The sequence below is a fragment of the Diospyros lotus genome, chromosome 11 (genome assembly GCF_014633365.1).
Source record: "Diospyros lotus cultivar Yz01 chromosome 11, ASM1463336v1, whole genome shotgun sequence".
NCBI lineage: Eukaryota > Viridiplantae > Streptophyta > Magnoliopsida > Ericales > Ebenaceae > Diospyros > Diospyros lotus.
In genome coordinates this window covers 3,937,978-4,082,156 of record NC_068348.1, presented here as the reverse complement: position 1 = coordinate 4,082,156, position 144,179 = coordinate 3,937,978, and the positions used below count along the sequence as shown (strand labels likewise).

The 144,179-nt window shown below is 36.3% G+C and overlaps 6 protein-coding genes across 7 annotated transcripts in view; 3 read left to right on the top strand and 3 right to left on the bottom strand.

Moving 5' to 3' along the window:
- The window catches only part of LOC127813204 (uncharacterized), a 9,017-nt gene extending 8,475 nt beyond the window's left edge, over positions 1–542 (bottom strand). Inside the window, exon 1 of the mRNA XM_052354036.1 lies at positions 91–542. Coding sequence (XP_052209996.1) covers positions 91–171 — 81 coding nt within the window. The 5' untranslated portion in view covers positions 172–542. The remainder of the gene's footprint in view (positions 1–90) is intronic.
- Positions 543–30,233: 29,691 nt separating this feature from the next.
- On the top strand, positions 30,234–32,408 carry LOC127813285 (putative RING-H2 finger protein ATL21B). 2 transcript variants are annotated; one of them, XM_052354185.1, is made up of 2 exons: positions 30,234–30,930; positions 31,627–31,996. In XM_052354185.1, exons 1-2 carry the CDS (start codon positions 30,307–30,309, stop codon positions 31,846–31,848), a joined length of 846 nt encoding a protein of 281 aa, XP_052210145.1. In that variant the 5' UTR covers positions 30,234–30,306; the 3' UTR covers positions 31,849–31,996. The 2 variants fall into 2 exon arrangements, with proteins under 2 accessions (XP_052210145.1, XP_052210144.1); XM_052354184.1 differs by having other exon boundaries at positions 30,240–30,958; positions 31,627–32,408.
- Positions 32,409–41,719: 9,311 nt separating this feature from the next.
- LOC127813144 (mitochondrial inner membrane protein OXA1-like) lies at positions 41,720–70,564 on the top strand. Its single transcript, XM_052353941.1, has 9 exons — positions 41,720–42,344; positions 44,736–44,826; positions 65,012–65,059; positions 65,587–65,645; positions 66,230–66,305; positions 66,434–66,565; positions 68,583–68,690; positions 69,706–69,760; positions 69,902–70,564. The coding sequence occupies exons 1-9, from the start codon at positions 41,902–41,904 to the stop codon at positions 70,171–70,173; spliced, it is 1,284 nt and encodes a 427-aa protein (XP_052209901.1). The 5' UTR covers positions 41,720–41,901; the 3' UTR covers positions 70,174–70,564.
- Positions 49,071–50,231, bottom strand: LOC127813145 (uncharacterized). The gene is made up of 2 exons (XM_052353942.1): positions 49,946–50,231; positions 49,071–49,848 (listed from the first exon to the last, which is right to left on the bottom strand). The coding sequence occupies exons 1-2, from the start codon at positions 50,039–50,041 to the stop codon at positions 49,342–49,344; spliced, it is 603 nt and encodes a 200-aa protein (XP_052209902.1). The 5' UTR covers positions 50,042–50,231; the 3' UTR covers positions 49,071–49,341.
- Positions 70,565–77,903: 7,339 nt separating the features above from the next.
- LOC127813062 (long chain acyl-CoA synthetase 4-like) lies at positions 77,904–92,236 on the top strand. Its single transcript, XM_052353787.1, has 19 exons — positions 77,904–78,143; positions 80,201–80,264; positions 80,370–80,459; positions 80,885–80,941; positions 82,767–82,815; positions 82,970–83,046; positions 83,346–83,385; positions 83,465–83,559; positions 84,795–84,962; positions 85,112–85,222; positions 85,304–85,391; positions 85,771–85,837; positions 86,344–86,419; positions 86,521–86,638; positions 89,951–90,196; positions 90,290–90,429; positions 90,993–91,175; positions 91,341–91,460; positions 91,936–92,236. The coding sequence occupies exons 1-19, from the start codon at positions 77,992–77,994 to the stop codon at positions 91,969–91,971; spliced, it is 1,977 nt and encodes a 658-aa protein (XP_052209747.1). The 5' UTR covers positions 77,904–77,991; the 3' UTR covers positions 91,972–92,236.
- An 11,179-nt stretch (positions 92,237–103,415) lies between these two features.
- LOC127813239 (uncharacterized) lies at positions 103,416–138,639 on the bottom strand. Its single transcript, XM_052354112.1, has 6 exons — positions 138,311–138,639; positions 136,951–137,105; positions 134,351–134,568; positions 106,484–107,093; positions 103,862–104,356; positions 103,416–103,777 (listed from the first exon to the last, which is right to left on the bottom strand). The coding sequence occupies exons 1-6, from the start codon at positions 138,502–138,504 to the stop codon at positions 103,677–103,679; spliced, it is 1,773 nt and encodes a 590-aa protein (XP_052210072.1). The 5' UTR covers positions 138,505–138,639; the 3' UTR covers positions 103,416–103,676.
- Between the last annotated feature and the right edge of the window lie 5,540 nt (positions 138,640–144,179).

Here is a 144,179-nt window from a genome sequence, read left to right as displayed (position 1 = left end):
GAGAAACTAAACAACCGTATGCAGAAATAAAACAAAATAATAAATAAGGATAGTAACAATCATAACACTAATGGGCCGGGATTTGGTTACCAATTCCTGTTCCTCAACGCCCTTGAGGTACTCCTGAATCGAAATCGTGGGCTCAGCTTCCTCCTCGAGCGCATCAGCCATTTTCGCCGAAAGGAAAAACAATTCAAGACCGATCCGTTCCCCTCCACAAGCCCCCAATCCGGCCTAGCAAAACCGATCGTTCTTCACAGCTCGAACACGTCACTGATTGACGATCTCCAGATTCCTAGAAACAGAGCGCTGCTTCTACGGTTAAGAAACCCTAGAATCCGCAGCAAGGCAGATTACAATCCTAAGACAAGCGATCGTAGACAGTGACTGTATACATCTTAGGGCACGCAATTTATCGCCAGAGAGAGAGAGAGAGAGATATTTGAAAGGGCTCTGAATGCGAGTTTAGGGCATACATAGAAGAGGGAAAGAGTGTACGGACATTTTCCCGCCACAATGAAGCCCAATGCCCCTTTCTATGTTCGATAAATCAAAAATTGCAAAACTTTTCCCTCCTCCCTGTCTCATCATCGACAACCCTGCAATCTTCTTGTGCCAAATGGGGCCATCCTAACATCACACATCAGCTGCCCATCTACCCATCTATTTTTTTGTTTTTTTGTTTTTTTGTCACCAATTTAGTTTTGCAATCATTTTTTTTTTTTTTTTTTTAGTATCCATGAAATGAACTCTTTGACTTGAGTAATGTTAAAAAAAAATTAATATGCATTTAATAAATGAGACTCCATAAAACACATCCCATAAAGATTGGGGCTAGTTGGGGTGGGTTACCTAGTAGCCCAATGGATGGAGCAACCAAGAAGAAATAGCCAGCCCATTATTAACATTCAATGCTAGTTTAGGCCCAAAATAGAGCCCATTGGCCCATTAGGGGAACCATCGAATTGCCACCGCAACGATCATGTTGTCATTATTATTGTTGTTTCGTTTTGAGACATATGATAAAAGCCATCGAATTATTGTAAAAGTTGAGACTAAGATGTTCAAATTGTAATGTGATTATTATATAGGGTCGCAAATAAGTCTAGTCATTTGTGAGCGACTTGATGTTCAACTCAATAAAATCTCGTTCAAATTCATTCATTAATGTAAATGACCCGAGTTTAAACTTAATTTTGAAACTTGATTTATAAATGAGTTGATCTTGAATTTAATAAAACTTGGTTTGTTAGCTTGCGAGCTAACTTAATTAAAGACTCGCGAATAATCTCGATTAGAAATTCTTAAATAGCTTGTGAATAAGCTTATTTATAAATATATTAATAAATTTATTCATAATTTTATAAAAATATTATTTAATATAAATTTATTAAATTTTAAATTATTATAATAATATTTGATGATGGGGTGGCCGATCACCCTCTCTCTCTGTCTTCAGATCAAGTACCTGCAATGGAATCAGGGACTTACTCCCCCGAAATCACTCCAACGTTCAAGTCAGATTATGGGATGAACAGAGGTGTTTTTTTTAATATTTCAATTTTAGGCTTAGAATAAAATATAAGGATTGAAATCCCCTATTTGTTGCTAAGATAAGGATCTTCTTTCAAATTACCGGGAACCTTATCCCATTCTTCGCGGAGCTGGGATCTTACCGATATAGATTCCATAATCACTTCCGAGGAGTTTGGGGTAATTCTCATCTCCATGATTCTCGGTGGGATGGTTGATCCTGAGAAATTCGAAGAATCCTTCCCGAGTAACAGGCTATCTAGGGTTGTGATACTCATCTGCCACGCATCTCCTCTAGACCCGAGTATGATGACATCAGTGGAGTAGCTCATCAGTAGGCATGTGGTACTGCTGCCAATGGTTATATTTTCAGGCATTGGAGTAATTATGGGCCCGAGGGTATTTTCCCTTATCACTTGCCCCCCACTCCTCGAGCCTCTCTACTTGGGTGGCTCAATGAGTGTTAAAGTCTCCGAAGGTTCCAGCTCTCTTTCCTCACGAGGGTCCGAAGGGCTAAGGTGTCAATTCCTTTTGAGTGTGCCTGTTGGGTGCGGTAACCAATTTGTCCCGATGTCCATATCTATTCCCCAAACGCTGTCCAAACCTTTCATATCTTGAGCCGCGCACTCTCTAAGCAATTAATGCTCACCATTACCTGCCCTTTGGTTCTCCACTCTCAAGGCTTTCATAAGCGACCCTTATCCTTCTGTTCGCTTATTCTTCCAACTCTTTTTTCCCGCTTCACCCCATTGTTGTGTCAGCGAGCATTCCCTTATCTTTCTGCATCTTCCTTGCTTTCTCTTCAACTTCTTGCCATGGCGATTATTGGGTCCGAAAAACTTAACACGGCCGGTGTGGAGCTTGTTAAGTGGGAGAATCATCCTGCTGCTTCCATTCCCTGCCAATGGATGAGTGAAACGGAGATTCAATAGTTCAAGGAAAAATACCACATTCCCAAAGAATGAAAGGTTGAGTTCAACACCCATATGTAGGCATGTCACCCTGTCACATATCGCCTCTGCATCTACAAGTGTGCCTTTCATAGAGGCTTCCGTCTGCCTCCCCGAGGGAGGGTTATGTCCTTACTCCAACGTCTTACCATCGTCCTAGCCCAGCTATCTCACTTCGGATAGAGGTATCTGATGGGTTTCATCGTCACGTTTTTTTTTCATGATCATCCAATTTCAACTTTGGTTTTGAAACAAAACCTTTTTTCATAATATTCCACAAATAGCAATCAATGAATGTCATGAAAACACAAATTTTTATTTTCCAATGATCATAGTATGAACCATCAAAATAAGGTGCCACATTAGTAGGATAACCTTCCTTAAGAGCTATGAATCCCTCATTAGGTTGTTAGACCTAAAAACAAGGAGTAAGGCTTTGATACCAATTGTTAGGTTTGAATAGCAATGACACCAACACCAAGAGAAGGTGAATTATGTTGTTTTAAAAATTTGATTGAAATTTGAAAATCCTTTTGATGAAAAATGAGATTTTAGTGTAAGTGAGGATTAATGAAATGCTTGGAACAATAAATAAAACAAAGAGCACAAGCAAATAAGAGGCACAACGATATATAGTGGTTCGGTTTAAACCAAGCCTAATCCACTACCTTAGCTCCTCACTAAGGATTTTGCAATCGATCCACTAAAAACCTCTTATCTCTCCGGATAGGCCCTCTAGCAACAAGCTAGAAAGATACAACCACTTGCTTAACCAAGCAAGCCCTCTAACACTAAGCTAGGTATTTCAACCCCTTGCTTCAATAAGTAAGTCCTCTAGCACAACAAGTTAGGAATTTTACAAAGTAGTACAAGATAAGAGAGGATCTAACAGTTATCACTCTTAGTTACAAATTCTCTCAATAATACAACAAGGCTTGAAGATAAATTTACAAAGATAAGCACAAAGCCTTTTTGAAGAGAAATAAAATCACCAATGAAGCACACAATAAAGTAAGCACTTGGAAGCTTGAAATGTAATCTCTTGGTTGCTTTGAATCACCCATTTGATCTCTATTTATAGAGCATCTCGAGCTCATTCAAAAATATAGCCGTTGAAGACTTAAACAGTGGAGAATCTAGCCGTTGGAAGCTGTCTGGGACATAAACTATTGACATTTGATGAAGAACTGTCGACAATATTGAAGAACTGTCAACATTTTTTATGCAGAAACTGTCGACATTTAGATACAGAGAGCAATGTTTGAAACTGTCGACAGTTTCTATTCAACTGTCGACATCTTGAAACAAACTGTTGATAGTTTGCCAAGATAAAAATTCATTGCTTTGATGATACAATCCACAACATATCTTTAGTTTAAGTAAATGTCCTCATTTTATTTTATTTTATTTATATTTTATCTTCCATTTACTTTAATACATAAATGTAAATAAGAAAGTACCCCCCATTTGAATTCAATAAAAATATCTAAAAAATCAAAATCCATAACAATAAGAAAGCAGAATTTGGATTTTAGTACAAACTTAGGATTTTGTGATTTTACCACCTTCAAGATATACACTTTATATTTCTTGAAAAATTCGTTAAAAATCATTTTAACACCAATGAATGTTAGCTATTGAAATACCGGGAAATAGTTTTTTAAAAAGAAAACATTATCATATATGTCTCCTTATAATGTACTAATCTTCCAGACTTAGAAAAAATTATAGATCATTCAGTTTTCATTCACATGGGTACTTGAAATTGATTTTCGTTGAAAACCATAAACTTGACTCGATACTTGGGGATTAAAACCAAATGATGTTATTCATCATCAAAACTAATCACAAGTGTAAAACATCAGAGCTCCCATCTACAGCCAACATCCATGGCCTCTGATCTTTTTTCGAAGCTTCTTGGAATCCTACCCATTCAACGATGAAGTCTGCCAACGCCTAGGCCTTGATAGTCGGCCAAAGCTCGTATTCAACATCAAAAGTTGTGCGCTCCATTGCCCATTTCAACATCCTTCCTAAGAGCTCCGATTTGCTAAGAACTTGCCTCAAATGTTCGTTCGTAAGCACAATAATGGTATGAACTTGAAAATATGACCGAAGTTTCCTCGCGGAGACTACTAAGGCAAAAGCTAACTTCTCCATAGGAGAATACCGAACCTCCATTCCTGTCAACCGCTTACTGGCATAGTAAACGGGCATCTGCCTTTTATCTTCTTCCCGAACCAGCACCGAACTCAGGGCTTCTTCAACTATCGCCAAATAAAGATACAACAGTTCTCCTTGTTGTGGCTTGGTGAGAACTGGAGGCGAGGCCAGATGTTACTTCAACTTACTAAAAGCTTCATGACATTCATCATCCCAGATAAAATTCTTTGCCTTCGACAAGACCTTATAGAAAGGAAGACTCTTCTCCGCCAATCGAGAGAGGAATCTCCATAAAGCCGTCATCCTCCCCGTCAAGCTTTGCACTTTCTTAATGTTCCTCAGGGTCGGCATATCCATAATGGCTTTGACCTTTGCAGGGTTCACCTCAATCCCTCGGTGATGAACTATATAACCCAGAAACTTTCCTACAGAAACTCCAAAAGCACATTTGACAGGATTAAGTTTTACATGAAACTTACGAAGGGTTTGAAAACATTCTTCCAAATTTGTGGGATGATGTTCGGCAATAAGGCTCTTCACCAGCATGTCGTCCACATAAGCTTCCATATTTCGATCGAGCTGGTGTTGAAACAGCTTATTCACCAAGCGCTGGTAAGTGGCTCACGCATTCTTCAACCCGAACAACATTACTATGTAACAGTAGGTTGCTTTATTGGTGATGAATGTTATCTTCTCCAGATCCTCGAGGTGTAGTGGGATCTGGTGGTACCCCTGAAAGGCATCCAGAAAATTCATAGGCAAACAACCAGTGGTCCGATCAATCAGGGCATCTATCTGAGGAAGAGGATAGTTATCCTTCGGGCAAGCTTTGTTAAGATCAGTGAAGTCAATGCAAAGCCTCCACTTGCCCTATCCTTTGGGTACCAACACCATATTCACCAACCATTCCGGATAATCAACCTCCCGAATGTATTGCGCCTCCATTAACTTTGCGACTTTTGCGTCAATCGCTCGGGCTCTTTTGGGGGTGAAGTTTCGCTTCTTCTGTTTAACAGGTCGGAAACCTGAACGTATTCCCAACCTGTGTCATGACCTCTGGATTAACCCCCGACATGTCTTAGGCAGTCCATGTGAAGATGTCTGCATACTGCCAAATGAGGGTTAAGATTTGACCCCTTAACGGGTCTTTTAACTCAACACTTTTCTTTATGCACCGATCTGGGTAATCCTCCCTTAAGGGTACCTTTTCCAGCTTGTCCATTGGTTCTGCCATCTTCTAATCTTCTAACCCTTCCAATAGAAAACTGACCTCCTGTGGGAGACTTTCCTCATTCTCTCCTTGGGAGTCCCTTTTTTTTACTGGGAGCTTCTTCCTGTGGCGATTTTTCTTTCATCTGCCCTCTTGAAATCTCTGTGCTCCTTGCTACGCCTATGGAGGTCATGTAACATTCACGGGCCAGGCGTAAATCTCATTGCACCTCGCCTATCCCACTGGCCGTATGGAACTTTACCATCATATGATATGTGCTAAGAATGGCTCGAAGTGCGTTAAGGCCCAATCTTCCTAGAATCATGTTATAAGTCGCAGGAACATCCACTACTAGGATATCCAGCATGACTTGGGAGGTTCGGGAACCCTTTCTCAAGGTTAGCAGAAGCTGAATGACCCTATCTGAATACACAGCTTCCCCGTCAAATCCCACTAAGAGGAACCGAGCCGACCTTAGATGCTCTATCTGGTACCCCATACCCAAGAAGACTTGTCTATATAAAATTTTCGAAGAACTACCCAGATTCACGAGGATCCGCTGAAGCTCCCACTTTCCAAGTTCGACTATTATTACTAACGGATATTTCGATTTGGGTAACCATGGAGGTCACTATCCAAAAAAGAGATTGTTTCCCCTACCTCGACCTCTTCAACCCCGAGGTTCGACTGCTTGCATCTTCATCGCCATTTGCTCCCGGGACCTCCCCCGCGACAAGCATATGAAATACCAGGGGCGGATGATGATCTCCTTCCACTTGCGGTGGTCTCTCCTTTCAGAGCAAATGCCGAGCTCGATCTCGGTCATCTGCTCGGTCCCTCCTGGGAAGGGAACTCCATGATCGCGAATGCGGGTCCTTCTTCTTTAGGGAATCCGCTTCCCTAGCCACGTAATTCCTCAAGAAACCTCAATTAATAAGTTCTTGGATCTCTTCCTTTAACTAGTGACATTCATCCGTATCATAACCACGATCTCGATGGAAGCGACAATACTTACTCTGGCTCCTTTTGTCAGATGGTGCTCTCATTGGTCGGGTATCTTCAAATAGTCCTTATCCTCGATAATGGTAAGGATCTCTGCTCTTGGGGTGTTTAAATGAGTGAAACTAGTCAACTCCCACCGAGGACGATACTTCTCATTTCGATCCTCCCTTCGGCCCTCATTCTTATGCTCTTCGGGATGCTTCTTTTTTTCATTTTTCTCGGTATGCTCTGCTTTCTTTGCCTGCATAACTTCCTCAGCATTGATGTACTTCGTTGCCCTGCCTAAAATATTCGTAAATGTAAATGGGGGAGTTTTGGTTAACGACTGAGCGAAGGGACCCGGCCTCAGGGCATTATAGAATGCTACCATGGCGACACTATGGTCGAAATTCTCAATGCTTAGAGCTTCCATATTAAAACATGAGACAAAATCCTTCAAAGATTCACATTGGTTCTACTTCAGGCTAACAAGGGCCATAGTAGACCTTCGATGCCTCCAAAGAGAAGCGAAATGGGCCAAGAAACTGCCCCGAAGTTGCCCAAAATTAGCTATTAAGTGATGGGTCAGGTTTGAATACTAGACACGCCCATGCCCTTCCAGTGTTTCCAGGAAGACTTTACACCACATTGCGTCAGAGGCATCTTGCACCATCATATGAGAGGTAAAAAGGTCTAGGTGATCCATCAGGTCGGTAGTCCCCGCATAGGGCTTGATAGTCGGAATGCGAAGACGCTCGGGCGGGACAACAACCATGATCTCCAGGCTGAGGGGCTGAGTTATCATCATCCCCCTAGACTCCCCTTACTTCAGCTTCAAGGCTGCAATCTCCATCTCCAGCTGACACAACCTTCTTCCCTGTTGCTGCTGCTGCTGCGCGTACAACATGCTAAAGGACTCTGCAGCCTCCCCGTGTCCATCTTCTCGCCCACGCCCTAAGGGTCCGCCTCGTGCGGGCAAGATTCTTCCTCCATCGGGGGCTCATGCCTTCCTTCTGCTTGAGAATAATGGGCTTGCTGGTGCTGGTGGTCCAAGAGCCAGTAAACAACTCCGTTAGGCGCTGAACCTGGTTCTTCAAAAGTGTGATTTGATCAGGTAGGGGATGGGGATTATCTGGGCTCCGATCTCTCCCAAGTGGGCTCCTCGAAAAATTGTTATGGTTCAGCTCTGAGGCAGGGTTACCTATAGCAGCCAGAGATTGTTGCCTTCTAGTCGCCATCGTGAGCAAGTCATATTAGAGAGACAGAAAGAGAAACACGTCAGCCCCACGGTAGGCACCAATTGATGATGCGATGGTCGATCACCCTCTCTCTCTTGTCTTCGGATCAAGTACCTGCAATGGAGTCAGGGACTTGCTCTCCCAGAATCACTCCAACGTTCAAGTCAGATTACGAGATGAATAAAGGTTTTTTTTTAGTATCTCAATTTTAGGCTTAGAATAAAATATAAGGATCGAAATCCCCTACTTGTTGCCAAATCTCATCCTTTTATCTTCCTGCTAAGATAAAGATCTTCTTTCAAATTACTGGGATCCTTATCCCATTCTTCACAGAGCTGGGATCTTACCGATATGGATTCCATAATCACTTTCGAGGAGTTTGGGATAATTCCCATCTCCATGATCCTCAGTGGAATGGTTGATCTCGAGGAATTCTGAGAATCCTCACCTAGTAACAGGCTCGCTGGGGTGGTGATACTCATCTGCCACGTGTCTCCTCTAGACCCGAGTAGAATGACGTCAGTGGAGTAGCTCATCAGTAGGCACGTGGCACTGCTGCCAATGGTTATATTTATGGGGTATTGGAGTAATTATGGGCCTGAGAGTATTTTCCCTTATCAATATCATTAAATTTTGTTGAGTTTGATTTTGAGATGACGAGAAACTAAACGCAAAACTTTAATGCACTTTCTGCATTAAAATGTATTGATAATAAGATATGTTGTGATTTGAAGATTAATCAATTAATACCTAATTTATTGTTGGATTTGTTGATTATTATATTCAATTTAAAGTTATATTTGTTCATTATTTACATAACAGATTATTAGGTTTTTTTTAAACATAAATTCAAGCTCGAGATCGAGCTAGAGCTCGAGTTAACCTAATGAGCTCGAACTCGATCCTGTGTTTAGTTCAAGCTCGAGCTTAACTCATCAAGCTTTTTCACGAGCCAAGCTCAAGCTCAGTTCAAGTTAATCGAGTTTGAGCCTGAGCTCAAAGACTTGCCTCGGTTCGATTGCAACCCGATGGTTAGGATATAATTTACTTTATTAGATTTTGAAAATGTTTTATCATGTGTTAAAGATCTTTTTTTTAACTTATAAACATTATTTATTTTCTATAATAATAATCACGAATAAAAATTATTTTATTTACAATTGAACAATTGAATGCTCCTTGACCCATTTTAACTTCTTTATTAGGCTATATCCAACCACACTTTTTATTATATAATAAATAATTCATTTTCTATTCTTTTTTACTTCCAAAACTATACTTACTTCAACCACACTCTCTATTTGATTTCTTATTTTATTTATTTATTAATAAAATTAAATTTTAATTTTTTTACCTTACCTATAATTTTTACTTCTATAAAATTTAATATTTATTTTTTTAATTTAATAATAAATATTACTATATTAAAATTTAATATTATTTAAACAAAAATTACTAATATTTTTTAAATAAATATATTTAAAAATTTTATCCGAATTAATTTCGTAATAATAAATTTAAAATTTTAATATGTTAAAAATAATATTTCAATAATCTATTCTCCTCATCTGATCTATTCTCTCCTTGTCTCTTCCATTCACATTGACTATTCATCTTCTTCGATCGATCATGAGTCTCTTTTTTTTCGTCGTGTTCAACTACCTTCAATAACTGTCTCTGAAATTGGCGACAAATCAACTGCAACGTGTTTCGTCCTGTTCGTCTTCTCCAACAAAACTTCATACTTCGACAGTGATGGTTGCAAATGTGGTGACAAGGATGATTGCGATGGCTTTAGTAGTGACCATTGCAGGAAAAGATGGTGAGAGTTGTGCTGGACGACAACAATAGTCAAAAAATGTGAGGGATTTGGCTTTTGCTATTTGGAAGGCAAGTTATGTTGGAATAGCTTTCAATGTCCCTTGGCTAAAATTTTAACTTAGCGAGGGGAAATTAGCAGTGTTGGAGATAGTTTTATAAGTATGTGGTGAATTAGCATACATATTCAATTTCAAAATGAAAATTTGTTATCGTAAATAGTGGTCATTTATCTTTATGTTCAATTGTTTAATAATAAAGCTAAGAAAGGCTCAAGGAGAATAGATTAACAACTAAGGGAGTTGTTACTATCTTATATTTGAGTTCATTATTATAATTTATTTGATTTAAATAATTTAAAAAAACATTTAAATGTGATTTTTTTAAGAAATGTGGTGGTAGAAGAGGGTTTGGGCTGATGAGAAATTTTAAATGAGTAAATATATAATGTTTTTTTAGATTTCCTTTATATAAAGAGTAAGTAATTTGAGTGTATTTAAGATTTATGGGTTTAAGTAATCCAACAATTATACTGTTTCGTAAAATTGTTTGTCTCTATCTATAAATATAAATTACACACTATAATCGAATCACATATAAAATGTGTTCTACTCTTACTTTCTTGGGAAAAATACATATTATAACTTTTATATTTATATGTTTTTTTTATTTAGATACTCAATTTTTTTTTTATTTCAATTAAACCCCTTGTTAAGTTTTCTGTTATGATTGTTTTGATGATAACTACTTTATATCAAAACTTTAATGTTCTCATATGTTAATATATTTTTATCTATTTGTGAATAAGCTTGTTTTATGTCTTATCTGTTGATGTACTTATTTTACCTATAAAGAGGTTGTTCAAGATTTGAAGGAATATTCTAAATATTCATAATGCACAAGTATCATGTGAAGCTCATAGTTTTTTGAGGGTTCAAAATATGTGGCAGCATTTCTTGAGAAGCAATCTGCCTCATTAATATAAATTCTTAATATTTATAGTTTGATCCATAGATCTTAGATTGCCTATTTGATATTTAATATCAAATTCTTAAAGTTCTTCGGTCTTTAAGTTTAAGACGGGACTTTTGAAGAAATTATAAAGTTGAATATTTGTTACTTGATAAGTAAAATCACTCATGTATTTGAAAGAATTTAAAACTTATTAAATTCAACATTATTTGTGATGTTCTACCCTTGTGTTTAGTTTTGATGATGAAAAATAATACCTTATTTTATCCCTAAGTCATGAGTCAAGTCTATGATTTTCAACAAAAATCAATTTCAAGAGCTTTGTTAAAATGAAAACCAAAAAGATTTATCATTTTCTATATTAGTTGGAAATTTGCAAAGTCAAGTATTTAGTCTTAAAAGAATCTCCTAAAATGATTTTCAAATTAGTTTTGAAGTCGTTGGTCAACATAGAGCTAAAATTGTTCGAAGGAAAAAGACCATCTTTAACATATATGTGTTTGATGAAAATCCAATCTTAAGTATGAAAAATCATTTATGTTAATCTCATACTTCAAAATAAGCTTTCATATTTTGAAACGTGCATGAAAGGTTTTGGCTTGAAACTTAATCGTATGAAAAATCCTTTAGTTCATGTATCATATATTGAAACTCATTTTGATAACGTTTCAATATTTTTTCTAAGTCTGGAAGACTAGCACCTTATAAGAAGACATAAATGAAAATGTTTTAGTTTTAGAAAACCAACTCACGGTAATTCAATAGTTAACATTCATTAGTGATAAAATGATTTTTAACGAATTTTTCAAGAAATAGAAAGTGTATATCTTAGAGGTGGTAAAATCACAAAATCCTAAGTTCCTACTAAAATCCAAATTCTACTTTTTTATTCTTATGGATTTTGATTTTTTTGATATTTTTATTGAATCCAAATGAGGGTACTTTCTTATTTACATTTATGTATTAAAGTAAATGGAATGTAAAATATAAATTAAACAAAATGAGGACATTTACTTCTACATGTTATCTATAAATTAAACAAGTGTGCTTCTACATGTTATCTGTTAAGTTTCCAGATTTTCCAAGAAGATAGTCGACTATGTTGTTTAGTGCTGTCGACTATGCATAAGGATAGTCGACTATGCTTGTTTAATCTGTCAACTATATATGGCCTCTGTCGACTATATTTCATTCTATTGACTATTGTGTAAGGATAGTCGACTATGCTATTTCATCTGTCGACTATATTTGTTCATGAATTTTAAAATTTTCTTTGTAATTTTTGATCTGTCGACTATGTAAAAGGATCTGTCGACTATGAGAAGTTTTGGTTGAGAAATAGTCGACTATGCCTTTTTGTATGTCGACTATGCTTAGCTTTATTTGATAAAATAGTCGACTAACCTATTTTCTCTGTCAACTATGTGTTTCGCAGAAAGCTTCCAACGGCTATTTTTTCAAATCCCAACGGCTCCAAACGGCTATATTTCTCTTCAACTTTGTGGGACACTTATATATACATGTCATGGATGATCAAGAGAAGGTTAATGGACGGAAACGAGATGATCTAAATATTATAAATCATTTTATTCGTGCTTACAGTGTTCTCTGTGCTTTCATTGTTATATTTTTCTATGCAAGGCTTTGTTCTATCATTGTAAATCTATTCTTAAGCCTAGTTTTCATTGTGAGAGAACTTGTAACTAAGAGTGTTAACTCTTAGCTTCTCTCTTTTATTTGTATCGTTGTTATTTTCCTAGCTTGTGTAGCTAGAGGGCCCATTTGAGTGGGAGGTTGTAATTCCTAGTCTCGGACTAGAGGACCTACTCGGGTTGAGTAAGGGGTTGATAGTGGATGGTTTGAAAAATTCTTAGTGAGAAGCTAAGGTAGTGGACTAGGCTTGGGTTAAGCCAAACCACTATAAATCTTTGTGTTCTCTCTTGCTTATGTTTCTTTTTATTTGTTTATCACTGCTAGCATTTCATTATCCTCACTTGCATTGAGTTTTTATTTTCAATCAAAAGGATTTCAAAGTTCTATCAATTAAGTTTTTAAAATAACTAATTCAGCCCCCCTCTTGGTGTGTGCCATAGAATCTACTGTTCTAACAATTTGATCAACCTGTTGTGATTTCTTAAAGTATCAATTGAGTGATGCTTATTCCTTCAATCAAACAGAGTTGTCAAATGCTTTGAAGTGATAATGTTGTTGTTATCTATCTTTTAAAATGTTATTTAAAATATGCAATATTCATATATATGTATAATGCATTTTAAGACATGAAATATATTCTATTTCAGTCGAATGATAGGTAAGTCATTCAACTTATACGTGTTATTGTTTTGGTAAATATAAATAAAATATCATGATCAAGTTGTTGCAACTTTGTGTTACATGATGTGATTTGATGAATGAGTAAGTAGAATGACTTTTACTTTAATTTAGAAAATAAAATATATTGTGCTCAATATATTTGCAATCAAGGAAAATTCTACATGTTCTATCTCAGTCAAATAACAAGCAAGTTATTTGATTTGTGTGTTTCATGTGTGTGTATTTGATAAGGTAAATGTGAATGAATAATTATTCGGGTCACGAGAATGATTGTTGTGTGTTATTGGTACAGAGTTGTTTGTAGAATTAATATTCTCTCTACCTATGTTGCAATTAAGCTGAGAAGATAAAGGGAAACAAGCTAATTTGAGGGAGCAAGAACCTCTAGAGGCTGATATGAATTATAGATTTAGTTGAAAAATGTGCCCCTGTCCTTATCTCCTTCCAAAATAAATAGTAGAAAATTACAACTAATTCCCCACATAAATGGGAATGTAGAACCCAACGTTCACAAGTTGGTTTTGACTACCCACTACCCAATAAACACGACTAGACTTTTTCAAATAGCTTAACTTATTCAAATAAAAATAGAAAAATAATATCAACTGAAAATAAACTGATATCAACTCCCTTCCCCTTAAATAACTTAACATTCACAAGTTGGTTTTGAATCATATATTCTTTTCATTCTTGCTTGTACCTTCTTGATGTTTTCTCGAGCTACCTAGATTTAAGAAGCGTGACCATAAATTTAAGGGGAAGGGAGTTGATAACAATTTATTTTCAGTTGATATTAATTTTTTTATTTTTATTTGAATAAGTTAAACTGTAAGCACCCCCGTTTGGAGATTCTAATCACCCAGACTATCCGAATGGAAGCGCCTACAGAGGAAGAAAGAATGAAACACAAGACAAGAACTACCCTAGTATACATACACAAAAATTAAAACGAAGGAAGCGAAACTATATATACATGCATGCACTACGGGAACACCACTAGCACAGCAGTCACAAGATAAATAAATGAATTCAGACTTCTGTACTGACATACACGAGACCTGAGAAATGACCTGACACAGTAAAAATAATAAAGTAAATCCTACTCAACCATCAAAGTTAACAGGGACTTATGGGATTGCCTGTACATCATACCGACACTGCCGTTAGAAGCTGACTCCCTTGCCCTTAACCCATGCTGCCACTATCTGGAATGATGGAAAGCAAAGTGAGTCAAGAGACTCAGCAAGCATAAAGAAAGAAAGCTGAAGGCTGAACATATCTAGTAAACCCTCCCCAGAACACCAGCCCCCAAGCACACACAAGCCATGAGACACCCATCATAGCATAAAAGCGTAAAAAAAGCACGTATCAGTTCTTGGGGCCCACACAAGACACATGGCACCCAAGTCCCATGCCAACTTGTCATCGCCCTGAGAGGCAACATATATCTTCAACAAATCTGTAAGCGCTATCTCGAGTCGGTGCTCCTGTTACCCGAATGCTCGCGTCGGTCCTCCTTACACCCGAGCTGTAGAATAGTCGAGCTGTAGGATCCCTCGGAACGGTCCTCCCGTCCGAGACCAGTGAACTGTCGGTAACCATGCAATGCACATAAAATGCAATGGCGTAGCAAGCATCAACGTGATACACCGGCGCCCATACATCCAAGCATCAGGCCATGCTTTGCCCACATAGTAAACCACACGTGATGCATATGCTCGTGCCAGATGCAACCTAACCGTGATAGAATGTCCGTGTCCAAGCATACTCAGTAAATGCATACCCCAACATGCAACCCATACCCATGTGCATATCAAGCTATGAATGATAACACAATATATCAAATCATACAATGAACCATATAAACCACATAATGGCAGGGCTAGTTAGTAGTGTCCGGCACCGGTTAACGGTCAGTGACCAGGAGTGTCCGCCCGACGGTCCACTTCAGGGCCGTACAATAGTCTACCCCAACGTCACCAAACAACCGACCCCTGCTCCACTGCTCGATAGCCCTAGCCGACCCATACTCGAGGAATCCATAATTAAACCCGTACCTCTAAGAATCTAGTTCCCAAGTTGTGTTTAACATCATTCCCAATAGGAGTGGGGGCGGTACAAACCCTCGTAGGCTCACAACAAATAAAGTTTTAGAAGTCCCAGATTTAATTTAAATCATACCAAATGAATAATAACTCAATAAGTAATGTTAAGCGCTGAATTAGAGTAAGGGATGGGATAAAATACGAGAAACCACAGGGACTCTCATAGGAATTAAAGAACATAAGAAAATGGTTAGGAACTTGCCTTTTAATAGAAGATTCTCACCTCCTTGCTCTATCCCTGCGCAAATTAGTAAATTTTACTAATTAAACTAAGTTTCGATATAAAACCCATATGCGTATCTCCAATAATCTGATTAAATCGATATAAAATCGAGGTTATTATGGGTATAAGATGTCACTAAAATTTACAAAGTAAAGAGGACTTACCTTATTTTGTAGATTTTTTGCCTTAAATGCCCACATACTGTAAAATAATATTAACACTAAAATAAACCAAAATATAGTTTAAAAATACGATTTAATCCGTAAAAAATGTTTAATATAAGCTGATTAACCTACCTCGTACTTCAAATCTACAATTGCACGGAGTAACAATCAACTTATTTATTTTTCCCACTAATTTATCCCTGTTTCGCGCCTTTTTTTCTTCTCATGAGCTCTTTATTCTGGTCCCAATTTAATCTCAATTTTAGCTTCAATTGAAACAATAAATAATAGCCCATTCCCATGGAAAATCGGCCAGAAAACTTTGCCAATTTGGCCTTAAAAATCGTGCAAAAATAGAGGGCAGGAAAGCAGCAGCGCGAGCGCACCAGCGCGCACCACGTGACCGCGAATTGGCCAGCACTGGCGCCCTGAAATGGCATCGTTTTGGCCCCTCTTACTGCCCATAATAATTATTTTCTTCCCCAACGTGCGCAGCCTTTTGCTGACTTGAACTCACGACCGCGCCTGCCTGCTTGCCTCACGCCCGCGTGCCACTTGGCCAGCCATTACCTTCATACATATAATGCTCTAAATTAAATTTAAAGGAACTCTCAGCCACTTCCGTTTTTTACATTTTAACCCATAACTTCCGAAAATTAATACATACACCCCAAACTTCCATTTCCACTTATTTGAATAACACCCCAAGTTTTCAAAAATTTCACTAAATTAATTTATTTTACTATTTTCATAAATACTTCTGAAAAGATTATTAATTGCCTTAATTTCTTTTTAATACAAACAATTTAATAGTTTCTTTAAACCCATAAATAATCACCTTATACCCAATAATTAATAATTATCACCTAATTAATTCCATCATTATTTTCATAAATATTTTTAAATAATTTTATTAATTATCTAAATTTTCTATTTTCACAAAACAACACAATTTATTATTTTTTTTTAAATCTCCAATTACCCAATAATAACCTTGACACTGATTTTTTTAATTATTATTAATCTCCCAATTTCCGGATGTTACATAAACTATTTGAATAAGTCTAGCTGTGTTTATTGGGTAGTGGGTAGTCAAAACCAACTTGTGAACATTGGGTTATGCATTCCTATTCCTGTCGGGAATTAGTTGTAATTTTCTACTATTTATTTTGGATTGAGATAAGGACAGGGGCATATTTTTCGACTAAATCTAGAATTCATATCAGTTTATGATATTCTTGCTCCCTCGAATTAGCTTGTTTCCCTTTATCTTCTTAGCTTAATTGCAAGATAGGTAGAGAGAAGACTAATCCTACAAATAACTATGTACCAATAACACACAACAATCATTCTCAAAAGTAAATTTAAGTTTTAGTTTTAGCTAAATATTATTTTTCAGCAAGTTTGTCATTAATTTGAATACTCACAACCACAATTTTTCAAATCTTCAAAAGGTTCATTGTGCTTGCTTTGAATTTGTTACATTTATTACATATCACTTTCTATCAAAATTGTACTTAAAACATCCTATTCATAGTTTAAAAAAGTCCAAATAATTTTATATAAAAATTCTTTAAAAAAATTGTGAAAAGTTCAAAACACCAAAGTCACCTCCTCTTGTTGGCACATTATTATTACACATCTAAATTCATTATTTTCAACAAAATTTTTGAGGTATGCAATTGACTCGAAATTGAATAATTTAGAGATGTAATTAAAATAATAAAAAATTTAAAAATATAATTAACTTGAAATTGCATAATTTAGATGTATAATTAAAATAATAAAAAATTTAAGCGTTTAAATAAAAAAACATACAAATAAAAGATAAAATATGTATTTAACCTACTTTCTTACTGAATCCAGATATGAAAACCATAATTTATACATCAATCCCTCCAAAGTAGGCACCACACATTCTGTCATATTTATAGCTTCATAGAAAATAAGGCCGAACACCGCCGCCGCCCCCCCCCCCCCCCCCCCCCCCCCCCAAAAAAAAAAAAATATATATATATATATAACGATTTAATTTTCACTAAAAATTAATTAATAAAATATAAATAATTTATGTAAGAATATTAAAATTATTCTATTTAATTATATTCCAAGTTCTTTATCAGAAGCAAAATAATTTATTATTGAATCTATACTAGAGATTTCTCAATTTATTTCTCTGTATATACAATCAAATAAATATAAAATATGTATTTTCTTTTAGATAGTATTTTTTAAAATAAGTAAGATAAAATTAGAATACTTTTTGAATCAATATATAAAATTGTTAACATAAGAATGTAAAATATTCTAAAATTTTTATCAAACTATTTGTTAAAAATTTTAAAATGTATTAAAGGACATATGGGTCATTTTCTTCTTATCTATAAACTTCAAGATAAATTTATTTGAATAATTTTAGATAAGAAATTATGTAATTTTTTTAAAAGAATTATTAGGTAAATTTAATAAGTACAATAAAAATATTTTTATTTAAAATATTTTTTATATATTATTTTTAATTCATATTTTAATCAACAAATACTAATTTGACAAAGGAGATAGCGGAGAGGAGGGGGTCATTGCCCTTAACCACCACCACACCACCAACCCCCGCCGCCCCCGGGGCCCAAAACACCCGCCAACACCCAATATGACGGTGGTCAATCAGCAAGAACCCCATTGTTGGGTTTCCAAAACCCCACCCATAGGGTTGAAAAATACTGTTACAGTCTAAATGACTTTTATTGTAGGGTCGGAGTTCCATTGGACCCTATTGCAATGTTGGTGGGGACGTGGAAGGAGCGGGTGGTGGTTGACGGAGTCAGCTGACTGTTGCCGGGAAAAGACAGAGACAGCGCGAAAAAGAGGGAGGGGGAAGGAGGGATGAGGACAATTTTGGTATTTTATAAATTTAACACTACAGCAAAACCCTCTTGAAAGTGAGATTTTTGTTCTTGAGCAGATGAAATCTATAAAAAAATATATATATATTCAAAAATAAATCTTATTAGGACTATCTATATTCAATTTATCCTTCCAAATCAAATCATATCACATCTGGAATTTGACGAAATATAATGAATCGAAACAATATTTTATAAGGTAGTATTTGTTAAAATGAGTAAAATAAAACTCTATTAAGATAACTTAATTATAAAGTTTAAGATAAATTATTTAAAATGAAAAAAGAGATAAATTTTTGATCATCTGAAATGAATAAAAGAAAAATTTTATTGTTACGATTTCTTTAAGTTCATACTGCTGGCACCATTTCTTTAAGTTCATACTGCTGGCACCGTGAAGTTGGATGGCGACATCCTCAAATGTCTTGAGGAAGATAAAAGAGTTACGTGCCATTTATTCAAGAAAAGATAGCAAGCTGTATCATATCTATCATCGTCATTACATGGAATCAATCACTAAGATTCAGCCCCTCAAGGGCACAACTGAGTTGGCAAATGCTGAGGTGGGGATAAATCTTGTCAGGTTGATGACTATCAGTGTGAGTTCAAATCTTGGGGACAGTAAAGTTGTCTCCTGGGGTTGAGCCTTGGCAAGCGTCAGTGTGTGCAACACTTCAGACCTTGATCGATTCGGGCATATCCCACGATTTATTTTCGCAGTGTTGTTTCAGGGGCAGAATGGCTACAGACGCTGATGATGGTGTGAAAATAAAAAAAAAAAAAATCAATAAGATTCAACACAGGTTTACCTAAACAAATCTGGCTGACAATGAGATCTTACCTCAAATGGGATTTCCACTTTATAAGCCCATGGATTCACAGAAAGTTCCCAGTCTGAATGTTTGAACCAGTCCTTCTTCCTTTAATTATATCCAAGTCTTTCCTACCCATTCAGTGTTCACACTCTATTGAAATTATTTTGTAATGTTGTTGTCAAACGCAATAGTAGACTTATTGAACGGAAATATTATCACCAAGTCGCTTACATTCTATAAGAAAGAAAATGATCAGAAGATGCAGAGAAATTACTATATAAATATTATAATATTTAAGTCAGACATTAAAAACTTGAATGTTGTATTGAAATCAATATTTAAAACGTATCTATTTTGAAACGATGGCTCATCTTTTTTAGAGGCATAGCGCTTTCTCAAATCTCCTTGAATTAAAATTCTTCTAAATAATATTTATTCTAATATTTTAAAATTTAATAAAATTAATATTTTTATAAATAACGTCTATGCTGAAATTTTGGAATCTATTAGAATGAATATTTTTATGAATAATAATTATCTTTTTCATAGAACTCCTAGAGAGATTTTCAGATGTCGGAATTATTTTGTTTGTGTTTTACTCGAAACCACCAATAAAGGAAAAATTACACATTTTTAGGCTAAAAAATTATTTTGGGTTTTTAAGCTTTTTTTTAATATACTTTTGCTTATGATACATCATGTACAATATGAATGATATATTACATAATATAAAAAGTGATGTACATTTTTATATTATATAAAATATCATTTATGTTATATAAAATATTGATACCTTTAAATATCATAAAATTCCCCATCTATCTATATTAATTAAAATCATGCTTTCTCCAACCATGGAAATACAATGGATGTCACTTGTCGGCACTGCTTGTAAATATGTATCTCTCTAGTTTAGTTATAAATAGGCCACGGCAATAATAAATTATGATATTTGTATGTCTTAAGTGTGTGTGCGTGCGCCTAGTCAAATAAATAAAGTTTTCAAATGTAGTGTGACTAATTATTTGGAGTATCTGAAACTATGATATATAGTTAGTTTTCGGCTTTGCCCATATGAAAATGTATATGTTAGGAGGGTTTATAGTTTTATCTATACAAAGTTATTAATATTTAGGTATATTTAAGTAGTGTTTCTTAATTAAGATAGAGATCGAAAAAGTTAAGATATGAAAAATATTTTAGATTTTTAAAAAATGTATCTTTTAAATTTATCTGATAATTATTGAAAAAAATATCATGTGACTTCTTATATGATATTTTTCAAATATACTTATCTATTTTCTCCTCTAGATAAGTAGGGGTGTGCATTCGGTTTTAACCGAACCGAACCACCCAAAAATCAATAACCGAACCGAACTGAACCGATTAAGACCAATGGAATAACCAAACTAACCGAACTCTAAAAATGTTTTAATCGAACCGAAATGCTAACTGATTTTTTGCCTAAACTGCTAACTGAATAGGCCCTTAGATTATGGCCATGCAAAAAGAACCAAATCAATTTGAAAGAAGTGGTGTATGGAAATTGGTTCCAAGACCTAAAGAACAATATCCAACTATAGGAACAAAATGGGTATTTAGGAACAAAATAGATAAAAGTGAAATTGTTGTTAGAAACAAAACTAGATTAATATCTCAATGATATAGTCAAGAAAAAATGATAGATTATGATGAAACCTATGCCCCCTAGCAAGTCTAGAAGCAATAAGAATGTTATTGGCACTTGCATGCCACAAAAATTTTAGGCTATATCAAATAGATGTTAAGAGTGCGTTTTTGAATGGATATATTAAGAAGATGAAAGAATTTTTGTATCTCAACAAAAATACATAAAAGACCTTCTTAAGAGATTCGAATATTCATGAAAGCAAACCATTAGCCACTCTTATGAGTAGTTCATTATACATAGACAAAATACAAGATAGGCCAAGCATTGGACAACAAGCTATATAGAAGTATGATTGGATCCTTCAAAAACAAAACTTGTTGCATTCCATATAGTTTGTCCATAAGTCGAATTCTAGATGATAGAGTTGATGACTTAGGAAAGCGTAGAACGTGTCTTACTCAGCCCTTCCAAGTACCTTAATGAATAATCTTTAAAGCGTGTGAGGGTTATTAGAAAACAATTTGGGAAAATGGGTTACATCAATGAAGCGCAAAGAGCCTTCTACTTCTAAAAATGAAAATGTTATTCTACATCCTTCACCTTTGCCATCGAATTCTTAGATCTTACATTTAGTTCACACATTTATCTTATGTTGATTCTTGCAAGAATGCTTTCTCTTGGCACTTAGCCTCATATCTTATTTTGTGATATTAGATCTATAAATATTACCTTTTTGTTTTGATGGCTATGAAAGTAAAAAAATGTTTTGAATGTAAAATGGTGTATTTTGATGGCATATGGACCACTTCAAATACTATTTTCTTGTATAAAATATGCCATAACTTGTAAGGCTTTGAATGATACGTGAACATTTGTCTCTTACCTCTTTGAAATATAAATACTTGAGTAAATGAATCTTATGTATAAAGTTGATGATCTATCTCTTAAAATTGATAAACTTCGTCTCTAAAAGTAGTATGACTCATTCATGTCATGTTAAGGGGAAGCTTTCATCTTTTTTTCAAAAAAAAAAACTATATTTTACTCCTGTGTTGATGAATATGTCTCTTGTTTCTTAAGTGTATAGATTGTTTGATTATTAATTGTATTGATTCCCTAACAATTTTGGTTATCTTAAGGGGGAGTTAGTAACTTAATGTAAATATCCCTCAAACTCAATTATTTTTTAAATGTTGGTTTAAGGGGGAGTATTTCTCTTTCATTAATTCTTTGAAATAATGCACATTATGTTCATATCATCAATGACTTATTTCTAGTCATATTAGTTTAAGGGGAAATTTTTTAAGCTAACATTACTCATAAACGTTATCTCAAAAATATTGTCTTCTAAATGTTTTGATTTTAATCAATAACTTTTCAAGTTAATGTTGTTTGTTACCTCAAAATCTTTTTTTTATTTAAGGGAGAGTATTGAACTTTTATTTTCCAAAATAAACCTTTTTAATTCATGACAAAAGGGGTGAGAGAGATAAGTGTTGAAGTTGATTTTAGATTTGTCATTATTAAAAATGGGAGATTGATATCTTACTTTTGTGTTTAGTTTTGATGATAAAAAATATCAAATAGTTTTATACTCTAAATTTTCATAAATGCGCGACTGTCAACAATGACCTTTGCCAATTCTAAAACAATACACAAAATTAATTAAATAATTTAAAACGAACAAGTATTGAACTATTTTTTTTTTTTAAAGAGTAACAATGAGTTTACCTTCTTCAAGTTGTTCAACATGATCCAAATCTTCTTCAACACTCATCGGGGTGGTAGATGATCGAAGCCAATCTTACGTACAAATCAAACTTTCAACTACTTTAGGAGAAAGAGAACTCCTAAATGGATCAAGTACTCGACCTCCTGTGCTGAAAGCAGACTTAGACGCAACAGTAGAAACTGGAATTGCCAACACATCCCGAGCCATAGAAGATAGAATAGGAAACTGATGACAATTAATTTTCCACCAATTCAAAATGTCAAAGTCATGAGTTTCCTCCTCACACATTTCACTTAAATACTTATCTCATTCTGAAGGCACAGTTGTAGACCCACTACCATTTGCATACTTATACTTCTTAAAACGAGAACTACGCAAGTTTGGTCTGCCAGATTTTCCCTTCTCGACATTCTCCACAACAAGTGGAGTAGACACTTGAGACTGTTCTCCTAGTTCACTTTGAGGTGCTAATTTTTTCTTATATTTTCATATAAAGCATATACGACAATTTTTAAGGACAAAACTGCAGCAACCCCTTTCTCACTAGCTGCACTCTCACCCTGCAATTAAAACACAATAAAAATTATATATATATATATTTTATTTAGGTGAGAGGTTTATACTCATCAGTGTACGAGTGAAGTTGTAGTCCAAATTTAAATTTATATTTTCTAGATGAGTCCAGGTCGTCCACTGAGAGATTTATTTATGGCAAAAGAAAAAGAATGTCACACACACGCACACGCATTTAGGTGGATTGATAACAATAATTTTTTTATGATTTTTAAGATAACAAATACTAGAACATAAAGCAAGGTAGAAGTTGAAATAAATGCTCAAGGTGAGGATATAAAATTGGATAGCACTTGAGTTAAGACAATTTCAGCATCAACCCGTTGATTCTCAAATTTTAGCAGACAAAGTTAGTAACATTAATTTAATTTCAGATATGAGGGTTTGTTACTAAATGCAATTAGAGATGATGATAGTTCTAGTTTAAGCAATCCCCATACATAATATGTGGGATTCTAATTTAAGCAACTACCATAAATCTAATTACAATTAATATACAAAATAACTAAATTAATCATCCGGGTTTGGGTATGATAGCATTTCCAGTTCTAGTAACTCCCATGCATGACATGAAAGCTCTAAGTTAAGCTTACGCTTCAATCCAAACCTAATGATTTTCTAATAATTAAAACACACTCATACTGAAATTTAAATTAATGTTATTCATTTAAAGCGCAGCTTTCTTTGGGAATCATTGGCGTTGGACACTGTTCTTGCCTTAACCCAAGATTATATTTAGCTACTCATTTCCATTTAAAAGTTAATTAACAAGAATTTAAATGGCCTAATTTAAATAACAAAATTTAAATGACAAGAATTAAAATAGTATAAACTAACCGGCCATTTAGGTGGTGGATAATTAAAAGACAAGAATTAAAATTATAGAAATTTAAAGACAGAAATTAACCGGCCATTTAGGCGGTGGATAATAAAGTAACAATAAATGACATAAGAATTTAAAAGAAGAAAAAAAAAAAAAAAAGAAGTAAGATTACAAGAGAAAACAAGAGAGAGAATAAGAGCAATTCTCTAAGAGAAACTCTAAGAACAAAACTAAATTTTGATTCAAGTAATAACACCCTTTCACAAATGCACCCAAGTGAGCTATTTATAGCCCACAAGATGCAATACAAACCACACAATTATTCAACTAAACATAATTATATCTAATAGGCACTCACAAAACATTCACCTAACTAGTGGAAGAAAATTAGGTAAAAGACAAAAAATACAAGAAACTTTAAGTGGTGGACTACTCATAAGAATACAAAAGATTTTAGGTGGTAAATCACTCATAAAAAAAAATACAAAATAAAGAAAAGTCTTCTACAAATTAGGCTTTGTTGGGCCTTTGATTGGTCTTGGGCCTTTCTTATGTTGGATTCTATTTGATAGTTGGGCCAAGTGCACTTGAAACATCCTCTAGACTCCATAGTTGGCCTATGAATTTGAGCAACAATAATGGGTAATCCAATATCTTCGATTTATGCCCCCTAATTAATTGTAGAAGTCAACTTCTTTGCTTCATCCTGTAATAATATGTAATGCAAATAATTATTTATTTTAAGCATAATTATAAAGTTAAAATGGGGATATAATTCATTAAGATTTAGGAAATATTGACCTCTCATCACTCACCTAGATACATCTCCTAAAGTGCATACTCCATAAACTCTAACTTATGCCTAGGATCAAGTGCCATAGCAATGTAAAGCAGGTGATTTATTTTTTTTCGGATCCCCCAAATATTTATCAAACTTTTCTTTCATTTTTTCAGCCATCTCACTCAACTCAAGATCGTCACCTTTCTGCCACTCATGTAAGAGACAATGAACAGTACTAATCTCATGGAAAAAAGTGTTGGAGGTGACATATGAAGTACCCAAAACTCGCAAAGTAAGCTCATAAAATTGTTGCAACACTTTAACAAACATTCTGACCCTCGTCCAATCCTCTGGCTTGGGTCTCCCATTAATAGTAATAACTTGTTGCAGGTCATTATTCTAACTACTTGTACCAAGATCAAACATAAAACATGGCACTTCCTTATTAAATATCTCAAAAGCCCTCTCAAACTTTTGAGCAGTCTCTAACATCAAGTATGTGGAGTTCCATCTAGTTGCAACATCCAACGACAATAGGCCCTTAGATTCTATTTTTCCACTTCCATACATTCTTTGAATTTTCTTAATCTTGCTGGAGATTGTCTAATATATTTGACTGCATCCCTAACTCTTGTTATTGATTCATCTAGCTCTTTCAAACCATGTTGCACAACCAGATTTATTATATGAGCCACACACCTGATATGTAAATTATTGTCACTCATAATGCTAGCATCCCATTTTGCCATTTTTTTCCTGATGTTACCCACAACAACATCATTTAAACTAGCATTATCTATTGTCAAAGTCAAAACTCTATCAAGTTTCCACCCCATTAGACACTTCTCAATTGCCATAGCAATAGCATCACCCTTGTGACTATATATTGGACAAAAATTTTAATTTTTTTTCTTCAATGTCCAATTATTGTCAATATAGTGTGCCGTCAAACACATATAATTAATCATTTGAATGGAGGTCCATGTGTCAGTAGTTAAGCAAACTCTTTGACATGAATTTTTTATCTCATTCATCAATTTCAACCTCTCTTCATTAAATAATTCAAAACAATCACGAGAAATTGTCCAATGTAAAGGAATCCAAAATTTTGAACAAATCACATTAATGAAGTGCTTAAACTCCCCACGCTCAACAAATTTGAAAGGCATCTCATCTACCATCACCATGCGAGCTAAAACCTTTCTAGCAAGCATTTGATCAAATTTCCAATTTACCAATCCTATACTCTTATCCTCTTTCCCAGCCCCCGTTGTCGTTGAAGTTGGTTGCAAGTTTAATTGAATTTGGTGGGTTTTCAAAGCATGAGAGTGTTTTTTACATGTTCCCATATGATTGCTTAGAGCCGTAGTCCCATTTTTTTGGGGATTACAATGGAACTCTTTAGAACAATAGTTGCATCTCCTTTTAATCTGACCCTCTGCATTTGTAAACTTAGTAAAATAATCTCACACATCTGACCTAGCTCTTATTGTTTTTCTCTTTGCCTTTCCTAGTGATGTTTCACCTCTATCAGCTTGAGATTGACTACCTTGACTTGGTGCTATTAGTGTAGGTCTTGACCTATCATCCATACTACTAGGGATGTTTGTGGCGTAACTGGTGTCTTCTTCTCTAGCCATCTAAAATTAATACAATTGTAATTAATATGTATTAAAACAGTGAGTTCAAATGTCTTGTGATTAACTTACAATCTTGTAATTTAAAAGAAAAATTAAGGGGATGCAATTAAGATTCTATCATCCTCCTAATTCTATCATTCTGTCCACTTCTACTAATTATATGAAAATAAAAATGTGTTTGGTTTATAATTTTTCCCTTTATTATAAAGCAATTGATTCAACATGGAATCCACTTCTACCACATTACACAACTAAATAATTTGGGATAAAAAATACATGCCTAGAATTTTGCAAAAAGAACAGCAAGTTCAGCGGCCTCTTTTCCTTATACAATCTTAGATGTTTCAAAAAGAACAAGTAGTGAATCCCAACATAACAAAGAATGGCAATAACATAATGAAGAATGGCAACAACAACAAGTCAACAAGAAATGAAAAGAATAATGGCAACAACAACAAACAAAAAAACCCCAAACCAGTAACTAAAAGTCCAAAAAATATAAAAAATCTGAAACCCTAACTTAATGAAAATTCTAAACTAACCTAACCTATGTGTTGGTCGTAGGTGTGGCCGTGTGGGTCGATTGTCGGTGACTAGGTGTGGTCTGGGTCTAATCGACTATGATTTAGGTTTAGAGTTCTGGTTAGGACTAGGAGTAGAACGAAATGAATCAAAGACCTAACCGACGACGAATCGACAGACGATAGGGCTTCTTTTTCTCTTAGTTTTGGTTAGGATGGATTAGGGCTCGAACGCTCAAAGAATGAAAGATACAAAGCCATTGACGAATAGGAACTCACCTCACTTCTGTCGACATCTAGCAGCAAAGGAAAAGACGATGTTGCGACGGAAGGAATCGACGGTGACGGTTGGAAGCAATGACGATGCTAGGGTTTCGATTTCCCCCTCTCTCTCTCGCACAATGGATTGGAATGGTCCGAATGGATGCGTGCGTAGCCTCTCCGTTCTCCACGTGATATTTTTCTCTGTGCAGACACGATTTTTTGCATAAAATGACGTCGTTTTATCATATACAAAACGACATCCTTTTGATTAATAGTCGGTTCAGTTAACCGAGAAAACTGAACTAGTAAAACCGAACCGTTTTTTTATAAGCCGAATCGATACCCACCTTAACCGAACCGATAACGGATTCTAAATTAATCGTTTCGAACCAATCGGTTCGATCAGTTCGATTCGGTTAGTTCGATCTAACTGAACCGCTGCACACCCCTACAGATAAACATATTTTGAACATTACAAAAAAAAAAAAATAACGCATATGTTCTGCAATACATTTCAAAAAATTTAACAAATAATTTGATAAAAATATTAAAATACTTCTCAGTTTTATCTTAATCACTCCATATCTTAATCCAGAAAGCATTTTAATTTTATTTTAATATAACCTTATTTTACTCATTTGAACAAACTCAACCTTAAAATTTTTTTCTGTTACAGTGCGTGACATAAATGTAGGCAATGAGACTAGTTACCTTAAATTTTGTCTTTTTTTTTTTTTTTTTTGGTCTCTTGATTTTAATGTGCCCAGCTGGAAGCTTTTAAGGGGGTGTGAGAGTTACCCCGACAAATCTAAAGATAATTTTATCTTGAATTAAAAAAATATACTTTGTTCTTTTTTATCACCTTATGTAAATGTATTTAAATCGTCTTTGAGTTAAAAAAGACTGACGTAAAGGTTGGGATTAATCTTATTTTTTGCTTACTATGAAACCTCGCCTTCTAAAATGACATTTGATGGTTGCTTATTGTTTTAATATATACTTTGCCCAAATGGAAAGCTACTTTTTTGGCTTATAATCTCCTTTCATAAGAAATAGCTTTAGGCTTTTCTCTATTAGTTGATATTTTATATTTGACTAAAATTCATTGTCTCTTAACTTTATTATCGTTTTTCTTTATTATTGTCAATCTTCAAACTTTTCCCTATTGGTTGATATTTTATATTTGACTAAAATTTATTAACTTGTAAGTTTGTCCAAAAGTATTTTTTTATCTGCGTTGGGTTTATCCAACGTGAACATACAAGAAGATAGGACCCACGCCCTCTCTCTAATTTTACTTGTGTCGGTCGTTATGTTTTGGGTAACATAATCAAATTTGTAACTTTGTCAATGTTTTTCTTTATTATTGTTAATGCTTGTTGTGAACTTTTACAATTTTTATCATTGACCAAACAATATTAGGACCATGTTTCAAAACAAAAATAAACTAAAAAGTAAATCCATATTTGAAAATGAGACAAAAGAAGATGGACAAATGGTTGTTAGACAAGTGAAAGAAATTGAGAAAATTTGTAGGAAAAGAGATAAAATAAAATTTGAGGGAACATTTTTAAATATGACACGAGGTATAACCTTATAAATAATACGGTGACGGATAAAATGAATGAAAATGTAGACTTTGTGTAATAAAATCTAATTAGATAAATTAAGGATTGTAATTGGTATTGTATTATAAAATTTGTGTTTATTGAATAATTTAAATATAAAAAAGTACATTGTTTTAGTTAAAAACTTGGCTAAAAAAATTAAAATAATAATTCTTCTCAATTTGGTTACGTCAAGCAAATTTTATATTGTCTGACGTGACTAATAGAAAATTTTTCACTTCACTATATTCAATATTTTATATGTATTACTTGTATTGTCCTAGTAAATATTTTTTAATATTTAAATTCTCTCAATCACGGAGAGTTTTGGTGGATACGCATTGGATAAGGGATAAGGTACACATTACAATAGCAATGGTGATAACTAAGAGAGGCAATGACTAGATGATTAAGTTTCAAGTTTTGAGATTGATTGGTATATATATGTACCGTACTATTTGTATTGACGAGATGATAAATTCGATAATTGAATCAAATTTTATCCGATTAAATTTTATTATCGATCATCAAGTCAGGTTTCATCCAAAGGTGATAGCAGTGAGGCAATAGTAGGATGCAGTGGCGATCGCACAAGGCACTATAATGAGATGACAAGATGATGATTCGACAGTCGATGAGGTGACGATGAGACATGGTGAGGCAGGCCTTGTTGGAGATGATCATGGCAGAGAAGAGAAGAGGCGACGAAGGGCAGGTGTGGTGAATTTGCAAATTAAGTGAAGGTATTTTTGCCATTTGGTGCCTTCGATCATCCTTTTGATAATTTAATTATTTGTATAAATAGTTTATATATATATATATATATATAACTTTGACTTGGTTCCACCTAGGTTGGCGCGCTGCCAACATATGTACTGCCAGCCACTGGGTTCTAGAAGCTCCGCATCCTCCGGAGCTGCCAAATGCCATAGCTGTACTCTCTAGGGCTTTCCCCATATTGCCTAGTGCTTACCCCTGGGTCCGACCATCGACTTCTTGGGAAAATTTGTCCCACATCTTAAATTAAGATTTTGAAGTTAAGTTGTTAATTATTATTTAAGATTTTACGGGTAAATATAATTAAGATATTTTCAATGGAATATTGATACAATTGGTGGCATCGTCAGGTATATATATATATATTCTTACAAAATTAACAAAATATTAAATAAAAATTGAATATGAGGACAAACCTCACCTCACAGACATTTACATAAGATCACAGTAGTAGTAGATGAGCTCGAACGTAGCAAATCCCTGCCCAGACCTTCCAAATAAAATGACAATATACTGTATTACTTTCCTCTCTCCCCATCCCGTCCCAGTATGGAGACTTCAAGCCACCTCCTGCTCCTCTTCTTCTTCTTCTTCTTCCCGCTGGCGGCTTTCTCCGGCGAAACCTGTTCCCCCATAACTTGCGGCCTTATCGGGCCACCTATCCGCTTCCCTTTCTGGGTCCCCGGCCGGTACACCTGCGGCTACAAAGGCTTTGATCTCTCATGCCACCACAGGCGACCAATCCTAACCCTCCCAGACGCCGGTGACTTCCTAGTCTCCAGAATAGATTACCAAAACCAGGTCCTGTTCATCAACGACCCAGATTTCTGCCTTCCAAAACGCCTCCTAAACTTCAGCCTTGCCGGCTCGGTGTTCCAGAAGGGGCCGAACTGGGCGAACGTCACTTTCCTCAACTGCTCGTCAGAGTTCCCCATGGAACAGTTCGTCCCCGTGCTTTGCCTCAGCGGCAACCATAATTACACGACCGTCGTCTCTACTGACGGTACTCACGTGCCGCCAAGTTGCCGGATTCTGGGGACGGTGTCGGCTCCGACCTACGATCAGTATACGTTTAACATGGATCTTTTAGAGAGTCTTCCGTTGACATGGAAATTCCCGAATTGCCGGTCCTGTGAAGCCGGCGGCGGAACTTGCGGTTTGAAGAGTGGCAAGGTTAGCTGCTCCGGTCTTCCTCGCCGTGGTAGGTTTCATTTTCCATTTTCTCAATTTACAAAAAATAAAAATAAAAACTTATCAATTACAATACAATATTTATTTTACTTAAATAAAATCGAAATAATAGTAACAAACTCATGTGATTTCTTTAATATGAATTTCATACAACTCTTGAAGGAAGAAAACGATAATTAATGTAATTTCTGAAAAATAAAAAAAATACTTCATACATTTATATTTAGATTAACGAAGATAATTTATAATTATTGGTATATTTATCTATAATTAATCTTAATTAAAAATGAAACCCAAATGTATTTGTTTTATGTGAGTGGCCGAGCTAGAAAGAATTCAAAAGCTGAATTATTTAAGTCCAATACAAGCAGTACTTGACGCAGAGGCAAAGGGGCCCAGATAGCTGCCTCATGCCTGCTGCTTTGGTTGGATTAATTAATCAATTAATTAAGTAATCACTCTTCTATTAGCGTGTAATATTTTATAATATCATTTGGCCATACACGACAAGTTTGATGCTTTGCAAATGTGGAACCTTAATTTATGTCTCTGTTGCCACGCGTACGTGACTCTGACTGCGTAGAAAACTAAAATGGTAACTTGGAACTCGCCGACCTCTATTTATTAGAATTGTAGAGCATCCTAATCCTTAGCAATTTTGCAATGTTACCCTTACAGGTTTACCAAGGAGTGCTAAATATGGCGTCATCATTGGTGTCGGCATCCCTGGTCTTGTATGCCTCATGGGACTCCTATGCTGTGCTTGCAATAGGATCAAGACCTATGGCCATCGTCGCGGCCGCCGCCACCACCACCACCACCACGAGGAATTCTTTATGCCGGCAATCATTCCACAACCAGGGGGCGCCGTCGCGGCTGGCCTCAACTCATCCACCATAGAGTCGTACCCCAAATCCGTGCTCGGACACAGCGGGCGGCTGCCGAGGCCAAATGACAACACTTGCTCAATTTGTTTAGCAGAATACCAACCCAAAGAGACCTTGAGAACCATACCAGATTGCAACCACTATTTTCATGCTGCTTGCGTGGACGAGTGGCTGAAGATGAATGCCACGTGTCCTTTGTGCCGAAATACACCAGTCGAGTCGTCGGTGGTAACGCCTCGTTCCTCCTCAATCTCTTCCTCCTCGGCTAATTCTTCATCGTCCTAATTAGTCATCAATTTTTGTTTTTTTTCACATACATCTTTTACACAAAAGTTATGAGCTCGTTGATAACATATGTTAAAAGGGGAAAACGCCTTTCAGAATAGCTCAAATTGCATGAGGGTTACGGTTACATGATTTTGTATAGATTTTTGTAAAACTTTTTGTATGAATTTCATTTTGTTAGTTAGATAGTTTAATTTGTAAATGTTTTCGTATGTATGTATTCAAAAGCCATAACATATATAGACTATGGCTACCATATGGTATCATAATAAATAGTCATACATTCAATTGGGAGTTTGATAATAATTAATTAGCATCTTAACCCTTTGGGGTAGCACAGATGACCCTCTACACATATTCGGGAGCTTAGGTACCATTAAGTTGCAGGATCGAGTTTGGATCCGTGCGATTATGAGTCATGAATTTGTGTATATCCATGGGGGCAGGGCTCGAGTTTTTAACCGAACTTATCCGTTCAATCTATGAGCCCATGTGGGTCAGACTGTGATTTATAGAGAGGATGGGACGATTTGAGCTAATTGACTGTCATGTGTACTAGATACGCGTTGATTTCTGCATTACAAAAAAAGTTAGCGATATTCTTTGCCAAACATAATTTGAATGGCAACAAAAGATGTAGAAACATTGGATTTATAACGGACAAGGCAATTCATGATTGTTTAGTAATGTTCCATGAGATGCTCCAATGATAAGCTAGAAAGTATATCCAAATGTAAAGTAGTACTCATCTAAGTCAATCTTGGGATGTTAATCCTGCATCACTATGTAATTAGTCAAGCAATAATATATCTATTGTCATCTTGATCCAAAAATAGGGATCATGATATGCATCTAACACCAATTGATCCACATTGTTGGTTATCTTACCCTATGAAGCACGGAAACGTGAAGACGGCCTGAAACGGCCTTCGAAACATTTCTGTAAATTGCGAAACGTTTTGGGGGCCGTTTCGCAATTTACAAAAAATCTGGGAAACGCGTTTCCAGCGACCAGTCACTCACCTGCAGCGAGGAGGACGATCGTCACCGAGAGGCGAGGCGGCGGCGGGCGGCGGCGAGGCGAGATATGGAGTATGTAGCGACGGTCGAGGCGAGAAATGGTGTACGGCGGTGGGCGGCAACGAGGGTGAGAAGCGAGCGACGGTGGCAGAAACGCTTCGATTGTGAGAGAGGCGAGATCAAACGTGATGGTGAGGGCAAGAGACTCGTCGATGGCGAGAAAGACGAACGACAGTGGCAGACTTCGACTGCGAGAGAGGCGAGACGAAGGCGAAGCTGAGGGCAAGAGACTCATCGATGGCGACCGAGAGAGACAGCAACGATGGCAGAGATCGACTGTGAGAGAGGCGAGATCGACGGCGAGGGCAACAAACGCGTCGACGGCAAGAGAGGCGGCGAGTCGGCGACGGTAGCAGGCGAAGAAAGCGACGCAATCGGCCATTGACAGCAAGGGCATGGGTCTCTCATCTCTGAGAGCTTGTGGTATAGGGTAATACTGTAATATTATATCTAGTTTGTAAAATTATAATTTAATATTATTTATAGTATATAAATGATATATTAATTTCACATACACCCCTATATTTTTTAAAATTACAGTTTACCCCGCGTTTCCGTTTCCTAACTTTTTTGAAAAATACCGTTTCCGCATTTCCGTTTCCGCGTTTCCCCGTTTCCCGTTTCCGTTTCCGTGCAACATAGATCTTACCCAACCTATGTCTCGGCCAATCACAAGATCAAGCGTAAAATACGAAAGATAAAACATAACTTTAAAAAAATCAAGAACACACAATATACGTGTTCGGATTCAAAAAGATCATACTCACGACAGAGGTTCCGCCTCTAGTTAATCTACTAAATACTTTCGATTACAATTGGATTACAAAATCACAACAAGAATAAACGATATTACAAATACAGAACTGAAAAACATAAAAGTTACAAGTACAAGCGCAAGATCTGTTTGATTGATCTCAAGATTAAGTTGTATATGTTCTTTTCAGTTTCTACCAATCTCACATGCCTTAGGCCATTAAAACAACATATATTACACAATACCTTTACCTTACTGAGTGACCTTACCACAAAAATAAAATCGATCGATTGAGAGAAGGATTCACGAGAGAGTGTCTCGCTTCAAGCGCCAAACTAGGGTTTCAGAAATGAGAGAGTGGACAATCTATCAATTAGGACAGCATAAGAGCCCTTATATAGCAGCAGTAGCATGAACTGGAATGGGCCGAGCCGGCTGAGACAGCACACATGAATCACACGATTATGGGCTTGGCCCACAACATATCTCGGCCCAAATGAAACTTGGCCCACATAATATAACAACAGATTATATATAATGCAAATAACATGAAACCCAATATTTCAGATAAAACATAAAATGCAATTATTAATTATTTTGAATCACATAAACACAATATTAACACACATGTTCACTAGAATCCAAAAAGTCCCCAAGGATAAAACTTGAATCTAACATTCCTTCAATTGCTAATTCATTAGACTCATTGTAAAGACACGCCATTGTCCAAAAACAACCTAAGCAAACAACTCATTTCAATTTAGTAACATATCATGAGGAGCAAAATCCTTCTCGTAAGTAAAGTAACTCCTAAAGAGTACAAGAGGATGGAAATAATTGAAGTCTAATTAGACCCCTATGAATAAGGTCAATTTAATAACAAATACTTAGTCATATCACTTTTGATATAGCCTTCCTTTATTTACGCAAGGCATGCAACATTATCTTCATATAGCACTATCGGTGTTGTTTTAAGTACGTCTAACCCATGCTTTTCTTGAATATGTTCTACCATGGACCTCAACCAAACACAATCTCTGCTAGCTTCATGAAATGCAAGTATCTTTGAAGGACTAAAAGTGTTGTCGTAATTGTTTGTTTTATAAACCGCCATGATATGATAGTATCTCCATATATATAAAAATACATAACCTATTTAAGAGTTGGCCTTGTGTGGGTTTGCAATGTAACAAACATCTACATATCCAAGTAATTGTGTCTTGGATCCTTGTGCAAAAAATAAACCCATATTTGTTATGTTACGAAGATAATGTAGAATGTGTTTCACTCTATTCTAGTGTCTTGGAGTTGGTACTAAACTATACATTGCTAGCAAATTAACAACATATGATATATTTGGCATTGTACTATTTGCAAGATCAATACATCAAGACATCAATTGCACTAAGATATGATACTTCAACACTAATAAGTGGTTTTCCATCTTTTTTAGGGCAAAAGGGTTCTTTCTTCACATCTAGTGATCGGACTAACATAAGGGAGCTTAAAAGATAGGCTTTGTCTATATAAAATTATCTCGACACTTTTTTGTGTGTGTGTGTGTGTGTGGACTAGTGAACTAAAATTTTACTTCATAGATGTTCAATTTGTAAGACAAGACAAAATTTAATTTTACCAAGATCTTTCATTTCAAATTCTTCTTTAGGAGTTCCAATAAGATTTAAATCAACATAGACTTAATGGCAAAATCACATTCTATTTTTCAAATGAAAACACATGGACAAATCATATTATTCACATATCTAATTTTCAATAACTATTGACTAGGTCTGTTATACCATATGCGTCTAGATTACTTTAATGTATATAAGGATCATTAGAGTTTAATAGGATATAAGTTACGATTTTATGCTTCAGGCATCTTTTACCCTTTTGAGATTTTCATATAAATCGCTAACCAAATATCCGTATAAATAAATAGTAACAACATCCATTAATTACATGTCTAATTTTTCTACAACTACCAATCCAATAAGGGATCGAAAAGTAATTGTATTCATTACTGAAGAATACATTTCTTGGTAATCTATACCTAGTTTTTACGAGAAACCTTATGCTACAAGTTGTGCTTTGTATTGAACTATTTCATTATTTTACTATGCTTGCACACAAATATCCATTTGTATCCCACACAATGAACATCATTTGGTGTTTGAACTATGGAACCAAACACTTCGCACTTTGATAATGAGTTTGACATTATTTCTATTGCTTCTTTCCATTTTGGCTAATCAATTATATTTCTATTACTTCTAGTAATGTTTATAGTTGTTATATAATCTAACTTATCATCTATGATAATATTTTTTCTATCCCATATCTTCCCATAATTAGTTGAGATCTCATAATTTTTAGGTAGTTATTTCTTTCTAGAGATAATTTTTTTCGAAAGTGCAAGCTTGTTTGTTTTGTGGAAATATTTGAAAGGATGCAACAATTGCATGTGCTAACACTTAGCAGTAGATGCAAGAAGATAAATCATTTTTTAATTTATTTTCAAAAATCAAATAAATAAGCAGCGGCGAAAACCGATCGTTTCTTGTAAGACATAGTGATAGCAACCAAATGCATATACCAAAATGATACATTATGGAAATGCAATAAATGGTAACTTATATCTCAAGTTCAAAGAGCATTCAAGTTGCTTCTGTTGCGCGTCTGACCCGAATACTTTGGCCTCCAAGTTGAGCTCCCGCAATTTCATTACGTACCAACTCACCAACTTGCTTCCTGAACTAGGTCCTCATCTATTTTGATACTTATTCTTGGCTGACCAAGCCACCCCTATAAGCATAGGGGAACAAGTCAATCCACCTATAGGCTGCCTTCAAACCCTTCATTGAACTTGTGCTAGGACCATCTCAACGAAGGTGAAAGAAAGCTAAGACTGTTCTTCCAATGAACGGTTCATCTCATGGACTTGAAACAAGATATAACAAAGAGGGCGGCGGTTGTAAATCCACCACCAATAACTTTTGCTAGACAACCGTCGAAAGCTTGTCGGAAACCCCAGCCACTGTCACTGCCAGCAACTCTTGCCATCACAACTGTTGGAACCACCGAAGAATGAACCACGCCCACCACGAATTGCCTGCTACAACACATTACTAGCCACTAACAACTCTTACCATGCTGGAGACGCTATTTACTAGCTGCCCACGTTGGTCTCCTACAATGACCATGATGAAATCCTTTGTCATATTTTCTTGTTGCTAGCTGTTCTTTTGACAATTAATTTTTTAGGTTATGAGCTTTTATCCATCCTTAAAGCGATCGATGACTGGAACTCTTATCCCGAAATCACTCCAAGCTGCCAACGCATTCATTACTTCTCCTCTATATTAATATGTATCTCATACATATTTGAAGTCAAGAGAGGAACCAAGCTTGTGCACATGCTACAGTATTATATATATATCACACACACACACACACACACACACATATATATATGTATATTCTTAGTGGATTAGATAGACAAAACAAGAAGAAAATGAGAGAGAGGGCATTGGAAGACGAGGGAGGGAAGGATGCACGCTTGGGGGGGGGGTTCTACCTCTTTCTAAATTAATAATAATAATATTATTATTTACAATGTAATATATGTTACGAAATTGAATCGAATACAAACTAGAATCAAACCATTAATCACACACACAAACACATAATTTTACATGAAAAACTCAAATCGAGAAAAATCACAGGTAAAACGAACAAAATATCATTAAGCAAATATTGATAGTACAAAAGTGTATTGTCATACCAAAATATCACTAAGATAATATTGTTGTAACTAATTCTAAAACATTAGACATCTATTTATAGACTTAAAATCATTTATAGATGTACATATGAAATTATATTCTGATCAGAAAATAATTCATGAAGATATTCCTCCAAATGAGATAAATCCCACTTAAATCAAATTTAATATCATTTTAATCACAATCAAATTAGAAGTTATAATTATAGTCAAATTAGGAGTTATAATATTTTAATTTCGGGTCACAATTATAACAAACTCTACCTTGACACAAAATTCAAATACAGAATCATTCATAATTTTTTTCTTTCAACAGAATCACGGAAAATTAATCTTCTCATAAATATCAACCAAAAATTGCACCACAGACTTGAGGTTTGACTTAATCTGAGATGATGACGATGACTCAAATTTCTTACTCTTATTGATTTCAAGTTCCACCTGAATATCAGAACTTTGGTGACCTGTAGGGTTAGATTCTTTTGTAGACGAATCTCGGAGCATACCAATTTTATCAAAAATAACATCTCCGCCAATTACAACTTTAGACGCTTCTGAATCTTATAACTTTTAACCTTTAACGCTAGATTTATAACTAAGGAAGAGACACCGTTTAAATATTGGTTATAATTTTTCATTATTATCATGAACAAATGCAAGACATTCGAAAAATTTTAAATAAGAATAATTTATAAGAGTACTTGACCATAACTCTTTTGGAATTTTTTTATCAATAGCAAACGATGGAGATCGATTAACCAGAAAACATGCCATATAAGTAGCCTTAACCCAAAAAGACTTAGATAAATCGAAATTAGACAACATACATCGCACATTTTCTATCAAGATTTTGTTCATTCGCTCAGCTACACCATTTTGTTATGGCGTACCTTGAACTATTAAATGCTTTAAAATTCCTTATTTCTTGCAAAAATTATTAAATTAATGTGAACAAAATTCTAAACTATTATCAGTATAGAGACATTTAATATGTCTTTCGATTTATTTTTCAATCATAGTCTTCTATTGTTTGAAAGTAGCAAAAACACTAGTCTTCTATTTCAAAAGAAATACCCAAACTTTTTAAAAAAAATAATTGATTGGTTGGTGAGGTTCTCGAATATATAAATTTTAATTGTTATATCTATGCAACAATACACATTATGAGTGTCAACTATAATTTACCTTCATCAATAAAATTTTTATGTTTTGATCATAAATAAATACAACTTGTATTTTTATTTAGATTAAATTATACTAGACACCCTTGAGATTTTACTAAATTGTATCATATTTTTCTTATGTTTTAAAAATTATACTATCTCTCATTTGTTAAATAGGCATAAAAAAATCTGTACAACTATAAACAATGGAAATAGTTAATATAAATTAAAAACATAAAAGGTATTTTCTTTATTTATTCCAAACCTTACGAGGGCGCATTATATAAGATGAAAAGACTAGTCATCACATGAAATCCCAAATGTCCTCAAAGTTTCTCAAGCCATCATGATGATTAAAATAAAGGTAACTTATATATTATGACATAGTGATGGTACAGATTGGATTGGCTACGATTTTTAGGGTCAATGTAACTGTAATTGTCTTCGTGGTGTAAAGCTCTTAATTGTATTTGTAACCTTAACTTTATGAATTTTCATAGGGTAATAACTAGCCACCATTTCATGAAAAGGTTTACCTTTGCTTGGTGGGGCAATGACTCTTTATGAAACCTTGTGCAGACGATTGAACAATTGGATCCTATACCCAAATAAAAATAATTTAAGACAAAGTAAATTGACAAGAGTATATATATATATATATATTTTTTTTTTGAGAGAGCGACATTTTCCCATACTTCGTCTATTGGGTAAATTAAAATATAATTATAATTTATACATATTCGGAATAGACTTTCGAGAAATGACTTTTCTCTTTATGAACCCTACTTTCACGTCATACGAATGGGATACCTAGAAAGGTGATAAGGCGCACCATAGTTCTGTTTCCACAAGGACAACTTGCCTTTCAACAATAATACTGCTTTTCAAGACATCACAAAGATTTGAACTTTCAATATTTTTGTTATTTTTTTTTTGTACTTTATCGCTACTCTATGCCTGTGAAGACGGGTATAAAATTTTATTCATGTGTTGTGATGATGTATAACAAAAACAATTTAAAATATGTTTTAAATGGATAATTTGCATTTTTGAAAAGCAACCTTTAATGGTGCTTAAAGAAATAAAATCACTAAGTTGAAGTACGTTAAGTAGGCAGCTAGTGCCAATGATTAGTTAACTGAAGTTGACCAATGATCTACAAATAACCATGACTAGTTGACTAGAGTTCAAAGACAAATAAAATGAAAATAGTACTTGTTAACTAGTTAATTAGGACTTCTTGACTAAAGTTTGGCAAGAATGAGTCACGAGCATTTCTAAATACACTCAACTAGCGGACTAGTAACAGTGCAATAGTTGCATCTCAAAATATACTCAACTAGCCAACTAATAACACTCCACTTGTTCCTTTTTGATTAAAGAGCATGATCGGAATCGGGATCACAACGGTAGTGCGCAAGTTCTGGCCACGGGTCCGTTCAGGGGACAGCTAGCACTTGCAAGCACTCCGACGCTTGAGTGAGTAAGAAAAATACAATATATCAGTAGGTCAGAGGTTATAATATACCTTGGTTCTGAGAAGAACTGACTGATATAGGAGAAGAATGAGACATCATCCTACATGTATGTATTGTGCGTTTGCAGGTAATGAGATTGACTATCCGGTGTCGATGGAGATTTCGAATTGATAGCATGGTGGCGACGAGACCCTCATTAATGTAGATAAAATCCGTCATTAATGAGGATGAGATCTGAAATGGCCGTGTATATACCTAGCAGGAGTTGCAATGATGCCATGAAAGATTGGCGTTGGACCAAGGTTGAGCTCAGAGAAAGAACTAAGATTGAGCCCGAAAAAAAAGCCGAAATTAGACCTGAAAAAGGGATCGAGATTGGACTCGAACAGTCCACCACTAATTGAGTAAACCCTAGCAGAATGTTTTTCTTTTGTCCTAAGAGTTGTAGCTTGTAGACTAAAGTTTCATAAAATCTTATTTTATATTTTTCAAGTTAATTTTATAATTAATCTTATTTGACAATAAAAAGCGTACAAATTATCCTTCATATGATTTTATCTTATATGCATACTTTTTAATCTTTGCTAAAAATGTATCAATTTATTTCGCAAAAGTCGACTATATAGAAAACTCGTGTTATTGTGTTAATTAATCTTTTATTGCATGTTTTCAGAAGTTTAATTATCATATAACACAAGATACTAAATTTTGCCAATAACTTAATATAATATAATGTAGAAAACATTTTTAAAAATCTAATTCACCCTTTATTGGTTATTTTTCTAGACAACTACCATTCACCTCCTAAATTGGTCTTTTTGACCCACACACCCCTTTTAAATTTTAAAATTAACTTAATTAGTCTTTAATTTTAATTTAGTCACAATATTTAAGTAAATTGATTGTATATCTCATAAGCTTTATTTTTCTCTAAATTAGCTCGTAAACTTTTATGAAAAGATCATGACACCCCTCCTATGTTAATTGAACTAATTTAAATTAAACTTATACTCAATGTCTATTTAAATAAGTTGAATTTAATATAAAATTACAGAAGCGATGGGACCAATTATAGGGTATAAATTTATTAAAATTTGTATTAAATTTCATTTAATTAAATAAATATTAAAGATAATTCTAACTTAAATTTGATTATATATAATTTATTTATTAAATATTAATAATAATAAAATAATATCATAACTAATTTAAAAAATAAAAATTAATGAAACGAATTTTAAAATTTACAAAGTGAGGAAGGAAAGGGGCAAACTTAAAAGGTGTTTGGTGAATGTCTAGTTCAAGACAATTAAAAGACCAAAGAGCCCTCGAAGGCTTCAAAAGCTTGAGATCTCCCTGGCTACGTTTGCTGCTGCAACAGGGCATAGCCTCCTTTCTCCTCCAGTGGGAAAACCCCAAAACCCTATATCCATCGTTGATCCATCTATCCTTCAAAATCAAATCGGTTGTATAATTCTTTGGCACAATCTGTTAATACTCCCACAATCAGCCCTTCAAATCCATGGCGTACAGGCGAAGCCTATGCACAAGAGCGACGCTTCTCGCTCGGCATCGCTTTGCCCCGTCGTTCTCCCACATTCACCGGGACGACGATCGGAACAAGCAATCTGAGGACCGAAAGATTGAGAGTTTACTCCAAAATCGATCTTTTGGCGCTTCATGTCGAGGCCTGAGACCTTCCCAGTTCCTTGTTTCTCCAATGGCTGGATCGTTTTTTAGCAGAAATATGTCGACGACGGTTGGCGAAGGGGCGGACAAAGTCGAGTACATGACAGATATGGCCGAAGTTCTCGCGGATAGAACCGTTGAGGCCGTGGTTGCCGCCGCCGCCACTGCGACCCCTGCGGTTAACGAAGTCGCGATTGCCGCCGCGGATTCGGCTTTTCCCGTTGCAGCGTTGCAGTATCTTATTGACGGTGTTCATTCGTTTACTGGGTTCAATTGGTAAGGACCTGAGGCTGTCATTTGTAAATGGAGAGTCACTTAATTTTATTTGTAAAAGATTAGGAAAATTGTGTTCTTTGAGTTTGGAGCGAGTAGTTATTTTTCAATTCATCGTATCACCAGGCAATTTGTATATTTTTACGGCTCAGCTATCAGTTGTCGGAACATCTTCTTTGAGTTGTTGGAAACTCTTCTGCGAGAAGATATAGAAGCCCTCGTATGAGCAGGTATAGGTAACAAGTTTAAATTTCTTTTGGTAGTTTTAAGATTGGTTGTCTCGCCTTGTGGTAGATGTTTGGGCATTGAGTGTTTAGGTCTGTTTAGTAAGATTTTGCTGGGCAATTGATTGTGGAGAGATTTACCATGTGGGAGGGTAGTTTGTGTGAAGGTAGGTACGGCAGGGTGGTGCGAAGGCTATTCTATCGTCAAGATTAGGCCTGATTGTAGGTTTGGTCTTTGGAGGGCCACTATATGTGGTTGAGGTGAGTTTTTTGGGAGGATTTTCTGTCCAGTGGGCAGGGGGAATGGATTCAGGTTTTGGGTGAATAATTGGGGTGGTCACAGGAGAACCAAAGAGTTTGAAAGCTATCTGGAAAGCATGATCTCCTCTTGCAGATGCCTTCCTTGTTTGTTCAACTTCTTTGGGCCTTATATGGCCGACAACTTGACGAAGAGGAGGCAGATAGTGATTGGTGCTGCATGATGCGTTGAGAGATGATTGATCATCTTTATGATTACTATGTGGTAGTCCATGAGGTGTGGAGTCTTATTGTTTTCTTTTAGGCATTCAGTGGATGATGTTGACTCTGGTGTCAAACTTTCTGTGTTGTCGTTAAAAGGGCTTGTTGTAAATCTTGCCTTTCACCTTTTTGTGGTGTGGTATATCTGGGAAGAAAATTCTGTTGCTGTAATAAAGGGATTAATTCTCATTCCCCTATTCTATGGTTGAGCAAGCGGAGTGCTTTCCTATTGAGTGGTTGGTTTATCAAACATGTTGTGCTTGCCTATAGTTGGCCTTGCCGGGTTTTAGTTCTTTCTTATAGGGTTTGACCCTTTAAGTGGGTTCTTCTATTTTATATACTATTATTAAACAAAAACTTCTCTCTTGAGCATTTTACTTTTTATTTCAGATATATTAGCTCTTGGTGTATGATTATCATTTTTTTTTATTAATTTGGATAATATGAATTTGATACAATTAAGATGGTTTGGGCATATGGGAAGAAGATTAGTAGACTTATTTGTGAAGCAAGTCAATGAAACGGAGGAAGTTTGTAACAGAATGGTTAGAAAAAGACTATGAAAACTCGGTGAGATACCCTTAATCATGATATAGGTTATAATGGCCTTGTAGAGGATGTTGTAATGTATAGAGATGGACAGAGGTCTAGAACACATGTAGCCAATGTCACCTAACGGATTAACAGCTTATGATTGTTACTGTTGTTGTTGGATAATCTGAATTGAAGGAAATGGTGATTAAGTTGAGTTGGGTATAGGCTGAAGAGAATCACTTGTGTTTGGAGTATCTTGCTTGGTTTTATATGAAGCCGTTGTCCAACACAGGTTGCCACCCACCATGTATCAACAAGTTAATCCCTTTGAATTTCAGAGGATTGATGTGACTATCTGCTTGTGCTTTTTTACATGGACACGAATTCTAGTCATTGGTGACATCTTTTTTTGCCATGGGCAAACAAAGAATCATTGAGGTTCTCTTTGTTCGTTGCAAGCTCTTGACTTTCTATCTATTTTGCATGTTTTGTTTTCCCCTTATCCAATGGTGCCATTGCTCCTTTTTTGATGCATATGGAAAGAATGAATAGGAGCATCCTCAAAAGTTAGGGGCTTAGTACCAATTAGTTTAAATGCATGACTCTTACATCCCTTTTCAAATGTTGCCTTTATATCTCTTATACTAGCCATTTCCTGATCATTATTATTTGATGTCCTATTATATCTCTTAGGCTAGCACTATTTTGCATCGATTTCCTTTGTTATCCAGCTTCTTATCCTTCAAACTACCTACCTTCTTATTGGGTATTTATTGGGTCATGGATAATGTTCTGCATGTCCTTTGATTCCATGCCTCTATTTGGTAACAAGAGCATTCAATGTCTTGCTGCAATGCCGTAGCTCTAGCATCAGTTGTATCCCAATGTATTATGGTTGGTTTGACAATTAAATATTTAAGGAGTAGGTTTCCTTAGAAGAGAAGGGATCCATCTGAAAATGTTTTCTGGATTCAAGTGCCCTCTAATTGTTTGGTTGCCAGTGTGAATGTACTCACCTCTAAAGACGCAGCATATAATTTGATGGTTCTAAGTCTGAGCCACTCTTTGGAATACTAGCAATACACAATTTGTTGAAGATGGTCCTTGTTGCTTTCAGGTGGGCTTCCATAGTTGTGACGACTTTACTGATTCGAGGGGCAACAGTTCCACTTTTGATAAACCAGCTTAAGTCAACTTCAAAATTAACTGTAAGTTCCTTTACTCTCACACATTCAGTTATATGAATTATGAAAACTCAATAAGCACCACCTGTTCCATTGATTGAAAGAATTTCATCACAGTTTGAAAGTTTATGACAGAGCTTCCCTCTCCCACTCTGGCAAGTTTAGAATATGGTTAGAATTTCATAAAAAAAAAAAAAATGTATGATTTTGTTGAACAAAATTGGAATGATTTTTTGGAATTTTCTTTTATGCATGTAGTTTTTGGACTGCAATATAATGGTAATAATGAGAAAGGAGAGGAGGAAATGGAAGGAATATTTTCTCCAGGAATAAAAGAAAAGAAATGGAGAATGAAAATTCTAGTTTATAAGGATGCAAATTGTCTGGAGTCTGCTTTTACCAATTTATACAAGGCAATTGAATGAGTGTAAAGTAACTGAAGCAATAAAGAGAAGGCACAGATATTTTTACATGCAAAATCCAATCAAACTGAGAAAAACTCACAAGTTCCCTCCTGCCATGTTCAAAGAATGTTTGGACTTGTCGATTAAACAGTTTCAAGACAACTTCTTTGAGTAGAATTGACCTCCTGAATTTGCATTAGTTGCTACCAAGTCCTCATTCACAGTTACTAATTCTGGATGACATTGTATGAAATCCAAAAACCTCTTTGTCATCTTTGAAGTCCACCAAATACCTTCAACTGATGGATGTATGTGAAGAACAATGAACTAAAGAAATTGTATTTCAAATGCCACAAGTTGAAAACTTCATATGTGTCTCCAAGATCAATAGTACGCAGCCCCAAGATTCCTATCTGTAGTTTAGTAAGTTTTAAAAAGTTGGAAACACCTTGAGTGCATCTCCCTAGGTTAGAATTGTCTTAAACTAATGAAAGCTGCCCATCAACTGCTTTGGCAGGTCACATGCCTGTTGGGTGATCAAAGTCCAAAGAAGGGAGCTCATAGAAACTGTTAAAGTAACCAACAGGCTGCTTAAGTGACTTAAGCAATTGGCTTAAGGTGGACGCAAATACAAGTTGAACTTGGCACTCTTTAACTAAGTACTCATTGAAACCAAAGAATCAACTAATGTTGTAGATTTTTACTGCAATACCAAACAAATTATTAGATTTTTCAACCCCCCCTCCCCCCAGCGCCCCTGAAAATGGAAATCCTTTGCAATTACCCAACCTCTCAGTCACATATGCTGGAGTGGTCGAAGTTGACCCAAGTAATTGTTTGATTCTGGAATGAAGTCAAAAGCTAAATGATCGGGTGGAGCTGTTGGTGGCTTGGAAAATATGTGGAATGGTAAGTAGAGGCTATATGGTCCTGTTCAAGTATTGCTCCTGATTAATCAAAATGCTAAGAGTTGAAGCATATAAAATAAGTTTGTAAGAGTAGAATAATCATCATCAAGTCTGGTTTAGAGTCTTCACTGCTTAAAATTGCCAAAAAGAAAAATGAATAAACAAATTAAGAATGGAAAAAAGAAAACCTTGTGCATCCCATATAGATTTAGAATCGTGTTGAATCCTATTCTATTGGATTGTGGAGATATTAATTCTGGTTTGACCCCATTTTGCTTTGAGAATATGTGGCTTTGGACAGAGGCAGATCCAGTAATTAATATAATGGGGGCACAATTTATAATCTTACATGATCTTTGGTGTCACACATAATAACCATGGTTGAGAGCTGAGTTACAGATATTAGTTGGGTTCATCAAACTGTTGGGGCTTGTGCAAATAACAAGTGACTTTTCCAACTCTTGTTGGATTTTTTCATCTCACATGTGTCTTGTGTTTTTGAGAGATTTAACAATTCTTTTTGGGCCCTATTAATATAATCTAGTGATATTAGGCATGTCACAAATTTTTTATGCTAGATAGCATGCAGAGAAATTTCTAGAGAGCCTCACCAGTGCACTGTGGGGACATGTATCTATCCTAAAACTTGATAAAAATTACCTTGTATCCCATCATTCATGATCTTGAATGACTCAAGCCCCACACTGAAGAGAAACTTTCAGGATGTGGGTGTCCCCACCCTGGATCCACCCATGGCTTGGGAGGGCCAATTTTTGCATTTGGTAAGATTGCGGTGTGTTGGTTTTAGGGTTAGTGGTTTGCCCAGTAAGAGAGCTCAATCTTCTTAATCTTAAGAATAATTTAGATTTTGCAGTAAGGAGGTTTTCAGTTAGATTAATTTAAGGATTGTGAGATTGTTGGAGAAAATTAAAGGATTAGATGAGAGGGCTAATGTTCCTTATTTTAATATGAAGGTCTCCTAGGGTTCGCTAGATATTCTCCTTTTAGGAGGAACTTTCAAGTTTACAGATGGGAATCTTTGACAGTTTTTTTAGCATTCTGGCCAATTTTTCTTCATACATTAAAGTTGAGGGCAAATGGGTTTTGTGGCCCTCAGGAGGTTCTTTTTCTGTCAATTCTGTTCTGACAGTATATTTTGTACTGTAATAGGTCAGTGTTTGGTTGTCTGTTTTTATCTTTTTGGTATAGGGCTAGTGGAGAATCATTGGTTTCTTTTGCTTCATTGTCTGTTGGCCAAAGAGCTATAGTTTTTCTTTTTTCATCTTACAGGCTTGCACAGACTGATGCAAGCTTTGATATTGGATTTCTAGTTTGTTTGGGCCTCTAGTATCTCCTTTTTGAAGCATAGACAGTTTTGGTGTATTCTTTCTATTATGGTGATGTGGCAATTGTTGAGGAAGAGAAATATTAAAGATATTAAGGAGTTAAGCACTCCATATGTTTCTTTTACCGTCAATTCTGTTCTGGCATTATATTATGTACTATAAGAGGTCAGTTTTGGTTGTCTGTTTTATCTTTTTGGTGGAGAGTCAGTGGTTTACTTTTTTGCTTCATTTTCTGTTGGCCAAAGATTTATGGTGGTTCTTTTTCATCTTATGGGATTGCACAGACCGATGCTGGCTCTGATATTGGATTTTTGGATTTTGTGGGCCTCTAGTATCTCTTTTTTTTAAAGCATAGACAGTTTTGGCATCTTCTTTCTTTTTTTGGTGATGTGGCATCTGTGGAGGAAGAGAGATTTTAGAGATATTGAGGAGTCAAGCATTCCATACGTTTCCTTAAAGGCCCCATTCATCTTTTGTTGGTTTCCCAGTTATTTTTTTATGTTCCTTTTCTAGCCTCTTGTCATAGTCCGAGGGCATTATTATAATTGGGTGTTATAAGATTGTAGGGGGGTACATGATTGTAATTAGAGGTTGAGATGTAGGTGATTAGAGCCTAGTGCACATGGCCACTTGAGGTCCTAACAACCAAGAGTTGTTATGAGAATTATCTAGAAATTGTAACTAACTCTCCTATAAAAAAGAAATGCACGAGAGGATGGGGATCATTTGAGGATTATTCCATTGATCTTTTCCCTCCTATTCTTCTATTCACTTCTTTCTCTCTCTCTCTCTCTCTCTTCCTTTCTCTCTAATTCTCATGTTGTTTCTCTCTCGCCAATTATCATTTCTTCCTCAATTACAAAAGAGACTTTCTGTCAGATCTCAGATATGACATTTAGTATCAGAGCCGGCGATCTGACCAGAGTGGGCATGGGTTGAGGGCACCAGGGCGAAGCAAATGGAATCTCGATTGGATGCCATTGAATTGGGAATGCGACAAAACTAGGAGCAAGTAGATGATCGTGTTAAATCATTTGTATTAGATTAGTTGTCTGTCTCGGGTAAAGTAGTTTATGTCAGGGGTATATTTGTTATTTTGCCTAGTTGTTTGTTTGGTTGGTTATATCTCCAGTGTTCGGTTATTTCAATTCTTGTGTAGTCCGCCCTTATGTTCTATAAATAAGGGGTCGGGAGCCTTTTATTTTCTCATCGATTTTGGTTGTACTATCTTGGGGAATTCTGAGTGAGAATGTGCTGTGTTAGAGGAAAGCGTTTGAGAGCTTTGTAATCTGTTCTTGTTTTCTGTATAGCCTGGGTATTGAGTTGTGAGAGAGAGAGAGAGAGAGATTTGTGGGCAGTACATGTAATCAATTCTGATATTCAAGATAGTGGAGAAAGGCGCCTAAGCAGTCTGGATGTAGATTTCCTTAAGGGAAACTGAATCAGGATAAATCGTGGGTCTTCGTGTCTAACTTCATCAGTGGGTTGGATGAGCAGATCCGACTTACTGTGCATAGTTCTGAAAGGCGCGAGGCGCAAAAGGTCTTGGAGCCTGAGGCGCGAGGCGCACGAGGCGAGGTGCGCCTTTGCTAAGCGAGGCGCACCTTTTAGAAAAAAAAAAACTCAAAATCTTGTAAAATCATAAACAACTATCAAATTATCAATAATAACACATTCATATCATTCATGATTCATTATCTTCAAATTCTATAAACTAACAACATCAAAGTTAATTCATTCATCATGCAAATTCTAAACTAGAAATATCATCAAAGTTCAAACTTAAAGTTTCAAACTTTACCAAGTACCAATTATAATTCAAAGTTCTAAACAAACACATAAACACTACAAGTCCACAATCAATATAAAGAAGTTTTTTAATCAATCATCATCAAGGAGATCATCAACATCAAGGTCAATATCTTCATCATCCCCTTCAATCACCCCTTCATCTTCTTCTTCATCTCTCAATTCTTCTCCCTCTTCCAAGTCTTCATCATCTTCGGTCCCTGCCTCACTTTCCTCCTCCCCTTCAATCTCTTGAGTTACTTGTCGCTTTGAAGTCGAAGCCAAAGTTGATCCCAATTGTGATCGAGTTTGTTTAGTTCTAAATTGATAACTAGGCTCTCCAACTCCTGCAGCCGCAACAACATTATTCCATGTCAACCCATCCCCAACGTCATTTGGAAAAACAGTTTCATCATCTTTATCATTCTCCTCATCAAGTTTTTTGGTCAACCATTCATTGTTTTCATCAATGTCGGTCAATATGATAGGGTCAATGGTATCACGCATTTGATACCGATGCCTCAATGCTCTATTGTATTTCACAAACACCAAGTCGTTTAAACGAAGTTGATTAAGCCTGTTTCTCCGTTTAGTATGAAGCTGCAACAATTTATGCAAAAACATACTAAGAATAAGCTACATGAAACAAACCAACTACTAATAAAAATTGTAAGTGTTATACGTACAATGCACTTACATTTTCAAATACACTCCAATTACGTTCACACCCAGATGAACTACAAGTCAAGCTAAGAATTTTAATTGAAAATTTTTGCAACGTGGGTGTTGACATTCCATATGAAGCCCACCATTCAGCTGTCCAATAAAATTCATGGGTTAGTTATTATCTATTATCTAGAATGATTATATATATAATGTAATATATATATGTGTACCTGGTGATTTCTTAGCTCTCTTTCTAATAGCCATATAGTTTCCAAAGAACCCATCTGCATTGTTATACATCGAAAGCTCAGCATCAATTTGGTCTTGAACCTTTACATCTAGATTTAACTTTCTAATGCATTCATATAAGCCAGTTATGATCTCTGGATCTATACGTTCAGCCTTGTAGAAATATTCTGGGTTCAAAGTACCAACCAGCTGCGTGCAAGGGGCGATGAAGCTGAACATCCCATCGATTATCAATGATCTGAAAAATGGGTGCATACTTCTTTTCATCCCCATTAAAAGAGTTAGCAATCACTTCTTTGGCCCTATCCATGGCCTCATAGATGTATCCCATGGCAGGTTTCTTCTCACCATCCACTAAGCGCAATACACACACCAATGGACCAGCCACCTTTAAAGCAAATACAACATTGTTCCAAAATGAAGGCATCAAAATCACTTCTACAACCTTTTTAGCCCCCGCTTCTTTTACCCACTTGCTTGTCATCCACTCATCGGAGGTAAACATCCTTCTAAGGTTGCTTTTCAGACTATGCATCCTGCCCAAAGTGATAAAGGCAGTTGCAAACCGTGTTTTTGCAGGCCTCAACAACTCTTTCTTGTCAGTAAACCTTCTAAGCATGTTTACTAGACCCGAACGAGTATAGATATAGCTATTCACCATGATAGCTCTCTCAAATGTCTTCTTCATATTAGGTAACTTGAAAATATCTTCCAACATTAAATCCAAGCAGTGCGCTGCACATGGTGTCCAAAACAACGTAGGATATTTTTCCTCTAAAAATCTTCCTGTTATTATTTAGAGTGAAATTAACAAGATATTAGTAAATAATAAATATCTAATGAATATTCAAATTGTTCTATTTATAAACATAATACAAATTACAAAAATGAATTTCATACTTGCTAAAACATTGTTTGAAGCACTATTAGTGACCACTTGCACCACATTTCTTACTCCAATCTTTTCCACACATTTACTTAATAATTGAAACATCTTTTCCCTAGTCTTTGAATAGCTAGAACCATCAACAGACTCCAAGAATATACTTCCTTTAAGAGAATTGACTAAAAAGTTAATCAATGTCCTTTCCCTCTTGTCTTTCCAGCCATCTGACAAAATGGAACATCCATATTTGGCCCACGCCTCTTCATGATCTTGCATCATTTCATGAGTGGCTTCCACCTCTTGTTTGAGAAGGGGAACCCTGACTTCATGGTAACTAGGCGGCTTCACACCCGGACCATACTGACCAACTGCTTCTATAAATACTTTAAAACTGTCATATGTCACTGCATTGAATGGAATGCCTGCATCATACATCCATCGTGCAAAGCTTCTACAAACTCGAGCTCTTAACTCTTTTTTTGCAAAATCATGCTCACCCAACCTTGTTTGCTTTCCTTTGCCCTTGCTTTTGAACACATTAACTTCTGGGTCTTTAAGAAAAACATCAAGTGGACCCTTTTGTGTTGGCCCTTTAACACTACCAACACTACCGGTACCGCTTCCACTTCCGGTAGATACATTGGGTCTTTTTCTACTTTGAGGCAGCGGCTCATCATCATCACCATCATCATACCCTTCACCAAATTGAAGATCATCATCTAACGATGCTATATTTCGCTTATTCCTGTTATTTTTCTTCTTTTGCATGTACTCTCCAATCTTTTCTTTTACTGATGGAGGACATTTTGGACAAGCTTTAGTATTCCTAAAACCGCCCACAAGATGTTGTTTCGCCCGAAATATACCACATTTTGTTACTTTACGACAAAATTTACATGTGGTGGTATTTCTATCATTAGGATCAACTTCAAAATAATTCCATGCCGGGTCCGTTTTGGAAGTGGTTGACGACATTTATTGGGCTGTTGCAACATAGTTCCAACTTTCACAAAATTCTCCTAATGATAGAAATAAACTATAAAGACTTAAAAGAGATATCAGCAACTAGCTGCCAGCAAAAGAAATTAGGTAAGAATGCAAGAAATAAACAAATAAAATACAAGTAAAGAACGTACAAGATAGGAGAAGACCGTGGGCAGCCTTAGTAGCTTCAACTTGAAGAGCAGATGAGAAGAGATGCAAGGAAGAGAGGAGAAGACCGTGGGCAGAGGAGAATAGAGGAAGAGGGCACGGCTGGAGAGGAAATTAACAAGCTAGGAGGTGGGCGTGGCTGGATAGGAGAGGAAGAGAGGAGGCAGGCACTGCTGGAGAGTGGAGAGGAAAGGAAGAAGAAGATCAAGGGGTCGGGGCTGGAGAGGAGAGGAAGAAGAAGATCGGGTGAGCTGGAGAGGAGAGGAAGAGAGGAGGCATGGGCGGCTGGGGCTAGAGAGGAAAAGGAAGATCGGGCGAGTTGGAGAGGAATAGAGGAGGGGGTCGCAGCTGGAGAGGAGAGGAAGAAGAAGATCGGGCCAGCTGGAGAGGAGAGGAAGAGAGGAGGCAGGCGCTGCTAGGGCTAGAGAGGAAGAGGAAGATTGGGCGAGCAGCGAGCTGGAGAGAAGAGGAAGAGAGGAGGCAAGCGCGGCTGGGGCTAGAGAGGAAGAGGAAGAGGAAGATCGGGCGAGCTGGAGAGGAAGAGAGGAGGGGGTCGCGGCCGGAGAGGAGAGGAGAGGAGAGGAAGAAGAAGATCGCTGGAGATGAGAGGAAGAGAGGAGGCAGGCACGGCTGGGGCTAGAGAGGAAGAGGAAGATCGGGCGAGCTGCGAGCTGGAGAGGAGAGGCAAGCGCGGCTGGATGCTAGAGTCGGGAGGAGTGAGGAGCGATTTGGCTGTAAGATTTAATTAGAAGACCTAGGTTTCATGAGGCGCGGCGCGCCTCACGCCCCAGCGTCTAGGCGTGCAAGGCGAGGGCCTCGCCAAAACCACCTCGCCTTAGCCCAGGTGAGGTGCCAAACTAGCGCCTCGCGCCTAGGCGCGTCTTTGATAGCTATGCTACTGTGAAGATGCTCTACTCGACATTAGTTGGTCAGGTGGTAGAGCAAGCTCATCTCCATGAGATGGCTTTGGAGGTGTCAGATTACCAATTTGACAATAGAGTTCTTAAGGAATTGAGAACTGAATTGGGAAGAAAGTAGAAGATATTTGGGAGGGAAAGAGAGATTAGAATAGGGAGAGAGAGATTTAGAGAGAATTGAGAGAGAAAGTGGAGGGAAACTAATTTCCAAATTCATTCAACATGTTGGCTTTAGCGCCTGGATCGGTTCTTTATACTGATTCAACAACTTGGGCGCCAAAAACGGTTGGCCCGAGCCATGTGCGCTTACAACTTGGCTAAAGCATAGCTGGTAGAACATTCTACCAGCTATGCTTAAATTGAAATTCAATTTCTAATAGCCTAATTACACATTATTTATACTGCCAGCTAGCTACCCTAACATCTCGGTACATGACAAGAGGCTTTTGCAAAGAGGCATAAGTTGTCCCCTAAGGGGAGTCGGGAAGAGAATTCTTACAGTGGAATGAGTAAGGAGAGTAATTAGCCTTGGCAGAGGAGTGGACCAGTGGGCAGAAGCCAATCAATTCCAACCCTAGCTAAGGCCTTAACAATGGATCAGAAGAGGCAACTAGGGCTTTGTTTTCGTTGTGGGGGAGAATATGGTCCAGGACATCAGTGTAAAAGGATGCTTCTCGCAATGGAGGGCCAAGGGGAAGAGGAAGAGGTGGAAGTAGAAGAAGGGGAAGAGCAGGAAGGACAAGTTGATGGGGAAGGAGGGGAGATATCTATGCATGCCTTACAGGGTTGTGCCTCAGACAAGGTATTGAAGGTGAAGGAAAATGTGGGAAAAAGAGGACTAGTGGTACTCATTGACAGTGGCAGTACCTATAGTTTCTTAAATGAAGAAACAACCACTGCCCTGCAATGTGAGTTGCAGGAGACTCCCCCATTGCATGCCTTCATTGCTAATGGGAGCAAAATGGTGAGTCAATTCAAATGTAAGGGATTTGAATGGGTGATGAGTGGTCAGGAATTCTCAATGGATTTGAGAATTATTAGATTGGGAGGATGTCACATTATACTAGGGGTGGATTGGATGAGGACGGTTAGCTCCCTAGTGTTTGATTTCAACACTCTAGAAGTCACATTTGAAATGAGGGGGCAGAAGGTCACTCTTAAGGGCTGCCAAGAGAAGGGAGAGTGCAAGGCCATGTCGAGAAAAGAGTTGCAGAAACTCCTGGAGCAAGGAGGGACCTCTATTGGGCAACTACATGCCCTCTATACCATAGAGATGGAAGTGGATCAGAGGGAGGTCCATCCCAAGGACAAATAGGGTAGAGGATGGCAACCCATGCCTTGGGCCAAAGTACCAACCATCACTCAGGTACACTCTCATGAACCAATTCATCTATTTGCTAATCCCTCATCCTTCCCCCCACCCCGGTTCCTTGATCATTCAATTCACCTCTAACCTAATAGTGAGCCGGTTAACCTAAGAGCTTGTCGATACTCCCCTGTTCAAAAAGTTGAGAGTGAAAAACTGGTGAAAGACATGTTGGGGAAATCTCTAATCCAACTGAGCCAAAGTTCATTTACTTCCCTAGTCCTCCTAGTAAAAAAGAATGATAGCTCATAGAGGTTTTGTGTGGATTACAGGCAACTAAACTCTGTAATCATCAAAAACAAATTCCCAATACCCATTATTAAGGACCTCCTAGATGAACTAACAGAGCCTCCATCTTTTCCAAATTAGACCTCACTTTAGGGTATCGTCAAATTAGAATGAACCCAAATGACTGTCCTAAAACGGCCTTCTGCACCCACTAAAGACATTATGAGTTCTTGGTAATGCCATTTGGCCTCACTAATGCCCTTGCAATCTTCCAAGCACTCGCGAACCATATCTTTGCTCCATACCTTAAAAAATTCGTGTTGGTATTCTTTGATGACATCTTAGTCTACAACCCTAACTTGGACTAGCACTCAATCCATCTAAGGAAGGCATTTGAAATCCTTAAAGACCATTAACTTTATGCGAAAAGGTCCAAATGCACTTTTGCAAATACTAGAGTGGAATATCTCGATCACATTATATCTGGCCAAGGGGTAAGCACTGACCCTCAAAAGGTTGCAACTATGGAGCAATGGCCCAAACCCAAAACCCTTAAGGAGTTGAGGGGGTTCCTAGGGCCCATTGGCTACTACTGTAGGTTTATAAAAGGGCATGGAGTGATTAGTAAACCCCTCACCAATCTACTAAAGAAGAACAACTTCCACTGGGAAGATGAGGTTGAGAATGCTTTTGAGACACTTAAGAAGGCTATGACTTAAGCTCCAATATTGGCCCTACCTGATTTCCCTAAGGAGTTCATTCTAGAGACTGATGTCTGTTGTTATATTTTGAGAGGAAAAAGTATTGTATTTTATTATTCACAATGTGGTATATATATACCAATTTACAAGGTACAACCATGGAGCATAATATCTTCCTAATATATATGTACAACACTATCTAGCATATATATAATGTATGTACAAGTACAACACTAGTTCTAACATTCCCCTTCAAGCGGGCTCATATATATCATATGTGCCTAATTTGGTATAAATGTAGGCAAGCCATAGACCCTGCCTTGGTAAGAAGATTAACCAGTTGGTCATTAGAGCCAACAAATGAGGTACTAATCTCTCAAAAAATTAATTTCTGTCTCACAAAGTGATAATCTATCTCTATGTGTTTGGTCCACTCATGAAAAACTAGATCAGAGGCAATATAAAGAGCCGCTTGATTATCACAAATAAGTTGTATAGGCCTTGAATCTCTAAATTTCAACTCTGTAAAAAGTTGCTTGAGCCAAATCAACTCTAAAGCCATGGCTCGATATTCCACTTTTGCGCTCGATCTAGCCACAACATTTTGCTTCTTAAACTTCCAAGACACAAAATTTCCTCTAACCAAGACATAATAACCTGAGGTAGAGTGCGTATTTATAGGACAACCAGCCCAATCTGCATATGTATATCCAACAAGCTCTAGTTCAAGTTGAGCCTGGAAGCTTGGCTTGAGCTCGAGCTCGACTCGCCTCAGCTCAAGCTCGGTTTGTCAATTTGATTGACGAGCTCAAGCTCGCCATCATGCTCGAGCCCAAGCCAAAGCTTGGTTATGGGCTGTTCGGTGGGGGCAGAGAGGGAGGGGCTATGCGGTGGCGGCAAGAGGCGACAGAGAGAGAGAATGTAGCAGCAGGCAGCGGTGGTAGGTGATGACCTTGCAACGACAAGCTTCAGAAAGGGCAGCGGCAAGAGGCTATGAAGAGGGCAGCAGTGAGAGGCGGCGGCAGAGAGGGCCACAATGAGAGGCTTTAGAGAGGTGGTGACTTTCTTCTTCTCTGAAGTTGACAGTGAGAGGTGGCAAGAGACGACGATCTTCTTCTCTAAAGCCTGCGGTGAGAGGCGGAGGAAGCGAGAGGCTTCGACGCAAGGGTCTTCTTTGGGGAGAGAGATGGGTAGAGAAAATGGGTTTCTTGGGCCAAGAGAGAGAGGAAAAGTGATGATATGATATGTATGTAACGATATATGTATGTATGTTAAATAATATATTTATAAAATATATATTTAATATATAATTTTGTTAGCATTCGGAGAATTCAATGTGATATGAGTTTCCTAAAATTGGTTTAGGGAATCTTACCTAAACTAGTATTAGGAAACTCTCCTAAATATACAGCTGTTATCATTTCCTATTATATAGTTTCCTATTGTGTATAGATCTATAGTTTCCTATTGCATAGATTGATTGCTTTCTTTTTTATGTAAAACCTCTTCTATAAAAGAAGAGCCCATGTAATTAGATTAATGAATTAATAGAAACAGAATTTTTATTCCATTGTTTTCAAATTTAATAAATAATATAATAATAATATATATGTATGTATGTTAAATAATATATTTATATTTATAAAATATATATCTAATATATTACATATATTATTATATCTAATCGCGAACTTTTAATCAGCCTATTCATGAGCCTCTAATCGAGCCAGCTCACGAGCTAATGAGTCGAGTTTTACTGAGGTCAAACTCAACTTGTTTACAAATCGAGCTTCAAAGTTAAGCTCAAGTTTAGCTCATTTACCTTAATAAACGAACTCGAACGAGCTTTTGTCGAGTCAGACACCGAGCTAAGCTTGAACGGCTCAGCTCATTTGCAGCCTTACCACAATCTGCTTGTGTCTTTTGTTCTCAAACAACAAGCCTTTACCAAGAACACTTTTAATGTATCTCAAGATAGGTACTAAAGCGTGCTAGTGACTATTACACGGGGAATCCAAGAATTGACTTGCCACATTAATAGCAAAAGAGATGTTTGGCCATGTAATAGTGAGGTAATTAAGCTTCCCAACTAGTCTCTTATATTGCCAAGGATCCTCCAATGTCTTCCCCTATTCTAGTACAAGCTTAACATTAGGATTCATAGGAGTATCTATAGGTTGAGAATTAAGCCTACCAGTCTCTTCCAAAATATCTAAAGCATACTTACTTTGAGAGATGCACACACCATGGGCAAATTGAGCTACCTTAATGCTAAGAAAATACTTCAACCTGCCCAAATCTTTAGTCTGAAAATAAGAATGCAAATGAGTTTTCAACTGCCTAATACTAACTTCATCATCTCCTATAATAACAATATCATTTATGTATACCACCAATAATATAACTCCATTAGGAGAATGGCGATAGAAAACAGAATGATCAACTTCACTTCTACTCATACCAAAAGACTGGATAACCGAACTGAAGCGACCAAACCAGCATCGAGGAGATTGTTTCAGGCCATATAAGGACTTCTTTAGGCGACATACTAGTTGGGACTCCCCCTGAGCAACAAAACCAAGATCTTGCTCCATATACACTTCCTCTTGAAGGTCGACATGAAGAAAAGCATTTTTAATATCCAGTTGATAAAGAGGCCACTGTTGAATAGTGGCCATAGCAAGAAAAACACAAACATTAACAATCTTAGCCATGTGAGAGAATGTATCACCATAATCTAGGCCAAAAATTTGAGTATAGCCCTTAGCAACCAACCGAGCCTTTAGACGATCAATAGAACCATCCGGACCAACCTTAACTGTAAACACCCACCGATAACAAACAATAGACTTCCTCAGAGGTAGAGGAACTAGATCCCATGTCTCATTAGCCAACAAGGCGAACATCATCTTATCCATAGCATGTTTCCACCTAGGGTGAGAAAGAGGTTCAACATCTACCTTAGGAATAGAAATAGAAGAAAGAGCATATACAAAAATAGAATAAACAAATGACAAACGGTGATAGCTCACAAAAGTATAAATGGGATGAAGATTGCGAGTGGAATGTCTACCACGACGAATAGGAGCTTGGGCAGAGTTGGAGGGAGACGGCATAATGGCACCAATTGGAGGAAGACATGAATTTGGAGGAATACCATCATTTGCAATAGGAGGAGCGGGAGTTGAAGGCACTGATGGAGGCTTAGAATGATGTTGATAAGTTTGGAGAGGAACAGGAGGAACAAAAACAGGGATCGAGACCAGAGGAGGAAAAGAAGGGATAGGAAGAACCTCATGAGGGGAGGAAGAAGACCCATTAGACAAAGAATAGAAAAAAGGTGTAGACTCAAAAAATGTGACATCAAAAGAGAAAGTATCCACCAAATTCAGGGGAGTGGCACTTGTATCCCTTTTGACGATGAGAGTAGCCTACCAACACACACTTATCGAGTGAGGAGATAATTTATCACTACCGAGGGAAAGAAGATGGGCAAAATAGGTTAATCCAAAGACACAAAGGGGGATAGGATAGATGAGATCACGAGGAAAAAGTATAGTATGTGGAATGGCCCCATTTAGAACAATGGATGGCATCCAGTTGATTAGATAACTAGAAGTGAGAAGAATGACATCCCAAAAGACAACGGGAACATGCATGTGAAGGAGAAGCATCTGAGCAGTCTCAATGAGATGACGATTTTTACGTTAAGCCACCCCATTTTGTTGCGGAGTATAGGGATAAGAGAACTGATGAACAATACTTCGAGATGAGAGAAATGCCTAAATTCATGAGAACAATATTCCTTGGCATTATCATTGCGAAGGATCCGAATTGTACGACCAAATTGAGTAGAAATTTCATTACAAAAGGAAGTAAATAAAGATTGCAATTCAGTACGATCTGTCATTAAGTGAAGCCAAATACAACGAGAATGATCATCAATAAATGTAACAAAATAGGAAAAACCTTTCTTAGACTTTACTCTATTAGGATCCCAAATGTCTAAATGTACAAGATCAAAAAGAGTATCAGCTCGTTTATTAAGACGACTAGAATAAAAAGAATGAACATGTTTTCTTAGCTGACAAGATTGGCATTCTAGAATAGTCAACGAAGACAATGAAGGAATCGTATGTCGAAGAGTAGATAAGTGAGGATAATCAAACTGAGAATGAATCTGAAGAGGAGATGCCCCTGTAGTAGCACAAGCAGATGTCGTAGATGATGGCAAGGCAAGATGGTAAAGTCCCTTAAACTCACGTCAGGTGCCAATCATACGTCTCGTACCCTGATTCTGCACAAGAATAGAATCAGAATTAAAGATAACACAAGATTCCAAAGAACGAGTGAGACAACAAATAGAAATAAAACTATATGGGCAACTAGGGACATGTAAAACAGAATCAAGAGAAATAGATAGAAGTGGATCAGCCCTAACGATACCAGTGGGAAGGGTTTTAGACCCATCAGCCACAGTGATAGGAGGAAGGGACCTAGAGGAATCAAAATAAAAGAATAAGGATTTATTACCAGAAATATGCTATGAAGTAGTAGAATCAAGAATCCAAGGACTAAGCTGATCATGAGTAAGACATATATGAAAAGTACCATTGGGTGACTGAACAGAAGAAAGAGATCCCTAGGGAATAAAAGCTACGGGAGATAAGGCCTGCTAAGCTGCCTGAAGCTCACGATTTTACTCAGCCAATTCCTCAGCAGAGATCGTTTATGTAGAAGCTGGTCGCTCAGTATGAGAGGTATCGGGTACCATGAATTGCGTGTCTGCACCCTGAGGAATTGCAACATTGGCCTTGGGAGGTGGACCATGGAGTACATAACATATCTTTATAATGACCAGGGCGACGACAATAATTACAATAAGGGCGCTTGCTACTGCTACCACGCCCAACACCTCTACCACGACCACCTTTGGGTCCAATCTCAGAGGAAGATCCACGAGTTTGAGAGGCAATGATAGATCACTCTCCAACTGAAGTCTTAGAAAATGTCCGTGTACTACGAAGGATTTGGGCAAATACCTCTTCCATGGTAGGTATAGTGGGACTACTTAGGATCTGAGTGTGAACTCCCTCAATATCGGGCCCAAGGCTTGCAAGGGTAAGCATCATAAACAACTTGTCTCTTTGCTTCTTCTGCTCATTGAGATTAACTGCTACCTAGAGCATAGCGTTAAAATTTGTCATAACAGATTGAATACAACCCAAGTAAGTAGACACATCTGAGTCCTCCTTCTGAATACATCACAAATTACTAATGATAATGTATAAACGTACAATGTCATTAGTATATAGCTATTGAGCATGAGACCAAATATCAAAACAGTTATCGTAGACACGAAATAAGGGGATTAAATCAACATTTATTGACTGCTATAATAACGTAACCAATTGTGCATCTATGCGATCCCGTACAGTCCTATCTGTTTCAACAATGTTAGAAAGCCTCGTAGTCAAATGGTCACTAACACCATGCCCATGAAACCACATTTGAACAGATACTAATCAGGACATATAGTTCTTATCATTCAATTTGTCAGTGATAATGGTTGCAATACCAGATAAAGACAGTACAGGTGCATGACCTGTTAAAGAGGAATTCACCACTCCAAGATTTGAAGAGGCCATAATTGAAAACCCAAGCCCAACCAGATAAACAAATCAGAAGCTACTGTAAACACTAGATTTGAAACTAGAGAGTTGTTGCAAACTAGATTTGAAACTGTACCCTAGAACTGGTTCAGGTGTCTTAACGGTGATGGAAGAGGCCAACGGTCTGATAGACGGCCACAAAAACGAAGAAGAAGACTAGCCAAAAGCAGATTTGAGGTTATCATTAATGAAAAAGGCCTATAGTTTGATAGACGGCCACAAGAACGAAGAAAAAGGTTGACCATAAGCGGATTTGAGGTCATTGTCAGTCGCGTTGTAGGAAGAAGACAAGGCGATGATCGACTTAGAGGCGGTGTGTCACTCATGACGGTGGCGGTCGGACGGAGGCAAGATCTGAGACCGACTGCGATGGAAGGAGCAATGACAACGATGGCCAATCGACAAAGCAGTGGCGACTAGAGATAGAAACAACCACGTAAGATCTGAACAGCGATGCATGAGATTTGAGAAGCCGACAATGGATGAAGTGACCGGCGATGGTGGCGTTGATTGGTGGCAGTGACGACGGCTAGATCTAGGGTTGGGTTAGGGTTTGTGGCTTTGATACCTTGCTATATGTTAAGAGGAAAAAGTATTGTATATTATTCACAATGTAGTATGTATATATATATATATATATACCAATGTACAAGGTACAACCATGGGACATAATATCTTCCTAATAGATACGTACAACACTAGTTCTAACACCTACGATACAAGGATAGGGGTTGTATTAATTCAAAAGGGTAGGCCTATGGCTTATATGAGTCAAGCCCTTGCTCCAAGGCACCTAGGCCTAAGTATCTACGACAAGGAGTTGTTGGTTGTGTTAATGGCCATTGAGAAGTAGAGGTATTATTTGGAAGGAAGACAGTTCAATTAGGATAGACCATGAGAGCCTAAAGTTTCTCTCCCAACAAAGAGCACATAATCAGTTGCAAAGGAAGGGAATTGTCACGAAGGGGGCCTGGAACTGATGGATCAAGTAGCTATAAGTCTTGGTTTATATTTTGCTTGCTATTGTAATTTCCTTATTGCTGTAATCTTTGTTATTTTATTGCTATATCTTCCCTAGTGATGTTAGCTAGAAGATTCCCCACGGGGAGGGGGAATAGAATAGGACAAAGAAGCAGTTATAACTGCATGGAGAAGGGATCTGTTGTGGCAATCCCCACCCATCGAGTGTTTAAATATTCCCCAGCTTGCTGGAGAAATCATCATTGCATTGAATAGCAGAATTGATTCTTCCTCCATTGCTCTTCTTCTCTCTCTCATTCTTCACTGTCGTTCTCTCCCTCCCTTGCTCTGTCTGTTTGTGTGTTGGCCGAAACCTCCTCCTAATCCAATTTGGGTTAGGAGTAGTCTACATTCACGGGTGGGCCGTGACAAGAATCACCAAGTTAATGGGGTTTGATATTCAGTACAAAAAGGGGAAGGAGAATTTAGTGGCAGATGCACTATCACGAAGGGAGAATACAACCAATTGCCATGCCATATCAGCCTTGGTGCTTGATTGGGTGTAGGGCATAACCAACAGTTATGAGCAGACGAGTTGAATCAAGGAGATTCTGACTAGGCTACCAGTACAACCCCAAGAGGATTTTGGGTATGCTCTCAAAGGGGGATTGCAAAGATACCATGATAGGGTGGTGATTGGGGAGGATGAGTAGCTGAGGAAACGAATCCTACAGTCATTACATGATTCTCCCATAGGAAGGCATTCTAGGCTGAATGTGACCTATCATCGAGCAAGGCATCTTTTTTATTGGCCAGGGCATAAAAAGATGTGACCAATTTCCATAGACTTTGTAGAAGGACTGCCCAGGTATGAGGGATTTGATACTATCCTAGTGGTAGTTGACAAAATGACCAAGTTCAGTCACTTCATCACTCTAGCACATCCGTTTACTGCTATAGAAGTGGCTAGGAAGTTGATGGATTCGGTGTTTAAGCTAAATGGGTTGCTCAGGGCAGTGGTCTCTAATAGAGAGAAAATATTCACAAGTCAATTTTGGAAAATCTTGTTCCTGGGTTGGGAATTGGGCTGCAGCTATCATCAGCTTATCATCCAGAAACTGATGGACAAATCAAGTGGATAAATTAGTGTCTTGAAACATATCTAAGGTGCCTATGTTTTACAAGGCCAAGGAGTTGAAGTAGGTGGATGGCATTGGCATAGTGATGGTACTATACCAACTACCATACAACCCACAAGAGAACTCCATTTGAAACACTTTTTGGGTATCCACCCCCTATAAATTCGGTTGTCATGCATTACACTCCGAGACCTCGGTGGATTAGTACTTGCAAGAAAGGCAGGAGGCACTACCAGTGATAAAGAGGGAGCTCACTATGGCACATCAAAGGATGAAATAGATGGCTGATAGACACCACTTGGATAGGACCTTTGAGGTAGGGAAGGAGGTTTACTTGAAGGTAAAAAGGTTTCAAACTTTCAACACCACCTTTTTAGTAAGGGTCCTACATCTAAAATCAGCCCTAAATACTATGGGCCCTTCAGAATCATTGCCAAGATAGGGCCAATGGCTTATTAGTTACAACTTCTTGAGGGAGTGGTGTTGCATCCAGTGTTCCATGTATCCCTCTTGAAGAAGGCAATGGGAACAACTGAGGGAGTTAGCAGGGAGGTCCCTGAATTGGTTGAAGATAGAATTGTAGAAGTGGAACCCCAAGTAGTGCTAGATAAGAGGGTGATCTACCAGGATTCCCCCCCTCCCCCCCAACAGACACTCAGAGGTCTTGGTGCAATGGACACACTTGCACCTCGACAACACCACCTGGGAGTACCTGCCAAATCTTTTCCAATGATATCCCAAGGTGGCCAGGCTCTTTTGATTTCTTGGGGACAATAAATAATTCAAGGGGAAGGGGGTTGTCATAGCCCGAGGGCACTATTCTAATTGGGGTGTTATAAGACTGAGATGTAGGTGATTAGAGCCAAGCGCACATGGCCACTTGAGGTCCTAATGGCCGAGAGTTATGAGAATTCTATAGAAATTGTAACTAACTCTCCTATAAATAAGAAGTGCACGAGAGGATGGGAATTATGTGAGGATTATTCCACTGATTTTTCACCTCCTATTCTTCTATTCACTTCTTTCTCTTTCTCTCTCTCTCTCTCTCTCTTCCTTTCTCTCTAATTCTCGTGTTTCTTCTCTCCCACCAATTCTCATCTCTTTCTCAATTACGGAAGAGACTTCATGTCAGATCTCAGATCTGACCCCTCCTCCTTCTTCCTCATTTTCTGGATGAACTGATTTAGAGTTAGTTTTATTACACAGTTTTGTGTCCATGTATACTTAATTATATATGCATGTATAATCTTCAACGAATTCCTAAATTTAAAGTTGTACTTCCAATCATATAGTATGAAGACTACAAACTTACAGCATAAAGGACATACCATTGGCTCATCAAAAAAACCTTATTTAGCAAAGTGGTCTTTGTTATGAAGCTGTGAAACTCTACTCAATTGATATGAATTCTGTATAAAAGTTTTGTAGGAAGGTTCTCCTGCGTAGGATATTAAGCATTACTTTTTTTGACATGTTTTCCCAAATAGCCCGTCCTTCTTCCTTATTGATCCTTACACACTAATATTTTCTTTTGTTGTGTTGACATTTAGCCCTTGCATCTCTTTTCTTTTTGCAGTCTTTATTATGAATCTAGAGAACTCTAATCATTGATTTGATTCTTTATGAAAGTTTTGTAGAAAGGTTCTCCTGTATAGCATATTAGCATTACTTTTTTTGACATGCTCTCTTCTATAGCATTACATTTTTCTGACATGTTTTTAACTTTTTATGGCTTTGTCCTGCTTCCTCATTGATTCTCACACACTACTGTTTTCTTTCATTGTGTTGACATTTAACCCTTGCATCTCTTTTTTTTCTTTTTGTCAGATTTTAAGGCCACATTTGGTGAAGATTAAGGAAGAGATGCAAGATAGCGTATGGACATCAAACTCTTCTTTTATGATACTTATTTTATTATAGACAGTAATGACTTAATATTGTTAATCTTATACATTAGTGTTGGACCCAATTCACTCCCTTCTGATGGAACACTTATCTTGGTTCACAAGCTGGTCTCTGATTTTCTTCAGCATTACATTAATACTAAATTATTGATTTATCATTCACTTAAAATCATCTTGGTACCATTTATCCAAGATAGTGGATTCTGTTTATGTACTTTACCTGCCTAGAATGAACAGCCCATGCAGATTATGTATTTGTTAGCATGATTTATTTGGTTACCATATGATATCCAGTGCTGCTTCATGGTTTGTAACCTACTTTAGAGTGCTTATTCAATGGCTGATTCTATGTATCTACCTTGGATTATACATTTATTAGAAGGATTTTTCTTTTTCTTTTTATTTTTCTGAAGGATATTGTGTTCCTTGGATTTTCTCATACCATAGTCATACTTTCGAAACAGATTCCACAGTGATTTAATATCTAACTTTTCCCAGGGGATGGATCCTAAAGCTGTAGCTGATGGCCAGCAACGAATGCAGGCGTTATTTAAGGAGTAAGAAACTTTATGTTGCCTGATAGCAATAACGTTTAAATTTTTTTAATTGTCACAACTGCTGTTGTTGGAGCCTGACAACAAATTTAAACTTCAATGCATAAATTAGTAGGTTCTAGCACTAAGCAACAAAAGGTGCACTATTTCTGTAAACAGATGTATTGGAACCAATGTTTTTGGCATTATTACCATCGTTTGAGTGTATTCTGGCTTTGATTATGTAAAAGTATAATTGATCTGTGAAAGGAGACAAGATCTGCCTTGCCACTTTCCAGAGTTATTGTATCTCTCTCATGGAAAAGTTGAATGAAGCACACACATTGTGCTGCAGACAAATTTGATGTCTATCGTATTCCCGACATGTTTGTAATTTTTGTAGTTATCCTCTTGAGAGAAATTTGACTATGTTATAAGGCTTTTGCTTTATGCTAGTATCTATTCATCTCTTGTAGCTATTTCTTTTGGTTTTATTTTTGAGCAGAGGGTTGAGCATTTAGTAGTGCATGTATTCTCCTTTTATAGCCTTTTATTGTCCACTCTTTTGTGTTATGTTCTTCAATGCCATTATAATTTGAATATTGCAGATATGGTGTTCATCCATTAACTCCATTGAAGGGTCTCCTTTTCCAAGGGCCCGTTTTCGTCAGTTTTTTCCTTGCTGTAAGATGAATTCCTTTTTCTGTCAAGTACACGAAATCTGTTAATTATTTTTTTGCAAAATCTTAATTAATTTTATTTTAGTTTTATTTTCTCTGGATTTAACATTTACCTGAACTCTGTATGTTTAGATTTCAAACATGGTAGAAAAAGTTCCTTCATTTAAACATGGTGGAGTATACTGGTTTACAGATCTGACAACTCCCGATAGCTTATATATCTTTCCAGCTTTAGCAGCACTGACATTCTGGATAACTGTAGAGGTAAGCATTTATTATTGCTCCATCAAACTATGTTTTTGATGGCCTTCCCAGTTCTTGCTTGCCATTGGCTGCATGACCCATGTACTGTATGATTTTGATCCTGAAATGTTAAACCTATTTAATTCCATTCTTCTTTTCATTTCTAATAAAGCTGCACTGAGCCATGTTTGCATAGAGGATGTATGCAACCTTTAAAGCTGCCTGAGAGAGATGCAGTTTATTAGGCCTATTGTTAGAAAGGAAGCCTTAAAACATTGGCAATAATTTAATAGAAAATGATCAGATAATGAAATTCAGTCAGGCATGTTTGTTGAGATGTGTAAGAGACATTTAAGATGATTTGGTCATGTGAGAATACAACTGATAGACTCTCCAGTGAGAAGAGTGAATGGAATGCAAAAAGTTTGTAGCAAATGAGATAAAGGAAGACCAAGGAAAATTTGATGGGGGAAATCTTAGGCATGATATAAAGATATAATGGCCTTAAAAGGTATATCATAGATAGAGATGATTGATGAGCTAGAATCAATGTAGTTGCCCCACATAGTGGGATTTAGGCTTTTGAGGTGGTATTGATTTTAGTTAAGAGGTGCAATTCCATTCTGTATTTTGCTTTTTGCTTGCATTTATAGATTTTCTTTTTATTGTGCAAAAGAATTTTCTATTTGCAGAATTATGAAAATTTGTATGCTTTAGGTCTATGTGATGGGCTTTTCACACAGCTTAAGTCTGGAGATTGGAACAGGTCATCTGGTATTCTGGGAGGATGTGTCCCCCTTGTGTCTTTTTCTAGTAATCCTTTTAGTAAGCATGTATATGGGTCCTCTTTTACAATATAATGTTTAATGCCTTAAGGTGCACTATGTCAGTTTTATCAATCTATGCAATAGAAAGCCATTTCACTATATGAAATAAAGGACGATCTTTAAGAAATTTGAATATTTAGCATGTCCTCATGTTGTTAGATGTGGAAAGGGGCATCCAATGCTAAGAGACATGACCACACTTCACTTATTGGGTTCCTTGTAACAGCTTTAGGTTGATCTGGAATCCACAAAAGGGTTACATAATTAGTCATTAGATGTTTGTTCTTTCAGATTCTCCATTGACTTAGTTTGTTTGCTAGCTGCTACAGTAGCAATTTTATTTGTAATATTATGTTTTAACATAATTGGATTCATACAATCACATCTCAATTTATGTTCTGTGGGAAAAAGACAAAGAATCTTGCATAACTTTATTTCCATATGAACTATGACTTTTCCCCCTATTGTGAATAGCTATTTATGAAAGCTCAAGAGATACTGTAACAAGCTAAGGACATGGAATAGCAATTATATATTTTAGGTGATAAATTGACTAGATAGTATACACAAACAAAAGCTCCCACAACATACCAAGCCTCCATTCCACTGGTAGGGTGGGCTACATGAATTACAACAGCTTGCGATTAATTTCTATCAGTAGTCTTTATCTTTTGTAAGACCTTTATAACTAATATCATACCTAGGTGTCTTTCACCAAGTTTTTCTTGATCTTTTTCTTCCTCTTTTGCTAGAAAATTGTTCCATTAAATCCACTATTTTCAAAGGAGCCTCTATTGGTCTTCTTCTCATACGACCAAACCATTCTACTGTGTCTCACAAATCTTGTCTTTAATAGGAATCACTCTAACATTATTACAGATAACCTCATTTCTAATTTTATCTTTTCTTGTATGGTCACACATCTTTCTTAACATCCTTATCTTTGTTATTCTTGTTTGCTTTACTGCCCAACCAGTGTTTTAACTCAAAGCACAAAGCACAGCAAGTTCAGAGCTTTAATTGATAGTATTTCTGATGAAACCCTTCGTATGATACAATAGTAGCAATTCTTTAAGCGCACACACACAGTTGTCCTTGTTTATGTGTTATTTTTTGGTGTTAGATACGCACGCGCGTGTTTATGTGTTTTTTTTTGCTCTCCATGCTTTGTTTTCCCATCAAATTTCTATTAACATTCCATCTTCTATTAGTGTAACATGCAAGAAGGTATGGAAGGTAATCCTGCAGCTAAAACCATGAAAAATGTCTCAAGGGTCTTCGCCGCTCTTACAGTTCCAATTACAATGACTTTCCCTAAGGTGCGCCTCTGCAGCATTTGGTTAATATCTTGTTATGTACTCTGCTTATATGGATTGGAAATGAAAAACAGAAGGAATTCCAAATAAATTTTGGACTTCCCTGATTGAATGGAGGGTGGCACTAAACTATGTTTATTCACTTGTTTGTCATGCTGATGTTTCAGTATTAGAAAACCTGGATGCTGATTGAAGTTTTCTGTTTGTAGTTACAAGTTTTCTGTTTGTATTGATTTGCATTACCAGCTTTTATTCAACATCCACCCTCCAAAAATACACATTCACTGATTCACAATATCAAGTATACCAGAACAAGCAGCATGTTTCTATAGCACAATCATGGTTAAATCAGGTACCTGTGATTGGTCTCTCACCTTAGTGGTGGTGATGTGGAATCGGTGCCCTAATGTCTGCCATACTGGTTGAAATAGAAAAGTGGAGTCTTAGTTTTGAAGTCTCTTTGGGGTACTGATAAAGGGTACCCTATTAAGGACTGATTGCTTGTGGGGTAGAATTTTTTTTTTTTCCTCGTTGAACATCTGTGGCGAGAAAAAAAAAAAAAAAAAACAAAAAGGAAAGGCCCTGGATTGGGCTTTTGAATGGGAAAATTGCTGTATGTCAATCAGAATAAAAGGATAGGTGGTACGGCTGATTACCCGCCATCCCCCACCTTGAGACTAGTCTCCCACACCTTCCTTCTTGATGTTGGTAGGAGGAGATATACACATCTGTTATGCTGCAGCTAATAGCAAAGAAGAAAAGGGGAAGGGAAGACTGTAAAAATGTGACCCACCCATGATCTCCTGCAAAGCATGGAGCCTCTTGCGATAGGGACACCCTTTATGGCTTTCTTTTTTGGTTTACATTCATTTCATTTTGTTAATATTAATCTCTCCGTCTCCCATTTTGACTTGCTTCAAGTATTGTTTATGTAATTGGAAGTTATTTCACAATAAGCAGTTTGTGTTCAAAATTAAAGCAGGGTCTTTGACATGGGAAGATGTATTTATTTCTGCAGGCCTTGTTTTGTTATTGGGTTACCTCCAACGTCTTCTCACTAATGTATGGTTTAGGTGAGTCATCTTAAGTTCGATTTCTTAATAATTCTTGTTTCATCGCCCTTTTGCGCTTCCTGAGCCTAAATAACAGGGAGCTTTTCCAGCAATAATATATGCAACTTTCTTCGTAATATATGAATACATCTTCATTTACAGTGCTCAAGGCCCCCGGGGTGAAGAAGTTCTTGGGTGTTCCTGTGATACCCGCAGCGCCACCCTCCAAAACTGCCGAAAAGCCGTTCTCTTTCCTTGAGGCGGTCAAAAAATATGCAGCAGCACAGGCTGCACAGCAGGTCAACTCATCGCGCCTCCAAGCAGCACCAAAGCCTGCAGCAGATCACAGAATACCTTCCTCTGCAGTTCTTAGTCAGAGGATTAAAAGCTTAGAAAAGAAAGTGAAGGGAAGAAAGAACAACAAGAAGAGGTGAGATTTTCTTATAAATTAGTTGATCCATCCACCTTACCAGTTGTCTCCTTAGTATAATTGGCCATCTTAGCAAATTTATTCCTTTCAGCTCTAGGGATAAGAGAGAGGGGGGGAGGTTTTCCCAAAGGTTTTGTACCTCTTATAAGATTAACGTATCAACTTTAATTGGTATTTATTAGGTGATATTTTTGACATCTCTAGTGTGTGGGGAGATGATTTTGTACTGAATTAACGCGGATAGATCAGAACAACTCTCTCTCACTCACTCTCTCATCACACACACACATATTTTTGACTGTACAGTATAACCTCTCTGTGTAAGTTTTGAGTTGTGAAAAGTAATTTCTTGAATAACAAAGTTAATGTAATGTACAAAAAGTACTTATTTGCTAGTCTTCACAAAGTCTCATATTTTTTACTGTACACTGTAACCTCTGTTAGTGGCAATGATAGTGTATTTTGTGACTACCAGTTTATAGGGTATAAAAATGATTCTCCACTAGTCATCACAAATCCCTGTTCATTGGGAGCATCATCCCCTTTAACCCATTAAGGGTTCAGGGCGATTCTTTTTCCTTTTTTATTTTTTATTTTAAGCAAATTAATTGCACATCACTTCAACTTTAGATATTTGGTTTTGGATATTTTTTGTCTTTTAACATTTGCCCAATTGATTTTTAAACTTTTTAAAATTAGTTGCCATATCTCTTTTATATATTTTTGAATTTTGGATCTTTAACTTGGAACGTTTTGTAAATTTTTATTTTTTTTATCAAATTAATCGCTAAATTTGTTTGAAATGATTAAGATTGATTTGGCACAAAATAAAAATTTCAAAAAGTGTGTAGGTCAAAGATTTAAAATTGAGGAGTGCACAGTTAAGTTAGTAACAGAGAAGAAGTGTTGGGATTGATTAAATGAATTTAAAAATTGAAATTATAGTGGAGCTAAATCGTCATCAAAGGTGAATAACCGACAAAATCAATCAAATCCTTTGAATGTGGCTTAGAAGAAGAAGAAGAAGAAGATATTCTAAGTAAGCTATATATGTGGGTGGTGGTCTATGAAGTAGAACCGTGTTAAATTGGGCGTTGCTTATGAATTTGAATCAGAGCTGTAATGTGATGGGTGATGGGTCAAGCAAGGCACTGTGCCGACTGGCCAGTAGTCCCATATCGTCTAGATTACACATAGACTTATCATCTTCAAGACCCAATCCTACGATGGGATGGATTGATTTGAATGGTTTGTCTTTTGTCTTCTACTTCAAATAAAAATAAATAAAATACTAATGTACAAAGTCACATCCACATGGGCTGAGTGATTGTGGCATTGTCACATGTCTATGCCTAGAGAACAATTCATTGTCACATGCAAAATGTTTAATATTTGAACGGCAAAACTCATACATTTTTTTTTTGAATTTAAACGTCTTATCATTTTTTTAAATTTAACTTATTGAATGCTTAATTTTTATAATTTACATACATTAATTACTTAAATTTTATTTAAAATAATACGTGAGTCTTTAGCCCCCCTCTTTTCTTTCGTCTTCCTCTTTTGAGTTCAGCTATCATCTTTGTTATAATCTTTCGTCTCTTGTTAACCCAAACAAAAGAACTAAGTTTGCCATCAATCGTTATAATCTCGATCGAACTCAACCTTTTTTTTTACTTTGATGAGCAACTTGCGAGTCACAATTGACCCTTTTTCGATTGGTGACTCGCGATTGACCCACCATTCCCTTTTTTTCTTTGTTCTTAATGACAACTCGCAATTGACCCACCTTTCATTTTTCTCTTTGCTCTAATCGGTAACTCACAACCTATCTATTTGTGAGTTATTTGTAATATGACAGTCATTGGGCGTGATGTTTTGCTGTTTCGTTTTCACGTATTTAATAACACGTCTATTACACGTTCAATACTAATTAGATAATTAGGTAGTTAAGAAATGTAAATTATAAAGTAAAGATTAAGTATTCAATAAATCAGATTTAAAGTGCAAAAGAATAATAAACTTTTCATATAAGTTTAGCCAAAAAAAAAAGAAGTTTACCCATATTTCAACCATCATCTCAGTTATATTTTAATTGAAAGAAGAGGATCATGAGGAGGCATACTTAACACTCACTGTAAGATAGTATAATTATTAGACTTGCTAGTTTTGTGGGATTCCCTTAAAATTTTAAGTTTTGTGTGTTGTAGTTGTAGAATTAAATTTTACTTATTCTATTCTTGACCCCATATCTTATACCTTAGGCCAACCAATAATAATAAGCAAAATCATTCATAATGCAAGCGCCAAACTCTTATTATAACAATAACTGAACCTTATTTTCTTGTTACAACAAAAGAGTAAGAGAAATAGTTAAAGAAAAAAAAAGGAAGAATAAACTTTATGACAGATATGTTGTTGAGTATGTTTTTCTTTTTCATTCTCCCTCTTTTTTTCCCTAAGCCACGAATATTGAAGAAATCCCATTAGTTGGTTGCAAAAAGTGAATTCCCCCACTTTAAGAGTCCCCCACACACTGTCCTGCGCACATATGAGGGGTAAATCACGATACACGGCGACTCCCTAGACAGGAGACACAGTGTATGATACCCACAAAGAGCCACCTCTACAGGAGAGTGAAACTCTCACATTCTGGCTGCCATGACTCGAACTTGCATCATTGGCTACAATCTGCTATCCAGATACCAACCGTGCTACGCTCATGGGGCAAGAAGAAATCCCATCAGTAATTGGGCAAAAAGAAACCTTATTAGGGATGGAGTTTATCTATCTCTTTTTCATTTTTTCTTTTGTGTTTTATTTTTGTATTCTTTACTAGTATCAATATATATTTAGGTTTTTCTAACAACTTTGATAGAGAATCATAGCCGATAAGGTTTCTTTCAACCTCATTAGTGAAACCCTATCACCCTTTAGGGTGAGAGAAACTTATTGACAATGAAGAATTCATCTTTCTCTTTCTTTTCATCATTATCTCATTCTGTTTTTATGTATTTTATCTCTCTTTCTTTTTAGTTACTTTGGTCATTACCGGTGGTGTTCGGAGACTATTGTCGTCTCTTCAACCATCACTAATAATCTTTTTTGTTTTTGCATTTTTCTCTTCAAACCATGTATGACGGAGAAGAAAGGAAAAAGAAGGTACACATTATTTGGAAGATTTTGAAATGAATAACAAAAAGTAAGAAGAAAGTGATACAAAATTAATAACTTGAGATTGATGTCATTTCAATATATCAAGAGAGTATGTTATTTACCCTTAGGGCATAAATCGAGCGATCGGACAAGCGATATGTCGAGTTCATACTGGTGGGTCGTGAGTTCGATTCTCGTCATGTTTAGTAAGGCAAGATCTTACACCTGCGATTTACGTTCTTTATTAAAATCGAGGGCACAAGCGACAAGAGACGGGCATCCCAACAGAGTATGTTATTTTATCAAAATTCAAGTGTACAATGTAATTTAGCTTAATTTCTTTAGTACATGACATTCAAACCATCCTGAACGGATATATTTGTAACATTGAATGGACATTTAATATGAAATAAATACCCATCTAAAAGTTAATGCAAACGTCCTTTTCAACATTTTAATTATATCATTAGCTTTTAAAATTTGTATTTCATAATAAATTAATTATTATATTTTATTTTTTTTGTTATCATAATTACTGAACTTTAATTTTTGTTAAATTTAATTTATCTTTTTTATTTTTTATGAAATTTCATAAGGAAAATTTAGAGTGTCATATATTAGTATAAATCCTAAAAAACACTTTATATTAAAATTAACTTAAACGTCACAAATAGATAATTTTGAGATTTATATTAATATATATTATGTAAGTTTTCATTAACAAACTTTAATGATGAAAGATAAAAGAGAGATTAATTTTTAACAAAGATTAAAATTTTGTTTCTATTGTGATAAAAATTAAAGTATATTAATTTTTTAAAAAAATATAAAATTGGTAGACTAACAATGTAATTTACCCATATTAACATTTCTATGGCAATATTATTATTGTTTATAATATGGGTGGTTTCTAATAAATTTAAAAATAAAAATAAGTATAATTAACTAATTATTAAAAGAATAATACTAAGAGTCATGTTGCTTCCTTATTAAACGAGACTAATGAACCATGTATTATTATCTCATTTATCTATCTTTTTTTTCAATAAAATGTGACACATCAATTATAATTTCTACCATTATTCTTATTAAAAGAGTTGTTTGTTCATAATTGTCGTACTAATCAATGTAATGTGATAACATACCTAATATGGCTATTCTTGAATAATGTGCCTAACAAGACATGTGCTGGTTAGGACATATGATGGTAACATATCTTTAATTCTTTCTCATCTCTCCTCTAATTAAAATAAAAATAAACAACTAGTGATGGTAGCAACCATTGGGTTAATCTGTCATTTGGATTTGTGGTCACACTTAGATGTAGAAAATTCAATAACTGGAAACGCCAAAAAAAAAAAAAAAAAAAAAAGAGAGAAGAAGAAGAAAAGTTAAATTATGATGATTGGATCATAAGAAAAGAAAAAGGCTTAATGCATTTTTTAGTCTATAGACTAATAAAAAAAATAGCTTTAAAAATATTAACTAAATTGTACTCACTATTTATCATTAGACAAAATAATTTTATACACTTTTAGTGCATGCCTTAACCAACGTTAATTTTATCTCGTCACGCTGTCTCGTCACTCTTCAGCACTGTCACATCATCACATATACACACACGACTTAATGCATTTTTTAGTTCCTGGACTAATCAAAAAAATTATTTTAAGGATATCAACTAAATTGTACTTGTTATTCATCCCTAAACAAAATAATTTTATACACTTTTAGTTTCTGACTTAATCGACGTTAATTGAGATGTTAATTTTGCCTCGTCACGCTACCACGACACTCATAATATCCACGTTTGCTATCCATATTTTTATAAAAAAAAAAGTCTCCACAATTAGGCTCCCCGACCATGGCCATGGCTGGGACCGGGAACCTAGCGGTCGGGTGGCTGGCGGCCATGGCCGTCAGTTGTTGGGGGTCAGGGAACCCCAAAACCTTGGTCCCCAACCCCTAGCTGTTCCTCGACCGTTAGGGGTTGGGGAGCTCAACTGTGGAGACATTGTTGTTTTTTTTATAAAAATATAGTTAATAGACGTGGATATTATGAGTGACGTGCTAGTGACATGTCAATGACATGGTAGCGTGACAAAGCAAAGTTAACGTTGGTTAAACCAGGGACTAAAAGTGCATAAAATTATTTTGTCCAGATAAACAATTTTTTTTATTAGTCCAAGGATTAAAAAATGTATTAAGCCGTGTGTGTATGTATGGTGACGTGGCAATGTTGAGGAGTAACGTGTCAATGACATGACAACGTGACGAGGCAAAATTAATGTTAGTTAAGTCAGAGACTAAAAGTGTATAAAATTATTTTGTTCATGACTGAATAGTAAGTACAATTTAATTGATATCCTTAAAGTTATTTTTTTTATTAATTTAAAGACTAAAAAATGCATTAAGTCTAAAAAAAAAAGAAAAAAAAAAGACAAGACACTCTAAAAGAAAGCATAGGCAGGGGGCAACAGCACGCGTTCAGTTGTCACAGTGAGAAGTTTTTTAAATATAAGAATATTTATTTATGAATATTTAAATGTAATTAACTAATGATAGAAAAAATTTGTTAGACAATATTAAATCTCAATAATATTCACTGTATTTTTTCAAATATCAATAATCATTTTTATAATTACTTTAAACCTCACAAATGTCATGTATAATTTTCCCTTCATAATTTCATTAATTGATTATAAGAAAAATGAAAATAATTAAAATAAAAACATAGTAAAACATAAGGTAACATGATTTAGTGACTCGGGATATGTAATTAATATAAAATAATTAAAATTTATAAATTTATATATTTAGAATCCTATCTTATCCCCAACTTTCTTTTCTATTTAAATGTTGAATCGTATTGTCTGGTAAAATAAAAAGACTATTTTATCCCTTTATAAGGACATGTGATTGTTTTTTTATCAATTTCCCTAAAATTCTTGTCTTCCTCTTTTCAACACTTCAATTGCTTAAATAGATCAAACTTCAATGGAGAGCTAAGTATATTTCAAGTTGGGGTAAATAGATCAAACTTCAATGGAGAGCTAAGTATATTTTAAATTGGGTAAATTGTACACAACACCCTGATGTTTGCCTAAAAAGCGTTAGCTAAGTTTGTATTTTCAAAAATAACATAAATCTCCTTTAAATTTATAAACAATGCAACACATAATCTTGTGTAGTTAAAAAAAAATATTATTATTTTTAAATTCCTAAAATACGTATCTATATTTTCTCTTTAATATGTTTATATAAAACAAAAAAATAAAAATAATTTGCTCGCCAATCACTATTGTTAGCCATAAATGTCTACGTTTCAATTAAAAAAAGCCAAATATATAAAAAAAACTATAGGGAAAGACGAACACATACTTATTGTTGGAATTCATTGCTTTTATTGTCATTACACCATTAACACTTTGTGTGACCATTATTTGTGATCACATGTCGAATGTTCAATCACCATAAGGTGAAAATTCACTAGAATGGGAAGAGAGATGATGCATGAGGATGAGAGATTGTAGAAAACCTTGTTACAATCATTGATAGTCAACAAAAAAAGAAAAGAAAGGATAACAATGACAAATAGAGAGAATGTCAAATGAAGACGAAAAACTAATGGGACAAGAAAATAAAAGAGAAAGAAGAATAGTTTAATATAAAGACAAAATAGTCTATTCACTTAAATAGTACTTATTGAGTATAAGATTTTATTATGATAATTTATCTATAAAATTCAAATTAAGTCATTCGAATGGGAGAATGGATAAATTTATTTTAAAAATTCAAATAAAAAGTTATATGATTTTTTTTTAAAAAATTTAACAAATATAATAAAAATCACTTTTATTTGAAATATTTTTTAGATTTAATTTTTATCTTAGTTAATAAATGTTATCTTAGTTTATTGACAATAAGGGAGATTATTAACATTTTCCAAAACATAAGTGATGTGTACAAATATTTTATAATTTTTTTGTATTTATTATTATGCAAACATAAAAAAAAAGGTAAATAGTATTTTCAAAAAATATTTATTTCGAAGCAAATGGAGTCATATTATTGTTCCAACTTTCAACATATTTTATTTTTTCTAATTTTTGTGCCATCAAAAACTTGATTGGAATTGCTAAAAAATAATTAAAATTTTAGGTCCCATTTATTTGTTTATTTTATTTCCATAATTACCCTTGCTTATTTTATTTATTGGTTTGAATAGGTTAATATAGTCAAAGTTGTGTTCTAAATATAAGAATTAGGAGTCAATTATAATTTTTAATATTTTTCTATAAATAAAATAATTATTAAAATTATTAAAACTATAGGATTAAAATATTAATTCCATGTAAAACTGGTAATTATTTTCTTCCAAGAGGGGGGGGGGGATTACTCAGCTGCTCCGCAAACACCACGGATCCGTAAACCCGACGTTATCTGACCGTCGAATATTACACTCTGTAAATTGGCGGTGATGATCAGATCTCTCCGTTTCTTCTTGACCTAGATACACCTCAGCGGATCATAACTCTCAGGTCTACTTGCGCCATATATAAATTATCAGCTCTCTTAGATCACAAACTGGAATTTCAGAAAGTAAACAGATAGAGAAGCAGTACATTGCCATAGAGAGAGAGAGAGAGGGAGAGAGATATTGGAGATGGCGGAGAAGAGGTTTGTGATAGAGGTGGAGCCGGCCAAGCCGGCCAAGGAGGGGAGGCCGTCGATCGGACCGGTCTACCGCAGTGTGTTCGCCAAGGACGGGTTTCCACCGCCAATTGAAGGATTGGATAGCTGTTGGGATTTTTTCCGGTGAGCTTTTCGACTTCTTGAATTTCGTTTTCATGTTCGGTGAACTCGGAAAAAATGCCTTTGATTCATGCGTTCGCATTACGGTTTTGGTGCTCCGGTTCTGCTGATTGTGCGAAAGTGAAACGCTTTTTTTTTTTTTAAAAAAAAAAAAAAAAATTTGTGGGTGTCTTCTTGTGTGGTTGCGAAGATGATGTTTATGTTCTGTTCGCTGTATGTTTCCGATGGATTGTACGTTATTTTTAATGGTTTGCTGAGATCAAAGTGAATGAATTTGAGTGTCTCTACTTTTCAATCATGGTTAACCTGGTAGAACCAAATTAGATTTTGAGTTGACTTCGGGCACTGACATGTCTACAATACTCAGAACATCTAGATTAAACAGGCTCTCATGTACACGTTTCCGTCATCATGATTGTAATTTTGTTGTCAAGCTTTCAACCTGAAAATAGTTCCAGAATCGTTGGCCTTATGTCCTGTTACAGTGTGTTTGGGAGGGGATGCTACAGGAATGCATTGAATGTAAGTTGGTGAAGGGGTTCCTTTATCGTTGCCACTTTTATTTTAATTGCAATATATTGCTTATATGGTATAACATACTAAAATTTCATGCCTAAATTAAATCACTTGATTTGTATGCATAATCATCATGCCAAAAACTTTGACAATTCATAACTCTCTTTACAAGACTCAACTTCATACTAACAACATATCATTAAAAAACTCTTAACGTTACCCTCTTGGTAATTTAAATTTAAATGAAGCATTTGGCAATTTAAATTTGGCTGACTGACTTAGTGAGATTAGGGTTCGTGATTGTTGTGAAGTAGAAACATGCAACTTGAATTTATTAGGCTAAGTTTCTACCCAGTTCGTTTCTCTCTCTCTCTCTCTCTCTCTGCATGAGCGTGCGCGCGCGCACACACACACAAGGCCAATTTAGACCAAAATCTCTAAATTTTATTTTTGCTGTTAATAGTTTTCATATCCTAAAATTACAACAAAATTCAATCCTTTAATGTACTTCAAGTGCCTCATAGGTTTACAAGGTCTCAATCTAGAAAAAAAAAAAAAAAAAAAATCCCTGGTACTGACAAATTAGAGGAAAATTACAGGACTATCTCTCTCATAAGCTAACAATATATTGATTATCAATGTGATAGCAAATTTTATATTTGAATCATAGAAAATGAAAGCTTTTAGCATGTTTCGCCATTGGAGAATCCTTTTTTTTTAGGTTGATGTGAGAGCATATTCACATAGATCAGTGGGAGATGAGCCTGTAGGTGGTGGCCGGAGGGCCTTTGCCTTCAGAGATTTCACATGCCAGCAGCCTGCTGTGTGTGAGTCTCACACGCTGGTAAACAAGTCATGCATGTGAGCACATGAGCCTTACCTCTGCTGACTATTTTGTGATCCTTGCTGTTTCATTTGTTTTTCAAAGCATTTTTTGTGGGCTGCTTGTTACATTTGCCCAGTTTCACTGTGTTCTTCTGTTCTTTTGTTATTCTGTAATTTCTTTTGTTTTTTCTGTTATTTCTTTTGTTTTTTTTTTCCTTTTCTTCAAAATCCTTTTGCAATTTTATGTTTTCCAGTTAAGGAGTTTAAGTTTGTGTTTGTGTGTGTCTTTCTGTTTCTGAAACTAATTGTTTATTTTCAGTGTTTTTTATATGGTGTTTTCTTCTTATTAACTTACATGGTAATATTTCTTGTTTACTTCCAACTAATTCATATTATTTTTAGTGTTATTTATTCTTATGTGGTGAAATCTCTTGTTTATTTTCAACTATTTTATATTATTTTCAGTGATACTTCTTCTTTTATATTATGAGTTTGCATTTACCTCTTTATAGATGTGTATTGAAATGATGGTGCATAAGTATTTTATACACATTTTAAATAAATGTGTGCCTCTCACCTTGGCTCCAAGCACCCTTTGCCCTCAGTGTGCCTTGTGCCTTTGCCAACTATGTTTACTAGTTGACTGCCTGATATAAGAGCAGGTGCTTATTGTTAAAAGAAAAAGAATGTTTGATTGCTATCTAATTTTCCTGTTACAGTATGTCTGTGGAGAAACATCCTGATAGCCGAATGCTTGGTCGCCGAGAAATTGTGAATGGGAAGGTACATATCACAACAAACATCTTTTGTGTATTTTGTTTAACTTCTATCATTTGCAACTTGTTTTCACTTTACCTAATGATTACATTAATTGGTTTTTCTTTGCAGCCTGGAAAATATGTCTGGCAAACTTACAAAGAAGTATATGACTTGGTGGTGAAAGTTGGAAATTCTATTCGCAGCTGTGGCATTGAGGAAGTAAGTGGCAAAATTGCTAAGCTTCTTCTTCTTCTGCTTCTTCTTCTAATTTGTTATCTTATTTATGTCTTTTCTTGTGCTGCTTTGCTTTTTGTACTATTGTTTTGAGTATCTTCTTACTCCCCCCTCTGCATTTGCTATTATTACCACATTTATAGGTTTCTTTACTTGTGGCAACTTGGATTTATATCTTCCTTGTTTATCTATAACTGTTCCATTTGACATTTTTTATTGCTAACATTACTTTGATGTATATATGTGTGTTTTGTGAAGCAGTTAAATTTTATGCAATACCATGAGTCTTCACATCTTATATTCCTCTAGTATCATAAATGTTGCATGCCCCCTAAACGGGAGGGCGGGGAATTGAAACAATATATGTATTATGAATCTTACCATATTGAATTCTTGACTTATTTATATAGGGAGGCCGATGTGGTATATATGGTGCCAATTGCCCAGAGTGGATCATAAGCATGGAGGTATTCCTTTTTTCTCCATGTTTCAACTTCATGCTGTTTTCTCTATCTTCGTGGTATTTTTTATTGTTCTTGGTTTAAAATAAATATTATATCAACTGAGATCAAACACTATGTTAGTGGCTCCAATGTTGTTGATTTGAGTTGAAAATGTTCAAACTCTAAGATGAACCTTTTTACTTTAATTTGCTTCTTTGTTTGCTATAACTTCCATATATTAACTGTGTCACCTTCTCTGTCTTTTTTTTCTGTAAATGTGTCTGTCTTCTTTGTCACATTATACTTGTTTCAGCCTCTTTATTTTTCCAACCAAAGGAAAAGCAGAACAACACTCACAAGCCTTAATCCAACTAGGTGGGGTTGGCCATGAATTTGAGACCTCCAACCTTCTCTATCTATGGTCGTATCATCTGTAAAGTCATTATTTTCTACGTCATGTATATGAGTTTTTTTACCAAGTTCTCTTTGGTCTTTTTCTATCTTTTTTATAAAAACTTCCTTTATTTCATTTTAGCTGCATCCATTAGCCATTAGTCCTTTTCTCACATATCCAAACTGTCCTAAGTGCTTCTTATCTTAAGTAGGCGCCACTTTAGCATTATAATATATAATCTCATTTCTTATTTTGTCTTTTTTATATCACATTTACTACTTCATTCTCATATCAGTTACGTTCATATGTTTCATGTGTTAGCTCTTAAATGGCCAACATTTTGAGTCATACAACTAAGATGGTCTTATAGTTGTCCAATATAACTTCTCTTTACTTTAAAGGTATTTTAAGATTGCATAAAATGCTGGATGCACTTCTCTACTTTAACCATTTTGTCTTGATTCAATGAGTAATATCATCATCAATTTCCCCTTCTTTGACCATTGATCCAAGATATCTAAACTAATATTTTCTTGGAATAATTTGATATCCAAGTATCACATCATTCACGCTTTATTTTGTTGAACTTAAATTTCATATATTCAGTTTTCAACCCATGCAACTTAAAACCGTTGGATTTTAAGGCCTTCCTCTATAATTCAAGCTTAATATTTTTACTTTCTTTTGTCTCATCCACTAAACAGTTTCAGATGCAAATAACATACATGAAGGCACCTCTTCATGGATGTCCAAAATCTGAGCTTAATGAGATTAGGATGTTACAGAGGTTAGAGGATGTGTGGCCATACAAGAAATGAGGTTGTTCATAATAAAGTTGGAGTGGCTCCTATTGAGAATAAGATGTATGAGGCACAATTAAGTTGGTTTAAGTTATGTGACAAGAAAACCAATGGATGCTCATGGGAGCAGAGTGAATGGAATAGAATAAATTTGTAATAAAGTGGTAAAGGAAAACCAAGTAAAACTAAGGGAAACTCTTGAGTATGACATGACTTGTAATGACTTTAAAAAAGACTTAGCTATAGTCTTATAGATAGATGAATGGTGAGCTCAAATTCACATTGCCAGTGGGATTAAGGCTTGACATGTTGTCGCCGTCATCTGTCAAATTCTGTCCCACAGTAGATGCTTGCTTTCTTTTTTTGCCCCCTGCCCCCCCCAAAAAAACAAGTTTGTTTCCTTGCTAGTGATTTTATGGTGGAATACTTTTTGAAGCCAATGTGGATGGTTTTTGAAGGAATGAGGAAAAAAAGGAATGCGTGTAATGCTTTTTCTATAATCTTACAGAAAGACATTGGTTTTGCATGCATGTTTGGTCGTGTTTCCCTATATTGTTCCCCTTTTATGTTGATAGTTCCTGCCATTATTGTTGTTATGAAACATGTACTACAGATTTTTCCATATCTTGTCTTGTAATACTAAAAAGTAATGCAGGCATGCAATGCTCATGGTCTCCATTGTGTTCCTTTATACGATACCTTAGGTATGTAACATCTCTTCTTTGGCATGGGTCTAAAATGGCATTCCGTTATTTTTTTTTGTGCCAAACTTCCTTTCTTTGTTTCTTTTTCTTCCGAGTAGTATGAGGACATTACCAATAAAGTATTTCACTTTCTTTTTTTTTTTTTTTGGTTTAGGTGCTGGTGCTGTTGAATTTATAATATGCCATGCAGAGGTTACAATTGCTTTTGTGGAAGAGAAAAAAATTCCTGAGGTAAAAATGTTCTACATTTACAGTTGGATTCTTGAATGGGGTTATAATGAAACATGCATGGATGTATTTTTAATCTCTTCTGATAAATATGCCATTATTGATGCCAAAAAATGGAGCATTTTCTATTTGAGTCCATATGCTAATTGATACTTGAACAGTTAATTTTCTGGCAAGTTGTTCTGGTATTACTTTTTTGTGATTAGTGCTAGGATGGTGGCAATAGGATAGAATACCTTATGACATACTAGAATTTCTGGAGTGTCTAACCTTATCCTTGATTTATCTTTGTGCTTTTTCAGGTGTTGAAGACTTTTCCTAGCACAACTAATTATTTGAGAAGTATGTTCCAATTGGTTAAAGTATTTAGTTTGCATTTGCTTTTGGAACCAGGATATAATATATTCTTCTTGTTGTTTAGCAATTGTGAGCTTTGGCAAGGTTACTCCTGAACAAAAAGAAGTAGTTCAGAAGTTTGGTCTGTCTATATATTCTTGGGATGAATTTTTGTTATTGGTAAGGACTTCTGGTGCTCTGTATTTCTTCTCATATGTAGTCTATTAGTAATGTTTGTGCAGTTTGGGTTCAATAATGCCTTTACTGTAACTCACGAAATTTATTATAGGAAAATTATTCAAATGTGAGTATTGATGCATTGTTTGCAAGTTATTCAAATGGATGTTCTTTGATACTTTTTTCGCAAATGGAAGTTGATTGATACATTTTTTTTTTCCCAATCTAATGTGACAGGTTGTTAATGACTTACTGTATGTTTTGATCCAAAAGTCATTGTATTGGGACTTTAATGGGCTTGTTACTCGGCTATTAGAGATTTGTTTGAGAGATTGGTTAAATAGAAAAGAAAAATAAACAAAACTTATAAATTGATGTCAACGGAAAACTTATATTAGAAATTTGGAAGCTTGTGTAGAAATGGGTGGTTGGTGGGCTTCTTGTTGGTTCTCTATACAAGACCTAAGCACAAAACATGCATGTAGAGGTAATCCTTCCAGACACACACTTAATAAAGTAAAATTCATTATTTGAGACAATCTTCGTTCTACTCCTTTTAGATAAAATGTACCATGGAACTTCTGCAAAACACCATTTATAAAATGCATTAGTCGTTAAATTAGACTACATTTAGTCAACTTCATTAGGACAAATATGAAACATCCTCTATCTATATCTACGTTCTATGGACTTCAAGTCCCCCTTCTTGAGTTGCTTAGAAAGATCATTGATTTTACATTTGAATGCCTCAGTGCCTAAAATATTAGACTAAGGAATATAAACAACATGTTCCATCAGGAATTCCATTCAAGAGATTTTAGATGGCAATGGCATATTGTAATGCTTAAATAATTCAGCCAAATGGACACCACTGTTGTGGCCTTGGAGCCTTTGCTTTTACAGCAACTGGCCTCAAGCCAAGAAATGATATTGGTTAAGAGATTTTGGTCAAACTTGCATATGTTAAGACAACAACGATAATTTTGCAGCATTAGTTTGAAGTCACTCTCTGTATGACAAACTTTTCTTCTTTATCACATAAAAATTTGCACAAGTATTAAAAGAAATATGCATCAGACGCATGATTATGATTGCTCAAGTATCCATTAGAAGACCACTTCTTTGTCAATTTTTATTTTTTGGTAAAGCCAATGTGCTGTCCTGTTTTATTATGTACCTTGTCATCCCATATTACTTCATTAATTACTTCATTAAAAATCTGCCCACCTGTTTTGCAGGGAGATAATAAGAATTATGATCTTCCAGTTAAAAAGAAAAGTGACATTTGTACAATAATGTATACTAGTGGCACGACTGGCGACCCAAAAGGTGTTATGATTTCGAATAATAGCATTGTTACTCTTGTAGCTGGGGTGAAGCGCCTGCTAGAGAGCGTTAATGAATCGGTAGGCACTTAATCCAATTTACTTCTTTACCTTTTTGGTATAGAACGTGGAAATTTTATGTTCTCTAGTGTAGAGATAGAGCTATTTGGAAGGTAATTATTGATCCATTTATGTGAAATTTCTTACACAGCTGTTTTACATTTTTCCAGTTGCATGCAAATGATGTATATCTTTCATATCTTCCTCTGGCACATATCTTTGATCGGGTGATTGAGGAGTGTTTTATCATTCATGGCGCCTCAATAGGATTCTGGCGTGGGGTAAGCTGACAACTAATTCCAACCTCCCCCCCCCCCATGTTAGAGCTTATTGTAACAGTTTGTAGTTTATTACACATTTAGGATGTCAAATTATTGGTTGAAGATATTGGTGAGCTGAAACCTACTATTTTTTGTGCTGTACCCCGAGTTTTGGATAGAATTTACTCAGGTATGCCTTTTTATTCCCTTGATATGCAAATGTCTTCAGATAGACTTGTGAATTTTTTTAATCAGCACCAATGATGGGTATTGAGTAACTTGTAGTAATAAACTAAAATGAAACCTAAAAGTAGTCTACATCAGAAGATATTAATTTGTAGCCTGTCATGCAGTAATAAAGAAAAAAAAAAAAACTCGTCCTTTCTTGATTCACATTTTAATTTTGTTTCAGGGAAGACTACAAACCCAAAACACAAAATAAAGAGGGCATTATTAGATGTGAAGTTCTTTTGTTCTGTTGCAATTATCTATCCAACCAAGCATCAAACATATAGAATGCTTCCAGTTATTTTGCATGTCACTCTTATACATCCTGTTGTCATTTTCAGGTTTGCAACAGAAGATTTCCTCTGGTGGTGTCTTAAAACATACTATGTTTAACCTTGCATACTCATAGTAAGTTGTTTATGTTTAACTTGTTAGTTGAAAAGGAAAAAAAAAAATATTGATGATGTCTTGTTGAGTCACTATGCACGCGTCAGTTGCTTTAGATATCTAGCTTCTATTTTTATTTTTCAACCATGCCAACTGAAGGCCATTTTCCACTTAAAAGAAAATGATTACTACCTCAATTGGATTAATCAAAATCATGACTAGATATTGTATTTGTTCAAATATTTGTTTCTTTTCAGTTATTGTGGAATAATTTAGCTTTTCTAATTTTCTTTATCAGAGTATGTTTTTTACCTTAAAATTGCCCTTGAAGATCACCCCTTCTGTTTATGTTTCACATTGTTTTGGGACTAAGTTTATGCTTCAGTTTTCAAGTATGATGTCATCCTTCATGCATATGACACCAAGAACCAAGGACTTTTTCTCAATTGTATTTACTTGTGTTGTAGACTTAAAACTCATCACACTTCTTTATGCTGTCTAATTTTTATGTGTTAAAAATACTGCAGCAAAAATCACAAATTGAACAAGGGGAATACACATGCACAGGCAGCTCCGCTTGTTGACAAAATTGTTTTCAGTAAGGTGGTGAACACATACTTGTGGAAGCTTCTAAATTTCTATTTCCTGTTTTGCTTTGCTAACGGAGCTCATTTCTAGAACTTATCATATTTCTCCGCCCTTAGGTAAAGGACGGGCTAGGGGGAAATGTACGGATTATTTTATCTGGGGCAGCACCTCTTGCCACCCATATAGAAGCTTATCTAAGAGTCGTGTCATGTGCTCATGTTCTTCAAGGATATGGTATGTAATCCCTTTAAACTAGGACATACACTTTCATGTTTATATTGTTTCTATTACCTTACTGGCATTGACTTAGCTATTTTGCAAATTTCTCATGTCAAAAGTTCTGAGTAGGATTCAAACCTATGACCAATCACTATCCTAATTTCGTACGAAATACAACATAAGACATACAGGTGCCAAAGGATTAGGCCTGATGACGCCTCTCTCCCCTAAGCATCAGTATTGACATGTCGACGCAATGATGTTCATAAAAGGCAAGTCACAGCATGATAAAACAATACTAATCTTTGTTTCAAAGATAATAAAATGGGTGGTGAAACATCAATTAGAATTAAAAAACAGAAAACGAAGATATGATAACATATTAGTCACACTATAAGGTTGCTTCGTTGCAATTGGAAGGTCATATCATATGTTTGAGTTGTGGAAACAATCTCTACCTGAAGCAAGGGTAAGGCTGTGCAAAAATGACCCCTGGAAAGCAAGAAATTTGTACACTAGGGACACCTTTAACCTATTAGTCACAGACCAACTGCATTCCATCAAAATTAATAAAAACCAAAAAAAGAAAAAAATTATTAGAGGAACCTCACATTTTCTTTGGGTAGTACAATTGACTGTGAACCTCATGCTGGGACTTGAGGAACATGAAGTCTATAATGCATACATTAGAATATCTTTGAAAAAATAGTGGATACATTAACCATAATATCCAAAGTAACAATATCCTCAAATGTTAAATTCAACTGAGATAAAAATAAATGCAAGGGCCCTAATGATGTCCACTGTTAGTCCCCCTTGATTTAAGTTCATCTCTAAGCATCTTATGGTGCACTTGAAAAATGTTAAGTGGAATGGCGAGCTTATTGCTCAATGATAGTTATTCTGTATGTACAAGTAACATATATCCAAAATATTGCATTTTATGTATAAATAGAATGGCTTTACTCGCAAATGTTTCCAATGAATCAAACCAATCTCATATCACATGGTTCAGTAAACAAGATGAATATGGTGCATAAAGCATGTATCCTCCAGGGAACCATTAATCACAATAAACAATTATCAAAACTATAATCATCTCAATCGGCATTCTTTTGTTGTTTGCACATTCACATCTTACTAGAGTGCTTCAAGATAATACTTGGGTCCATATCTGCAAGTCTTGATGGAATCACTGTGAGCGCACCTGCCCTTCTCCCAATCATTGGGAAACTAGAATCAACTTTGTGCCACATTAGTAGTTGGATGCCTGTTAAGAGTCATCTTGGCTCCAATGTAGTGGATGGTTTTGACACTAGAATGGTCCCTTCATACCACATATCCATTCTAAATTATTTCTTCACTATAATATCAATTTTCAAAATCATGTTAATTTATTTTAAAAATTTTAAGATGTTGTATAATGTCCAAATAAAATTGAGAAATTTCACACATGCACGAGAATAATTTTTAAAATAGATGTATCTCAGAAATAACCATGCACCTGATACGTGAATGCTGTTATCCAAGAATATAATCCAACAATAAATCCTATATTTTGGGTTCTAGGTAGCCTCACCACAAACACCCTTGCCTTAACAGTGTCGCAAAAATTGAGTTTAAACTGTACAGCCCATGTTCAGAGATCAGACCCAAAAAAAAAAAAAAAAGAAATCAATGAAAGGCAATAGTTAAAATGTTACAGCCCTGTGAAGACTCAAATGAAGCTTTGCTCCTTTGGATCTTGAAGTTTCAGCATTTTGAGGACAACCTTATTGTTCTCCCTTTGATATTTCCGGGAGTATGCCAAGCTTGTTCTTGAGAGTTATGAGAATATAGATTTGAGTATTCCTGTGTGTGCATGCCTCTTCTAAATTCTTTTAGAACTTGATATATTGAGATTTGACCTTGATAAAGCTATATTAGGGTAGGACGTTCCTCTTCAATGACTTGATTTGCCAGTTTAATAAAAACTTGCAATCAATCATGAAATTTGGGAAACTGTCATTAGGGCCTGATAATCAACTAATCAACACATTAGTTTGGCTGTCTAATGGGGCAATCATCTGTTGAGTCAACACATGAATTATAGAGATGCAGCATGAAAACTAGATTGCAAGGGAGAGTGACTGTTCCTCAGAACAATTGACTCTTGGTCCGACTTATCATGCCTTTATGTCAGTGAGAGACTTTTCTTGGAAGTTTGACTATAGGATTCAACAATTGATTGATGGTCATCGGTGTTTCTAATGACCATCAATTGATCTCACTGGTGGATCCATTGATGGTCCTTAAGCTTATGGGGTACATCTTGAAACAGAAAAATAGAAAGCACAATGGACCAATTGTTCATCCAAACAGTTGATTGTTGGACACCAGTACGCCTGATCCTGAAATTGTCTATAGGGTAGTCAATTGATCTAGTCAACTGATGGGTTGCCTTTTCTACTCACCTTTTTACTTGAAAACATAATGAGCCAAAAAAAAAAAAAAGAACAAAAAAGAAAACATGGCTTTGGCCCTTGTATAGTTGTCAAAGGTGCATTGAAGCACAAAGAGTGCTTGGGGCGTAGGCACAAGGTGAAGCATGAGCCTAATGCACATGAAGTGTGCATTTATTCAAAATGCCTATAAAATACTTATATTATTTTCTTTATACCGAGAAGTAAAAGTAAACTCATAAAATCATGAATGACTAATGACCAACACTGTAGTAATTAACAACTAATATGATTTAAACCACTATAATGACAACTAAAATTATTTCAGTGAAGTCCTGGAACACTAAACTATCAGCATGAAGCATTGTTTCAAATTTCAAGTTTCAACACAAGGAGACAAGTTCAACATAGAAGTAGAAGTAACATAGAAGTAGTTTACTGGAAAAGGTAACTGAAGAAAAAACAAACAAAAAAAAAATTTAGAGAACAGAGCCGCAAAAAATTTTAGAGAATACAGTCCTTTGCATGTTGACAAGATGCCTAGGTAGTGTTGGGCATGCAAACAATAGTAGCCTAGAAAATCATAAATATTATTCTGGAATTAAGATATATCAGGATTGCATTATTGTCTACTGTGATTAATTGGTAAACAAACTGGATATGATCCATAACTACTGTACCAACTGGATATGATCCATAACTACTGTACCAGAAGTCATGGTTAGCTGCACATTTACTGTGTTTCAGCTGAGAAATGGCCAGAATATGGCAATCAGATCATGGTGATTACTACTAATTGACATCAGTTACATCTTCCTAGGTACCAATTACAACAGATTAAGCGATCTCTATTTATTATATTTGTTCTTTTTTATCTGTGATTTAGGTCTGACAGAAACCTGTGCGGGAACATTCGTCTCACTACCAAATGAGACAGATATGCTTGGTACCGTGGGTCCTCCAGTACCCAATGTGGATGTTTGCCTAGAATCTGTTCCGGAAATGGAATATGATGCCTGTTCAAGCACTCCACGTGGGGAAATATGTATAAGGGGTGAGACTTTGTTCTCGGGATACTACAAACGTGAAGACCTCACCAAAGAGGTTATGGTTGACGGTTGGTTTCACACAGGTTTGCACCAGCTTCTTCTTCTGAAATTAAGTTGTATTCATTGACTCATAATTTGTTCCCTTGCTCAAACCTGCTCCACAATTTTTGCTTTAGGGGATATTGGTGAGTGGCAACCAAATGGGACCATGAAAATTATTGACCGGAAGAAAAACATTTTCAAGCTCTCACAAGGAGAATATGTTGCTGTTGAAAACTTGGAGAATGTTTATGGGCTTGTTCCTAGTCTTGACTCGGTATGTTTTATCAACTTATATAAATACTTATATTTCAAATGTAATTTCCTTCGCACTCTCTTTGAGCATTGGAGTGACCAATAAAAGTATGAGCTCAACAGCCTAAGTTTTAATGGGTATTAATGCTACTGATAGCATGGCTACGCTGTCCTTCAAATTCTATCATGTTATGTTAAGATCAGAGAGTGATTTTGTTCAATGAAGTTTCCTTCTAGTACTTGTTTGACTCCAAATATATACAAACAAGTGGTGTCCTTTTGTTCCTTATATTGGTTCTGTCTGTCATTTGTCTTGTTGCTTGGTAGGTTACCATCACGTGCTTCTATTGGTAAGAGTCTCTCTCCCTCTCTTCCTCCCTCCCCAATTGGAAAACATTCACTGAGAAGTTATTCTTTCCTTAACAGTCACTGTTAATTCACTGTTATTACACATACACAGATTTGCTGAGAATGTTTGTACGTCTTACCTTTGCTCCTTCTGGCTTGTAGTAGGATAATCAGACCTGTACATGTTTTCTGGAGCATTGAAATCGTGTTTTGATTCTGCCTGTCTTCAAATTTCAGATATGGATCTATGGGAACAGCTTTGAATCTTATCTCGTTGCTGTTGCTAACCCAAGTAAGCAAGCACTTGAAAAATGGGCTGCGGAAAATGGCGTGCCTGGGGATTTCAACTCCCTATGTGAAAATCCCAAGACAAAAGAGTACATACTTGGAGAGCTTGCAAAGACTGCAAAAGATAAGAAGGTCGGAGATTTCTTCGATCTTTGAGTAACTAACAACATTATTTTGACTTTGATTGGTGGGATAATGCTTGTCATATTTTAGGGGCGTCCAAGATGGGAGAAATATTTTTGACTTTTGAAACGGAAGATTCAATGAGAATTTCTTTCTTTTGCTACTCTTTTGCAGTTGAAAGGCTTTGAATTTATAAAAGCTATTCATCTTGATCCTGTGCCATTCGACATGGATCGCGACCTTCTCACCCCAACATTCAAGAAGAAGAGGCCGCAGTTGCTTAAATACTACAAGGTACCGTGCCTCTTCATTAATCCCATGTGCATACTTCTGTACTTTGTACAAGGACTTGCAAGGATAGTATCACATGAAAATTGCGTGCTAATTGAAGGATAGTATCACAAGGACTTGCTAAGATAGTATCACAAAACTAAATTATATGAAAATTGCTTGCTAATGCTATAGTATCACATGGTATCGCATTGAACATAATGGCCCTATCAGAAGATATTAGAAAAACTAAAAGTGTAGGGTTTTTTCTTTTCTTTTTTTTTTTAATTTATGAGAACTTGTAGACGCTACCTGTGAAGTTTTGCACCTGGCAAATTCATTGGACATGTAATAACCCATAAATAACGCACACCAAATAAGCACACAGAAATCTGCAGGCCATTTGTTATTAGTATTTACTTTTGGTGCCAGCTGCTATGACTGTAATTATAATACTCCTGTTTTATAGTTACGATTAAAGTAAATATGTGTGGTGCAGAGCGTGATCGACGACATGTACAAGAGTATAAAGTAAGCCCCGCGCACTCACGGTGTGATATGAAGGGGTGGTGTTGGGAATCAACAGCCAGCTTCTCTGCCTTTGCTCTTTTATTATTATTATTATTATCATTATTATAGGACGCCAATGCAGGTTGCACTGTATGCTTAAATCTACCTTTCCTCTCAAATTTCTTCATTGGGACTGTACATATATAGTCTCAGCTGTATGCTCAGATCGGATCGGCCTTAGTTTATTTATTCATCTCCATAGAAGATATGGTAATGCTATTATTAATTAACCTGCAAGGTATAATTTCTTAGTCATCTGCTACTGGAACGATACAATACAATACAATACAATACAATGGAAGGTACTGTACTTTTGTGATGACTGTTGATTACCCATTGATAATAAAGCCTCGATTTCACCCTCAAATTCATTGGTCACAAGTCACTTCTACGCTTACACTATTTGTACGAACAGTGAGGAGTTGATGTGCCGTTTAATGGCCCCGTTGGATGAAATGCTGTTGACTCTTGTAGGATTTTTGTTGATTTTTTTTTCCCTTGCATATAAAGGAAAACTCATGTCACGGCCTTTAATCGAATATGGTTAGCACACTGGTTATATAGAATATGCGGCGCCTTTAAGCCTTTGCCAGCCTGTGCATCGTATCCGGTGGAGATACTGGGGATCGATGTTTTTGAATTTTAAATCTCTCTCGTTGCAGATTCTTTCTGTGTTCCGAGCTTGTAGTTTGTTGGAAAACCAACAAAGTAAGAAACTCAGAAAAAGGGTAGGTGCTAGCATTTTTGGTGACATACCAAATTCTACCAGAGAGGAAAGTAGGAGATGGTAGGGCAAGCTGTGAGTGTGATCTGGTCGCCTTACCATATATTTCCATGCCCTCTCTCTTGACTTCCACTGCTCCACCAGGACAGAAGATGCTAATTTCATTTTTGCCCCACAGGGGGAACCTACGGTCTGAGACTTTGGACTATTCCGACGCATGTTTTGTGAAATGGTTAATGCATGCTTGTTATGGAATATTCCTCTCTCTGTGGGGGTTCCCATGTGTATTTGGCCATGCTGGTGATGGACGATAGTCGTGCATCACCATTGTCAATTTTTTATTTTCTATAATTGACAGAGGAAGAGAAAATTTAACGGTCATTCTTTTACGGAAAAAAAAAAAGAGGAGACCAATCCACAATAAAAAAAAAAAAAAATGAAGTTATTGTCATTCTCTCGGAACATATAATTTAGGGGGGATTTTTGTGTGTTTTTGTTTGAACTTTTTAAGGGTGTCAGGAGTAATTGACTTGGCATGACCTCTTAATAATCTCTCCCTTATATGTAATTTCTCATTAAGTTTTTATAATGATGAAGTTCCTTGTTAAAATCAGGGAGGGGAGAATCGTATTACTATTTGCAATCTTCCACTTACATTTTTTGCACTAAACTTCCGGTCACATAATTCTTGGAATTTTTATTTTCAAAATTTTGTTATTTTAATTATTACATAGTTTTTATGGCACCCGGGTGCTACTCAACTGGCTGAATTCATTTAATTAACAGGAAATAAACTAAGTAATTATGACATTTTATAAATCAGCTGCAATGTAATAGTGTTCAAGGTTGATGCAGTTTCTCTTTTGAGAATTGGGTTATTTTCTTTTTTTACCAAATGAGAAATGAAATTTCAAATACATAAATTTAATCTATTTGTTTTAGGACAATTTCATACAATAGCATTAAAGTTTGACAAAATGACATTCTTTGTGTTTTTAAAAATAACGGGCACATCTCTTATATTTCATATTTATAGATCACTTTCCCTGCTATTAACAAATAACTGTTAGTTCTTTAAATTCTTAGCATGCCTTATCTCTTCAATGTAATTATATAATAATAAAAAATAAAAAACAACAGGTGGCCGCTGTCGAAAACCTTACAAATTGAAGCCTTCTTATTGTCGTCATCGTGATTTGTTGCAGGCAGAAACACTACAAATCAAACCTAGTGGACTTTGATTTTGCAAATGTCATTCCCGTCATAGATGCCAGAGGAAATGGAGGAAGAAAAAGAGTAGGAGAGAAAAATAAAGAAAAAGATGGTGTTGCTCGTCGCCAGAGAAAAAAAACATAGTTCCTATCATTGAAGAGAAGTCCCAAGTGAGAAAAACACAAAAAAGAATATGAAAGAGAGAAAGAGAGAGAGATAGCAAAAGAATGGTCAAAGGCGATGACTGAATCTTCGATTGTTGTCAACCACCAACGAGAGAGAGCCTTAAGATAGCGACTACTATCCTTTCAATGTAATTATATAATAAATAATAAAAAAATTACAGGTGGAGGTCAATGACGACGATAGTGCTTGCCACCACCATCGCCTCCAAAGAAACTCGATCTGAGAATTTGAGAGAGAGAGCGAGATCTTGGAGGTGGGCATTTAAGGGAAGCGGAGAGAGAGAAGTGTGTGCGTGTGTTAAGACTGTCGCCATGAATTGCCTTTACTAGAAACCTTGCAAAATTGAGCCCAACAGACTTCAATTTTGCAAATGTCGATCCCATCACCAATGTTAGTGGCAATGGAAGGAGACAAATGATAAGAGAGCAAAATGGAGAGAAAAAAATGGTGTTGATTGTCACCAAAGAAAGCATCACAATAGCCATCACCAAAAAAACAGTCTCGATTGAGAAAAGTAAGGGTGAGCAGGAGTTCGGATAAACTGAACCATGGAAATTGATTTTTCGATTCTGTTCAGTTTTTCTAGTATGAATAACTGAATAAACCAAGATAGTAAACAAAGTCATTTCATGTCTGGCAGCACACACATGAACAAAGAAAAGAGGAAGAACCGATTCATGTCACACCCACTCGACTCAGCTTTCTTCGGTCTTCACTCTTTAGAGCTTTCGTCGATTTTGAACTCTAACCCTAAGTAACCTCACCATGAGGTCGTCGGAACCATTCGTCGTCTGTTTCGATCCTCCGCCTTTCCTTCGTCCCTTCATCATCGTCCCGTCTCTCTCGAGTGATCGAGAGCAATTCAATTTTGAACCTTAACCCTAACCTCACCTCATTATTGTCGACTTTGGTCATTCGCCTTCCTTTCAGGTCTTCCTTGCTTGTTCACCCTAAACTGACAGTCCACACTCTACAAAGACATAGTCACATAGGTGAGTTTTAGACTTGTTTTGTTGGTTTTCTTGTGTAGATTGAAATTCCTTTGCTTCTTTGCACTATGATAGTGATTAAGTTATTCATTTGGGAAATATTGGGAATGATTTGGAGAAAGATTTTGTCTGGGCAAGACCGAGAATTGTGTTTTTTCTTTTTTGTGTCACCCGAATGTCAATCTAAATATTGCCAACTCTTGTAATTTTGATAGCATAGTCCTAGGATTTGTTCCGTTTAAGACAAGGAAAAACTAAGTGGATCTTGTTTTATTCTGGAAAAAATGTAACCCTATTTTGAAATGTTAGGGGTTGTTTAGTTATAGAAAATGAATAGGCCATTATCCTTTAAAGATATTATTTATTGGTATTTTTTATGTATTAGTATACTGTCCATGTGAACTTTAGAGCACTTGATAACATGATATTTGGTAAATGATTTATGAGCTATATGGTATGTTTTTAAGTAAAACAAAAATAGAACAAAAAATTGTTGGCACCAACTTATACTTGTACACCTACAAGGCATTAAAAAGAGAAATTGTACATGTGCAGCTAACAAGAGCTAATTCAATTGCTCCTAATAACTAGTCAAATATGCCTCCTCAAGCAACTGGATGTTGTTGATTAACATATTAAAACAAACATCCCTAGCATAGATGATAGTCAATTACTCCTAATAATAAGAGCTAAGTTTTACATTTGAAAACAATACAAAGCACTCAAACAATGACTTAGATACTCTTTACAACTGTGTGTCCTTACTCTTTAAATACATATTAATTATATTAATTTTAGATGGCAAGAGAAGAAGACATCAATCACATCACAAACACCCTTAGTATGGATGATAGTTCAACGTCTGCACTAAGCCATCCTCAAGATGTGTGGGATCATTTTACCAAGTTTGTAAATTTAAAGGATCAAATTAAAGGAAGATATAGCTATTGTTCTAGGGAGTTCCATTGTGATAAATAATAATAATAATAATAAGACTACAGGTTTAAGGAATCATATGGAAACTTGTAAAAAACACCCTCATACCATAGAGACCCATCAAATGTAATTACACTTGCAACCAACTTCAACAAGGGTTGAGAGAGAGGGTGAATGTGGATGCATTGAAAATTTGATCAAGTGCTTGCTAGAAAGGCTTTAGCTCGCATGGTGATGGTAGATGAATTGTTTTTCAAATTTGTTGAGCATGAGGAATTTAGACATTTCATGAATGTTGTTTGTTCAAAATTTTGGATTTCTTCACGTTGGACTATTTCTCATAATTGTTTTGAGTTATTCAATGAAGAGGTGTTAAAATTGATGAATGAGTTAAAAAATTCTTATCAATGAGTTTGTTTAACAACTGACACTTGGACCTTATTCAAATGATGAATTATATGTGTTTAACGGTGCACTATATTGAAGAAAAACATTTTAAACTTTTGTCCAATATCTAGTTACAAGGGTGATGTCATTGCTATGACAATTGAAAAATATCTCATGGAATGAAAACGAGATAGAGTTTTTACTTTGACAATAGATAATGTTAGTTCAAATGATGTTACTGTGGATACCTTCAAGAAAAAAAAAATGGCAAAATGGGATGCTAGCATTATGAATGGCCAATATTTACATATGAGGTATGTGACTCATATAATAAATCTAGTTGTACAACATGGGTTGAAAGAGCTAAATAAATTGATAACAAGAGTTAGGGATGTCGTGAGATATATTAGACAATCCCCAATAAAATTGAGAAAATTCAAAAAATGTATTGAAGTGGAAAAAATCGAATGTAAGGGCTTGTTGTCGTTGAACGTTGCAACTAGATGGAACTTCACTTATTTGATTTTAAAGACTGTTCAAAAGTTTGAGAGGGTTTTTGAGAGATTTGATGAGGATTAGGAAGATCCTTATTTTATACTTGATCTTGGTACTAGTAATTGAAATAATGAGTTACAACAAGTTATTACTATTAATGAGAGACTTAAGCCAGACGATTGGAGGAAGGTTAGAATGTTTATTATTATATTGTTGCAACAGTTTTATGAGCTTACTTTGTGAGTATCGAGTTTATCATATGTGACATCCAATACATTTTTTCATGAGATTAGTAGTGTTCGTTGTCTATTACAAGAATGGTAGGACAGTGACGATTTTGAGTTCAGTGAAATGGCCGAAAAAAAAAATAATAATTATTGGGGAGATCTAGACAAAATAAATTACCTACTTTATATTGTTGTAGTGCTTAATTCTAGGCACAAGTTAGAGTTTACGGAGTATGCACTTAAAAAAATGTATCCGTGTGAGAAAAGCGTTGGTACAGTTTTGTCCTTAAAAAATGTTGTATATGGTTTATATGAGGAATACAAGAAAAAGTTAGCACCTTGAAATGAAGCAGGAGAGCCATCTAAAGTGTCTACTCTACCTGTTGTGGAAAATGTCAAGAAGGAAAAGCTCAGAATAACAAACATGTTTTTTTCTCGTTTCAAAAAGAATAAGTCTACCAGTGGTAGTTCTATTAATGTGCCTTTAGAATTAGATAAGTATTTCAGTGAAGTGTGAAAGGGAAAAAATGATAACTTTAATATTTTGAATTGGTGGAACACTAACTGTTATCGGTTTCCTATTCTATCATCTATGGCCCAGGACGTGTTAGCAATTCCAGTTTCTACTATTGCGTCCGAGTCTGTGTGTTAGCAATTCCAGTTTCTACTATTGCGTCCGAGTCTGTGTTCAGCATTGGAGGTCGAGTACTCGATCCATTTAGGAGTTCTCTATTTTTTGAAATGGTTGAAAGTTTGGTTTTGTACGCAAGATTGGTTTCGATTATCTACCACTCCAATGGTAGGGAACCAAAGAGAGAGGAATATTCTATAACAAGCATGCATTAACCATTTCACAAAACATGCGTCGAAATAGTCCAAAGTCTTTGGGGTGAAAATGAAATTGGCCTCTTCCATCTTGGTGGAGCAATGGAAGTTAAAAGAGAGTTAGGGCATGGAAATATATGGTAAGGTAAGTATATCACACTCACAACTTGTCTTATCATTGGGGTGGTAGATGACCGAAACCAATCTTGCGTACAAACCAAACTTTTAACTATTTTAGGAGATAGATTACTCCTAAATGAATTAAGTACTCGACCCCTAATGTTGAACGTAGACTCAAACGCAATAGTAGAAACTGAAATTGCTAATACATTTGAAGCCATAGATGATAGAATACGAAACTGATGACTATTAACTTTTCACCATTTCAAAATGTTAAAGTCATCATCTTCCTTCTCGCACATTTCACTGAAATATTTATCTAATTCTAAAGACACATTAGTAGAACTACCATTGGTAGACTTACGCTTTTTGAAGTGAGAAAAAAACAGGTTTGTTCTTCTAGGTTTTTCCTTCTCGACATTCTCCATAACAAGTGGAGTAGACACTTCAAATGACTTTTCTACTTCACCTCGAAGTGCTAATTTTTTATTATATTTCTCATACAAAGCACATTTTTTAAGGACAAAACTACACAAGCTCTGGATACATCTCTTTAAGTGCATACTCCATAAACTCTAACTTGTGCCTAGGATCAAGCACCACAGCAATATAAAGTAAATGATTTATTTTGTTTGGATCCCCCTAATATTAATTAATTTTTTTTTTATTTTTTTGGTCATTTCACTCAACTCAAAATTGTCACCCTTCTACCACTCCTGTAATAGACAACGAATAATATCAATCTTATGAAAAAATGTGTTAAAGGTCACATATGATGAATCCGATACTTACAAAGTAAACTTATAAAAATGTTACAATAATGTAACAAACATTCTAACATTCCTCCAATCTTCTGGCTTGGGTCTCCTATCAATAATAATAACTTGTTACAATTTATTATTCCAATTACTAATACCAAAATCAAGCATAAAACAAGAATCTTCCTAATCCTCATCAAATCTCTCAAAAATCCTCTCAAACTTTTGAGCGGTCTTTAACATCAAATATGTGAAGTTCCATTTAGTTGCAACGTCTAATGACAACAAACCCTTGCATTCAATTTTTTTCATTTTAACACATTCTTTGAATTTTCTCAGTCTTGCTGGGGATTGTCTAATATCTCATCGCATCCCCAACTCTTGTTATCAATTCATTTAGCTCTTTTAACCTATGTTGCACAACTAGATTTATTATATGAACCACACACCTCATTTGCAAATATTGGCCATTCATAATGCTAGCATCCCATTTTTCCATTTTTTTTTTCTTGAAATTACCCACAGTAACATCATTTGAACTAACATTATATACTGTCAAAGTAAAAATTCTATCAAGTTTCCATCCCATGAGATATATTCAATTGTCATAGCAATGGCATTGCCGTTGTAACTAGATATTGGACAAAAATTTTAAGATTTTTTTTTTCAATGTGCAATTATTGTCAATATAGTACACTGTCAAGCACATATAATTTATCCTTTGAATGGAGGTCCAAGTGTCAGTGATTAAATAAACTCTTTGATAAGAATTTTTTAACTCATTTATCAATTTTAACATCTCTTCATTGAATAACTCAAAATAATTATGAGAATAGTCCAACGTGAATGAATTCGAAATTTTGGACAAACAACATTCATGAAGTGTCTAAACCTTTCACGCTCAACAAATTTGAAAAGTAGTTCATCTACCATAACCATACAAGCTAAACCATTTCTAGCAAGCATTTGATCAAATTTTCAATACACCCATACTCACCCTCTCTCAACCCCCCCCCCAATTGAAATTGGTTGCATGCATTTGATAGATCTTTATAGTATGAGGGTATTTTTTACAAGTTTTCATCTAATTCCTTAAAGTTATAGTCCTATTTTTTTTTTAATCATAGTAGAATTCCCTAGAACAATAGTTGTATCTTCCTTTAATTTAACCCTTTGAATTTACAAATTTGGTAAAATAGTCCCACATATCTAACCTAGATCTTATTGTTTTTCTCTGTCTTTTCAAGTAATGTTGCACCTCTATCATCTTGAAGTTGACTTGGTGCTATTGGTGCAGGCGTTGAACTATCATCCATACTAAGGGTGTTTGTGGTGTAATTGATGTCTTCTGCTCTTACCATCTAAAATTAATACAATTATAATTAATACGTATTTAAAGAGTGATGACACATAGTTGAAAATAGCATCTAAGTCATTGTTTTAGAGAGCTTTGTACTGTTTTAAAATGTAAAACTTAGCTCTCGTTATTAAAAGCAATTGACTATCATCTATACTAGGGATGCTTGTTTTAAGATGTCGATCAACAACATTCAGTTGCTTGAGAAGGCATATTTTACTGGTTATTAGGAGCAATTGAATTAGTTCTTGTTAGCTGCACCTTTATAGTTTCTCTTTTTAATGCCTTGAAGGTGTACAAGTATAAGTTGGTGCCAACAAGTTTTTGTTCTATTTTTGTTTTATTTAAAAAAATTCGATATAGCTCATAAATCATTTACCATATATCATGTTATCAGCAGCGTAGTGTCAATTTGAAGTTTGCCAGGAGACAAATATTAGTTATATCAATTAAGCAGGGAAATAATACAAAGGACTTATTGTGCTTGTTTTTTTCTTAAAAGAAAGCAGGATTGACGGCAGCAATATAACAAATAAATTACACGATGAAAGGTGCTCTAAAGTTCACAGTGACAGTATACTGATACATAAAGAATATATCTAAAGGATAAGGGCCTATTCAATTACAGAAAATGTTTTCTATAACTGAACAATCCCTCACGTTTCAAAATAGGGTTCTACTTTTTCCAGAATAAAACTAGATCTACTTAGTTTTCCTTATCTTAAATGAAACAAATCCTAGGATTATACTATCAAAACTACAAGAGTTGGCAATATTTAGAATGACATTCGAGTGGTGCAAAAAAGAAAAAACACAATTCTCGATCTCACCCAAACAAAGTCTTTCTCCAAATCATTCCCAATATTTCCCAAATGAATAACATAATCACTTCCATAGTGCAAGGAAGTAAAGGAATTTCAATCTACACAAGAAAACCAACAAAACAAGAAAAGTCTGAAACTCACATCTAACTCTTGTCTCGATGGAATGTGTAGTGTGGACTGTCGGTTTAGGGTTTAGGGTGAACAAGCAAGGAACAAGGAAGACTCGAAGGGACGAAGCAAAGGTAGACAACTGAAGCCAACGATAGTGAGGTGAGGTTAGGGTTAGGGTTCAAAATCAAATCACTATCGGTCTCTCAAGAGAGACGGGACGAACGAGACGATGGCAAAGGGACGAAGGAAAGGCCAAAGGCAGAGAATCGAAGCCGAAGGCAAATAGTTCCAACAACCTCACGATGAGGTTAATTAGGGTTAGGGTTCAAAATCAACAAAAGCTCTAAAGAGTGAAGACCAAAGAAAGTTGTCAATGTCGGGTGGGTGTGACATGAGTTGGTTCTTCCTCTTTTCTTTTCTTTCCTCGTGTGCGTGTTGCCAGACATAAAATGATGTTGTTTTGCATGCTTTAAAACGATGTCATTTACTATATTAGTTGGTTCAATTTATTCGATTATTCATACTAGAAAAACAGAACCAAACTAAAGAACTAATTTCCTTGGCAAAACTAACCGAACCAAACCACTTTTAAGGCAAAAATCAAATTGACTGAACTGAACCTGTTGGTCAAGTTTGGTTAGTTCAGTTGACTTGAACTCCTACTCATCCCTAAGAAAAAAGATGATAAAGAAGGAAAGCAAAAGAATGACCGAAGATGATGTCTAGATCTTTGACCGTCGTCAAACACCAGCGTGAGAGCCCTAAGATGTAAAAGAAGGGAGATGAGAGAGAATGAGAAGTCTTCGTATAAAAAAATGGGTATAAAAGTCACTTTAGTGACGTATTCACAAGAAGATAGTTGTGCATTATTTTTTAAAACACATGGATAGTCAGTTACTCTTTGCCAAACCTCGATGTGGTGTTTGAAATGTTACCCTTTGTTTTATGTATTAACCTCTTGTACAGAATTCAAATATTGATTAATATGATTTAATTATAACACAGTATATGGTGGTGTTTTTATAAAAATATATATAAAACGCTGATTCAATATACGACTAGAATAAAAAAAGAAAAAAAGAACAAACCAATAATAAAACAGCGAAGCATTTTCACTGAAACAAATTCTTGTATGTACGCCTATTTAAAAATGACACAAACTTTATTAAGATTAACTCTCGTATAACACATACCCTACGCCCTTAACTAATGGTAATTAATTTTAGTAAAATTCTCAAAATAATCTCACATCTCCCTTCCAAATTCTTAAAAAAAAATACTTAAACTGGAAAACCCACTATAATAGTGGGTTCAATGGTCAAACAAACACATTGGGTTTGATTTGGGGGGAAGGGCGAAGAACTTAGGGTTTAGAGTTCATCCCCATCGCCAGAACCCATCCATTTGGATTTCATCTTTATCAAAGATCTTCATCTTCATCGAACCATTCATTTTCACGATTGTCATCTTTATCAAACAGTTCATCTTCGATAAAGATGAACTAGGTTCACACAAAATCAAACCCAAATCTCAATTCTGGACCATTTGATTTGGGTTCCGAATCAAACAATCAAGGTCCTAGATGGTTTCTAAACGAAAATTGGGTTTCAAATGGATAAAGAGAGAAATAAATGAAATGAGAGAGAAAGAAGAGAAGAGGGACAAAGAGGCGAGAGACAATAGCAATGGTGACCACCAATGTTAATGGGAGAGGAGACAGATTATGGGGAACGAAGAAAAGAGTAATAGGAAGGAGGAAGAGATGGGGCAGGGCGGGTGTGTGGGGAGGGAAAATTTAAATATAAGGACAAAATTGGTCAATTTTTAGAGCCTATTCTAGGTACAAGATGTTTGTGCCATTTTTAAAAACACAAGGTAATCTGCGCAAATTTAAACAAACTTCTAAGGTGGCATGTAAAGTTTAACTCTTTTTTTTTTTTTTTTAAACAAAAGCTTATCGGTAAAATTTTTATGTCTCTTAGCAAAAATTAAAAGAAAAATCTTTTAACTAAAAAGAGTAAAGACTATGTTTCTGCTGTGAAATAGAAGCATAAATTTTAAACATTTACCATGAAACAAAAAATGAGCTAAAAATAAAATTATATTTAGAAAAAATTACTCCCAACTAATACTTAAAATATAACATTACACATCAAATAATACCTACATAAAACACCTTTTGTCAGTAAAACTCTTAAGACAGTTTTATTGTTAAAAACACTTTTCAATCAATGGTTAAAGACAAACACACATAATAATACTAGAAGCATTTCTTGGATGATCAGATCATATGCTAAATTACATATTCTTGAAAGTAACTATTACAAAAGTAATTTTTACGACAGTAGAAATTTTACGATGCAAAACGGACAGTAGATAGACAAGCCAAGAAAGATACAAGGAATTACAGATGAGTACAATATGGAAAAAGAGGGACTAAAGGGGCTCAAAACCGGTTATTTTCTCTACCTCACCCTTCTCCAACATACAACATAATATCAAGGATTCACTCTATTAGACTAGTAAGGTATGGTATTACCTCTTTCACGGGGAGAAACGTATGACAAAGGCGTGAACTGCAAAGCCAGTAGTTCTTCTCTGCTATACTTCAACCTTTGATCTATTCCATCAGTTACCAAGCAGAGATTTAGATTCTCACAAACTACAAATTTTTTAGAACATTGGGAAGAAAAATGAGACTTACCTAGGAAAGTATTACTACTGTAACTGAGTGGAGCTGCTGGCTTTTTTCCCCACTTCTGTTTCATTAGCACGCCCTTGGACCTGCTTTGATCAAACTTGAAACTGCGAACAAATTCATGTCTGACTTCAATGCGAGGATGTTTTTTGCAGAATAATAAGAGGGCATCTTTTGTTAAGAGCCAACAGCCCCTCAGATCTAGTGTTCCCAACGTTGGTGGTGGATTGAATAAATCAAGCCCGGCATTTGTCAACACAGTATCCCGAACGCTAAGATTTGTCAACTTAGGGACAGATGATAGAAGGCACAGGGACTCATCTGTGAGGAGAGTGGTTGATAAAGATAAATGGCTTAACTTTGGGAAGCCTGATAGAGGATGAACTGCCTCATCCCTAATTTTGTTCTCCTCCAAATCCAACCTTTCCAAAGAAAGGAGATTTTGCAGTGCTGTGAGTGAGGGAATCCAACATGCCTCACAACCAACTTGGTGAATCAAACCTGATAATTGGGAGGAAAATTTTGTCAGCTATAACTAAACAACAACAATATATCCAGCCTTTATCCCACTATGTGGGGTCGGCTACATGAATTCTAGAGTTCTATATATTTTTGTCTTTTGTTATATCTTCATTTAGGCTCATACACTTCGTATCAAACTTTAATGTTTTCCCAAATTTCCAACATCAGCTATAACTATAAAACTTAATTTTCTTGTTTTACACCAAAACTCACCCACCCTGTACAAGCTAATTTGGCATTATCTGGCATGAGATAATCCTGCATAAAATTTAAGAAATAAAAAGCTATGAAATGAGGCAAATTATACAACATAAAATTAAAAAAAGAACAAGTTTGTAAAAGACTCGCAAAAGAAGAACTAAAACGTTCCTATATATAGCAAAGGAATTTTTTGTATTATCATGTAATATAATAAGGAGATTTTGGGTATTTCAAAGGTCTGGAATAGGACCAAACCCAACCTTGTCCGAAGGTTGTTTGACGCTTCACATTTCTGCCCCCATAACAAGTTACTAACTAAATTATTTTAACCAAAATGTAGGATATTTGGAAGGCCATTGGCTTGGGGATAAATTTCTATCCCAAGCACTCATCATCATCATCAACTGAATCTAATTCTAAGTATGGTCATTGGTATGACATTCATAATATCAATTGACTTCTGAAAGTTACATTGATGTTAGTAATCCATGCAAAAGAACAATGTGGCAAGACTTTATGCCAGATACCCTTCCAAATACAACCCCCTAGTGAAGGAATGTGATAAAGTTCCAACGTCATCTTCATATGGAGAAGTGTCAAGATGTGGTGGATGAAGATAATTGATATGGTCGTGTCCCATCCCTAACCACTATTTAAGAATAAAAATAATAATATAAAAGATAAAGTTTTCCTTTTCTTTCTTTTCTTTGTAAGCTTAAGCCTTTAGATGGGATGGTTAACAAATATAATATGGCATCATATAAGCAAAAATCCTAATAAAAATAACAATATAAAAGATAAAGTTTTCCTTTTCTTTCTTTTCTTTGTAAGCTTAAGCCTTTAGATGGGATGGTTAACAAATATAATATGGCATCATATAAGCAAAAATCCTAAGTTCAAACATCATTGCCAACCCAATATTTTAAACAGTTGCAAATGTTTGGCCTAATTGTACAGTGAAATCTAGCCACATGTGAGGGGGTATGTTAAGAATAATAATATCAAAAATTAAATTAGTTTAAGCTTTGAGATGGTCTGGTGGTTAACAATCCAATAACCATGACCTACTTAGTTTATTTATGTTTAGCTCGGGCAATATAATCTTACTCTGGTACAACAAACAATGAAATAAATGAAAACAGAAACTGAGCCAGCCTGACACATTCCAGCTATACCATAGTCTAAACCTAAAATAATCCTCCAACTCTTAACCCAATAGTTGTTAAATCAAAACTCCCATTTTAAATAACAATCCACATTCACACACACACAACTCCCCCTTTATATCCCAAGGTGGGGTTAACTTGGTGAAAAGATAACTTGAAAAAAAAAAAAAAACCACAAAAACTCTGCAGTTTTCACAAGTATACTTGATTTAGTTTAAATAATGATCAGTCAAATTAGTGCAAGAAACACGAGGTATTAAGCTTAACAGATCCATTAATGTTTTATTTCAGTCCAAAATATCAAGGGTAGTGTTGACTTTTTAAAGTATAAGAGTTTTTTTTTTTCCTCCAAACTATGAGGGCATAAAAGATCATACACATATTATCAAATGAAGAGAAGAAAGCATCTGGACTTTCATGCCCATATGCAGCTTGATGCTGACATTGAGGAAGCAACTGAAAGTCAACACCAAATGATGTTAACAATTGGTACAAACAGTTCTGTGCGAATGAAATCCTTACATGTTTTCTACCCAAAGTAGCAATAACTTTCTTGAGGTATGCCAGATAGTGATCAAAAAGTATGATAGCCATTTAGTTCCCTTATCCCCTCCCTCTTTTTCTTATTATGTCCACATAGTTTTCTTATGTAGGTTATACAATCCAAATTAATGATAGAAGAAATTCAGAAACCAGTGAGACATGACATAAGCTCCAATGATCACATGAAAGGCCATACCTTTGACATTTGTCTTGCTTAAGTTGACAACCTTTAATGAAGGCATCAGGCTCATATATGAGATAGCGTGATCATCTACCTCAGTGCAAGATAATGATATATTTTCAAGGTTGGGAACATTTCCTGATAAAACCCCCACTCCAGCAGAGGTCACTCTTGTCTTGCTGAGGCTTAGACTTCTCAAATTTGCTCCAACAGATGCAACCACTTCAACTGATTTATCATCGATCAAACTAGAGCTGAGATCCAAATGTTCCAACGCGTTCATGCGAGACAAAAAGCAGAATTCTTCAAGAGAAGAGCTGGACATGTCCAAGAAGGAAAGAGAACTTGTTTCAACAAATAAAAGGGCTTCAGACACATCCACATACATAGCACCACAAAGAATGAGCTTCAATATAGGAGCTTTATCACAATGCCCTTCAAATATAGAATGAATGGTGCAATCACTCATGTTTAAGCTTCTAAGAGAGGACAAGTTTGGCAGCTTTGTAACCTTGGTCCAAGCTAGATTGAGGAAGCTTAACATTGGAAATGATTTTAAAGCATGAACCCCTTGATTAGATATTTTGCTTCCCCAAAGGTCTAGATACTGCAGTTTTGTCAAGACCTAATGGAATCACAGACAAGGGTAGTTATATTGAGGATTTTATAATCTTACTGGAGTATAATGACTACAATGTCACTGACAAGTTAAGGGAAAAATGAAAACAACTAATTGAGCACATAAATAAAGAAAACTTCCATAACAACATGTATGCTAAAAAGTAGACACTCCTAGAAAGTATTGTGTCTGGGTAGGACATCCATATGGAAACAACACGTGCCATATATTACAGGTATAGATCACATGTCTTGTCTTTATTAACTTTTATCTCCTGTAGATTTGAACTCTTTGAAGGTGAAGAAATAAAAGCACCTTATAAGTTTAAGAAAATAACAATAAATCTAATAATAAGATAAAATGCACAGGGATTCATACCTCTAAGTTCCTTCTCCCTATAGACTATTTGATGTTAAGAAATCATTTTATGAAAGGAACCTCTAATAAAATATTTCAAACTTCTTTTTTCATAGTTTTATCTAAATTGGAGAATATGGAAGTTGATTTCTTATAAGTTCTGAGAAAACAATATGGCATCCAGTGAAGATAAAGACAATGATTTATACCCTATAAATTCCTTATCCAATAGACTATTTCATTTTAAGAAATATTGTTATAAATCACAGTCATCAAAACTGAATCGGCTAAGGTAATGTTTCAATGGTTCATCAGTTCAATGGACACCAGATTTACAAAATAGATATAATTTTTTGTAGTACTTTATATATTTAAATGACAGATAATAATACAAGCAAAGATGTGGCAAACTGGTAAATATACCACTTTCACACCTTTAGCCTGGGTTTGAGGCCTAGCACCAGCATTCCTAGGAGATGTTTGGGAATTAGTTTAAGTGTATTGCCCTCACTCGTGGTGTTCTGATTCTCAAACCTGGGCCAGGTTTTTCCTTAACCAATTCAAGCCACAGAATAAAACAGGTCAGTCGTATCCACTCTGGATAACCATGTTATTAATAGAGCTCTCTAATAAAATATTTGATTACTCTTACAAATTTGAAGAATGTGGAAGTTGGAATCCAGATGTTTTGATACAAAAATTATTACTATATATCATCATCAACTGCACTTTATCCTAACAAAGTTAGGGTTGGCATGACATTCATAATGTCAATTGACTTCTAAAAGTCACATTGACAATATAAATCCATAGAAAAGAGCAACGTGACAAAATTTTACACCGAATGACCTTCCTAACGCAATCCTCTAACGAGGGAAGGATAAGATAAAGTTCCAACATCATCTTCATATAGAGAAGTTTCATGCGATTGTGGTGAATGGAGATAATTGATAAGGTCATGTTCCATCACAGTTAATATTGTAAAACTAACTTATATAACATAGAAAAGTTTCTTACTATAAATATGTTGGTATATTTTAGCATATTAATGAGATTCAATTGCTTTATCAGTAAAAATGTTAACCATAGACACACAGGTTGCGATACCACCCCTGGCATCGTGAATTGGGTAAAACATCCTAATTCGCGGGTTGAAAACAACCTGAAGCACTCTAGCTTGCAAACTAGAACTAGATAGCAAAAAATGGCAATCCAGATTTTCATCTTGATTTACAAAAGTTTTAGGCTTTTAGCATGATTTCTGTCATCAAAGAATCTCTCTTTTTCTTTTGGTCAAGATGAAAGCATACTAGATCAAAGGGAGGCGCGCTTGCTAGTGGTGGTCGAAGGTCCATGTCATGTACCTAGGTTTTAGCCTAGGGTTGGATTGGCAATCAAAAGGATCCAATTGAATAAAACCGAAAACAGAATGATTGGAGAGAGAATTTGGACAAAAATGGGGAAGAAATTAGAGAGAAATGAGGGAGAGTTACAGAAGGGAACGAAGGGGAGAATAGGAGAGAATTCTAGAGAGAGAAATGAGAATATTCAATTATCATTCATGCTTTTCCATCATCTCTAGTTGTGGCTTATATACCCTCACAGCATTGCACATGCACCCACGTGCAGTTATAATAGTGACCATGACTGCCTATAGCTAAAACAAATATCTATAACAAAAAAAGAAAAGAAAATTACAAAATATGGTAATGCATATAAGCTAAATACTATTATATTTCCTACTCTATCCTTGGGGATCCTCGGGGTCATTACAATTCCCCCCTCGAGAAAGTTCTTGTCCCCAAGAACTTCAGCAATTGGTCACTACTCTTACCTAATACCAGCTCTCTCAATCTATTTCATTCCTCTTTCCTTATTTCTCCTTCGAAGTCTCTTCGTCTTCCTACTTAGGTTTCCAAGATAAATTCTAGGCCTAAGTGAACCCAAAACTTCTATGGGGAATACTTCATCGAGTTCAAGCCCAATACAACCATCCCTGGTAATAGCGATCCAATCAAAGCTTGGTCTCCAATCTATGGACATAATCAGCCACTTCCGGACTGACATAGTTAGTAGCTAAACCTTGGAGTCCAACGGAAGGACTATCCATGACCGTGACTTCCGTTAGTACTTCATTATTGTCCAATACAAATAAGGGTAGCAAATCTACATCCATAGTTGTAGTTATTGTATCCCCATTCAACCCACGACCATGCTTTGCTACAAAAATATTAGCAACATTATGAAAATGCAACAATGAAAATTTGAAGACTTGCCTTGGATACTCAAACCAAGGCTGTCCATGAGCATTAGAATTAGGAGTTGTTGTGACTTCAATCCCAGCCAACGGTTCCCCAGAGGCTGCCATAAGGCCTTCATCCCGACCTTTCCCAACATGATTTACAACCAAATTATCTGATGAAACAATATCCTTGCTCAGACTATCAGATGTATGGAAGCCATCTACATGGTAGTTCTCACCTCCAATCTGCTGTATAGACTGATTATCACTTGAATCATTAGCTTCCAGTTCTTGTAAAGTGTGGTCTACACAGATCTCTCTATCCAATCTTCTTTTCTCTTCAAAATCCTAAGTTACCATTGATAAGTTCGCTTCGGTTCCAGCACCAACTTCCTTAATATTGACTGAATTTCCCGTCAGAACCTCCTAATTCAATGCAAACAATTCAGGAACTCCTTTTTTCTTGTGTTTGTTGGAATTTCCCTCTATATGAACTTCTTTTCCAACAATATCAGATTGTCCCTTTGCATTTGCTAACCTATCAACCTGTTTGTTACAAACTCCCTTTAGATAATGCCTTTCACCACCAATATCATCACTGATATTGCAATCCTCCTCCTTGATAATTCTACCTAAATTAAAATACTCCTTGTAGCTTCCGCCTAAACCGGAATACTTTTTTTGCTCAACATCGGAGGTGAGCAATGAATCTGATTCCCGCCATCTTGACTTCTCCTTCGGCTACTCCATTTTTAGGAATTTCTCTTTGCTAAAACTTCAGCAATAATCATCGAAGAATTCAGCGGGAAAACTGTAGTGATAATTCTTAGTCAGTATCATCGCAATCTCCTGCAACTGCTCGTGTAACTTACGACTGAATTCCTCGCACATTTTATGTACCACATTTCTTGTTTCCTTGTCTAATTGGTTGAACTCATTATCAAACTCTTCCCATGCCTGAGGCTTCTAGCCAAACTCCTCATGTTGTCTGCCTTTGTGATGCCCCGGTCCCACTACTGGGTGCCACCGTAACCTACAATTACAACCCTGGCCTGTCTCAAAGGACGGCTATGACCTGCCAACGTAAAATATTAAAATAATATTGGATGCCCTGGATGGGGTCCAGGCTTCGCCGCCTTCGACTGTCGAGAGCTAGGGTTTAAAATACTTAAGCAGCAAAAATTTATCCGATTCTCAAACATGATTAGGCCCTTAAAATATAAATCCAATTTCAAATAAAATAAATAAATACATACCTAATACAATACTCCAATGATCAAGCATATCTAGTTCACATTCACTGAGTTACTCATAGTGGGAACCTTACCTTTGATCTAAACCAAATTTTATTTAATTCATTGTCGTCTCCCATAGTCAAATACAAAACATATAAATTACATAAATAACATAAAACACAACCTACATTCTCACTGCCTGCAATCACTGTTGACCGCGCGACCCTTCCACCAGTATCGCTTTCCCTTTCTTAGATCCCAAGCCATCTATTGGGTTAGTGGGAGTAAAGGGGGTAAGTCTGGGGACTCAGTAAAGGCAATATGCAATGCAATAAATTAATAAGCACGACATCATAGATAAAAATGAAGTGTAACGTGCATGCAAGCCCATCCACCGCACCTATCTCAGGCTCTGGGTGGCCCCTAATGGTTCCATCTATGACCACGTCCTAGGACCCTCACGGTTAACAATCCACTGCCCCATGCTTAGGCACTTCCTCAATATCTTATGCAAGCTATGACAAAAGAAATTTACACACAGAGCATATTAACCCTTACCTTAATTTGTTTGTTGCTCGGTGACCAACTCTATTTCGTTGCATAGGCCAATAGTGTACTCGCAGCACCTTTATCACAATTATATATATCTATAAGGTTAAGTAATTCATCGACTAATCATGGATTAAATTAATTTAACTTCCAAATATTATCTACTAATTTAATTTAACTAACTAATTCGAACCACTATATTATTAACAAGTTAACTAAGTTAATTTAACTATTGCACTAATCAACTTACTAAATTAACTAAATTATCTATTTATTAAATTAACCAAAGTCTTACCTCTCAAGATCGAAAGCTTCCCAAACTCACAACTCCTTCTCCTGTTGCTTGTTCTCACTTATGCCTTTAATCCCATGGTCGCGCTTGACTATTTATAGGCTTGGCCACTCTCTGCTTGATTTTACCGTGGGTTAAGCCCACTGTTTCATCTTTAATTTAATTGCATTTGCTCATGGCTGGGGGTGAATCCTTGGGGGCCAAGGCTATGCCAGAAGCTGCCATGTGGTAGCAAGAAAAGAGAGCAATTCTCGGCCATGAACTTCTCAGAAGCTTGGCCAACACGCCCATACATACATCATATATTATATCGTGCTTTCCTTCCACTCCATTCCATATGCTTGCAATTTATTTCAATGTGCACCACAAATTTTCATCCCTTGGTTGACGTTCACGGTTACCAATATATATATTCTTTATATATAATATATTATATCCATATAATATACCATATTAATATAAAATTATTTACTAAAAATCCCATTTAGATATTGCTTTAATTGCTACTATACCTTAACATCAAATTAATAATTATTGAGATACTTAAAACTCATAATTAATTATTCCAAATTACTCGATAAGGTCAATTTCATCCCTGCGCCCATACGGGGTCTTTATTCCACCCGAAAATGCTTTAGGGTTGCCTCCCTGGCAAAACCGAACCACCCCTAGGGTCCCCTCAGCTTCCAGGAGGTCCCCTACAACCATTTGATACTGACATCTATTTGGACTTATACAAAAATTATTCCGAAATTTATTTCCGATCTAACTGCTTCCAGCATCATCAGTCTCATCTCGAGATACTCACCAATCTCATACCCTTTTCCCTAAACATCACAGTCCCAAGGCATTTCCTACTTTCGATTCAGCAATTTATCAATTTTCTCAAAATCACACATAACTCAATAAATTACCTTAAAATCTATAAATTAATTATTTCCAAAATCAGGGATGTTACAGTCTCCCCTCCTTACAAAATTTCGTCCTCGAAATTTTTGAGTAATCTTCTCTATCACATATACATTCCCAGAATCAGCATATCCCTTGGACAGATGTCATATATAAACTTCTAACAATCATTTATATAAAGTCTCAAAATCCTACACGCATGCTCGAGGTATGTCCTCTAGAATTAATTATAATCCTTGAATAAATAAGGAAGTTCCTTTCGCATAATCTTTCAAAAGAGAGACACAAATCAATTTCCTTTATAAACCACAACATTCTGCAAAATCTCACATAATCATTTAATCTCTTGAATATAAAATGGAGCGAATTGTTCAACATTTATGGCTCTTCTAGAAGATAAGATATGTGCTGATGTCATCAGTCAATCCACAATCGCCCAAATAATCTCAATTTTCTTTGAAGTTCAGGGTAAACCCATGATAAAATCTATCTCCACATGTACTTTTTCCCATTAAGGAATCTTTAACAGCTCCTCAATGATTATCATATTTTCTCACAAATTCAACTTTACTTTTCCATTAATAAATCATAAATAAATGAATACCAATACACAGGTCCTCGATACCCATATTTTCTTTCATTCCCAATCATCAATATAGGGTTCCAGGGTGTACCACACACGGGGTTCGATGCACCTTACTTAGAATTTCCTGTTGTAGCTCATCATAAGCACATATATCCTCCCGCAGCACACTTGGATAGTCTGTGTGCCTTCACGGTGTTTAAATTCGAGTCGCTTCCATTGCCCATTCTTCTCCACCCATTGCCTTTGACTACCCTCTTGAGCCATACCTCACTTAATCTCTTCCCACAAGTCATTTTGTAAGTGCATCAGTACCATAGCTGCAGTATCATTGCATGGCTCTACCTTAAGAGCTAACTTTTGCAAATTTTCCAATTAAAGTCTACAAATGAGTGATTAAATGAACTCCCAGGTGCACTATATATCAAGTCCTGTGAGCCTCATTTAGAATCATTTGTCTCAATTCTCAAAGATTAGGCACGTATATTCTACCTCGAAACTTGAGAATGTCATCCCGCATCTTAAAAATCAGAATCCTTGGGCTGGCCTTGTTCATCTATCTGTAGATGTATACTTGCCCACCACATATGCCTCTCATTCACAAGATCCAACTAAATCGCCAGACTAGCGATAAAACAGACGATCCCCTTGGCGCTACACTCACCTTTAATAGGCTAAAAGCCTCCAATAACCGCCACTCAAATGGCCATCCACCCAGTCACAGTAGGCACACTCCTACTCAAAGCGTCAGACACCTCATTGCCACGCCTCAAGTGATGCAAGACAGTGCAGTCGTAGTCCTCAAGAAACTCCATCCACCGTTGCTACCTCATGTTTAGCTCTTTCTGTGAGAACACATATCTCAGGCTCCTTGCGATTCGTAGGCATATCAAATGTCTCATTGTACTGATAGTGCTTCCATAACCTCAAGAGCACATACCTCAGCTGCCAGTTCCAAGTCTACATTGGGTAGTTCACTCTGTGTCTTAGCGTGATCCATACATGACCACCCATCCATGTTGCATTAACACACAACCCAATTCTTTAAGCTCTCATTGCCTCTGGCAGGCCGTTCTCACCTAACTCTTCTTCATGAGTCTTGTCATGGATACAACTATTCCAGAAAGTCTTTTCACAAATTTTCAATCATTTCATAGATAGTTAGGGATCTTATCACAATGCTTCGGTCCCTTGGGGCTTGGATTCTAGTCCAAACATAACAACCACAGTGCTATCCAAACTTTGGCATCTGATCGTCTTCGCAATTCACTATGTAGCTCTGACTCATGGGCCCTACACCCTTACCGCAAGCCAGCTCCCAAGCTGCTCCGGTCATTAGTCATGAGTCTTACAGGCCACACACCCATGGTGCTATTGTCATGCTAGAAATCCTTGTCCCGTCTCTGTGAGTTACAATTGACCCCACTTCTGTCACTTCTGATACCTCTTTCAGTACCAACCCAAATCTTCAAATCTCACATCCTTTTCGGAGTTACATTTACTTAGGTAACTAATCTTTGAATCAAATCTTATTTGATCTTCCAACCTCATGGTGCATATGACAACCAATTTTGATCTCATGGAGCCTCATGCTCTTGTCATTTCCTTCACGGTTGTTACGACCTAGCAAACAAACCTTGATCACAAAATCCACCATGATGCTTCCAATAATGCCTATCAGGATCGCCAAAACTCACATTTGAAGAATTTAGCGTACATCTACTGTTTCCTAAGAGTTTCCAACAGTATCTTTAATGTTCCTCATGCATTTCCCTATCCGAGGAATATACCAGTATATCATAAACACAATCGCTAATGCAACTGGATAATAATTAATTCAAGGTAAAAGATACCAACTCTTAATTATCATTTTATTCACAGCCTGATAATCCATACTCTCAGTCGAGCCACACATAGCTAAGCATCCAATAATCCCAAGCTATTAATGACAAATTCATACTCATCATTAAGAAATAATTCTAATAAATTTTTTGAGAATACATCCTAGTATTTTCTCACTACCCCAGTTTTCTTATGGCTTTTCACTGACTGCATGCGCCTATATCACATATCCACAGGCTCCTTACACTATCTTTAATGTTTACCTTATCTGTGCACCATTAAATTCCACAAATTGCACACGAATGGCAATAGACTAATTGTTTTTTTTTTCAAAAGTCCAGTCGTACTAGATATTAGGATAGTAACTCCCTGTCTAAAAATTTACATCAAAATTCTTGACCTCCAATGGATTTAGGTTTATCGATAATTCTCTTGCTAGGACTTGGCATTCTAGTACATTACTTATTTCTCTTCCTAATGAATATAACAAATTCCCGTTACAAATATCCCTTAAACATGATCAAGTTATTTCAACACAAAACTCTCATTTCATTCCAATTTATCATGCATGCCACACTACTGGCTAAAACAAGTAAGTATATATGTCACTCATGGTACCCTAACCCAATACCATCTAATCCTTCTTAGTCCCGCACAAACACCTTCTTTATTAACCAATGCTTTTCACATCCCCCATATGCCCCTCTCAGTATTGATCTTGTGGCAAGTAATTCAATACGTGCTTAACCACAACATTCAAACAAACTCCGTAAAGCTTAGCAACGTAGGATCGATCGACAGACATGCCTCAACAATCGACAGTTAGGGCCTAAAGCTCAAAGACAGTCAACAACCTTGTCACACTGGTCAATAGCTAGCGCCCACACATCTAGCGGTCGACAGACATGGCATGGATGGTCGACAACTCAAGCTAAATTCCTGAAAACGATTGTCGATTTTGGTACGTCAGGTGACCGACAAAACGTTTCCAAATTTTCACATAATAACTATCAACCAATCATGCTCAAATTGTTTCACACAAATTCTCATTTCTTTTCAATTCCTTATTCACATGACCAAAAAGACAACAATCCATAACCACACCACCAGGTAGTGCATGCAGGTCCTTACATCAACCATGGTACCCCAATCCGGTACCACTTTAACCTTACAAATGATACTCTTCACTTTCCCCTTTATCTGAGAAATAATCTCATCATTACGACAAATAAAGTCTCTGTTATTTCCCGACACTAAAAACAAATCTAACTCACTTCCCATTCTCATGTTGCCTTCTTTCCATTTTAAAGGCCAACTCACGCTCCCAAATATACCAGGGTGTGCCTACTACTGCACCAGCATCAATATCAACAGAGCAAGATTCGAGACAATCAGAGCTAACTACTCACAATCGCTAGGGTGTATAATAATCTGCATGCTAAATCGAAGGTTAAATCAGTAACCAAAATCATTTCCCCCTCAAAGGCCAAATATGAGAAACACACATCCCACTGCTTGCTATCTTGGGAAACACATTTCCTAAGCAAACCCATATCACAACACATGCCTATATCGAGGACCATTCCACTCATGGTTACGACCTACCCCAACCCGTGTATGCAACCATAATTTCGTCACCCCCAAAAATTTCTCAACCTTCCGAATTCTCAGGCCCGCTTAGCACCCTGTGTAGTAGTCAAAACCCTTGGCACCCAGGTCTTCCTTGTGACCTCATTCTCAACCAAACTATGGTATTCTCAACCCGACTCAGTGAAACAATCGAGATTTTTGTAAACATAATAAACTTTAGTATCCTCAAATCAAATTTCTTAAAACCCATAATCACCCATAGATCCCACAAATTACTAATTATTGTGCCATGTCATCATTTTTCAGTAAAATCCTCTGACTCTAAAAATCGTCTTGCCAGATTATTATGACATTTCCCTCATTCGCAATCATAATTTAATTTTTATTTAATTTCCTCGAACCACTAATTTCCTATTAACAAATCACCTTAAAGACGTAAATCGATCACCATATCATTTTTCAAATGATCATTACCCAAAATCCTCAATAAATACATTATCTTAATCCCAAAACATACCAAATTTAATATTTTTCATTAATTTCCTTAAAACCCCACATAACTCGATAAATCACCTTAAAACCCATAAATTAATTATTTCCAAGGTCAGGGATGTTACATTCTCTCCTCAATAAATTTCATCCTCGAAATTTAAATACATCACGATATTAACCATGGCCTTCAAACAAATAAGGATATCTTTTCCGCATTTCTTCCTCCATCTCCCAGGTCGCTTCTCGTTCCGAGTGCTGACTCCACTGCACTTTTACCATAGGTAGAGTTTTATGTCTTAGTTGACGATCTTGGCGTTCTAGTACCCGTACAGGTTGCACTTCAAAGGTCATATCAGGTTGAAGTTCAACATCCTCAGCATGCACTTCTATGTCTGGATTATATATATACTTCTGTAATTGGGAAACATGGAATACATCATGCAACCCGACTAATGCTTCTGGCAACTCCAAATGGTAGGCTAGTGGTCCAACTCGGCCCTTGATTCAATATGGCCCCAAATATCGGGGTCCCAATTTTCCCCTTCGTTGATGTCTAAATGCTGGACGTATTGGGGTAGCCCAAAGATACACCATGTCCCCCTCTGCAAATTCCAAAGGTCGAGTCCGACGGTCCGCGTACTTTTTCTACCGATCTTGAGCTGCTTTCATATTTTTACGAACTATCTCTATCTGCTGTGTTGCTTTATCTATAAGATCCGTTCGAATAAGCTGTTTCTCTCCCACCTCAAGCCAGCACACAGGCAATTGACATCGTCGTCCATACAGTGCTTCATATGGTGCCATTCCTATGCTTGTTTGATAACTGTTGTTATAGGCAAATTCAGCCAAACATAAATATTCATCCCAGCTGCCACCAAAATCCCGCACACATGCTCTAAGCATGTCTTCTAAAATTTGGTTAACTCGTTCTGTTTGACCATCTGTCTGGGGGTGATAGGTTGTACTAAAGTTTAGTTGGGTTCCCAATTCCTCCTGTACAACTTTCCAAAATTTTGACACAAATCTACTGTCTCTGTCTGACACAATACTCACTGGGACTCCATGCAATCGGACAATTTCTTGAATATAAAGTCGGGCAAGACGCTCTGCGCCTATAGTACTTTTGATAGGCAGAAAATATGCTGACTTCGTTAATCAATCCACAACTACCCAAATGGTGTCAACCTTCCTTAGCGTTTGGGGTAGCCCTACGATAAAATCTGTTGTCACATGCTCCCACTTCCACTTTCACCCGCTAGCAAGTGTCACATTTACTCACGAACTCAGCTATGTTCTTTTTTATTCCAGGCCACCAATACACTTCCCGCAGATCATGATACATCTTGGTGACTCCTGGGTGTATTGTATACGGGGTTTGATGTGCCTCGTTCAGAATTTCCTATCTTAGCTTCCCAAAGGCTGGCACATACACCCGCCCATTCATTCGGAGTATTCCATTACGATGCTCAAACCCTAGCTGCTTGGGTTGTCTATTTGTGTCTATCCATCGATCCAAGTTTCCTTCCTGGGCTGTAGCCTGTTTAATTTCATCTTATAGGCTTACTTGTAACTGCATCTGTGCTACCATTGTTGTTTCATCATACGGCTCCGCATTGAGAGTTAATCCTGCGAATTCCTCAGTCAAGTTTTGTAGACGAACTGCCTGACAAGATCTCAACATAAAACTCTTCCGACTTAGTGCATCAGCCACCACATTTGCTCGCCCAAGCTGGTATTGAATGGTACAATCATAATCCTTTAGGAGCTCCATCCACCGACGCTGATGAAGGTTCAAATCCCGTTGGGAGAAAATATATTTTAAACTTTGATGATCCACATATATAACAAATTTCTCCCCATATAGATAATGTCACCACAGTTTCAAAGCATGTACCACAACTGCTAACTCCAAGTCATGCACTGGGTAATTCTTTTCCTGGGAGCGTAATTGTCGAGACCCATATGCAATCACTCTTCCGTGTTGCATTAACACGCATCCCAAGCCTATTCCTGAAACATCTGTATACACTTCATATCCCCCAAAACCATCAGGTATCCCTAAAATTGGTGATGTTGTCAGTCTAGATTTAAGTTCTTGGAAGCTCTTTTCACAATGCTCATTCCAGATAAACTTAACCCCTTTCTGGGTCAATTGTGTTAGCGAAGCAAGAATGCTTGAGAATTTTTCTATGAACTTACCCCGAAACTATATGCCCTAGAAAGGCAACTTCCTTCAACCAGAAATCACATTTACTAAATTTTGCATATAACTTATGGTCCCTTAGTGTGGACAAAGTAATTCTCAGATGTTCACGATGAGCTTCCTCACTTGATGAGTATATTAATATATCATCAATGAATACAATGATAAATTTGTCTAGGTACAGTCGAAATGTCTGATTCATCAAGTCCATGAATGCCGCAGGCGCATTAGTCAAACCAAATGGCATAACTAGATACTCATAGTGACCGTACCATGATCGAAACGCCGTTTTAGGGATGTCTTCTTCTTTTATCTTCAATTGGTAGTACCCTTATCGCAAATCAATCTTGGAGAACACCCGAGCTCCTTGTAGTTGGTCGAACAAGTAATCTATCCTAGGTAACGGATACTTGTTCTTAATGGTCACCTTATTAATTGCACGATAATCAATGTACATTCTCAAACTCCCATCCTTTTTACGTACAAACAGCATTGGCGCCCCCCAAGGTGACACACTAGGGCGAATAAAGCCCTTGTGCAGCAAATCCTGAAGTTGGGTCTTGAGCTCCCGTTACTCGGCTAGGGCCATTCTATAAGGCGGTATAGATATTGGGTTCATTTGGGCTCCAGGGGCTGTCCGGGGGTAAGCCCGGTAGATCTTCTGGGAATACGTCTGGGTATTCTTTTACAATTTCCACAGTCTCTACCTTTTTCTGAGGTTTTCCATTGGCCACCACTTGCACTGCATACCCTAAGGCTCCTTTGTCCAAATATTTTCTAGCTCCCAAGGCGGATATAATTTTCAGAGGTTGCTTTACCTGAGCTCTGACAAACCTTCTAACCAGCCCATCAAACCCTGTCAACTTAACTATTCGCTTCCCACAGTCCAACCGAGCTTGATATCGGAACAAGAAGTCCATGCCTAGTATGACATCGAAATCCCAAATTTCTAATAAATTCAAATCTACTGGAAACATGGCTCCATCTATCAAAATTTGGCACTACCCGGTGCGAATGAGACCAAGTCCCCATCAGGGTTTGCATGCTCATAGGCACACATGACTCCTTAGTACTTAAATTCACCGAATCTACGGCAACATATGATATAAAAGAGTGCGTAGCCCCTGAGTCTATCAATGCATGCATGCATGTGTTCTGGACCAAGAGCGTACCTTCAATTACTTGCGGATCGACGGCCGCGTCAGTCTTGGTGAGGTTGAACACCCTTCCCATAATCATTGGTGCCCTTCCTACAGTCTGCCTCACTTGCTCAGCCTAGTCACACTGTGGGCATTAAGAAGCGATATGCCCAGCCGTATTACAATTGAAGCATACAACTAGCCTTCTCTGGGTGCCACTAGTTGGTGGAGTAGGCGTGGCCACAGTCATTTCTGCCCCTTTTGGGCAATTTCTTGCAATGTGTCTCACAAATTTTCATCCCTTGGTTGACGTTCACGGTTACCAATATATATATTCTTTATATATAATATATTATATCCATATAATATACCATATTAATATAAAATTATTTACTAAAAATCCCATTTAGATATTGCTTTAATTGCTACTATACCTTAACATCAAATTAATAATTATTGAGATACTTAAAACTCATAATTAATTATTCCAAATTACTCGATAACGCCGATTTCGTCCTTGCGCCCGCACGAGGTCTTTATTCCCCGAAAATGCTTTAGGGTTGCCTCCCTGGCAAAACCGAACCACCCCTAGGGTCCCCTTAACTTCCCGGAGGTCCCCTACGACCATTTGGTACTGACATCTATTTGGACTTACACAAAAATTATTCTGAAATTTATTTCTGATCTAACTGCTTCCAGCATCATTAGTCTCGTCTCGAGATGCTCACCAATCTCATACCCTTTTCCCTAAACATCCCAGTCCTAAGGCATTTCCTACTGTCGATTCAGCAATTTATCAATTTTCTCAAAATCGCACATAACTCAATAAATTACCTTAAAATCCATAAATTAATTATTTCCAAAATCAGGGATGTTACAGCCTCCAACTGAAAATGTAGCATTCTCCGACTACAATTGCGACCTCATTTGTTTCATGTGTGCACTGCTCCCCATGGCCTCACGAGCAAGACATCCCCCTGAAAATGCAGCATCCTTATGCTACAATTGAGACTCCATTGGTCTCATACGTGCATTGCTCCCCCTGGTTGATTTAGTGCAAGCAGTATACTTTGGTGACCAAGGCATAGAAGTTCTGTACATCTTAATCCAATCCCCTTTGTGTGCTAATCGGTTTTGAATTCAAATTGCCTCAAACGCACACGGAACTACCGTTGGAACACCTAATCTGCTCGCCCCCAAAAATTTAGATCGACTAACCTGCTTCGCCTTCCCCATTTGAATCAGTGGTTGCTCGCTTGTTGGAAATTAACCACGTCGACAGCAATATTCGAGAACTGATCAAAATTCTCTTAGCTAGATCCCCGTTGAAGTCCTCCTCCTGAACTCCGAACCTAATTGCTGCCACAACAAATACCTTCCAAATCAGATTAGAAGCTCAACTTATCCGCCATTAATCCAGATTTGCAACGACCGCGACTAGAGATGGAAAATGGGCAGGCCAGGCTGAATTTGGCCCGCAAGGGAGGCAGACCGGGCCGGGCCAAGTCGAGCAATGGGAATTGGGGCCCGGCAAGGCCCTGTGGCCCTTAATAAATGGGCTAAGGTGGGCCGGCTCGAGCTGTGGGCCTGGTTGTCTAGGTTGGCCCATGGGCCATTGATTTTTAATTTCTTAAACATATTTTTTTAAATATTTTTTTCTCAAATGCAACAAATATTTTTTCAAATATGTTTATAAGTAATTACAAGCGATTGTCGATTTTGTATTTTTCAATGTCCCTCTCCTTGAAGGGTGCCCAACGCTAAAAATACCTGCAAAAAACTACCCTCGGGGTTGCCCTCGAGGGCACTCCAATACTTAAGTTAGTATGGTTTCAATAACAAACATATATTAAGATGCAAATGAATAATAGGTTATTAAATGACATTAAAAAAATAAACTGATATTTAAGTATTACACAACCTCCTTGATTCCTTCAAACGGTATAAGTACCTGCAAAGAATTGCCCTCGGGATTGCTCCTGAGGGCACTCCGATGCTTAAGTTGGTATGGTTTGAAGAAAAAATAATAAAATCTAAAATACGAGAAAATAATTAACTATTAAAATACATAAAAAAAACTCAAACCAATAATTGTGGGGCGTATTCCCTTAAAGAGGAAATATCACTGTGTTGTGGATGGCCCTGCACTGTCATTATGTTCTAATTCGCTAGATTCATCGTACAAATCTATTCCTTGCTCGTCAAATTCAGTATCCAACCAATCCTTAAAGCATATACACATTTCTAGTGTCGTATGTTGCAATCTCGATCTCTTTGGGTTGAGCACCCTATCTTTGGGTTGAGCACCCTATTTCCTACAGAAAAAGCTGACTCCGATAGCACTGTGGACACTGGGGGGGGGGGGGTTAGTAGATCTCGGGCCATAGTGGCTAACACCGGATACGTGTGTTGATTTTGACACCACCATGACAAAATATCAAATGTATTAATTTGGTCATCAGAAAATGAAGATCTCCTATTTAAATAAAATTCAAATTCGTTAAACCCACTAGATGTTTGTGGACCGTTCTTTGGTTTTTTCGATTTGAGATATGTGGGTCACCCCCATTTTAAGAATCCCTTAGACTTCCTTTGTGAAGAGTGAAGAAGAATTTTCACTACTTGGTTTATTACCAAAATGGGACTCATATAAATTATACATTTCAAAAATTAAATTTCGAACTTTTGTTTTTATTTCTTGTATGTCAACTCCCATAGTCGTTTCGTAAAACTCCAAAAAATATTCAACACCTTCCCACTTTCGTGTGGGATCTAATACAATTGCCATAAGATATAATAATTGTATATTAGTCCAATATTTTCTAAAAAAAAATTCCATGGGAGCTATAAAGTGTCCATACATATTTGAATCCCTATGTTTTGCAAAACAACTAACAATAGGAAATATTTCACGAATAAAAATATGTGGTAGGATATTTACAACCAGAAAACGATTTTGTTGCACTATAAAATGTTTCTAATATATATATAATAACATCTAGTTGTTCTCAATCACTATCCATTAGTTGATATGCTTTTACCATTTTCCTATTCCAAAATAATTCAAGTTGTTGTCTATATGGTTTAGTTTTTTGTAACAATAAATAAGTTGAATTCCACCTAGTTTGAACATCTGTTGGAAATATTCTATACGGTAAGCCAAATCCATTAACAAGTTGTTTTCACTCTCGGGAACGTGATTCACTACTTCGAATTAAAGCCAAAACACCTCTTATTTTAGTTAATGCCTCATTATATATTTGTAGACTATCCTGTACACATAAATTTAAAATATAGCATGCACATCTATTGTGAAACAATTGTCCATCTAAAATTAATGGAAGTTCGCGTCTTAGTCGTTCAATGGTAGAGCCATTGTTACTAGCATTATCAAATGAGATTGTCATTATTTTATCACTAATATTGTAATTATAACTGGTCTCTCGAATTTTACTTGCAATTAAATTACCTCTATGTTGTTTTACTAATTCTATGAATGCAATTATTATTTTTTGAATTTTCCATTCTTCATCAATCTAATGTATAGTGGCGCACATATAGTGGTTATTTGTCATAACATCATACCAAATATCTAATGTTAATGACACTCTTCCATTAAATGTATTTCTCAATTGTTCTAAATATTCTAGATATAACCTCATTGCTTCATTTTTTATAGTCTTCCGTGAAAAACCCCTAGCTGCAGGTTGTTCTGCATTTTTACAATACCATTTAAACATTGCATCCTCCCCAAACAAAAAAGAAGATTCAGTTTTAATTATTAGTTTTTTTAAGATGTTCCTAAACAACATTGCAATTTTAATTAAAATTTATCAATACAGGAAAATGTTATTGAAAAATTAATCTATATTCCCTGCCAAACCCATGCTTCTCTACCATATTCCCTGCGATCAAAAGCTTTGAAAATGCTTGAGCCTATAAAAGCCTAGAAAATGTTTGTTCCTACCATCAAAAGCCTAGAAAAGCCTATAAAATTATTCCTGCCACATGCTTGAATAATTTAAAGTTATTCCTGCCATATATTGACAATTGTCACTATTAAAAAATTGGCTTTTAAATTGTCAGCATTTAAATTATGTTTCTTTAGCATTTGAAGTTTGCATTTAAAGTTAAATCTCAAGAAATTGCATTTTTTATATAATTTCTGGAGAAACTTTAAAATTATTCCTTGCTGGGCCATTTTGCAGGGCCGGTTATTCCTTGTCAGGCTAGCACACGGGCCATTTTGGTGGGCCGGGCCATGGGCCACAAATCACTAGCCCGGAACGGCCCACATTCTTTTGGCCAGGCCAAGCCGACCCATCTGCTACAGTACCGGGCTGTGAGGCAAGCCGACCCATGGCCGCCCGGCCCATTTGCCATCTCTAGTTCTAGTCAATCAGATCCTTCCAATTGCCAATCCAACCCTAGGCTAAACCCTAGATACACAACAAATTGATTTCAGAGCATCGTTCCTCAACGGTTTTCGTTGCTGATTAAGGTTCGACGGATATCAACAGTTGTTGTCCGAAGCATTGGATCCTCGAAATTGGAAGTGATTTCCAGCGAAAGGAGGCTTAAGCAATAATTAGAGTGCGTAGATCAGAAAAAGAGGCAGAGGTAACTCCTGGAGCAGTCCCTTAGCCGTCAATTTCTTTTTTCGATGCAACTTTGACTATTTCGGTAAATTGCACGTTTGTGATAGAGAAACAACTTGGAGATTTATGATTGAATCTTAGAATTGATTTCAACGTGCGAGGGGGTGAGTGTCGACTCGGATTTGAAGGAGAGGTAGGTGGATTGGCTCAGCTAAGATTCTAGTGATTTTGTTCGGAATTGAGGATGAGCAAGCCAAGCAGATCCAACTAAATTTCGATAAAATTCCGTAGCCGCGACAAAAACCGATCCACAGTAGGTGTCAACGTTAACCAGCGATTAGTGGCAAAAAGGAACAAGTCACAAGAGGCGATTCCGGAAACAACACATAATTGACGGAGCAACGGAGTCGAACCATTTCGATGGTGCAATCGGAGTTGATACATTTAGGAGTCTGTTCTAAAAGCGAGTCATAGAAGCAAAACCCAAGGCAAGAAGGTGATTGATGGCGGTTAAGCGGTTGCTTCCGATCTGATTTTTGAAAGAGTCGGCGGGGAATACCATCGTTGAATCCACAGCGATCGCGAGTAGAGTAGATCAAAGAAGGTGATCAGGAAGATTGTTCGACTTTTGGAGGCGAGTGAGGATCCGACTCTATTATTGATCTCCAACGGTGATTTACATTGGTGATTAGGTGAAGCAATTCTGGTAAATTACGAAACCGAGCCAGTGGTCATAGCCAGTGGACGATGATTCGGTGGGTCGCAGCTAGAGATGGCAAATGGGCCGGCCCACCTCACAGCCCAGCTTGGCCCGGCCCGGTACTGTAGTAGACGGGCCGAGTCGGGCCAGTGATTTGTGGCCTGCGGCCTGGCCCGGCCAGACTCGACCCACCAAAATGGCCCGTGTGCCAGCCCACCAAATGGCCCGGCAAAATGGCTTGACAAGGCCCAGCTCGGCAAGGAATAACCGGCCCTGAAAATGGCCCAACAAGGAATAATTTTAAAGTTTCTCCTGAAATTATGTAAAAAATGCAATTTCTTGAAATTTAACTTTAAATGCAAACTTCAAATGCCAAAGAAGCATAATTTAAATGCTGACAATTTAAAAGCCAATTTCTTAATAGTGACAATTGTCAGCATATGGCAGGAATAACTTTAAATTATTCAAACATGTGACACGAATAATTTCAAGCATATGGCAAGAATAATTTTCTAGGCTTTTGATGGCAGGAACAAACATTTTCTAGGCTTTTATAGGCTCAAGCATTTTCTAAGCTTTTGATGGCAGGGAATATGGCAGAGAAGCATAGGTTTGGCGGGGAATATAGATTAATTTTTAAATAATATTTTTCCGTATTGATAAATTGTAATTAAAATGGCAATGTTGTTTAGGAACTTCTCGAAAAAAACTAATAATTAAAACTGAATCTTCTTTTTTGTTTGGAGAGGATGCAATGTTTAAAAGGTATTGTAAAAATGCATTACAACCTGCAACTAGGAGTTTTTCACGAAAGACTATAAAAAATGAAGCGATGAGATTATATCTAGAATATTTAGAACAATTGAGAAATACATTTAATGCATTTAATGGAAGGGTGTTATTAACATCAGATATTTGGTATGATATTATGACAAATAACCACTATATGTGCGCTACTATACATTGGATTGATGAAGAATGGAAAATTCAAAAAATAATAATTGCATTTATAGAATTAGTAGAACAACATAGAGGTAATTTAATTGCAAGTAAAATTCGAGCGACCAGTTATAATTACAATATTAGTGATAAAATAATGACAATCTCATTTAATAATGTGAATAACAATGGCTCTACCATTGAACGACTAAGACACGAACTTCCATTAATTTTAGATGGACAATTGTTTCACAATAGATGTGCATGCCATATTTTAAACTTATGTGTACAGGATGGTCTACAAATATATAATGAGGCATTAGCTAAAATAAGGGGTGTTTTGGCTTTAATTCGAAGTAGTGAATCACGTTCCCAAGAGTGGAAACAACTTGTTAATGGATTTGGCTTACCGTATAGAATATTTCCAACAGATGTTCAAACTAGGTGGAATTCAACTTATTTATTATTACAAAAAACTAAACCATATAGACAACAACTTGAATTATTTTGGAATAAGGAAATGGTAGAAGCATATCAACTAAAGGATAGTGATTGGGAACAACTAGACATTATATATATATATATTAGAAACATTTTGATAGGTCCTGATTAATGGGACTTACCAAAGAAGGTCCAAGAGGCAGGGGTGAGGTGGTCAATTGGTTGGCTGGCATAACAGCTAGCCATCTGCGTAAGGGATAGAGTGGGGAAATTGCTAGGTTGTGTAACAACCCAACAAGTGTACGTAACAGAATGCGGCTGAGGGGGGGAGAGAGGGATATATGTAGAGGGTGAAGATATTGGTAAGGGAGGAGATTTTGGTATTAAGTTTTTGGGAGAGTTAAGGGCCTCTCGAATGCCCAATTTTCTTCTTGTAATTGGATTGAGTTGGTGAATTGAATAGAAGTTTAAGTGTTTTCTTTTCTGGTTCCTATCAATTTAGTATCAGAGTGTCATCAATCCTAATGGTGAACTTGACGGATCGAGTAGGAAAATTCGAAGGGAGGGTGAAAGGCATGCAACGGGAACTTGATGCCATGAGGGGTGTGGTTCAATCAGTGGGGAAGAAGGTAGCGAGTTTGCTGGAACAGTTCGCTTGGATGAGAACGAGGTGGGAAGAGCAGGAACGGGAGAGGAAGAACGAGGAGAGACGGGAGGAGCGAGAGAGAGAGAGAGAGAGAGAGAAAAGGGGAGCGAAATGAGGAAGACCAACCTGCGGGTTCGCCCTTGTCAAGGGAGGGAACACCGATAGCTGGAGGGAGAAGTGGCGAAGGGGGCGACTGGGTCGATGGTGTCGGAAGGCAGGAGTACCGTGGGAAACGCTTGGAAATACCCATCTTCGAGGGAGATGATCCAGATGGCTGGGTCTTTAGGGATGAGCGCTACTTCATTGTGAACTAGTTGTTCGATGCGGAGAAGCTGAAGACAGCGGCCTTATGCGTTGAAGGAGCGACTCTGTTGTGGTTCCAGTGGGAGCAACGAAGGCGACGGGTGAGGAGTTAGGGGGAGCTTAAGGCGACGGGTGAAGAGTTGGGAGTTGCAGTGAATGGGCTGGCTGACGAGGAGAAGATGGAGGGGATGCAGAAGGGAGTCGACACCATAAGAGGGGAGGATCAAGAACGAGAAAGGAAGAGCAAAGCAAAGAAGGGAGATAGTCCTTCAGAATTTACCCAGAATTCCGAGGGATCACCTAGAATCGAAATGGGCAGGGAGTTCGAGGGTGGAATTGGAGGGAATTGGCGGTCGGAAGTGCAAGGAAGAAGGCTGGAGATGCCGCTCGTTGAAGACGAAAAACTTGACGGCTGGATATTCCAAGTCGAACATTACTTTGTAGTGGCCGGGATGACTGATGAGGAGAAGTTAGATGCAGCAACATTGTGTTTGGAGGGTGTTGCATTTTCATGGTTCCAGTGGAAGCAACGAAAACCAAGAGTGAGAAGCTAGGAAGAGCTAAAGGGGCTGCTGAGGAATCGCTTAGGATCCACGCAGGAAGGCACGGTGGAGAACTCGGACGAGTTGGAGGACACGATGAAGGAGAATGAGATGGTGGAATTGTCACGGAATTCCGTGGTAGGCCTAACTCCACCACAGACGATGAAAGTAAAATTCTGTGGTGTTGGGGAGTTCACCGGCGATGCAAAAGGGCAACCGATGATCGGTCCGTTTAAAATGCCAAGGACTGCCGATCCAGAGACATCCAAGGAGAGCATCTTATCGATGAGTGGGGCGCCATCAATGGTCCAGGTTGTCTGGGAAGCTGGTTTGATTCTTAGCCTAGTTTCTAAGAGATTTCACATGGGGTGGGTTGATAATGGAGGGCGCCCCATGTATTCTCACCATCATGAGGGGGTGGGTGCCCCGTCCAAGCAGGTCATGATGGTGGAAGGGTAGCCTATTTCTAGAAGTCAAGGGCTCAATTTGTATTTTGTTGTGGAGCCCAATGGTATTGACCCAAAGATCTTAATTATTGATGGGAATTTGGGCGAACTTCATGATGAGGTTGAGAAGTGGCCAGCCATGAAACAATTGACAAAGTCAAGGGGTTGGGAAGTTGTATCAATAACCAAGGATGTAATCATTGGAATGGGAAATGTTGAAAATCAAAAACCTACTATGAATGAGTGCTATGAAGAAAGAGCAGAAAATGAGCCTCATGTCAGTTAAGAATCTAATGACCCTAATGTAGCCTAGAATGTGCCACTGCAAGCATGCATGCACAAAATTCCTCTTGCTGAAACAGAACGAGGCCATCTCTTCTCCAAAGTTAAAAAGAGATGTCATTTGATGGTTGGGGTTGCTGAGGTTGACCAGATTCTCAGCCTAGAAGGGAAACTGATTGTTCGTGACAAGGTGGAGATCATAAACGAGGCGAAGGAAAGGATTGGGGGGCTAGCATACAAGCGGTCTCTACCCCTATCGTATGTGTCAGAGGTGCTCATGCAATGGAAGGAGCTACCCCCATTGGAAGCTACTTGGGAGCCTTACCTTTTGATCCAATGGCAATTTCCATTTTTCCACCTTGAGGACAAGGTGAAAGTTGAGGGGGGGGGGGGGGGGGGGGGGGGAAGTAATGATAGGTCCTGGTTCATGGGACTTACCAAAGAGGTCCAAGAGGCAGGGGTGGGGTGGTAAATTGGCTGGCTAGCATAACAGCCAGCCATGTGCGAAAGGGATAGAGTGGGGAAATTGCTGGGTTGTGTAACAACCCAACAAGTGTGCGTAACAGAATGCAGTTGAGGAGGGGAGAGAGGGATATATGTAGAAGGTGAAGATATTGATAAGGGAGGAGATTTTGGTATTAAGTTCTTGGGAGAATTAAGAGCCTCTCGAATGCCCAGTTTTCTTCTTGTAATTGGATTGAGTTGATGAATTGAATAGAAGTTTCAGTATTTTCTTTTCTAGTTCCTATCACATTTTATAGTGCAACAAAATCATTTTCTAGTTGTAAATATCCTACCACATATTTTTATTCGTGAAATATTTCCTATTGTTAGTTGTTTTGCAGAACATAGGGATTCAAATATATATGGACACTTTATAGCCCCCATGGAAAAAAAAATTAGAAAATATTGGACTAATATACCATTATTATATCTTATGGCAGTTGTATTAGATCCCACGTGAAAGTGGGAAGGTGTTGAATATTTTTTGGAGTTTTACGAAACGACTATGGGGGTTGACACACAAGAAATAAAAACAAAAGTTCAAAATTTAATTTTTAAAATGTATAATTTATATGAGTCCCGTTTTGGTAATAAACCTAGTAGTGAAAATTCTTCTTCACAAAGGAAATCTAAGGGATTCTTAAAATGGGGGTGGTCCACATACCTTAAATCAAAAAAACCAAAGGGCGGTCCACAAACATCTAGTGGGTTTAACGAACTTAAATTCTATTTAAATAAGAGATCTTCATTTTCTGATGATCAAATTAATACATTTGATATTTTGTCATGGTGAAGTCAAAATCAACACACGTATCCGGTGTTAGCCGCCATGGCCCGAGATCTATTAACCCACCCGGTGTCCACAGTGCCATCGGAGTCGGCTTTTTTCGCAAGAAATAGGGTGCTCAACCCAAAGAGATCGAGATTGCAACATACGACACTAGAAATGTGTATATGCTTTAAGGATTGGTTGGATGTTGAATTTGACGAACAAGGGATAGATATGTACGATGAATCTAGCGAATCAAAACATAATGACAGTGCAGGGCCATCCATAACACAGTGATATTTCCTCTTAAAGGGAATACCCCCCGCAATTATTGGTTTGAGTTTTTTTATGTATTTTAATAGTTAATTATTTTCTCGTACTTTAGATTTTATTATTTTTTCTTCAAACCATACCAACTTAAGCATTGAAGTGCCCTCGAGAGCAATCCCAAGAGCAATTCTTTGCAGGTACTTATACCATTTGAAGGAATCAAGGAGGTTGGGCAACACTTAAATATCAATTTATTTTTTTAATGTCATTTAATAACCTATTATTCATTTACATCTTAATATATGTTTGTTATTGAAACCATACTGACTTAAGCATTGAAGTGCCCTCGGGGGCAACCCCGAGGGTAGTTTTTTGCAGGTATTTTTAGCATATGAAGGAGTTGGGCACCCTTCAAGGAGAGGGACATTGAAAAATACAAAATCGACAATCGCTTGTAATTACTTATAAACATGTTTTAAAAAATATTTGTTGCATTTGAGAAAAAAAAATTAAGAAAATATGTTTAAAAAATTAAAAATCAATGGCCCACGGGCCTGCCCGACCCGCCTTGGCCCATTTATTAAAGGCCACAAGCCGTGCTAGGCCCCAATTCCCATTGCCCGGCCCGGCCCAACCTCCCTCGTGGGCCAAATTCGGCCCAGCCCACCAAATGGGTGGGCTAAGCAGGAGGCGGGCTGGCTCGCCCATTTGCTATCTCTAACTAGAACCGAGAATAGAACGATTGGAGAGAGAATTTGGACAGAAATGGGGGAGAAATTAGAGAGAAATGAGGAAGAGTTACAGAAGGGAATGAAGGGGAGAATGGGGGAGAATTCTAGAGAGAGAAATGAGAATATTCAATTATCATTCAACATACTTTTCCATCCTCTCTAGTTGTGGCTTATATACCCTCACAGCATTGCACATACACCCATGTGCAGTTACAACAGTGATCATAACTGTCCATAGCTAAAACAAATATCTATAATAGAAAAAGGAAAGGAAATTATAAAATATGATAATGCATGTAAGCTAAATACTATTATATTTCCTACTCTATCCTTGGGGATCCTCGGGGTCATGACAGTCCACCAAACATGTCATACACTGGCAACCTTCTACAAATGACTCTCATGCACTAGTAAACAAGTCGTGTGTGAGCGCTTGCCTCCAGCAACCTGTTTCCCCCCAGGAGTGTTGCCAGAGGCAGGCAAACCACCTCAACAACTCTTCTGTAATATCTTGCAATTTCTTTTTGTTTCTCAATGTCTTTTTTATGGCTTTTTGCTATTCACTATTTGTGCAAGGGCTGCTCTGGCTCCTAATTCTATAATATTCTGTAATATCATGGCAGTAAATGGCCCTTTTTGCTGCTCCTAAAACATCAGTAAAGTATTAATTTTTATTAAAAACAAGATATGTAATTTGGTTAGCATAAATTTAATGTGGATCCAAGTAAATATTCAAAATGTACTATGACCCTAAATAGCATACTGGCTAATCCTACCGCCACATACCACCTATTATGCTAACTTATTTACTCTGTACCGCAATCTTAGCAACTATGGTGTTGACCACTAAGCTGTGAAATACTTTCTTTATTTAGTCTTATGTTGCAATTTTTCATTACATTTGAATCAAATATCAGTCTATATAAGATGTACAAGAGATTATATTTGCCATGCCCCCATCATATCAGATCATTCATATTTTAAAATTTCCACGATGTCAGGGCATGACATTGTATCTGTGCTTCTTGGCAAATATAATAGGAGCAAACAACAAGACAATTCTTTCAATCCTACACAAATAAATTTATAAATCAAATAAATATAATTTTTTAAGCACATATATCAAACTAGAGATTTAATCAATATTGAAGCACAATTATAGAGAACACAAAAGAAAAAAGACCCAAACTCACCATCATCTTTGTAATGATGATAGTGAGCTAAAGAAGCTGAACATATTGTGATCAAGCACTCTTCTGATGTATTTGTTTAGCTCAATTTGGTAACTCACTTAGGAGTTAGCATCTTATGAGCCGCTTGCCAATTTGGTGATTGTTTGTAAGTAGCTTATAATCTACATCACTACTTTTCCATGTTATATCCAAGACAAATGCTGAATAGATGTTTAAATGTAAGTTTTGTGTCCTTAGCATGCTAACAGATGACCAATACTGGTTATCTTTTATCATGGTGTTTGTCTGTTTGCACATCTTTTGGGTACTTCAATCTGTTACTGCTCGCCTAAGTTATTTATATATATTGCAGTGTAATACTCATTCTTGGACGTCTTAGAAGAATTGAAGTTTCAAACTGGCATTCCTATTCCAGTCATGTTTTGCAACATTTTAAAGCTTGGATAGAACCCCAAAGCAAGTGGATTTCAAGCTGTAGTTGTTGGATTTTGTAGAGATTAGTTCAACACATGATTTCGCATATTTTCCAATCATGATCCATGTCTCGTTTCAGTCCCTTTTTTGTTCTTGTTATTGAAACCACCAGCCAACTAAATCAACTAGTGATAGGCATTCATGAATCTTCTTATGAGAGTGGCCAACTAAAATTTTCTTGACAAGTTTGAACCAAATCAAATGTTTTTAACCATCACATCTACTGGTTCTCAGACACAGAAAAAGGAGGTGCCAAAGCAATTAATAGAAAAGGATGATATAAAATGCAGTCAAACAATTATGTACGCCTATCACATAATTGCACTACAAAAAGAGATGACTTCATGTCTAGAATTCTAGATGTCCATCACGCTCCATTCTTTTTAAAAGGATAGCTTTTTTTATTATTATTATTTCTGAACCCTGCACATCCCATTTGGAGGCAGGTGCATCCCATACAAAGTGTTGGCTTTGATCCCATTTTTAGGGCCATGAACTCCACACAATTGATTCAATCCAATTAACAAAGGTCAAACAAAATTGAATCATCATCATCAGTTGCACTTTATCATAACCGAGCTAGGGTTGTGGCACAGCATTAATAATTTCAATTAACTTTGAAAAGTAACATTAATGATAAAAATACATGCAAACAAACAATGTGGCAAAATTTTACACCAGATGCCATTCCTAGTGCAACACAATGACCTGATTAGTGATTATCACTTAATTGTATAAGTGATGAAATTTTGATCAATTGTTGGCCGCTTGAAGCCTAACAGCCAGAACATCAGGCAATGAGTATTCTCCCCCATTAACGGTGAATATTATAAAATATGTAACAACGATCCACATAGTGGGATAAATTCTTGGGTAATGAATGAAAATGAAAAATGTAACGAGGCTCAATGTAGCAACCAGCTAAAAGAATCACGAGAAAATGGGTTTAAACCTGGAAACCTGTTAAAAGCATTACGTTACTGAAATTATACCTGAAGAGAACATAATGCCTGATCAGTGACAGGCAGACCTCCCAAGTCTAATTCAGACAAGTTCGAGAGTGAAGAGAGAAGTGAAACTCCTTGAGCAGTCACACCTGTTTTTGATATGTGTAATTTTTCCAAAGTTGGAATCGATGAGAGATGCCTAATGCCTGCATCAGTAACCTTGGAACACCTAGAAAGATATATCTCCTTTAAACTAGTCATGCCTGAAACCATAAAGAAAAACTAACACATGTAAGAAATCATTTAGAACTCCTTACAACAACATATCAAACCTCAATCCCAAGACTTCTAATGCATATCATGCCCAAGAGTTTTCCACCAAGTTTTTCTTATTCTTCCTTATGCTAAAAAAAGTTTCAGAATACGTAGGCAGCAATTTGACATGGCTTTGACTTGCTTGAGAAGTACTAAAGTTAATTTTAACAATGAAAATGACCCTGTTTCATTGGGTTGCATTAGTTTATCACATGAATGCCATATCTTGTTTACAATATGTCTTAAGACACTTTTCCTTTTTTAGCCCATTGAATTTGCAATGACAAAATTGCTCATCTTCTCGTGAGAGACTGTATAGCTCTCTCTCCCTCTCCTTCCCTCTCAGCATAGATAAATGGGAGACAAGATGATATTGCTGCATGACTACAATTGTAATGGTTTAGTGTGATGCCCATTAAATATAAGATACATGACGAGCAATTAAGATGGTTTAGACATTGAGAAAAAGAATAGTGACACACTTATGAGGTGAGTGAATGAAATGGAATAAGTTTGTATCACAAGAGGTAAGAAAAGATCAAAGAAAACTTAGTAGAAACTTTTACGCATTACATGAGATATAATGACCTTATAGAAGATATGGCCATAGATAGAGATATTAGAGAGCTAGAATTCATATAGCCTACCCCCACCTAGTGAGATCAATAGTTGTGATATTCTTCATGTTGATCAACGTGTAATGGTTGCACTCTTGGAAGGATAGGGATCAAAGTAAGGATTAGTTCAATTAAGAATGGTAAATGTGATTAAGACAACAACTAATAGTGATAAACAAACAATCTTGGCCAAAAAGTATGGTGGGCCTTTGCTCTAACATGGCAAAGGGTGGCTTTCAGATGGCGGAACAACAAAGAAACTTGCAGAAGATTAAACAAGAAGAGAAGAAATTAGGGAAAGAAGGAGAAGAAGAGGAAGAAGAGAAGGAGAAACATGTAGAGAGGAAGAAAGAAAGGAGAGGGCTTTCAGCAAAAGAAGAAGCAATAATTTTATGCAATTAATCAGTCAAAAACATACTTTTGAATTGCACTAATAAGCCAAGTGTATAGGGTTGATAAAACTCCTAAAATGCTTCTAAAACTACTCTTACCTAATACAGTAACCTAGTACTACTAAAATTTTATTACATAATCCACTAACAGCATGTTTGGTATGCAGATTAAATAGTGATGGGATAAATTTAAACATGTGATAAAATAGTGATGGGACTAAATAATCCTATCCTATGTTTGGTATCCGAAATTTAAGAATACCAAAAATTTAATCCCACAGAAGTTGGATAATATAGTACCTAAGGGGTCTTGGTATAAATTTATCCCATTTATGTGGGATAAATTAAGATTTGGCTTATAACAACCCATTTGAGATGCCAAACATGGTTATACCCAGCTAGATGGTATTACCATTTTCTTATTTGCATAGCAAAAGGGCATAAAAGTCCTATCACTCTGATGACAAAAAAAAACTGGTATCTTTATTTGTTTTGGTTCCTATCACTCTGATAATAAAGCATCTGTAGTAGATTAGTAGTTTTGTTGAGGTGCAGTCCAGGAGCAAAGATTATAATATGTGGGACAAAATTTCCCTCCCTCCCTCACTCATACATGCATAGAAACATGCAAGGGCCCAGAGGAAACAGTATTTGGTAGTAATGGCAACAGCCAACTAGCAGTCTTGAACTCAACCGCCTGTGACAAGAAAAGGGAAAAAAGAGCATTTACAGAATCCAAGATGAATTGAATTTTGAAAAGTGGAGAGGATTTAAAGTTAAGAGTATGAATAAAACGTAATTCTTTAAAATTCTATGCATGTAGTTTAGAGAATTCAACTCAAATAAAGAACTTTATTTTCCTTTTTTTTTTTACCGTTCAAGGGTATGGTGTTTCATATGCCATATTCTGGGGTGTATGTCAGTTATCCCATAGCAAATTACAAAATCAGCCACCTATGTCTGGAAAGAATCTAGTTTGATCTGAAAAAAATAGGCCCCCAAAAAGCAATCAAGTCACTGACTTAACCCCTTGTTCACTACTCAAGATCTTCCATTAGATGGCTCGCTCATGAACAATCTCACAAACACAAATTAATAATTCAATTTTTATTGTAATTGACTGAACACCAGGAAATGAGGTTAACGTGCTTACAATCACTAGGTCACTCATTAACTAACAAAAAAGTATGCTACACCTTTTGTTCGTTAATTGAGACTGAAAAATTGGATCTCATGTAAAAAAATGAGGAAAACAGAATAGGGGAATGGTAAATTATCTAATCTGTGAAGCTTGTGTGGTAAGGTAAAGAAATGTCCATACCTGTAACAGCCCAAAGGGCAGAACTAGTAATTCTATAGCAACCAGCAACATTCAGTGAACTCAAATACTGAAATCCACCCAAGTATGTCATCCATTCCACATCCACAGAGTTCTCACCTCTCAGATCAACCACCTCTATGCTATACTTGAAGACTCTACAGAAATAAATATGGGATAGTTTAAAAGTATAAAAAGACAAGGTAGCACATCATAGAAAGAAAGTAGAGTTCATCATCCTGGATATAAGAGGGCACAATTTTGCTCACAATAACTCTGCAAAGATTTCTAAGTGTACTGCATACTAGTAGCACCATGTTTCAGAAAAAAAATAGTAATCATGTCTCCCAAGACTACATAGAAAGAAATGTAAAAGCTTCAGCAAAAGATTAAAAACACTAGGCATTTAAAACCAAGACCTAGTGTTTCAGTCTGTTGTTACATATGCTAGTCAGCAAAACAAAGTTATAAAAGAAGTACAACCTTACAAGCATGAATTTCATCCAGGTATTGGCCAAATTCAGATCAAATTACAGTTTCTGCAATCCTCAAACCTAGTTTGACATTCCAAATAAAACTCATAACTTAACAAAGTACAACTGTACAAGCATGGTCTTCAGATAGTGAAAAGAAAAACACACATATTCCAGATCCTGAAAATATCACACCTAGTATTCATACAACATGTAAAAATAGAACAAAAAAGAACTGTTAAGATACAAAAATAAATATATTTATAGAATTCGGCCGTTACTTCATATATGTATATACTATATAGGCATATATACGCGTGCAAACTTCAAAGATTTTATAATCAGGATGCTACAGATTATCTGTTAATTCAAAGTTATGTGCAAATTCCTGCAAATGTGAGCCTCAATTTTCAGATCACAGCACAAGAACACGAGTATTATCATGATGCATCAAATTCTTTCTTAATATCCAAAATTATGTATATCAAACTAAAAAAGTTACAATTCATGCAAATTTCAACCTCAATTTTCAGTCACAGAGAAACAAAGTCGAGCAACTAACGCTTGTAAACAGGATACCGTAGTTGAAATACAAAATTACGTTTAACGAACTAAAATTGTTACAATTCATGCATTGAACTTCAATTTTCAGATGACAGAATAAGGAAATCTGACGCTTCTATGAAACGGGATACAGCAAATTCAAGGTAAAAATCGGAGATTGTTTGACGAAGTAAAATGGTTAAAGTTAGATCAGACGATACGGAAATCAGAGCCACCGCGAATTCGAGAGAAGAAATTGCAAGAATATCATATAGATATATTGTTTGGAAATGAATAGAAATGGTCAAGCGAAAAGATGAGAAACGTAAAAACGTAAGGTGACGTACTCAAGGAGGGAGGGATAGAGGAGGCCGCGACAGAGGAGGCGGTGGAAGAGAGCGCCGGCGATCTGAGGAGGCAAACGTTCGAGAGTGCGACGCTGTCTCCGCCACGATTCGACGGCGTCTCTGCTCTGCGACGCCGCTTCAATGCATAGATGAACCAAGCTTCTCTTCTCTTCGCTCTCTTCCTCACTCTCCATTCTCTGCAAATTAGTTGCTCTGGCGACAACGATGACCTGTGAGAGGGGTTGGGCGAATGCTCGGAGTCCTTGGGCTCAGAACGTTGAAGATCGATTTGGAAGTTTGGGCATCAAATTGAGCGCATCAAGGAGTGCACTCATTTTATACTTTCGAGGCCGCGTCTGGGAAGAGAAAATATGGGGAAAAACCGAAAATAGGATAATTTTATGGGCTAATTAAAAAATATTTATCTAAATTCCTAATTTTAAATAAATTTTATATTTTTAATATTAACCTCTTATTTTTATTTAATTTCAAATATGAATTATTGTCTGTGCCGTCGGATGTTGTTATCAAAATATAAAATGATCTGTATTGAATAAATGATGATGTGACAAAAATTTTGTATTAAATTTAATTTTTTGTTATTCAATTTGATGGATCTTAATATCTGAAAGTAATACGCGAACAAAATGAGAGAATAATGGCCATACATTGGGGAGAGCAATAGTTTGTTTTACTCTAATTAATGGTTGATTTTTTTTCTTATATAAGTTGAATTTGGTTAATTTTTTAATAATTCAATTTTTTTGGTCAGAACAATCCAACTAACCGAAATTTAAAAAAAGTCATTTTTTTTGCATTTCTACTTGTTAATTTAGGTATAAAATGACATCGGTCTATCGATTAATTTGATTTTCTTTGATTTTGTTGTGTTTATTCAATTTAATCGGTTCAACTCGATTTATACGATTTGGCTTTGATTTTTTCAATTATCAGTTAATTTAATTTTTTGATTTAATTGGTTAGTTCAATTCAATTTTGTTTCCTAATTTAATTTAGTAGATTAATGAATTTTAATCGATTCGATAACAGAACCAATCATTTACATATTCATAGTCGAATTAATCTATTTTGCTCAAAAGATTGACATATGAGATTATTGAAGGGGGTAAAAAAATCAAAATGTCCTCGCTCACTTTGCAATTTTGCAAAATGTGTCACTACTCACTGCTTTCTACTCTCATTTCTCATGGTCGTCTATGCAATTGTCTCCTCGGCGCTGTCACCTCACTATCATCGTCTCACCGACTGCCACTATATCATTCTCCACTGAGGATGCAATGATAGTTGACGAGACGAAGATAATGACGAGGTGGCAATTGCATTAACGGCCATGAAAAGAGAGAGGAGATAGTAACTAGCAGTGGCATATTTTGTAAATTTATAAAATAGACAATAATATTTTGATCTTTTTACCGCCTTTCGATAACCCTGTTTGTTTATCTCTCGGACAAAATAGTAGTGCCCCTGCTAGTTATTGAGGCAAAAAGGCCATGCTACCAAAGGACATGACCCTCTAAGACCCTCACTGACTTTGATGAGACCTCTAATCAAGTGTTTAAGTTGACTCATAATTAAGAAACTAATTAATTATTTCTATAAATGGAGATCATGATCAAGATATTGCATTCCAATCAAAGGGATAAGTCAAATCACATTTCCAAGCCTAATCTCAATCAAGACTTAGAATAAGTAAGGAATCTCAACAAGTTTCAAACCCTCAATCCATAACTACTCGCCCGTGTGGTGTATTAGTAATAAGTTACTATAATTAAAAGCATAATATTCTGTCCACTTTAATCCCCGCCTATGTAGGGCCTCCTATCTTCCATTCTCTTTCATTTGTTTGCCTTTGTCTTCTGCTGGGTTGACTTGAATTTGAGTGGCGGCCAAGACACCTAATTAAAGCAGATGCCAAGTAATTTGGAGTGGTGGCAAAGTTTAAGAATGCTATAAATATAACATTTATAATCCTTTCGAGGGTCTCAAGAGGGATAATTAAAAATAAAATATGTGTTCAATAATTATTTTTTAGAGATTTAGAGATGTGAAAGAATAATCTTCCAATTTATGTGAGAGGGGTATATAGGAAATTATGGGTTTGAGTTTGTGGTAAAATTAAGAAAAATTATAATTTTTTTAGTATTATAAATTTTTTACTCTGAACAAGATAAAAGAGTATTAAGATAAGATCAGAATGTGTTTTCTGAATCAAAATACTGAATGGTCAAAATAAACCATTGAAGCATTCAAAAATTTTTATTAGATTGCTTGTTAAATTTTTTAAAATCCATTGAAAATTGTATTTTTTTCTTTTCATATGTTTATTAAATGTATATGATAAGTGTCGAAATAAGATATTTTTTATCAAAATATTCCTATTACTAAATTCATTCAAAAATGTATGTTAATATTAACAATAAAATTATGATTAAAATGGTATTTTATTATTAATGTGAATTGTCAAAAAATAAAAATTAAATTTAAAAATAATGTTTTATTTTTTAAATTCATGTTCAAAAATAGATTTTAAAAAGATTTAAAAAAGTAGAAATAAAATATAAAATAATAAAATATAAAATAAAAATAAAAACATACCAGTGGACGAAGGAAGATCGAAGAAGAAGATTACAAGAAGAACTAAAAAGTTGAAGATCGAATGAAGGTGTAACGCTCCGCTTCCACTTATGGGTGTCACTCGTGAGCAATCAACTGAATTGCTCACATGCCTCGACATTCGTGAAAGGGCATATTATGTTTCAACACGAAATGTCTTAGGTAGAAACTAGGTTTCGTCATTCCCTTCCCTTAACCCCAAAATCGACTAGAAAATTCGGGTTTTAGAAATTCCACACACGACTAAATAATTCCCATTTAAGATGCCCAAAATTCCATTCTTTATGATATTTCTTCTTCTTTCCCAAGAATTTCACCAAGCTCAATATAATTCAAAATTCCAAACAACCCATTGATTTTCTCAATTTCGAGAAAAAAACTCATAATTTTAATTTTTCAAAAATTCGGCATTTATTTCCAAAAATGCCTGAAAAATTTCTTTATTTTAAAAATTTCTCCAGGGCCCAAAATTAATCCATAAATGCTCCAAAAATCCCAAATTTTAAAAAAATTGGCCAGCGGGGTCTGTTGGAGCACCTGGGGCCCGCACGAGGCCCAACGAGGTGCTGGCAATGCGGACTGGCCTCGAGCCATGCACAGCTGCCTCACGCGGTTGCACACTCGTGCTCCCCCGCGCACGCGTTGGGCCTTGTTGTTGCCTACTGTGGCCCCGGCTGCTATTACCAGCCCTTCCTATTTTTTTTTTTTTTCCTTTTCCGGCTTCTTAGCCCGAAATTTTTCAAGAAATTAAATACCCCAATGAATATAAAAATATTCAACATTTCCTCAATTTTCCAACACCAAAATAAATATCACACATACAACCAAAATTTTATTCTCATTTCACAAATGAGGCTTACACAACCCTCTTGATGCTTACGTAACAAACATCCAAAATAAAATACACCCATGGCCTTAATCTTTAACAAGCCATTACAAAAAAAAAATAAATTACAATACATGCTTTAGGCTTCACAAGCCAAAGACTAACAAAAATCCATCATAAAGTTCCCAAACTTGCAACACCCATTTTCTCTTAGCATATGAACAACCTACAAGCTGAGGATGAAATCTCATGAGCTATAAAGCTCAGTAAGGGTGCAATGCATGTAAATATGAGTTTAAACATAATTATGTATGCTAAATGTATGCAAATGAAGTTAGGTCCTTTCATCTTCACAACCCACCAAGGTTTGAGGCATCAACCTACCCCTCCCACAACACTAGTCCTCCATATGGCCATAGATTCACTAGATTCACATCATGCAAGTGTTAACCACTACATGCAAATGCTACATAAAAATTTTATAAAACATATTTACCAACTTGCAAGGCCACCTCCACATGGGGTCATTCCTTACCTCTTAATGCTTAATGTTTCACCAATGACTTCTTCTCCATAACAACCTTGAAATAAAAATTTAAAAAGACTAGGCCACCATCAAAAGAAATAAAAAGAACTTATATACTACCATAAGGAAGAATACTTACATTTCTTCATTTTCTTCTTTCCTTTCCTTTTCTTCTCTTTTCCTTTCTTTCTTCTCCCATTTCCTTCTCTCCATTTGCAAACCTTAACATTGGAAGGCTTCTTCCATTTTCCTTTTATATCTAATAGTCTCAAGATTAAATCTTATCCTTTGAATTTACTTTAGGAGAACAAATCTCATCAACACAAACAAACACAATCCATGCCAGTTGATCTCTTTAAATCCCAACCCTTGGATCACTTTGCCTTTTCCAAGGCTTAATCTCAACCACTCAAAGAAAGCACAACCCATGTGCCTATCCAAGATTTAATCTCCTCTATGGATTTATTTTGGAGAATAAATCTCTACCATCCATCTCATCTCTTTATAAATATCTCCACCTATTTGGCAATCCATGCCAACTTTCAAGAATCAACCATGACCCTTGGATTAAATCATATTCCAAGACCAAATCTCCACCATTGGATCTTCTTAAATTTTCTATTTTTTTCTTATTTATTTTAATGAGACTATTTTCAACTCGTCACATGAGAGACATAATTCAATTCTTTTCCATTTAAATAAATCCCCAATTTTCAAAGCATTAATGAGACACAATTTATCATTTTCATTTGGAATTTATTTATTTTAACACTATCATTACATGAATGACTAATTTCCATTAACATTTAGATTTATTTAATGGCTTAATACATAATTTAGCCCCTGAACTAATAAAAAAAATGGCTTTAAGGATATCAACTAAATTGTGCTCATTGTTCATCCCTGAACAAAATAATTTATACACTTTTAATCCCTGACTTAACCGACGTTAACTAAGATGTTAACTTTGTCACATCACACTGCCATGTCACCTACACGTCATTCTTCAGTTACTGCCACGTCACCACGGCTTAATGCACTTTTTAGTCCTTGAACTAATAAAAAAAAATGACTTTAAGGATATCAACTAAATTGTGCTCACTATTCATCTTAGACAAAAACTTTTTATACACTTTTAGGTCCTAACTTAACCGACGTTAACTGAGACATTAATTTTGGCTCATCACGCTACCACGTCACTCATAATATCCACATCTATTATCCATATTTTTATATATATAAAAAAATGTCTCCACAATTGGGCTCCCCGACCACGGCCATGGGGAGGCTGGGTTCCTCGACCTAGCCGTGGCTAGGACCAGGAACCTAATGGTCAGGCGACTGGCCGCCATGGCCGTCAGCTATTGGGGGTCAGGGAACCCTAGAACCTTGGTCTCTAACCCTTAGCCGTTCCCTGATTGCTGGGTTTAGGGTCCTCGACCCCTAGTCGTTCCAAAGCGACCAGTAATGACTGAATTGATGACAGGTGCAGAGGCAAGAGTGGTCCAAAATGAGGAGAGAGGGAGAAGGGGGGAAAATGGCTCCCCATGACCGCCGGTAGCCATGGCTGGGTGTGTGTTGAAGTTGTTTTTTTTTTTTTTAATAAAAATATGGATAGCAGACGTGAATATTATGAGTGATGTGGCAGCGTGACGAGGCAAAATTAACGTCTCAGTTAACGTCGGTTAAGTTAGGGACTAAAAGTGTATAAAATTATTTTGTTCAGGGATGAATAGTGAGCACAATTTAGTTGAAATCATTAAAGCCATTTTCTTTATTAGTTTAGGGACTAAAAAATACATTAAGCCGTGGTGACGTGGCAGTGTTGAGGAGTGACGTGTTGATGACGTGGCAGCGTGACGAGGCAAAGTTAACGTCTCAAT

Excerpts from the sequence above, each read along its gene's own strand:
- LOC127813285 (XM_052354184.1), top strand. The coding sequence starts at position 30,307 with ATGGAGACTTCAAGCCACCTCCTGCTCCTCTTCTTCTTCTTCTTCTTC. Across the intron at positions 30,959-31,626 it reads CTCCGGTCTTCCTCGCCGTG|GTTTACCAAGGAGTGCTAAA; the intron begins GTAGGTTTCATT and ends TTACCCTTACAG.
- LOC127813144 (XM_052353941.1), top strand. The coding sequence starts at position 41,902 with ATGGCGTACAGGCGAAGCCTATGCACAAGAGCGACGCTTCTCGCTCGG. Across the intron at positions 65,060-65,586 it reads AGGAAGAGATGCAAGATAGC|GGGATGGATCCTAAAGCTGT; the intron begins GTATGGACATCA and ends AACTTTTCCCAG. Across the intron at positions 68,691-69,705 it reads TTACAATGACTTTCCCTAAG|GCCTTGTTTTGTTATTGGGT; the intron begins GTGCGCCTCTGC and ends TTATTTCTGCAG.
- LOC127813145 (XM_052353942.1), bottom strand. The coding sequence starts at position 50,041 with ATGTCAACACCCACGTTGCAAAAATTTTCAATTAAAATTCTTAGCTTG. Across the intron at positions 49,849-49,945 it reads ATTGGAGTGTATTTGAAAAT|CTTCATACTAAACGGAGAAA; the intron begins GTAAGTGCATTG and ends AAATTGTTGCAG.
- LOC127813062 (XM_052353787.1), top strand. The coding sequence starts at position 77,992 with ATGGCGGAGAAGAGGTTTGTGATAGAGGTGGAGCCGGCCAAGCCGGCC. Across the intron at positions 83,386-83,464 it reads CACAACTAATTATTTGAGAA|CAATTGTGAGCTTTGGCAAG; the intron begins GTATGTTCCAAT and ends CTTGTTGTTTAG. Across the intron at positions 83,560-84,794 it reads GGGATGAATTTTTGTTATTG|GGAGATAATAAGAATTATGA; the intron begins GTAAGGACTTCT and ends CCTGTTTTGCAG.
- LOC127813239 (XM_052354112.1), bottom strand. The coding sequence starts at position 138,504 with ATGGAGAGTGAGGAAGAGAGCGAAGAGAAGAGAAGCTTGGTTCATCTA. Across the intron at positions 137,106-138,310 it reads CTCTATCCCTCCCTCCTTGA|AGTCTTCAAGTATAGCATAG; the intron begins GTACGTCACCTT and ends TTATTTCTGTAG. Across the intron at positions 103,778-103,861 it reads CAGTAGTAATACTTTCCTAG|ATCAAAGGTTGAAGTATAGC; the intron begins GTAAGTCTCATT and ends CTGATGGAATAG.